Source organism: Polypterus senegalus, chromosome 4 (assembly GCF_016835505.1).
Source record: "Polypterus senegalus isolate Bchr_013 chromosome 4, ASM1683550v1, whole genome shotgun sequence".
Lineage (NCBI taxonomy): Eukaryota > Metazoa > Chordata > Cladistia > Polypteriformes > Polypteridae > Polypterus > Polypterus senegalus.
In genome coordinates, this window is record NC_053157.1 from 70,304,612 (window position 1) to 70,429,309 (window position 124,698).

The following is a 124,698-nucleotide window of genomic DNA, read 5'->3' on the forward strand; positions in this document are numbered from 1 at the left end:
AAGCTGTAATTCACTGCTCAGACCAAAGGAATGCAGGAAATATTATTTTATGATTGCAACAAAGCTCTCCTGACTAATGTGTCTTTGCACAAAGTTCTCATTGTCCATAAGCAAGAATATGTGGTTTTGTTGAATCACAAGTTTTTTAATAAAGGCTGGCCATCTCAGTTACCTCCAATTTAAGTCTTTATCATCTGCTTCACGGAGTGAATCCAAAAGAGTGTGTGATAGCTATTGAGTGTTGTCAGAAGTGTCACAATCGTGTATGGCTAAGTATTCACTGAACAATCCTAGTGAGCAAGTACACTGTTCCACTTTTGGGGATGCCAGAGACTAAAGACAAATTTTACTGACAGGTAAAACTAACATTAAGGAAAAAGGCAAACATTTCAAAAAAAGCAAAAACTCACAAGAGGCAAATTATACAAAATGGCAAACTAAAGTAACTGACAAATTACGCGATCAGTCAGGGGCCCGCAGTGCCCTTAAATACGATGTCAGGAGGTAGCCCCATTAGCTGCTCACCTTCTGGAGACTCTGCCATCTCCTGACCTGAACATGACAAGGGGAAAGCAAAAATTGACAACTAAAAACAATTACAAAAGCTATTCAAGAAAATCTAAAAATAGTTAACAGAATAAAGAAAACTTAAAGAAAATAATAAAATGCATACAAAATCTTACATTAACAAAAAACACATGACAGCTGTGGCTATCACAGAGCATCTTACAGCCCCAAACCTCAGCCACAACTGCACGGGACAATGCCTTGTGTTCAAAAGAGTATTTATTTTAAGTAAAATAGATCACACAGGCTTCCTTTTCCCAAAAATATCTTTCCATGGTATAGTTATTTTCTTTTATTTTTTCTTTTCGCCACTCTTCTCCAGGCATGCTTTGTCCTCCTCCTCCCTTCCTGAGTAAGGTGGAGCAGCCTTTCCTTTGCCACACACAGGAGTAGTTCTAGTCGAATAACCTTGCACCAAGGAAGTAGTTCCAGGCCAGGCAGAACCTCCCTATAGTAAGGGATCCTTCTTGCAGCCCCCCCGATTGGCTCTCAAAAAATCCTGGCAGGGCCACCCAAGAGAATTCCAACTCCTGTGCCACCCTGTGAGTGAGTATGTGGGAGATCCACCAGAAGAATACTAACATCCATTGTGTTGTGGGTGTATATGACCCCAGGAATCAGTTCTCTTCAATACATTCATAAAGACCTCTGGACTTGACAAGGAATTATCCATCCCAGGTGAGATGCCTGTCTGTCCAAAACAATGAGATAACCCCCCTCTCAGTGAGTTGCTTCCAGATATTTCAAAGATTGTTTGAAATCAGTTTGTAAATTAAATGCCCTGGCAAAAAATGGAACAGTTCAGCATCAATGCAGACTCTGCTGCCCTGTCTTGATGCACCTCTGGATTTGAAGGTATCCTCCAGATGTGCAGCAAAAAACTCACAAGTATACTTCCTTCTAATGGTGTGGCAGTTTAATCTCAATTGCCTACCCCTGATGACATAGTACTAGAACTTGAAGCACCGCCTGTTTGGGGTGATGCAATTGGCTCTGGAATGACTCCTGCTACCCAGGAATACCCCTGGTGGAACCTCAGGCAGCATGACAGGGTGGCCTTAGGCAGGAATTAAGGAAGATACTCAATAAAGACCATTCCTACAGCTACAGACAACTAGATTTACAAACAACTCTTTGGAAGTGAGAGCAGGTCTTCTAGAGCACTCTGTCAGGGGGGATTTGACTGTGAAACAAGGATCAAACAAAGAACTAAGAAATGTTCAACTCACCATTTGACTAGGATGGATAGGAACCTTTGGCTGCAGGACTGGAAGACATGCATAAAGACTGAAATGGCTTTAGTCACAGATACTGATAGCACAATTGATGTGTCTGGTGGGTAGTTCAGCCTGGGTGGCAGAGAAGACTAAGGCTGATGACTTGATTTGGACAGCAGTAGTGTAGTGTAGTGTAATACAGTGTTGGCTGCTCGATCTGGACAGAAATGTAGCTTGGAGATGATGGCTCAACATGAGCATCAGCAAAGACTGGGGAAACTTGGGAGAAGAGTTCTCAAATTTTCCCTTTTGTATGAAAATTTTGCAATGAGTTTAATATACTGTATACTGTAGTTAGATTCCAACACTTTATAAATGATTAAAAACATCATCCAAATCATCTTGATACCTCTGGCCAAAAATTCTTTGCAAAGACCCTGAAGCCAGCTTCAAATTGTTCTGAATTTCTAAGGCATTGAATAAGTAAACATACAATTCTGCTGCTGATAGTCCAGTTTTCATCTTTCTACATATGGCATCAACACCAGTGAAACTTTTAAACAAAATATGGTTTTACAGTTTAGCTTTTTATTTTTGAAAGCTGGGACATTCTCTAGTGATTTTAAGAAGAAGGAATGGGAAAGTGGATGCCCATAAAAACTGGTTTATACTTATTTGAAGCTTACGCAGAAAAAGACTTAATATAAAGTTCACAGTATACCAAACTTTATTTAAAAAGTCCCCAAATTAACTAAAGTCAAAAAAATGACTAAAGGCACATTTTACTGAAGGCAAAATACAAAGAAGGGCAAAATTAATAAAAATCAAAAAAGAAACTATAAAGCAAAGGTCTATGCAGCTTTTTTATTTTATTGTTAGGGCATATTTAATTTTTTGGCTCTACATGCTTTTCCTTTGGTTCATTTTCTCTCAGGTTGCCTATGTGGGATTGAATGCATTACATTTTTAATGTCACCACATACAAGTGCTGAATTGTATGTGTTTTGCCATTTGTCTTTCTGGCCAACTTGGGTGGTATCACACATGTGTGCATAGGGGACAGTTTACATTCTCAAATAGTACTATTTCTCAGTTGGACCGTGGTGGCACTGTCACCTGGTCCTTTCTTCTTTTGTCCCTCTGCAGATCAGCTGAAAAACCTGCTACCCAATGACAACACCACCAAACCAGCCTTTTTGACATCACTTCTGGAACTCTTTGATGTCATCATATCCATTACCCAGAACCACTCTTCCTACCACGTCAGTTCCTGTTTCTGCCTCCTTGAGTCCACCTCTTCCTCCATTCAGCCATATTTATAGAACAGCTTTTCAACCTGTCAGTCAGATCTGCTTTGGATTCCAGTCTATAAAGACGTCTTTATTTATCTGCCAGTTTTTCAAGTAACAGGGTGACCATACCCAAATCTTTTTGTGACTCAATTCATCCTTATTACAGTGAGCAAAAGGGAAAAAAAACTGACAAAGTCCTTTACTCAAGGAGATGCTTTCATTGACAACGATGGTCCTGTAAGGTTGGACTTCTGGTTTACTGCATGCTGTTTTCCTTAGTCTGAGACAAATTAGCATAAATAGCACTGTTTTCAAAATGGAAAAAAGGACAAGAGAAAAAAAAGATGAAACAATCATATCAGATCAGCAACTGTCATGGAAATAAAAGGAACTTGAGCATCACACAGACCATTTGTTGAGGAGAAGAACAGTTTCAACTTCAGAGGCAATGATCACCGGGTTAACAGTTCCAAGCTATGCAGATAATCGTCTAGTTAAACTTCATTGAACTCATCATGGTTTTATTTTTAAGGCACAGTGCTGACTATTAAAACATTTTGCATTTCATTTGATGGCCAGCTAAATAATATCTTTGTGTGGGACTGGGCTGTGTTTGCTATATATGTGATAATTTGCATTATGGCATTTTGTATTGAGGTTAAGTTGAGCTAAAAGTTATCTTTTTTTTTAAATTATGCAATGTGTTCCACCAAATTTGAGTTGAATTAAAGAGAATATACAATGATGTGAAATATGTTCTGTAAATTCATAACTTTAATTACTAGGAAGGTGAGAGTTAGCAATCAACCAGATTTCATTGTTAGGGTTTGGTTTCTAATAACATGCTTTCTGCTGCTAGAAAATTTATTTTCTTTTCTATGTTCCTTCAATTTGTGAGAACTTAAATGAAATGAATTTTATGTCAACCTCAAAAACAACTCAATGAAATGTACTCTCTCTGTCGGTTTGCTGATCTGTAATAATGTTAAGCCTTTTGACATTTTTTCTAGTTAGAGTGTTCTGTGTGCATACATTTGACCGTCTTAAATTGTTGAAAGAAAGTCTGAAGTTAAAATATTCTTTTGTTATGGTAAGATTCAAGGGCCAAAATATCTTCCTTTGAACATTTCCAATTTCTTGACTTTTCATTTAGTAAGGATGGCAGATTTCTACAAGTGACTTGGTGAGTGCTGCTTATTTTTTTCATTTCACACACAAAAGGGACTATTCACTTAGCCAGATTTAAGGAAGGGCCCTGATGCTTTAATGTTACATGACAAGACTGTCAAAGTGATAACGTAATACAGAAAATCGTAAAGTTAGAAAACAAAATCAAATTCTCATTATCCTGGAAGTTACTCTGATACTTCACCTCTATATGCATAACAAAAATCAGCAATAACTACAATTAAATTGTATGATGGCACTAAAATAAATGACATTGATGATCAATGCACAAAGTGGTTTCTGGCGCTAAACATCACAAAGAAAAATATAATCACTTGTATTCTTTATAAAATATAGTAAAAGCTAAACCTTTTTCAGCATGGAATGGACATCACAGGAATAGACATATTTAACTGTTTCACATTCATCAAATTACTGATATCTACTTTCCTGGCTAAGATGCGTGACACCACTTTCTGAGGTGCCTGAGGAAATGTGGGATAAGTAAGAAGATGTTATTGAATTTTATTATTGTGCTTAAGAAAGTGTCCTGACTGGTGAAGGTGAAATGACTAGGTATGGTAACATAGTCACATGGGACAGGAGGCCATCCAATTATTCTGCCATCTGCAAAAAATACCACTATACGCTGTATTGTGTTCTAAAACATTTTCTGTCATAATTGTAAAACTGTGCTTTGTGTAAAATTAATGGTACTGCCTTTTTGGATTATACATATACTTACTTTCTTACTGACTTACTTACTTTATTTATTTATTTGTGCCTCATCTGTTAAGGCAGATCTGAGGACATAGTACTAACATTACATTATATTTTCAAACTCCTTTATCAAGCTCATATTCACTGTGGATGACAGCTTATTCTCAAAACAGTGGGTGCAAGGCAGAGAGCAGCCCTGAACAGGGTGCAAGTCCATTACTGGGCCCACCAGCACCCACAACTCAACTGGGGCCAATTTAGCGTCACCAATTAGCCTTGCCTACATCTTTTTGAAGATATTGGAGGAAAACCCACAGACAACTTTCAGGCACAGGATTTTAACCCAAAACACTGAATCTGTGAAACTGTAGTGCTAATTAGTCTATCACCACACTACCGAGGATTTGGAATAACTAAATAAGTTTAAAAAATGTGTGACTGAATAAGTGAATATAGTGTGAATTGCTGTGAATATGAATTCTAGTTTCCTTGTAATAAATGATCCATCCATCCATCCATTTTCCAGCCCGTTGAATCCGAACACGGGGGTCTGCTGGAGCCTATCCCAGCCAACACAGGGAGCAGGCAGGGACCAATCCTGGGCAGGGCACCAACCCACTGCACAATGATCTATAAAATTTTAAAAGAAAGTTGTAAATTAAGGCTTATTTTATATAGTTTGAGGGAATTTCAAAAAGTTTCCACACTTTTTTTATCTCTATTTCAAAAACGAATTAGGAGCACTTTTCTACATATTCACCTCCCTTTGCAATGCTATTTTCCCGGCGTCATACCAACTTTTTAATGCCCAATTATTACTCCTCCCACCTTCAGCGTTTCCAACGAAAATATAAATGCAAGGAAACTTTTTGAACGTCCCTCGTACCTTTCTTTAATGTAGAAAGATATCTCCATAGCATAACTATTGCAATTATTATTATTATTATTATATTATTATTATTTACAGCTGGAGCAAAGGCAAGTTAAGTGACTTACTCTGTGAATCACTCAGAGGTGGGGATTTAAACTCCAAAAAATAAACCCTTAAACCACCCTGTTTGCCACTAATTGTTCCTCAACAGTTGTTCAATCAAATGCATTCTGTACATGTAAACAAACTTTATATTAAATTAACATAAATTATGATAAGAAAATATGTGTATGAACATATGAATTTTGTCTTGAAAGCAGAGTGTATCCTCTCAGACAAGACTCACCCACTCCATTCACAATTCCAGTTATTGCGATCAGGTCACAGGTTCAAGGTTCCAAAGATAAATAGCAACCTGCATCAATTATTCCTTCATCCCAGCTGCTAATCTTCTAAATAAGGTTAACTTTAATAAACGTCTGTAGACTTAAAGCATGAGAGAAACTGTTAACACTTTTATTTATTTGTATATGTACAAAGGTAATGTTTGATATTGTGTTCTTTGTTGATGTGCTTTTACTGATATGTTATGGCCTCTCTGTAAAATCTGCTGACAAACCAAATTTCCCTCTAGGGACAATAAAAATAAACAATCAATAAACAATCAATAAACAAACAATTCTGTTTTGCTACATTGCATCACTTCAAAAAACTATTAGAATGATTTACTGACCCGCAGTTTTATTCAGAATTACAGCAATAAATCATAGTTTTCATACTTTTTGAATGACAATCTACAGTATATTTAAGTTAAAGACCTGTTTCTGTGTTTAAGAGATCAAAAGACCTTTTAAATGGCCTTTAAATGGAAAATTAATATTTTTTAGTGTGTACCCTCTTTCTGCTCTTCTGTCATTCTCTTTCTTGGTTAAGTTTTCACATTTTTTTTTTTTTTACTCTGGTTAATATTTCTTTTCTGTCCAATGGATTCAATTAAAAGTTACCTGAAATACTGAACAATTTTAGTTTGGGTTATTTAAATAATCTTTTGTTATTGTTTTCTACTGATAAGTCCAAAAAGTTATATTAGAGGTACTGTTCAAGTCATATACACTTGGCCAGTAATTTTCTTTTAACTAACCAACAATGTAAACAAAAGTATTGCTTTATATCTCAGAATAATATTTAAGGACAGATACATTTTGAAATTAAGTGAAGCCAAATAAAAAAATAAACAAAATCTATTACACAGGATGTGGTTTTTTAATTTTAGTGAATGAATGAGTGTAACTGCAAAATGTAACTGAAAAAGCACTTACTCCTTCATGATTGGAAATGCAATTGCCAGTATTCAATAAAGGTTATATAGTTTTATAATCCTTTATCCTACTGGAATATAATACATTATACTTTTTATTTATATTTACTTTAAGGACCATGCAGAAGGTCCACAAACAATCTGAATTTAAAAATGGACATCAATATGACTGAATTCATACAGTAAATTGATTATAGTTTTGTTCCTTTACAGAATATCTTGAACATTATTGGACCTTAGAGTCTTATTGCATTATTGCTGTAGTTGTTTTTATTTACCCTTACCAGTTACTGAAGGCCATTACTTTAATTAGCTATCTATGATCATTTTAATGAGGCTATACGAGAGAAATAAATGATGCAATTAAAATTTTTAGAACATGTTTACAAAATCACCTTAACATCTAGAGTGTCTATATACATTGTATTACCTACCTCTTTATCTGCTTTCTTTGAAGCTTTAACTGCAGAAATTGGACTAGTGGTAATCCAAAGAAACCATGAGCATAATTTTCTAGCTTTAAACTCTTGCAAAACACATCTGTAAAAAAGAATGTACCATGTGTGTGTTTGCACTATGTACTATTTCTCATCTTTGACCTTACATACTGTAAACCAAACCCACCAAGTCATTCTGACAGTCTCAGGAGCTGCGTATCATCCTGGAAAATAGTTCATTAATTGTATTATTACAGCAATGTAACATAAACATGTTTGAAGCAACCTTTAATTTTAATGTGTAAGCTAAATATGGCTAGATAATTAAAACATAATGAAATTAGCTCTTTTTTGCATGGTAGCAAGTTTGCACGGATGATTTACTGCTCTAGGAACTATGATTCCAATTAGGAGAGACTGTATCATAGTATCTTTTGCCTATATAACTGAAGACAAACATGTTTTACTCATTTCTTCTGACTGTAACTGGTGCAGTAAAGTGGTATAATGGCTAATGCTACTGCATCAATGTCCCAAAGACCATTGTTTAATTCCCATCTGTACTCCTCTGTCTTCCAACATATCAAAGATGTGTTTGTTTCATTTACTGATGACTCTAGTTTGACCTGGACACATGTGTTCAGTCAGTGTGTTTTAAAGGGTTTTATGCCCAAATGTCTCTGTAAAAAAGTATTTAAAAATGCCTTTAAGGGATAGAAGGATATGTTTTACTAGATTAATTATAGGAGGAGCAGGTTAGGGAGCAGCTACATTTATGTGAGAAGAAATTGTATGGAAATGACTTCAGCAGTTTAAGTTCTACACATATATTTGAAACCTACATTAATATAAAAAATTACAGAGAATAATCCAGTTGCAAAAGAAATGCCTGGAAAGACCGGGAGAGGGATTATGCCTCCCCTGAGCCATGCCCTGGTGTGTATGGGGGCCACGGGAACTGAGCATGGAAGCTAAACCCTACAGGAGCCTGTGGCCACCACCAGGGGTTGCCCAGAGGATTGAGGAGCCCTGGATGTTAGCACTACTGCCACACCCGGAGGTGCCACAGGAGGATCGTCAGAGGGCACCTGGAGCACATCCAGGTGAATATAAAAGAGGCCGCCTTCCGCCAATTATTAGCCGGAGTCGGTGGCTCGGAGGAGAGGCGGTGTAAGAAGGACCAGAAAGCGGCCCGGACTTTGAAAGGGTGTTTAGTGCAGGGGCACTGTGTTGTGTGGGGGACTTTTATTTATTATTAAAAGTGTGTGTTCGGGACTTCCTGTGTCTGTCTGTGTTGGTTTCCACACTATCTATAATTCATTCTGTCAAGAAAATGTCAGGTGCAATATTTTGCTGCATATTTAAAAGCTAATGGTTTCTTTTTTAATGCTGATTCTGATTCAATAAAAGTTTCAGGGGCAAAATTAATATGCTATAACTAGCTATGAGTATCACATAATAAAAAATACATTTAGTTATGCTGATTTTCATCAAATTTTTCAGTAATGAGTTAACTCAGAATACTGCACAAGTTTTCAAAAAGCAGGAGATACTCATAAAAACAGGAATATATAAAGAGTGGTTTTAAAATAGGATATGTCAGACATTAGATGCCAAAAGCAATCCAGCATTATACAGTGTCATACACTTACAAATGGGAAGCAGCTAATGGGCTTGAAGGCAGGTAATTCCATGCCAGACCAGGGAGTGGTGAGGTGCGTTATTATTTTTTCTCTTTCAACTGCAGACCTGTTACAGGAAATTCTGTGTGGTCTCCATGATGTCCATTCTGGTCACAAGCCCAATTACGTCACCTCCCGTCCACACGATCCCACTTCCAGTCATGAGCCTGATGACTTCAAATCCAGTTCCGGTCATAATTACTTCACTTCCTCTGCCACACTTTAAAAACCCAGCATCTCACCCTCACCAGTCAATTCTATTTTGGACTTCAATCTGTACATACTCGTACACAAAAGCAATCATTTTGTAGCCAGGATCAATTATACGGGAGACTGTCCCAATCCTTTTAATGGCTCTCTTGTCTCATCTTTCGACAACAGTTAAAAACAATCCAGACTGAGACAATGATATTTAAAGAAAACCTTCTAGATGTAGATTCAGATCTTCAAAAATGCTTATTAAAACCTACACTTTGGATCCTTATGCTATGGTTTTGATAAGGATCATGGCTTGATATAGGAAGGAGTGCAGTTAATTGAAGGAAATTGTCATTCTAGAGGTATCTAATTTTGACACAAATCACAAAATGCTAAGAAAAATTTACACCTATGGTGTTGACCCTCCAAATCAGGTTAAGTTCAGGTCAAGTTGGGGAGCATGCACTGGTACAGTGTGTTGTTGCACTCTCCACACGAGAAAAATATCTCAGGATCCTGATTGCCAACCCCCAATGCAGATACATGGTCTAGTCCCACATTGGAAGTGACCATCTATCTGCTGCAGCAAGGTGTTATCTGGGCGTCTGCTTGGCCTGATCTAGCTGCTCGGGTCCTTAACAGTGTGGATCCTGACAGCTGGATCACCCTTGGGCTGTTTTATAGCAAATCTTGCACAACAATACTGTACTGTATATTGATGGAAATGTAGCATCCTGATGTGTCTCACATGATTTAGTTAAAAGTATGGAGTTGGAGACCAGCAATACAAATGTTTTGCATAAAGGGTAAATGTTTTAACTTTGCAGCTTTTAGAGGTAAACGATGGAGTAGTTTTTTGTCTAAGATTTTTGTGAATTCCTATGTTGTGAACCTGACAGAGTAGTTAATTATATGAAGGAGGCATTAGCAATTCATACAATAAAATATGGAGAAAATGATCCCAGTGTAAACCTTCTAATGCTCAACTTATTGTTGCTACTAAAGATGCCTTAAAATAGTTAAAGACTGTAGAGCTTAAAAGTTTAGGTAGTCTTCTCCCATGGGATGGGGTATGAATCGGGGGAATGCGCTCACTACCACTATAATGTTTGATCCACATTGATTAGCTAAAACCCTAGTTACCTTTAGTTTAAAGTTTTATTTTTTATTTCATTCTTCTTTTCCTTATTACTTACCTGTAATGTATTACTAGCATTCCATGAGTCAACTACAACATATCTCATAAAAACCCATTATGGACTGTTACTTTGGCAATAAAAAGTATTGCAATCTACAGAATAATATTTGAATTTTAGTATTTTTTGTTGTGACACTAGAAGCATTAGTGTTAGTATTATCATGTGGAAAGAGCAGAGTGAAATTCTTAAATGTGTGTCTGACTAACATGCATCACCACTCTACTGTGCTTTGATAACCCACACCTATGCAAATCCAATAGAATTTACTGCAACTATTCTAAGAAAATATTAATTCAGTTTATTTTACTGATATAATTAGCTTATGCCCATTTTAGAGCACATACACACACAAGTCTTCATCCCACCTTCACATTTTTAACTGAAGTGCCCATCTGTTTCAAAATAAGGTTTTGGTGGGAAATGACGTGAATGATTTTTGCCAGTGAGATATTATGAGAGCATCAAGTGGTATTGTTTGCAAAAGGATTCAATGAGTCGCTATGGGTTGGAAAACAGAAAATATCAGTGATATGACTTTGTTCAAAAGTCAGTATGCCAATTGCTCTGTGGACAAAACTGGGAGTGAATGAAAAAATAGTTGAAAAGTTTGAATAAATAATAAAAAGGTGAAGTAATTCTGCAAGAGATACGTAAAAAGAGGTGGAAAGTTCATTAAAAAGAAAAACAAATAAAGGAAGCACAATAGTAATACATTTATAAATCATGAATACACTAAAGCCTAAATAATATGACAAAACAGTTAATGAAAAGACAATATTAATGCAAATAGCATAAATATATCAAATCAAATTAAATTCCATAAAAATATACTTGAAAGGCAAACTATTATGTGATTCAAGACTCAAAAAGTCATGTTATTTTCTCACCCACTTAATCCAGATCAGGGTCACAGGAGCCAATCCCAGCTGGCACAGGGCACAAGGTAGGAACAAACACTGGACAGGGCACCAGTCTATCAAAGAGTAAACACACACACAGACACAACAAACACACAATAAGAACAATTTAGCATTGCCAATTCATCTAACCTGCATGTCATTGGGCAGTGAGAGGAAACCTGAGCATGTGGAAGAAATCCATGCAGCACTTAAGGAGGACCTGGGACACAAACTGTTGTCTCTATATTGTAAGGCAGCACTACCAGTGAGCCACAATGTTGCCAGCTCACAAAGCTGTAATGCAAAAACATAAGGCAAGTACTGAATACATTAATTTCAACAGACAAAATGCAATATAACACATCGGTTGTAGGTTAATATACTGTACATCCACTAAAGAATCATAAAATGCTGTCAGTATATAGAGCTGAGTTTCTCATTAAGCACTATGGAATCTTCTGCAAGCCAGGAAAGAGAAAATCCTCTTTTTATTGGATTACAGATTGAAAGTCTCCAGTCAGCCACTATGCTTCAATCATAGCTATTTTCAAGGTCTTGCTTTTATTATTATAGTGCTTTCTTTATTTAGTTTTTCCAACATTTGTAAAGTGAAAAACTGCCCAACTAATTATGAAACTATGTTGAGAGTAAATGCATCGGCCCTAGATATGAGGTAAAAAGCACTAGACATATGAGGAACAAAATTTCAATCCTGATTAAATAACAGATTGCCATTAAAGTCAATAAACTCATTTGTAAATGCTGGAAATCAATATTAAAATAGTCTTACAATTGTGTTATAAGAAAACAATTAAGTGTCAATGGAGGATGTAGAGCATGGTGACATTTATTCAGTTTGTACCAGAGGTTTGAGTAAGAGGATTCAATATTATGTGGTAAGGGGTTGGGGTTGGACTTGTTAAAATTGATATTGTGGAGTTGGGCGTTTAAATGAGGAACCAAAAAAGGAGCTTTCAGGTAGATCTGCTGGTGCAGATTCATACCGTTTAAATTATTCACTACTTTTTCTATTAGCATTTGGAAGGTAGTGAAAGAGCATGTTAAGGAAACAATACATGATCAACAGGCTCACACACTGAAGGAGATATTATTGCCACATGAAATGTAGATAAACAACATTGCTAATTTATTTATACTAGCCACCCCTCATGGTTTTGCCCGCGTATTAGTGAAACAGGACAGCGAGGAGGGCCCCGCCCTGACGTCACTCATCCCCCTCCCCTCGGCCCACAGCCTCTGTCTCAGATTAGTGCAAATATATCGCTGCTGCAAGTGAATTATGATTCTTAGCGCAATGAGAGAAGTCGCAAAATCAACTGGAATGTTCAAGCAAATAATAGAAAAAAAAAAATCTAAATCTCTTGTTCGCTAACTAAACGGAGTTAATGTTACGCCTAGAGGCAGACGCATGAGTGAGGAGGGCCCCGCAGCCCGATGAGTCTCTCTCAGATTCTCGCTAATAAATCGGTACCGCAAGCAAACTATGATACTTAGCGCGATGAGAAAGTCGCAAAATCAACAGAATGTTCAAGCAAATTATATATAAAAAAAAAAACAATCTAAATCCGTTAAGTAGTTCTCTCATGAAAGCAAACAAACATACAAATGGGTATAAAAAACTATAAGAAATTTCACGCTTGGACCATGAAATTTTTAAAACTGTTTATTAGCAAGTACCTATGAGTCAAGGGTAATCTACATTTCAAATTTGAAGTCCTAAATCCTCATGGTTCAGGAGATTTTGTGATGAGTGAGTCAGTGGTATTTGGCTTTTATATAAATAGATTAACATGAATAATCATATAGATAAACAGTAATTCAGATTACTTGTTATATTCATAAAACTCAGCACTAGGTAAATATCCAGTCTTGTAATTTTTGCTTTCTTCATTGTTTATTTATTCTTAATATGATGTCTAAAATCACTTATACTAAACCTTCCTGTGAGATGGTTAGATACCTATTGTCCCATTACTATAAGGACTGACCAGAACTTGTAATGCACATACTATTTTTGAGAAAATATGCCACACATAGACTAATTATTCCCATTTCTTTACATCCAATTTGTAAACCCATAATATGTGAAACGTAGAGATCCAAAGCCTAACCAAGCTCTGCTATAGCCGAAGGCTCTCCTGCAGACTTCCATCTAGCTTAGAATGTGGGTCACAAATGACACAGAAGGCCATTTCCCAAGGTCTTAAGTAGTGAAGGAAGAGGAAGGGGTCAGTTTTCAGTCAGGCAGTGAGGAAATGGCATCAACATTGTACATAATGACACACCCAAACCAGTGAAGCATACCCAAGATTGGCATGTGTGACAATGGATTCACTGATAGTGGACCAGAAGACAGACACAGCATATGTGTTCATATTCTAACATTGGGCCAATTGAGCTTCATTTACAGAATAATTAAAATTTACATAACATAAGCAACATAATCTGTATAGTTCTGGAAAAGTTCATTAATACGTAGATATGCATGTATAATAATGAACTTTTTTTCATAGTATAGATTTGCAAATATGAAGTTAATAAACTGACATATGCACTTTAACTAGGCTGTTTAGAATTTTTTTATATTTGTTAAATAATATGTGCTGAAACTGCTTTTCGTTCACATTTTATCTACAGTATCTATCTATCTATCTATGTCACTGTAATTTCTTTTATGCTTATAAATCTAAACTAACATTTTATGCTGCTTAACAGAGAACTTGTGCAATGACAAGTGGATTAATGTTCATTTTTTAAATGCATATGGACAAGTGTTTGATCAGTACAGCAGCCATTATATTTTTATAAATATCATCTTTACCACTTGCTGTCAATATGATCCACTGAAGTATATTTTGTCCAACAAACTTTTTGGCATTTTTCTTCTAGTTAATGTCAAACCATTTATTCGTCCTTTGTCCTTGTCAGAAGAGATGGCTTTACTATGGAAGAGAAAATAAAATGTGTGGCCATCACTGCAATTTTTTTTTCCAAAATACTGCCCACACACTATTTAAACAGTCTTATCAAAGTATTTCTTCATTTGTTTTTATGTTTTTCAGTTTATTTAACTGCATAAATATTTATCTTCATTATGTGCTGCGCAATTTGTTTAACTCCGTTTTTCTCTAATATGCCTGGTGACTGTGGATAGTATTGATTATACTGGTGCTTTTAATTTTATTCAAACTACAAAAAATATAAATAAATAAAATAACCCTAACCCTACCCCTGCCCCTGATATAAGCAATATTGCCAAGGGGCCTGCTTCATCTTGATAATGAGTTTATGGAAAAGACTAATCCGGCATAAATGGAATGTTTGTAAGACATGCAGTCTCTATAAGGTGCAGTTAATGGTGGTTGTAGTATAGTGAAATACTATCAAGAAATTTACTACTTACGTATTATATTCCATTTGGGCAGTATTTCTCAACTAGTGGGGCGCTTAGTGGCTCTGTCAAGGCGGGCGCGTTTGACCTCGGGGAACATGCTTTTTTATTTTTATTTTAAATTTTTTTTGAATTTAGAATGCACTTTAAATCTTTTCTGTTACATTTAATAAAGCTATTCTTTGTTGTAAATTGGTCGATATTTCTTTCTTTTTTTATTCTCTTATACATTAATAAGGATACAGTGTTATGCAGAGGTGTACTTATAACAATTTTATAGACAAATGATACTATTTATAGTCGCACAAGATGTTTTCTTCTTCCTAGGGGGGGCATGACAGAAAATAATTGAGAAGCACTGCATTAGGGAGACTTGTGAGATTATCCTGGATGTTAAAGTTTGGTACTGGAATTGTAAAATGTTCATTCTAAGAGAAGCAGGCATAAGATTGGTAGTGCAATGTGTGTGCTTTTCAACTTGGTTGGAAATACAGTTATTGTTTTCACATTTGCCTCAGTGTTATTATATGAATTAGCTGAAGATAATCCTGGTGTTCAGGATTAAATTGCTGGCAAAATAAAAGGAAGGACTGGGTCTGATTTCCACAGTTAATTTCACTTTACCACAGTGGTTTAAGTTGGTTTCTTTAATGTGTAATAATTGGATGATATCATTGGGCAAACGAAATCAACTTTCCTTGAGTAAGTAACTTGTTTTTGTTTCATTCTGTTTCACATAAACAAAAGCTGGATGCTTCATAATGTTTCTAACTAATGGTGAGATACTTCTAAATACAGTACTGTATATACTGAAAAGCATAGATAAATAATTAAATGGGTTTTCTTTACCATAACTGGTCCTGGATGATACAACAACTGAAGATCAGGAAATCAGGTTGTATAATGGATGTTTCTTGTGCAATAATTTTAACAACAGAATTCGTTCATTTACTCCTCCCAGACATATTTCTATTCTGCCTGTCACTTCACTAAAATTAAAATCCCAGAAATTACACCTTGGCCCAATAATTTCTATCTATTATAATTTACTAGCAAAATACCCGCGCTTCGCAGCGGAGAAGTAGTGTGTTAAAGAAGTAATGAAAAAGAAAAGAAAATATTTTGAAAATAACGTAACATGATTGTCAATGTAATTGTTTTGTCACTGTTGTGAGTGATGAGTGTTGCTGTCATATATATACAGTATATATATATATATATATATATACACACACACATATAAACATATATACTGTATACATATCCATACATATATACATATACACATATACATATATATATATATATACATATACATATATATATAAATATATATACATATATACACATACATTCACATATATATATATACTGTGAAGGATGGCCGGCCATTTATCCCAGGCCAATACCCCCAAGCCGCCAGGTGGAGCCCTCCTTGCAGCATGGAGGTCCCCAGAAGACCAGCAGGGCATCATGGGCAATGGAGTTTTTATGCAAAGCCCTGCTGGATGCCGTGGGGGCCACAGGAGAGAGCTGCAGGGAGGACCGAGGGCTTTTTCGTGCTCTGTGACCCGGAGGTTCGTCATAGGAAGAGCGATGGACTTCCGGGTTGAAGAAAAGAACTTTTACCTGACCCGGAAGTGATTGAAGATCACATGGACTGGGGGTTGAGAACACTTCCGGGTCAGGGATTATAAAAGGACTGTGGGAGCTCCCAGACGGCGAGCTGAGCTGGGTGGAAGGGTGGCAACGCATCTGGGAGTTGGAGGATTGTGTATTATTGATTTATGGTGATTTATATGAGTATTGTGGTGGAGAGTGTGCTTTGTGCACTGTGGCATAAAAATAAAGTCAACTTGAGGACTTTTACCTGGTGTCTGGAGTCGTGGACAGGGGTTCAAGGGAGCGAGAGTGCCCCCTATCGTTCACAATACATATCTACATATACTCACATACTATTACATACACACATACATACATACACACACATATATACACACAAATACATATATATATATATATATACATACACACACATATAAACATATATATACATATACATACATATATACATATACACACACACACGTGTGCAAGTCTGTGTGGATATTATGAACTGTCATATCTGTTCAAGTTCTATTTAAATGTTAAATAGTAGGAATTTTTATTTAGTCGACAGAAATATCTTTGGTGGGAATGTAAGGTAAATGTAGGCATCATTGCATAAATTTTTCTTCACCATACAAATGTAAAGAGTAAATTCGCCTTACATTCCAACCAAAGATATTTGTGTCAACTAAATAGAACTTGAAAAGATATATATTTTCGAATGTGATCACGCAATTCAGATCGAGTTGACACGCACCGACGCATCGAGCCCGCGTGCTATTGTGGTTTCGCCTGCGTGCCTCAATAAGTCACCCTCCCTTCGCTCTTACTTTTTTACTGTTCATCTAATGAATACACTGAGTATGGCTTTACTAAAACAATCATTGATGGCGAATAAAGTATCCATTATTCATAAAGCTTCAATTGGTGATCTGTCTTTCTGCGTTAACCGCATATTTTTTCATACGTCTCAAACCAACGGGATGCGAGGGTAAAATGAATCAGGAAGCGCACGTACATACTCAGTGCACCCCCTCTCGGGAATCGAACCTCGGCGCTAGAGGCAAAGCCTCTACCATTGCGCCACGGTGTGTGGTTTTTTTATTTGAGAGTATGTAGATCAGGGTATATATATACATATATATATATATATACACGCGCTTCGCAGCGGAGAAGTAGTGTGTTGAAGAAGTTAAGAAAAAGAAAAAGGAACATTTTAAAAATAACGTAACATGATTGTCAATATACAGTAATTGTTTTGTGAGTGTTATGAGTGTTGCTGTCATCAAGGATTTGATTATCATTACAGTAATCCCTCGCTATATCGCGCTTCGACTTTTGTGGCTTCACTCTATCTCGGATTTTATATGAAACCATAACTAAATATATAACGCAGATTTTTCACTGCTTCGCGGGTTCTGCGGACAATGTGTCTTTTTTACTTCCTGTACATGCTTCCTCAGTTGGTTTGCCCAGTTGATTTCATACAAGGGATGCTATTGGCGGATGACTGAGAAGCTAACCAATCAGAGCACGCAGTTAAGTTCCTGCCTGCTGAATGCAGTGTTAACCAGGAAGTCTCGTCTCGCTCATTCAGCATCAACGTGTTTCTCTGTGTAAAGAGTTGTGCTCTTTTGTGTTTATCTTTGTGCATAGTCAAGCCCTTCATTATGGCTCCAAAACGATCTGCTACTGCTTCAGGGCCGTGCCCAAGTGCAAACGGAAGATGTTAACGATTGCCGAAAAGGTAAACGTTTTGGATTTGTTGAAGGCTACGATTCTTTTATTTAAAAAGTAGGAAAGGAATATAAGATCTATGGCCGCAGTGTCCTTTTAACCAGGGTGCAAAACGAGTTGTAAGTGGATGTAATAAGGCAGTAGTCTGGATGGAATCTGTAGTCTCGAGGAGGGATTACTGTATTTCTTTCAATCAGGTTCGTATTTGTAGGATGTGTTGTGTTCAAGTTACATTCCGTGTTTGTCAATCGTTGTAAAGATAACAGGTTTCATTCATCGTTTCTTACTGCATCAATAAACAGCTCGACGTGACACACTGCATGCACGGGTTTTTTTTACACTGTCTTCCTTTAGCGGGACATTGACTTTTTCCACCGTGTGCTTTGTTTCCGCAGTAGCTGCACTTATGAATATGCTTGTATGTATCACACGCTTCATATTTTTTTGCTGCCTTCTCAATTGTGTAATTCGGTTTTTGTTCAGCACTCTTTGGAACTGTTGCTTTTTGTCTGTGCACTGCGTCATTTCACGTGAGCTGCTCGGTGTACATGTATCGAAGGTTCCCAGCTGTGCTGGTGCCATCTCGTGCGATATCCATGGCTATATTTAATGTTACCTTAGTCCTGGCACTTAAAAGTTTCTCTTGCAGTTTCGCCGAGTTTGTGCCAAACACAACCCTGACCATCTCATCTTCCTCTGCATAAGCACAGTCCTTCACCCGTGAATATTCAGCGGCAGTGTTTCTGTTGGATTGCCGCTGACGGACGCCCTTATATGGGCAGGCACTAAATAACGTGGGAGGCGTAACTCCGCCTCCCGCGGGCATCGAGCAGAAGTCTATTATAGTATATGGACGAAAAAATGGGTTCCAGTTATGACCATTACGCGTAGAATTTCGAAATGAAACCTGCCCAACTTTTGTAAGTAAACTGTAAGGAATGAGCCTGCCAAATTTCAGCCTTCTACCTACACGGGAAGTTGGAGAATTAGTGATGAGTCAGTGAGTCAGTCAGTGAGTGAGTGAGTCAGTGAGGGCTTTGCCTTTTATTAGTATAGATAAATCCTGGGATGAGACGAGACATTTTAGCCTGGGACAAGATGTGACTTTTTCAGAGAGATACTTTCACATCCCATGAGACGAGACTTTGTGCCAAGAGATTTAACCACACCAGAAATAAAAGACAAAAAGTAGACGATAAAGCAGAACGTCCTAAGGAATTTAAAAACGGTGGCGTGATACACATGCAGAGTAGGTTAGAGATAATGGAAAGTACTAAAATTAAAAAGTCTCAAAAAATTGATAGTAAAGATCGCTTTAATGCAAACAAACGGAAATTATTACTCGGTGAAATAACAGAACAGCAAAAAGAGATCAAATATATTGTTCAGATTTAAACTTTAAGTCGGAGACTTGTAGATCGTCTAATTCATGTTGCCATCAGGGGAAAGTAGTGTTTCTTCCCAATGAAGAGGAGTGTCCGTGAGAATTAAATGATTTGTTGTTTGGTGAAAGTGAAATCTACATACGCGAGCGGCAGAGACGCGAAGTGGCTGGTGCATAGCGCAGGCCAGCGGGGTTGGCGAGCAAAACGAGCAGGGGGCGAAGGAGGAATATTTGTGAATATCCTGCCATCTTCAAACTTCTATTTTTTTTAATCCAGCTCTATGTATTGTAGGTAACATAGTGTCCTTCCCACTGTGGTCCAAAGGAGACACCTCAACATTTTTGATGATTGTTCTTTGCACATTTCAGTCCTATGACATTTCTTCTCCTTTTTTCTTATTTCCAGGTTACATTGGTTGGTAAATTGTCTTTATCTGTTTCACACCACAACCCACCCCTTATTCAAATTATAAAACCTCACTATCTCAGTCTGCGAAACCAGTGTCAGTCCTATATACACGTTTACAAAATCCCTCACATCATGCTTTGCCTATTCAATCTATTTGGTAATCCATCCATAACCCCTCTCTCTAATGGTCTATTATTTTTAAAAACAATTAATATCTCTGCTAGAAACCATAACCTCTAAACTTTTCATTTAGGTTTGTACACAGATTATATTCTGCCCTGCATAAATGATTTATTAGGATCTTTACCGCAAACCTCCATGCCACGTGTGTCAAACTAAGGCAGTAGGCACTTTTCATCACATTTCGGAAATGTCTTATCATAGCTACTTTTTGGTCCAAAGTTGCCTCATTTTACCTTCCATTCTTGTTATTGATACTTCACTCTTGCCTCATCTTTTTCTTCTGCTTGATCTTTGATCTCTCTCATTGAATCTTCTCCAACAGAGGTTTTTCACTGTAGGCTCTTTGGTTGCAAAAACTATTATAATAACCTGTTTGAAATCCTTGTTTGAGAATTTAGATCTATTAGAGCAGCAACGACTAATGGAACATCCAGGGTTAACATTACCAAGTATCAGCATTGGATGAAAATATTCAGAACATGGTTTCAAACGGTCAACATGGCTGATCAGAGAAGCACCTCTAGGTATATGGGTACCAGTTGACTTAGCTGCCTCTCTTTCTTGCCACTTTGGACTTCTTTAGTTATATATAACAAACATATTAGTTTGAAGGGCTGGGTAAAAGGGGTTGGTCATGAAGTGAGGTTTGTTATTTCATTATATAACTTTTTTTCTGTAACACTGTTTATTTGCATTAGGTTGTTTCACTCAACTAATAAATAATTGATACCTTACCATTTTTTAAGCTCTCATAATCCTGAGGAAGATCACAGACGGCTGGAGCCTATCCCAGCAAGCATTAGGGCACATTGCAGAAACAATCCTCTGGATAGGGTGCCAGTTCATCATAGTAAATAATTAATCACAAAAAAAAGAGTGTGAGCTAAATCAAAGAAAAAAAAATTAGACAGAAGGTCAAGTAGTTGAGAACTAAAGTAAAGAACCAAGAATCAAAGCCCAAATTGCAAAACTACAGTAGAATTGCAATCACCGTTTAAAAAGTGTGTATTTATTTTTTACTTATTTGCATTTTGTTAGATTCAATAAAAAATCTGATCACATATAAAGAAAAAATAAAAACAAAACCACACTATTCAAACAAAAGCCCTGCATTTTAACTTAGGTATGTCTAGAAATGGACGTAAATAAATGCAGAATGGGAGAGAAGTGGTTTAGAGACATAAGCCCGGAAGAATTCTTGTTTAACCTGATTAGTCTAGCTAGGGTTAGTACCAAAAAAGTCTAAAAAAAAAACAAATATTGAAAGCCTAAAGAAATCAAAGCAAAGGTCTTAAACTAACTAAGTATTCTTTCCCTAACTATAATAGTAAATCACTCTGTCATAGAAAAGTGTTAAATTCCAAAGATTCTGAACAGAATTATTTGCTTTAACCATCACTATCAAAAAACAAGTGTAATATAACTGTTTAGAGTTAAAACTAGAATGAGGGGTCTAGTATGCTACCATAATGTATACTGTATGTATGGTGCCATGACATAACCATCAGATTCATGTGAATGCCAACAGTGCCCAAAAATCATAAACAAAAGTATGCACCAACAAAAACATATACATATACTGTATTCAACATGGTAAGGCATTGACATTACCAGCAAAAGTGATAAAAATATTGAAAAGCAAAAAAATGAAAAAGGCACCTATAAAAATATATGAATATGTTACAGAGATGCAATAACATGGAGTCATGACAGTGCAAAATGTCTGGGCTAAAACCTTTACAAGTAACTCAGTGCTTGAATGAACAAATTAAACGTTTAATGTTTAGAGTAAATGCAACCGTCTACTGTATATTAAACATGTCATCATATTCAGAATATTTGAATAAGGTGCATAAAAATGCAAAAGGGAAATGCCTGCGTCTAAATTAATTTGTATCATACAATAATTTATAACATTGCACAGTAAGAACTTTGTTTGTTGTGACCAAAACTAACTAAATATAAACATATTTTAATGTGGGAACTGTTGGTGAAGGGCTTGGCCCTCACAGTCCCCTGACATTTAATTTAAAGCCAAAAAAGAGTGATTACCAGTGCTTAAGTGAATTATCTACTTTAAAATCATAATTAGTTAATCATTTTGCCCCTTTTTCTCTGGTTTCTTCTTAAAGCACATCTAGACCCTCTGTTTGTATAAACAGCAACCACAGCCCCAGGCTTTCAATACAGAAAGCTCAATGATGAGAACAGAGTTTAGAGGTAGTTAGCTCTGAAAATGAAGGTCTGTGTGATTAGACAGGCAAATGAGGACACAAACAGTCAGCAAGAGGTAGGTGTAAAAGTGCTTAAATGCTTTATTCAAACAAAGTCAAATCCCCAAAGTGATAAAAAGAGCAGTGCAACAATCCTTAATAAGTAAATAATACACCATAAAGGCAAGGGAGCAGTGGAGGTTAAAACTCAGTAAGCAATAAATAATTCTTTAAAATCAGGTTAAAAGTCTCAAAAATGTGGATATCTTCTAGAAACAAATGAGCCACTGCAATTTCCTCTAAAAACTGTTTACTCTGAAAACACCATAAAGTTTACCTTAAATGCAAATGAGAAACAAAAAGACAAGAAATATGAAAAGAGTTAAGGAGCCACGTGACATTTGTATTTAACAACTATTGTTTACACTAGAACAGTGGTCTCAAACTCCGGTCTTGGATGGTCGCAGTGGCTGCAGGTTTTCATTTTAACCCGCTTCTTAACTAGTGACCTGTTGGGTTGGCACTCCAGCCACCATAAAAAAAACCTCACACTGTTCCACTCCATCTGAACTAGTGCATGGCTGCACTCGGGTCCTAATCTGGATCCTGAGTTGGTTTGTCGTGTGGTAGGTGCGGCAATGCACCATATCAGTGCGTGTTCCTAACCTCTCTCATGCTCCTTAAGCACAAGCTGACAGAGATGGTTAGTAGATTCCTGGTGGCATGGATCATGGACTGTCTTACAGACAGACCACAGTATGTGTGTCTCGGGAACTGGAGGTTTGATATTGTGGTCAGCAACACAGGAGTGCCGCAGGAGACTTTTCTTTCTCTGGTCATGTTCAGCCTATATACATCGGACTTTCAGTACAACTCAGAGTCCTGCCACGTGCAAAAGTTTGCTGACAACACTGCTATCGTGTGCTGCATCAGGAGTGGGCAGGAGGAGGAGTATAGGAACCTAATCAAGGACTTTGTTAAATGGTGCGACTCAAACCACCTACAACTGAACACCAGCAAAACCAAGGAGCTGGTGGTGGATTTTAGGAGGACCAGGCCCCTCATGGACCCTGTGATCATCAGAGGTGACTGTGTGCAGAGGGTGCAATGAGCACTGAGCAGGATCCTGTCAATCATGGTGAATTCACCCAGTCACCCCCACTCTGACGATTGTGCTCATTTCACCAAGGGTGATAGGGTGGGTTGCAAGGAAATCTAAATAAGAAAAAGTGGGTTACAACACCAGAAAGGTTGAGAAACACTGCAAATACCTTGAAAAAACAAAGGTTTAATGAGATACAGGGGTATTGCAAGGTTTCACAACTGGCAGCATTTTTACGACATGCTTTATTTATTTAATTTTTGTTATTCATTGAATGCTCCTGGTATGGGTGGTACTTGCCATAGCATCAATGTAATGGTTGATCATGCCTGATACAAGGCTTTTGTATGTGCCCTGTGTCTGTGTAGGTCCTGTATGCTTGTGCTTGCATGTTATATGGCAGAAACTGATTTTTTTTTATTTTTTTTTTATTTTTATTACACTCCATACAAAGCAATCATACAAAAAGAAAAACAGAGTTAAGAACAGATCGATCCCCACCCTTGAGAGAGAGAGCAAGCCAAACGGTAAAATTTAAGGCTTTAAACATACCTAAATTAATAAATTCTCTGTGCTTTATGAACTTATTTTAAAATATTACTGATTAGATCCTGCCATGTTTTGAAAAAGTCTGTACAGATCCTCTAACTGAGTATTTGATTTTTTCCAATTTCAAATAATATAACACATCAGTTTCCCACTGACTTAAAGAGGAGAGTTTGGATTCTTCCAGTTTATCAGAATAAGTCTGCGTGCCAACAGTGTAGTGAATGCAATCACAATTAGTTTGTCTTTCTCCACTTTAAGCCCCTCTGGAAGAACCCCAAACACAGCTGTTAATGGGTTAGGAGGGATTGTGAGTCCAAGGCTGTCTGAAGGTAATTAAAAATTTTTGTCCAGAATAATGTTAATTTGGTGCAGGCCCAGAACATGTGACCTAGTGAGGCTGGGACTTTTGCAGCGTTCACAGGTTGGATCATGCCCTGGAAACATTTTGAGAGTTTTAGTCGAGACAGATGTGCTCGATATATAATTTTGAGTTGTATAATTGTATGCTTTGCATATGGAGCTCGAGTGAATTCTCTGCATTGCTACTTTCCACTCCTTTCTGATATATTAATTGAGAGATCTTTTCCCAGTGTCCTCTTGGATCTTTGAAAGGAAGGGATTGTAAAATGATTTTATATATTGTAGAGATGGAGTCTAAGTCCTTGAGATTGAGCAATATTTTTCCAGCATGGATGAGGGTGCAAGATGAGGAAAATCTGGAAGGTTCTGTTTAACAAAGTTCCTGATTTGAAGATAGTAAAAGAAATGTGTAGCTGGAATGTTAAATTTGGAATGTAATTGTTCATAGGATGCAAAGACGTTGTCTATATAAAGATCTCTAAGCAAGTTAATTCCAAATTTTTCCAGATATTAAAACTGCATATGTTTGTGAAGGTTGAAAGAGGTGGTTCTCTTGCAGAGGTGCCACAGATAGAAGCTTCTCCGTCTTAAAATGCTTTCTACATTGGTTCCAGATTCTAAGTGAGTGGAGCACAATTGGGTTATTAGTGTATTGCCGATAGCGTGTGTTTATTGGAGCAGACAGCAAGGAATACAAAGAAGTACTGCAGGATTTTACTTCTATTGTGGTCCAAGCCTGTGTATGTTCTTCTATTTGTGTCCAGGTTCTTATCGCCTGTATATTTGCTGCCCAGTAATAAAACTGGAAGTTAGGTAGAGCCATGCCACCTTCTGCCTTTTGTCTTTGTAGGGTCGCTCTTTTGATGCGTGGATGTTTTGAATTCCAAATAAATGAGGTTATTGTTGAATCTAATTGCTTAAAGAATGATTTATTAATGTATATTGGATGTTTTGAAATAAAAAGGAGCTTAGGAAGAATATTCATCTTAACAGTGTTAATTCTTCCAGCTAGTGTGAGATGAAGGGTTGACCATCTATGCAAGTCTTGTTTAATTTTTTCCATGCAGACGCGAAATTTTGTTGATAAAGAGCTTTATGTTTACTTGTGATGTTTACCCGAGGTATTTAAACTGTTCTGCAATGATAAAAGGTAGGGTGTCTAATCTAATATTATATGCTTGAGAATTCACTGGAAAGAGTACACTTTTATTCAGATTAATTCTGAGACCAGAGATCTTTTGAAATTCTGTGAGTGCTGCTAAGACTGCAGGCACAGAATTTTCTGGGTCCGATATATACAGTACCATGTCATCTGCATATAATGAGATTTTCTGTTCCAGTCCTTCTCTGCTAATCCCCTTTATCTGATCAGTATTTCGACAATGTATTGCCAGTGGTTCAATGGCAATGCAAACAGCAGTGGTGACAAGGGCATCCTTGTCTAGTGCCACGCTCTAGTTTAAAGTAGTCTGAGCAAATGTTATTGATGCAAACTGAAGCTTCTGGGTTAGTATACAGTAATTTAATCCATGCACAAATGTTGGGCCAAACCCAAACTTCTCCAATGTAGTAAAAAGGTATTTCCATTCAATCATGTCGAATGCTTTTTCTGCATCCAATGATAATAATATTTCTGGGGTGTTTGATTTAGTTGGTGAGTATATTACATTAAACAGGCGTGAAGATTTGAAGATAAGTGTCGGCCCCTAATAAATCCAGTTTGGTCTTGTGATATTACGAGGGAGCACTTTCTCCATCCTTCTAGCTATGATTTTAGAGAGTATTTTAACGTCGTTATTCAGAAGTGAAATTGGTCTGTATGATGCACATTGTAATAAGTCCTTATTTTGTTTTGGAAAGACAGTGATTAGTGCTTGGCGAAAGGTTTGTGGAAGAGATTGGTTATCTCTGGCTTCTGTAAATGTTGCTAATAGGAGGGAGCTAGCTGAGCGGAGAATTTCTTGTAAAACTCTGCAGGGTAGCCATCAGGGCCTGCTGCTTTCCACCTTGGAGTGACTTTATAGCATCTAGTAATTCTGATAATTGCAGAGGTTTATCAAGTTCCTCCACACTAAAAGCGTCTATTTGTGGTATCTGTAATGTATCCAGAAATGCATTAGATTGTATATTGTCTTCTTTAAACTCAGTAGTATATAGGGATTTATAGTAGTCTCTGAAAGTGTGCATTATATTTATGTGTTCATGATTTTATCTCCGTTAGTGTTAGTGATTACCGAGATTGCTTGCACTTCTTGCTTGTGAATTTGTTGAGCTAAAAGCTTATTAGCTTCTCTCCATGTTCATAATAATGATGTCTGGATTTGTAAATTAGTTGTTCAGTTTCTTTAGTTGTCAAGAGGTTTAATTCTGAATGTAGAGCCTGCCTCCTCTATGTAGAGTCTCGCTTGGTAGTCTGGCATGTTCTTCATCTATTTTAGTAATTTCGCTTTTATCTCTGCTACTTTCTTGGCTTCGGATTTATTTCTGTGGGAAAGATATGAGATAATCTGTCCTCTTAAGAAGGCCTTAAGAGTTTCCCAGAGTATTCCTGCAGAGATCTCAGGGATGTATTTGTCTCTAGAAAGAATTTGATTTGTTTGGATATAAATTCAGTACAATTCTCGTCAGCTAATAGAAGCGGTTGAGGCCATCTGCGGGGTGAGTGTATGGGGCTTAGTAATTTCAGCTCCAAGATCATAGGTGCATGGTCCGAAATAACAATAGCATCGTATTTACAAGATTTAATCTTAGGCAAGAAGTTATTGTCTATAAAGAAGTAATCAATCCTTGAGTAGCAATGATGTACTGGTGAGTAGAAAGAATATGTTCTTGAATTTGGGTTTAAAAACCTCCAGGGATCTGATAAGTTGTGATCAGTTATAAACTTTGTAATTATCTTTGCGGTGTTAGATGCCGTTCCCCCTGTGGAGGAAGTCCTATCTAAAAGTGGATTTAGAACACAATTAAAGTCCCCAGCCATTATAACTTTATGAGTGTTCAGATTGGGAATGGATGCAAATAAATTTTGTATAAATTCCTTATCATCAACATTAGGTGCATAAACATTTATCAAAATCATTTTACAGTTAGATAAGTCTCCCATGACCATACATATCTCCCTTCAGGATCCAATACTACATCTGATGCTACAAATGGTACTGTTCTATGTATGAGAATTCCCACCCTCTAGTTTTCTTTGTAAAACTAGAATGGAACATTTGGCCAGTCCAGTCTTTTGCAGCCAGAACTGATCCTTGCTTAGTAAGTGGGTCTCCTGTAAAAATACTATTTTAGCATTTAGACCTGTTAGGTGAGAGTACTTTCTTTCTCTTTAATTCGTGATTCAGGCCTTTAACATTCCAGCTTACGAAGTTAACTGTCCCATCATGGAGACACTGATTCTGAGTTTTTGATGTCATTTTATAGTCTTAACTGGAAGTGAGATAGTTTAGGTCTTAATTTCCTATTTCCCCAGAGTTGTTGCCATGCAGCTTATTATTACGTTGATAGTTATAATTATAAAGATTGAGATGATAGATTAGGTATAGATCAAGCCTGCTCTCTTTCTCTCCCCCCTTAACCCCCACCCTCCCTTTTTGCCTCCCCAAGTGAGGCTAAAACCCACTTCACATAGTCCCAGTCCTCTGACATACCCAGAGCAGAGCAGAGAAACTGAATTTTAAACAGGACAGATCCACAGAATGTGAGACATTTTGCCTAATGTTTTATTGAAACTGTAAGATTACATCGTCATTACATTCTTTGCTGAGTATTCTGAACAGTTACCATCTTTTTATTTGTTCCTCCTCCTTGTCTTATCCTAAATTTTGTTTTGTTATTATTTTATTACTAATACTGACATCAACCAAGAAGTATATTCTGTGGTATTTTACAGAGTGGATAGTTCTAAAAAACACTGTGATAGACTATGCTCTGGCCATAGATGGTTCCAGCCTTTTGTCAAATTCTGCTAGTAGAGAATCCATTCCCAGACAGGTTTATCCATTCCCGGGAATTCGGGAATCCTGCATGTCATGGAATCCCGGGCTCCCGGGGATGACACAGTGCACGGGCATCTCACATGTGAACGGTTTTAGAATGACCAATACTTATTTTTAATAAAACTACTGCAATATGTTGACACCAATAAAAGACTAGCCTTATCTACAAGCAGTTCATGCTGTCATATAAGTACATGTATCTAGTTCAGGGCTGCCCACACTTATTCGGCTTGCGAGCTATATATATATATATATAATTTTTAATGTCTGTAAATCATTTTGGCCTGGTCATTTTAAAAGTAGCTCGCAAGCTGAATAAGTGTGAGCAGCCCTGAACTATATATATATTGCATAGTTTTACTATCAAATAATGTAAAGAGTATCGCTACGCAGCCAGCCCTAATTCTGGGCTCATCAGGCATACACACTCACTGCACCCCCACTCGTGGATAGAACCTAGGATGTCAGCGTTGAAGCCTCTTTATGCTGCGCCATGGCGTGTAGTTTATTTATTTGACAGCATGTAGATCGGGTTAATTACATTCATGGCGTTCGTAATCTGAATCACAATCTGATTGTATGGGTGCTTACCCACTAGGTAACGCTTGTGGTTGGTCTGCAAGTCGGCAAACATCTGTCACGGTGCTCTCTTCACTTGCGAGAAGCAGATCATAGAATGTTACATAGTTTTACTGTTAAATAATGCAAAGAGTACGCAACACGTGTTTTGCCCTAATTCTGGGCTCATCAGGCGTACACACTCCACTGCACCCCCTCTCGGGGATCAAACCTCTGACGTCAGCGTCTGAGGCGAAGCCATGGCATGTGGTTCTTTTACTTGAAAGCATGTAGATTGTAGATTGTACATTCATGGCATTCGTAGTCTGAATCACAATCTAAATGTATGGGTGCATGTGGGATGACCAGTGTGTCAGAAGAGAAGAGATCTCAGACTGGCCGCCCTGTATGTCAATCAAGTGGCAAATGCCATAGGGAGGATATATGATAGACTAACATTTAAAAAAAAATTTTTTTGAATGCAACGCGATCTACCGGCACTGCCTTTCTGATCTACCAGTTGATCGCAATCGACGTATTGGGCACCCCTGATCTAGTTAGTTGCGGTAATAAGAGCGTAGAAAGCACAACGTGTCCAGCATGCGGTCATCCAGCCAAGAGCGTACCTTCATGCAGAGTACGCCAGCCGCTGAGAAAGCATGCTCTGCCTTCACTGAACTAGGCGGCACAGTCATCAGATACTGATACACTTGTTCTAAACAGCAACTATGCTTGCCGTTGCTCTGAAACACCGCCCTTTCAGCTTTTACTGATGCATCTAGTTTCTTGTCATCATTCTGTTATGGCAAGTTTCTTGGCACAGATAATTGGGAAGCAACAGAGTGACACATTGCAATTTCAAGCTGCTATTCAAAGCTGTTGTCTGACAGACATCAATGAAGTCTGCCCTGTCCCAGCATTCGTGAGCTGCAGAGTGCAGACTCCTCCCAGTCCACTATTCTCAGTCTTAGTGGGAGCCGGGAGACTAACGACTGCTGCTGGTCTGTTGTTGACTGAATTAATCGGCAACACACTACATCATGGGCCAAAAAACCGTGCCATTTAATTATTTTCAACTATAACTCTTTTATTTCTTGATTGATTTTTATACTTTTACACGCTATACTGTAGATAGATAGATAGATAGATAGATAGATAGATAGATAGATAGATAGATAGATAGATAGATAGATAGATAGATAGATAGATAGATAGATAGATAGATACTTTATTAATCCCAAGGGGAAATTCACATACTCCAGCAGCAGTTATACTGATACAAAAACAATATTAAATTAAATAGTAATAAAAATGCATGTAAAAGCAGATACTAACTTTGAGTAATGTTAGCATTTACTCCCCCGGGTGGAATTGAAGAGTCGCATAGTGTGGGGGAGGAACAATCTCCTCAGTCTGTCAGTGGAGCAAGACAGTGACAAAAGTCTGTCACTGAAGCTACTCCTCTGCCTGGAAATGACACTATTCAGTGGATGCAGTGGATACTTCATGATTGATAGAAGTTTGCTTAATGTCCGTTGCTCTACCACAGATGTTAAATTAAATTAAATGTTAAATTAAATTAGATGTTAAACTGTCCAACTTTACTCCTACAGTAGAGCCTGCCTTCTTAACAAGTTTGTCCAGGCGTGAGGCGTCTTTCATCTTTATGCTGCTTCCCCAGCACACCACCGCGTAGAAGAGGGCACTCGCCACAACCGTCTGGTAGAACATCTGCAGCATCTTATTGCAGATGTTGAAGGACGGCAACCTTCTAAGAAAGTATAGTTGGCTCTGACCTTTCTTACACAGAGCATCAGTATTGGCAATCCAGTCCAATTTGTCATCTAGCTATATACAGTATATATATATATATATCTATACTAATAAAAGGCAAAGTCCTCACTCACTCACTCACTCACTGACTCATCACTAATTCTCCAACTTCCCGTGTAGGTAGAAGGCTGAAATTTGGCAGGCTCATTCCTTACAGCTTACTTACAAAAGTTGGGCAGGTTTCATTTCGAAATTCTATGCATAATGGTCATAACTAGAAGCTATTTTTCTCCATTTACTGTAATGGAGTTGGCCTGAGCCGTGGGGGAGTTTTGTGTGACATCATCACGCCTCCCACGTAATCACGCAGTACGTAGAAAACCAGGAAGAGCTCCAAAAACCGCTGAAGAAAACATACATTATATAATTAAGAAGGCAGCGAAACAGTTAGAAGCGAGCGAGTAACATATAAAACCATATTCAGCGGCTCACGTGAACTGACACAGTGCACAGACAAAAAGCAACTGTTCCAAAGAGTGCTGAACAAAAACCGAATTACACTGCTACGCTCAAATAGACAAACCACACGCCGTGGCGCAATAGAAGAGGCTTCGCCTCTAGCGCTGGCTTCCGAGGTTCGATTCCCAAGAGGGGATGCACTGAGTATGTACGCGCACTTCCCGATACATTTTAGCCTCGCATCCACTTGGTTTGAAACGTATGAAAAAATATGCGGTTAACGCAGAAAGACAGATCATCAATTGAAGCTTTATGAATAATGGATACTTTATTCGCGATCAATGATTGTTTTGGTAAAGCCATACTCAGTGTATTCATTAGATGAACGGTAAAAAAGTAAGAGCGAGGGAGGATGACTTATTGAGGCACGCAGGCAAAACCACAATAGCACGCGGGCTCGATGTACTGTAGTGTGCGTCAACTCGATCTGAATTGTGCAATCACATTCGAAAAAATATATCTTTTCAAGTTCTATTTAGTCCATATGTGTCAAACTCAAGGCCACATCCGGCCCGCGAGATCATTTTATACATTATTGTTATTAATGGCCGGGGATATGAAGCGCTGGTAATACAATAATATACAGATCCCATAATGCAGCGCTTCAACTGCCTTGCCGAACACTTACCGCATCAATCAAGTCTAGCTTATGATGCTGCAAGTTATTGCAAAGCTAGCCCACACAATGCCGAAGAGAAAAGGTGATTCTGAACATAGAGCCTTTAAAAACCGATGGGAGGCTGAGTATATGTTTACTGACATTGCTGGTAAACCCGTGTGTCTCATTTGTGGAGCTAATGTGGCTGTAATTACAGAATTTAATCTAAGACGGCACTATGAGACAAAACATCAAGATAACCTGAAAGACCTGAATGCAATGCACAAGATACAGAAAGCAGAAGAGTTAAAGAAGAATCTGACACTTCAGCAGACGTTTTTACCCGTGCAAAATCACAAAGTGATTTCAAGTGAAGCTACTTTTATGGGAGACACAAATGCACTAGTGCAACTTGCCCCATTTTCCCTGTTGCCAAGTAAAGTTGAACCAAGTCGGCACAACGGTGTTCCCAAATACGCACTTTGCTGATAAACTGAGCACACTGCGCACTGAGTTCGCACGGCGCTTTGGTGACTTTGAAGAACAAAAAAAGAATTTTGAGTTGTTTCGCAACCCATTTGCTGTCGATGTGGAAACTGCACCTGTGCAGATTCAGATGGAGGTGATTGAGCTGCAGTGTAATGGCACACTGAAGGCAAAGTACGACACTGCACGGCCCGCACAGTTTATTCACTCCATTCCCGCACAAATGCTCCAGCTCCGTCTACATGCGGCTCGAACCTTGTGCATGTTTGGTAGCACATATCTGTGTGAGAAGCTCTTCTCAGTCATGAAGACTAACAAAACAGCATACAGGAGTCGCCTCACTGATGAGCACCTGCAGTCCATCCTGACAATCTCCACAACACAGAACCTCACACCAAACATAAACGAACTTACTGCCAAAAAGATGCCAGGCTTCCAGCTCTGATAAAATGACATAAGAGCAAAGACAACTGAATGATTTGATTTGTTATTGCTGAAAAGAACAAATTTTATTTATATTTCCAGGTTTTATATTTGAATTTGTATAATTTTGACAGGATATATTTTTATGGAGTGCAAAATCTTTTGGGATATTTAAAATTTAAGTTTATTTTTTATATAAAATTACATAAGAGTAAAGAAATTTGAATGTTTGTTCTTTTAACGTTTACTTTATTTCTAACTTGTATAATTTAGACAGGATATATTTTTATGGAGCGCAAAATATTATAGTTATATAGTTATTTAAGGTTTGAGTTGATTTATTCGAATGATATTCTGTCAACTAAATAAAAATTCCTTCTATTTAAAATTTAAATAGAACTTGAACATATACGATAGTTGTGTGTGTGTGTGTGTGTATATGTATATATGTATGTATATATATGTTGATATATATGTGTGTGTATGTATATATATGTATTTGTGTGTATATATGTGTGTGTATGTATATGTATGTGTGTATATGTAGATATATATATATGTATATATATGTGGATGTTTGTGTATATATGTATGTATATATATATATATATATATATATGACAGCAACACTTACCACTCACAACAGTGACAAAACAATTACATTGACAATCATGTTACGTTATTTTCAAAATTTTTCCTTTTCTTTTCATTGCTTCTTTAACACACTACTTCTCTCGCCAAGCTAGGTATTTTACTATATATATATATATATATATATATATATATATATATATATATAACTGTGTATATATATGTGTATATATGTATATATATATATATGATGTGTATATATATATGTTTATATATGTGTGTGTCTGTGTGTATATATATATATATATATATATATATATATATATATGTATATATATATATATATATATGTGCCAGCAACACTGATGACAATGACAAAACAATTACATTGACAATCATGTTACGTTATTTTTTAAATTTTCCTTTTCTTTTTCATAACTTCTTTAACACACTACTTCTCCGCTGCGAAGCGCAGGTATTCTGCTAGTATATATATATATATATGCGCGCTTGGCCGTTCCAGATTTCCTGGAAATTACAGCAAATGTCCGGGAGACCGGGAATGGATTCCCTAACTGCTAGTATGTGTTATGTAATACAAAAAAGCAGGTTTAGAAAATAGTTGGGCGAATTCAGCATATACACTATGTACACAAACACACATAGCACAAATAGGCTAATGATTTACTTGACTAAGTTTTGGATATGCTTTAATAATATGTTTGGTGTTTCTGGCTACAATTTGTACAGCATCTGCCAGGTCATTGTGACAGAAATAAAGACACAAGAAAGGTTACTAGAATTTCTATATATGTGTGGGTGGTTACAGAAGATCCTCGGTTGTTTCTGGTCATATTGACCTAAGTTGTACCAGGTCATTACTCATAGTTGTATTTAGGTAGATAAAAGTGGATTGATAAAAAAAAAAAAGCCGTGTGTTATTATAGGTCAGGTACAGTACCAAATGTTTTTCCAAATACTAATGTAATTGCTGTTCCTTCTGTATTATCAATGAACAAAAATTCAGATAATCAGGTTTAGAGTTCAGATAGTTTGTGTGAGAGCCTGTTGTTGGAAGTAATTTTTAGAAAATAGTATTTGGATTGTGTTTCTGGCAAATAACATAAACCCTTTTCATCTTATGTTATAAGTAATGAATTTGATAATCCTTTTATCCAAGACACCAGACATGAATTTACTAGCATCACACAGAGGATGGTGCTGATATGACCAAAAGAATTAAATTGGAAGTACAAAGGGCAGAAATGAGGTTTTGTCAAAGGGTGGCTGGGCTGACACTCTGTGACAGAGTGAGAAACTAAGTAAATTGAGAGAGCCTCAGAGTGCAGTTGCTACTCCTCTGGATTGAGAGGAGTCAGTTGCTGTGGTTTCAGCATACCATAAGCATGTTTTTTGGCAGCTCCCCATAGACCTCCTCCATACATGTCCCACTGGGAAGAGAGCCTGTGGCAGACTCAGGGTACGCTGGAGGGTTTATATCTCTTGGCTGGCTTAGGAATGCCTAGGATTTTCCCCAGAAGTGCTGGAATCTGAAGCTGAGGACAAATATGTCTGGGCTGGCCTGCGTGGCCAGCAGTCACTGTGAGGATAGGAGTTGAGAAGATGAGTTGAGATGAATTTTCTTCCAACAGTCTTTGGAGTTTGCCCAGTTCACCTTTACTAAAGCACCTATGTTTGCACAACTCCTTTTAGCTCTCCAGCCATGTATTCAGAATTCAACTTATTCTTTTTAAGCGTCTGGATTCAGCTTCAAACATAATGCTTGATATTCTAGGCAAAATTCCCAATGATCTGAGATTGTGCTTAGTCTATGGACCTTACTTTCTGGAGTTTCTTTTCCACTTTGGCCATATAGTCTTTTGGAAGACAATCCTATGGGACAGCTCTGTTGAACATTTTCTAGAGATTAATGATGTGTCTGCATGCCTGCTGCCAGCTTTTTTGACAACTTTTCAGATAGGCATTAATCTTTCCACGAGGTATTCATTGCATTTTATTGTAAGAGACAATAGTCTTTTTTCTCTAAAAATCTAATAACATTCAAAAGATGAACAGAGGGATTTAAATATGGATGGCTAGTGAGCTTGATCTCAGTTAGTGGACCTGTGAATGAGGAACTCTAAGAAGGTACAGAAGTTATGAGAAGCTGTGCAGAGGGTATAAGCAGGTGTGTGTGTGTGTTTAAGTATAAGTGAATGAGAGAGAGAAAAGAAATCAAGAACTTAAAGAGAAGAACTTATGGGACATAATTTCTGCTTATATCCATTGGCCTTGGTAAGTGGCCACTGGTAATCTGGGAAGTATCCTTGTTTTGGTTGACTCAGGAAGTAAATGAATATGGTGTCAGTTTTAACCCCAAGTGATCAGTCAGAGCTGTGTGAGGTCGATTCAGTGGTATGGCTGTCCAGACAATGAACATGGCAGAGAAAATATCATTGAAACTACATGCAAGAAGTTGTGAAAGATTGAAGCATTATCAGTGGCACTAGAGACTAACCGAAGATGGACTCCATCTCCACTAAAACTAACCAGACAGAGTAAAGGAGAGATGCTTGTTTCACAGTACTATTATAAACACCAATGATGACGAATTGTCAGTCGAATAATACCATAGAAAACCCACACAAAATAAAGATCTATCAACACATTGTCAAACAGTTCAAGCAGAAACAGAATATTAGTATAGATATCTTATCATCAATATCAAATACTCACCACTGGAAGTAGAAACACAAAAGAGCTTTCATAAATATCTCATTTTTGCTCATTTGAAAAAGTGAAAAATGATATTGTACATAGGTAATCCACATGACTCAGGATAATGATAATTTAGGGAGTTCATAGGGGGTAAACAGGAACACTTGTCCCAGGCCCATAGGACTTCTGCAAGTATATGCTGAGACTGTTAGAAAGAATGAATAACAACTATATGTAATTATTTATGTTGCTGTGCTACAGTATGACCATTTTCTTAGAATGAGAGTGAGGTCAGAGAAGTAAGAGGACACACCCAGTCCAGGCAGGAAGGCACATTATCTTGCTGTCCCTTTACAACCTTTAAATGCAACAAAAAGATCACCAGGGACCAATGGAGGTAAGTCTAGCCTGTTTACTGGAGAAAAAGTAGGGTGCACTCACCCAGGAATAGGTAGTCATATTTGTTAGGGTGGCAAGTTGACAAACTTCCCTACCAAAAAACCAGGATGAACTTCAATTATACTAACTATATTATAAAAAATAACACAAATTGAATCCTAAAGTGGTTTAGGATCTCAATAGAAAAATCTCAATTATTGGAACTCCTGGGTGAAAAAGGTTGATGATGTATGAGTGAATTAGAAGACTAGCATGCCTATCTACCTTAGGAAGATTTACGTTATGTTGTGGATGTTCTTATATTAGCAGATAATGTAATAGGTGGGACCAGGTTGGGGCCATTGCTTTTCATTCAGGTTGACAGCCTCATGCATAACGACATGCGTAGAATTCACAATTAAAAAATGGCGTAAGGACAAAAGCAGAAATGTTCGTACGGACAAAAAACCCAGATGCATAAATCTGTGCGCTCGCCAACTTCCACATTCTTCCGTTCCATAAATCCCGGTCAGCGTGAAAAGTAACACACGTGCACACGCCTGCTGCCCCACCTCAATTCCTTCCAGAATTACACCCCTTTGCATATGCAAACCAATAAAAATAGCCCTTAAACTCAGTGTTCTGTGAAAAGGCAATGGCAAAAGCATTGGGGGGGAAATAGAAGAATTTCAGCGAATACCAAGTGGTGGCAAGGAAAAACGATTATTTGTTGGTTTAAACAACAAAAGGAAGTTGATCGAGTGACAAACTCGAAAGCTCAAGTTCACAAAGTCGCACAGCACCCGAAATAAAAAAGAACTTGTCAGATATCAAAGTCGCCGTGAAAAGGCGAGTTGTAGCCCACTGCCTGAGTGTCATATAAAAGCTTATTAGGATACAGAGAAAAAAAAATAGGCACACAGTGGGGGAAAAAGCACGAAATGTTAACTTTAATCTCAAAATTTCGACTTTAATCACATTGTTTATTTTGTCATTAACGTAGAACATCATAAACTTCATCTTAAAATCTTTTAATTTACTAGTTTCTCAAATCCCATCGTAACTAAAGTAGCACGTTAAATGCTTTGTTTTGTATTTGATCTTCTATGTTTTCTATGAGGGTGGCACAGTGGTAGTGCTGCTGCCTTGCAGTTAGGAGACCTGGGTTCACTTCCAGGTCCTCCCTGCGTGGAGTTTGCATGTTCTCCCCGTGTCTGCGTGGATTTCCTCCGGGCGCTCCGGTTTCCTCCCCCAGTCCAAAGACATGCCGGTTAGGTGGATTGGCAATTCTAAAAAGCCTGGGTGTGTTTGTGTCCTGTGGTGGGCTGGCGCCCTGCCCAGGATTGGTTCCTGCCTTGTGCCCTGTGTTGGCTGGGATTGGCTCCAGCAGACCCCCGTGACCCTGTGTTCGGATTCAGCGGCTTGGAAGATGGATGGATGGATGTATTCTATGAGTGTGAATCATTACATGCTTATTAAACGGGCATTCTCTTCCTCTGACAGGACACAGAATCCATTACATTCGTTATATGACAGTTCTCTGAATAATTAAAATAGTGAGATATATACTTGATAACATTTTCATGATATAGGAGTTAAAGCATGTTATTAAACATGGGAATATGGTGACGCAAATGCTTGCTGCGCCATGCACGAAATTCGATGAAATAATTTATTGCAGCAGTACTGTCTCTTTCAAACGTACTAACCCCCAATTCCTGTCCTTACTTTTCTTTCTCCAAATACCCAATCGCCACACAATCAGCTCTGTAATAGACGTTAAGCCATCTGTAAGCTTAGAATGCCGATTCTTCAAAACTTTTAAGGAACATCGAAATATCTTCGTAGTACATGTTTAATTATGAACATGTGATGAAACTGTTTCTGAACCGCGAGGTCCACACAGGAAAGGCTCTGAAGCGTTTTCCATGTAAGAGCAGTTCAAACAGACAGCATGGCTGAGGCAGCATGTACTTGATGCTGTATAACAACGACCATTATATTGTTACAGGTTAATTACAATCAAATGCATTAAACTAATACAGAATATGCGATTAATTTTAGTATATTTATATATATTTATCAGGGATCTAAAAAAGAAAGGGAAACCACACTGGAACAGTAGCACTGCTTTGACTCTGGGTGCCTCCAGTTTGCAAAACTGAGCGGAGAACTTGCGTACGCCAGGGTTTTAGCTAGCGTGAAAATGTACATGGCTTTATGGCAAGTTTAGGTTTTATACATCTCGATTTGAGCGTGGAAACGGGCTTACGCAACATTTTTGTGCATATGCACCATTTATACATGAGGTCCCTGGACTGTAGAAGTAACAAAGAGACAGATAAATCTGCTACATCCAACATGTTGCCCATATGCAGATAAACATAGGATGTCTGAAAATGTATTACCGTGACATGTTCTGTTGAAAAAAGAGTATCATAAGAGAGACATGAAAATAATGCAAATCCTTAGTTATTTCTGCAATGGATGGTTATACAGTAGGATGGGTGAAGTAACAGATACAATATAGCCTGACAAAAAATTGACCTAAATGCAGTCACACAATGAGCATGTAAGAACTCCCATTTCCTTCCAGCCTCTACAAAGCCAGTGGAAGTGTCTGTAAAACTAAATTGCTCCTAACGATTTCTAAATATAGCACATTCCTAAAAATACAGAATTCATTAGCAACCAATGAACTAACAGAGAGTAACAACATCAGACATGAAAGAAGAAACATGTTGCCACGAAAAAAGCAAAAAGCAGTCTAAAAGAGGCAAAGACTAAGAAAGCACTGTGAAAAAATATCATAAATTAGGGGGCTCTGCCTCCTGCTCATTTTGCTCGCCCACCCCTGGGTTTGGTTTACTGGATATACAATTTAAAGAGATTGTTATTTTCATGAGAATTGTTACATATGCATTATTTTCACTTTTACTTTCAAACTTTGGTAAAAACAATTCTTGTCCTTTATTTCTGGCCACGGGCATGGTTAATCTTTCTCTTAGGATGTATAACGCTGCTTGTGTTGCAAAGGGGGGCGGCTGAGCGCATGCTATGGACATGCCGTCGGATCATCTGCTGTCTTTCTGCTGCTGCTGCTGGCGAGCTGCGTGTTCTTTTTGTCGTGCTGTGTGTCGATCATTTAAAAGCCTGTACAACAGCTGTCCTTTTGCCGCTTTGTGTCTCTGCCGCTCACGTTGTGAAGGGGGGGCTGAACGCACGCTAAGCAGTTGCAGTCGGATCTTCTGCTGGCTTGTTGCTGCTTGTGAGCTGCGTTTTCTGCTTGTCCCGCTTTGTGTCAATCATTTCAAAGTCTGTACAGCAGCTTTCCTTTTGCCACTTCGCGTCCCTGCAGCTTGCATTGTGAAGGGTGTGAAGGGCTGAAGGCACACTAAGGAGAAGCGGTCGGATCATTTGCTGGCTTCCTGCTGCTGGCAAGCTGTGTGTTCTGCTTGTCGCTTGTCGTGTTTTAAGAGCAGGGAGAACATGATGTCTGTCTGCCAAAAGCATTCCAACAACTGCTTGGTTAGATGTCCATGAACTTGTTTTAAATGTTGTCTCACCGCCTGGGCCCGCGGGACATCAAATTGTCTTTGCGTGACTTTAAAGTGTCTCTCACAGGAAGTCAAATTGTCTTCCGAGAAGATCACGTTTCTTCTCCCTAGTCTCCCTCTCCAGATTTTTTTTTTATAATAGAGAAATATGACTTCTTCTTTTGTGATGTAACATTCTCATACCTTGAAACTAGAGATATTCTGGCAGTGCTGGGTGAAAGGCAAGGAAGAACATCTGGACTGGGTAGTAAGATGAAAAAAGTTGTCAGAATACGTAGAACCATCCTAAAATTATCCTGTTAAAATGTTTCTTAAAATATGCTGCAAACTCTCTTCTGGATGTAATAAGCTTTTATTGTTTTGTCAGAGTTCTGCAGCATCGTTGGTAGGGCTTAGATTCCTTTCTAAATCACTAAGTTCATTCTGAGTGAATGACTGTGGGTCACTGCATCATCACCTGAAGTCTCATGCTTTCTCTCTTTGAGTGAGTTTCTACAGAATGAAGACTATTTATGAAGTAGGGATTGGTGCATCAGGTCCATGAGGTTCAGATCTTATTGGTAATGGAAGGTTAGAGTAAAAATTTTTTTTCTGATTTTTTGTTATATCTTTGTATTGTGCAGCAATAAAAATAACAATCATCTATATAATCTTTGTGTTCTCACCATTTTATCGAAATACCTAAAGCAAGTGCCTTCTTCTTACCTTTTGTCCATTGTCTTAGTTTCTCAGCACAAATTAAGCAGGCACTGTGAAGGTTCACTGTTAGTCCGTTTCACCAGATCAGTGCCAGTGTTCAAACTTTTCACAAATGTAACAAAAAACGAACTCTTCACTGATCATTTTCAAGTGTACTAATTATACTGTACTGTTTACTACTCTCCAATGAAGTTTATCATTGTTGGGAATCCAGACATTTTATTTTTCTAATGGCTTCACATGCAGCTACTTGCTGCTATGACTCAACATGTTCAGTTCCAGTTATATTTGGACTTTGAAATCAAATGAAATTGCTGTTTTGCTTTATGCATAGATTTTAACATAAGAAAATGTTACATTCAAACAAATTATCATTAAAACAAAACATTAATATTTTATTCATTATAGTGCAAAGGCAATACAAAACTGTAATTGGCAGCTAAAATGTTTTTTTTTAAATGTTATATGATGGAGAAAAATGTTTTTCATTTTTTAATAATCACAATTTTTTTTATGTACACCTGTGTAATTGATCACAGAAGTACTAAGGAAGCACCAAAAAGTAAATGCAACCTACCCTTTAACACCAGTAACTGTGAGTTGATGAACGTAGGATGATACATTTCTTGTATCGTTCCACTAATTTCTTCTTTCATTGGAAGAAGAAGCTTTATGGCTTTTCCCAAATCTGAGTTTGCACTGCATAAGAGGTGAGCCTGCAACTATGTGATGGTCACAAGGTGTTAGAGCTGTAAGGGTAAGGGATGTTAAAGTCATTTTCACTTCGTACTGAGCCAACATCATTCATTGAATTTCAGCAGGTTTCATCCCTCTGCCCATAGAAATCTCACTACAATGTGTTGTTCAACAATGGAGCAATCCCACAGCAGAACAACCTTGGTTTTTACTAGACTAATTGCAAAGCACTGAGCTGTGCATGTTCTGACTACCCATACACCTTTTCAAACATATTGTATTGTGTCAGCCTCTATCCATTGTGGTTACCTCATAATTTTAATATGACACACCTAAATCATCACTAGTGCAGCCAATTAATTTTAGAAGTTATATGATTTATTACATTGAGGTCACCTGCCTGTAATCAACAGGTTTCAATGGATTGTAGTCTAAATGCACCTCATCTGGAACGACCAGCTTGTGGTGAGTCAGCATTGTGGCCTTACCTATAAAGACAGAAGGACACTCCAAACAACTCTGTGAAAAGGTGACTGATAAGCACAAATCAGAGGATGGAGACAAGAAAATATCCAAGTGCACCGAATATGCCTTGGAGTTCAGTTATGGTACATCTGAAAATCTGCTTAGAACAGGACATCCACAAAAACAGAGTGATCATGCAAGAAGATGACTAGTGTTACCAGGGTGCTTAACAATCACAACTTTATGGCAGAGTGGGCAAAGAGAAAGTTACTGTTAAAGAGAGTTACTGTTAAAAAACGCACACACACAACATCTTGGCAGAAGTTTGCTAGAAGGAGCATGGGAAACTCTGGAATCAACTGAAAGAAGGTTCTATGTTATGTTGACACCAAAATGGAGCTTCTTGGCCATTAGACTAAATGCCATGTGTGATGTAAGCTAAGCATGCAGATTATGATAAACACACCATACTTTACACCAGTGGACGAGAGGGTAGCCTCCCTCTTCCTTCGGGTGGGGGGACAGGTCTTAACTGTTGTTTGTACGTATGTGCCGAACAGAGTCTGGCGTACCCACCCTTTTTGGAGTCCCTGGAGGGTTTGCTAGAGGGCATACCTTCTGGGGACTCCCTCATATGCTGGGAGACTTCAATGCTCATGTGGGCAATAACAGTGAGACCTGGAAGGGCGTGATTGGGAGGAATGGCACCCCCGATCTGAACCTGAGTGGTGCTTTGTTATTGGACTTCTGTGCTCGTCACGGATTGCCCATAACGAACACCATGCTTAAGCATAGGGGTGTTCATATGTGTACTTGGCACCAGGACACCCTAGGCCTCAGTTCGATGATTGACTTTGTGGTCGTGCTGTCGGACTTGCGGCCACATGTCTTGGACACTCGGGTGAAGAGGGGGTGGAGCTGTCAATTGATCACCACCTGGTGGTGAGTTGGCTTTGATGGTGGGGGAGGATGCCAGTCAGACCTGGTAGGCCCAAATGTATTGTGAGAGTCTGCTGGGAACGTCAGGCAGAGTCCCCTGTCAGAAATAGCTTCAACTCCCACCTCCAGCAGAACTTCGACCACGTCCCGAGGGAGGTGGGAGACACTGAGTCCGAATGGGCCATGTTCTGTGCCTCTATTGTTGAGGCGGCTGACCGGAGTTGTGGTCGTAAGGTAGTCGGTGCCTGTCGTGGTGGCAATCCCCGAACCCATTGGTGGACACCAGCGGTGAGGGATGCTCATAAGCTGAAGAAGGAGTCCTACAGGACCCTTTTGTCCTGTGGGACTCTGGATGCAGCTAATAGGTACTGGCAGGCCAAGCGGAATGCAGTTTCGGTGGTTGCTGAGGCAAAAACTCGGGCGCGGGAGGAGTTGGGGGAGGCCATGGAGAACGACTTTCGGATGGCTTCGAGTAGATTCTGGTCCACCATTCGGCGTCTCAGGAGGGGGATACAGTGCAGTGTCAACATTGTATATGGTGGGGATGGTGCACTGCTGACTTCAACTCATTGAACATTGTGGGTCAGTGGGGGGAGTACTTCCAAGATCTCCTCAAACCCACTAACATGCCTTCCAATGAGGAAGCAGAGCCTGGGGACTTGGAGGTGGGCTCCCCCATCTCTGAGACTGAGGTCACCGAGGTGGTCAAAAAACTCCTTGGTGGCAGGGCCCTGGGGGTGGATGATATACACCTGGAGTTCCTCAAGGCTCTGGATGCTGTAGGACTGTCTTGGTTGACACGCCTCTGCAACATCGCATGGACATCGGGGAAAGTGCCTCTGGATTGGCAAACCGGGGTGATGGTCCCCCTCTTTAAGAAGGGGGACCGGAGGGTATGTTTCAACTACAGAGGGATCACACTCCTCAGCCTCTCTGGAAAAGTATTTTCGGGGGTCCTGGAGAGGAGGGTCCATCGGATAGTCGAACCTCGGATTCAGGAGGAACAGTGTGGTTTTCGTCCTGGTCGTGGAACAGTGGACCAGCTCTACACCTATAACAGGAACCTGAAGGGTACATGGGAGTTTGTCTAACCAGTCTATATGTGTTTTGTTGACTTGGAAAAGGTGTTTGACCGTGTCTGGGCATTTCTGCTCAAGCTGCTGCTCCCATGACCCAATCTCGGATAAGTGGAAGAGGATGGATGGATGGATGGATGGATGGACCATACTTATGGTGGCAGCATTGGACCAAGGGAATGCTTCTCTGCAGCTGGCCCTAGAAGACTTGTGAGGGTAGAGAATAAAATGAATGCAGTAAAATACAGTGAAATACAAGAGGAAAACCTGATGCAGTCTTCGAGAAACCAGAGCCATGGGAGATTTGCTTTCCAGTGAGAAAACAACCAAAACCATTAAGCCAAAGTTACACAGGAATGGCTTAAGAACAGCAATTTTAATGTTGCAGAATGGCCGAGTCGGAGTCCAGATCTCAATCCAATTGAGCATTTTTGGCTGGACTTGGAAATGGCTATTCATCTATGATTCCTATGCAGCTTTAAAGAAGAATGGGAAAAGTGTGCAGATGAGCAGAGACCTGTGCTCATTGACTCAAGGCTGGAATGGCTGTCAAAGATGCATCTACTAACTGCTGAGTTGAAGGGGGTGAATACTTATACAATCAGTTATTTTGGATTTTTTATTTGTGAGAAATTCCAAAGTGGTGAATACTTTTTATAGGCACTATATACACCAGTGTGGGAGTGCAGAAGTCTCTAGTAGGCAGTCTGTCCTGTATGCATCATGGATACATAAGAAAATTAATGTGTAAGTGCGTCAGGAGAGAGTTAATATTGTGCTCCAAAAGCTAAAACTGCCATTAGAGTATAGAAATGCATCACAGCTAGAAACAATTTGAGCTTAGGAATTGATTTTGAGCAAAGTCTACATTTAAAGGAAGACAAGTGGGCAAGGTTGTGATAGAGAGACACAATAGACAAGATGGGAATGGTATTTTGTGTGCTACTTTCAGGAACACAACAGGTAAACCTTGTCAGAAAGGGTGGCAAAACCTTTGTATACAGACCCACAATTTTTTCATTTCTCTTTTTCTTTATACATTTTTCCTATTTTGTATTCATCCTTTGTTGTTGTTTTGGGTTCATAACAGTGCCATTATTGCATTTTTTGGAAAGTGGATAGATGGATGTAGGAATGCATAATAAGAGCATATAGCATGGCAGGTTTCTGTTAAAGCAATACCAGCAGAAATGGCTGCTCGGGTGCCTGTCCATCACAAGTCTCGCTCACACACACAATTTAGAATTAACAATTAAATCTACAACACACATCTTTAAGGGCATGGGGGGAAAACCGAGGAAGGATAGGCAAATACCATACAAACAAAAATCGGGCTCAGGACTATAGGCCTATGAGGCAGCAGTACTAACCTCTTTATCAGCCATAATTGAATTCCTATTATAATTCAGGATTTCTGTAATTTGAGGTGTTATCTTTACACATTTCTGTTTTCTTCTTCCTCTCTCCTTTCTTCCCATTTCTATGCCTGATTAATCCTCTCCATACAGCTTGGTCCTGCATCTCCTCCCCAGCTTTTCTTTCAGATCTTCCTATTTTAAAATATATTTGTATACAGTAGCAAGCATCACATTGAAGGCACTAAGTAAATCATAAAAAGTCAATAATGTTAATATTTATTTTAAATTGACAGTAAATACTGTTAGTGTAGTTAGAGAAGCTGATATGTGAAAAAAATGTCACTAGTCCTCATAGGCTATATCTCCGGTGTTATGTCAGCATATCCATTTCTGGAGACAATGAGGATGTTTTTTAAAATCCAGATTTAGAGAAATCTAAGTAGTATCACAAAAAATGAGCATACAAAAAAAAACTCTATGTAGACCATTTCAGTTTTTATAATACTTCATAATACATAGCAAAATTATTTAGAACATAAACTACTGTATTTCACATAGCATAGAAAAATAACATCAATATGTTTAATCATTAATAAAGACCTATGAATGGCTTAAATAAACTAGATTACAATAAACTGCCTTTTAAAGCATAAGCATTGTTATATAAATGATTTTAAAATATTGTATTAAAAAAAGTACCCAGTAGTTCTTTGCACACTCTGTTGGCATTACATTGACAAGCACTTTGTGTACTAAAAATAGGGAAATTAAGCCAAATGTTGTTGAACATCACACAAGCAAATCTGGCAAAATAGATGAGAACAGCAAGAATTTAGATGGATCAAGGGTATCACTCAAAGACAAAGCAAACACATTTTTTAGACTTTGTTCATTCGGGTCAATATGAACCTTTACCTGTCTAAAATATTGCTAACAACAACCTTTGAGCTAAAATATCGTAGCAAATCAGCAAAAAATGATTCTCAATGGTAGTATTTTTGACAAAACCTGCAAAATATATATAACCTTTACTCATGTTATGTAAAGTATAAATATTAAAATTGAAAATAATAGCAGACCTATTCCTATAAATAATTTACTTATTCATTGGATGTAATAGTATAACCAATCAAATTTTATTTCAAGGCTTAGAAAAAAAATGTGTGATTTGTTACAGGGTAGGTAGCAAGGAAGTCAGTATTTGCAATCATATAAAAGTTACCCAGAATAAGAAAAAGAACAGATATGTGATTGAAAAAAAAGAGTACATTCAATGAAATAAGTTTCAAATAACCTCTCTAATTTGTGAATCAATGTATCTGAACATTTATGATGAAGGTTTCATTTGAAATGATCTAATGTTTTTGAACCAGGAATACATTTATAACATTTAAATACAGGCTCTTTGGTGCATCAAAAGTCAATTAACAGTTCCTTGGTTTTGGTGATGTTAAGTAACAAGAAACAAAGTTCTGCACCTGACTCCTATACTCAGTTTCATCTTCTTTATCAATACACCCCATAAGTGCGGATTCATCTGAGAATTTCTGCAAGTGACATGACCTTATATTATATTTGTAGTCTGAGGTGTACAGAGCAAAGAGAAACAGAGACTGGATTGTTCCTGGTGGTGCTCCAGTCATTGAGTCTCACAAACTGCAGTCTGCCTGACAGAGTTTATAAGCCCATCAGAAAATATGTATATTAGTATGCCAGATTTAGCACTGTTTTCTGCTTTTTGTCCAGTGTTGCAACATCTTCTGCAGACTCTAAACTGTATTAAATATTTTGATGAGGAATGGATTGATTTCTTATTCTTCCTCCAGTTCCTTACAACCCTGGAATAGAAAAAAAAAAAAACACCTTTACCAAATAGATCATTTTTTTTTTGTTTATAAGGTGAATCCCTTACTCACTGTCAAAATGAAATAGAACTTTCAAACAAGACATATCTCCTTCTAAGTTTCTGTATTTGGTTTACATAAAGGATGTGATATTAGTTTCAGTTGTGCAAAATAAGCATATAAAGTTAAGACGAAGAAGAAAAGTTAAGGTCCTGTTTGGTTAATGCCCCATTTATTGTTGAGATACCATTTGAGGTAAATAGTAAGGTGTATGAGGACACTGCTGGCATTATCTATTGCATAATAATATTACAATACAATGCAATTTATTTTTATATAGCCCAAAATCACACAAGAAGTGACAATGGGCTTTAACAGACCCTGCCTTTTGACAGCCCTCCATCCTTGACTCTCTAAGAAGATAAGGATAAAAAAAAAAAAAACAAACCCTTGTAGGGAAAAAAAATGGAAGAAACCTTGGGAGTCAAGGCAGTTCAAAGACAGACCCGTTTCTAGGCAGGTTGGGCATGCGGTTGGTGTCAAAAAAGTGGGTAAATACAATACAATACACAGAACAGAAAACAAGTAATCCTCAATACAATATAACAAAGCAATAGAAATATTGTGAGCACAGAGCAGAATAATGCTGACAGTAACCTTCCCTTTGTCGGTTATGAAACAACTCATGACTGATGAAATGAACCTTTTAAAGGGGTCCACACTTAGAAAAGGTAGTAGGTACAGATGTGGATAGTTCCATTTGGAGGTCATAGTTCATCTTCTAGTTCAGTGATTTTGCAGCTGTGTAGTAAGTGGTTATTGACCCATTTTAAAACTCTCTCCTGTGCCAAATTTGGTTTAATACCGTTCCTCCACAAACCTCTTCATGTCCTAGCTGAGCAATTCCAAAAAACCCTGTAAATGAAAAAATGGGTTAAGAAAATGAATGGATATATTGCATTAACAAATACAAATACAGCACTACATCTTTGAAGGTAACCTCTCTTTTGAGAAACAAGTTAATTCTGTAGTCAAGAGCTTTTTCCAGCTTCGTCTATTAGGTAAGATCAAGTCTTTTTTTTATCTTCTAGGAATCATGAGAAAGCTACTCATGCTTTTGTCTTTTCTTGCCTTGATTACTGCAACTCGCTGTATTCTGGGATTAGCAAATCCCTGATACGCAAGTTACAGTTGGTCCAGAATGCTGCCGCTCGTTTTCTGGTTTGGGCAAGAAAGTCTGATTCTGTTTCTCCTATTTTAGCTTCTTTACACTGGCCGCCTGTCAGTTTTCGAATTGATTTTAAAATCTTGTTGCTAGTTTTAAAATCTTTATATAAGCTTGCACCTGCCTATTTATCCGAATTGTGTGTTTACACCAGCCATCCAGAGTGCTTAGATCTTCTGGTCAGTTGTCTCTTGTTGTCCCACGTACCAAGTGTAAAATTAAGGGGGACAGAGCATTTGCAGCTGCTGCACCTCGCCTGTGAAACTCTTTACTTCACTACATAAAGGAGTGGTCCACAATTGAACTGTTCAAAACAAGATTAAAGACTCATTTCTATTCACTTGCATTCCGTGAACTTCAGTAATATTGATGGTTTCCTCATTGTGATTATGTAACATTACTTCTACTGTATTTATTATTTATTTTATTTATGCTCATTTATTTTATTTCTATTTATGTTTTTTATGTTAATTGTATGTTTTTCCTTCTTTTATTGTAAAGCACTTTGACCACAGCATTCCTATGTTGTTTTAAATGTGCTATATAAATAAAGTTGACATTGACACTATTGATATATTTTCGTGTAAACACCATTGTTTTTCTACAGTGATATTTTCCTTTCCTTTGTCACTGCAAATTTTCACACTGAATGTTTTCAGGCCTTTAACAAATTTGATAAAGGGCACCTGACTGAACAATTACCACATTTTTAAACTTTCTTCATTTATCTAATGAACACAGTTATCACACTTTAATAATAACTAATAGAAAACATCAAGAGGAACCACAGGTAAAAACTGATGGGCAAGATATTAAACAAGTAAATAAATAATTATATCTGGGAGGATTTGTAACTGAAGCTGGACAGGCAATAAGGGATATGATCTGCAGAATAGGTTTGGCTTTAGCTGCATTTGGGAAACTGAACAAAATTTGGAAAACAAAAAATATATCCAACAAACTAAACATTAAACTCAATGAAACACTTGAAATCTCATGTTACTATATGGATCAGAGTGCTGGTGTCATTAGAAGACAAGAAGAATATTGGGCAAATTAAGAAAGGGATAAAATACAAAATGAAGTAATCAGGCAAATGTTACAGCAGAAAAGAATATTAATCAATAAAATAATTGAAAGAAGACTAGTTTGGTCTGGGCATGTAACAAGAACAGAGGAGACACAACTACCATCTGCTTTTTACAGCTAGGAGGTAAGAGTAGAGAAATAGAGAGAAGGAAATACAAAGTAGATCAATAATGTAAAAGAAGACATGGAATATTACAGATTGGATTTGAGAATTGGTGTTGGTTGATAAGAAATTAAATACAATGAAGACATCTTGTTAAAACCTCACCAACCAATATTAGCTGATGAATGATTAAGAAGAGATAGAAGCCAATTAAAGGGTTAGAGATAGTGTCAGTTGATTGAGTGTACATTAATTACAATTAAACTTGCTCTCTATAATTCCCACTTATTTTGAGCCTAACCATCTTACTCAAGTCACCAGCAAAAGATGAAATAAGCACATAATGCCACAGTCAAAGCAAATTTTGGAATGCATAAAAAGGAAATTGTTGATTCAGTATCTGTCTGTCTTGAAACAGCTGCTTTGGATCTGGGACTCCTCTTAATAATAGTAAAAGTTATAATCACTCAAAAGAAAACATTTGGAACAGTTTGGAATCTTCTCAGGTATGGCTGGCCTGCCAAAATGTATCAAGGTGACAGCATAATCTCATTGAGAAAAATCACAAAAAAACATCAAAAAAACTTCAGGTTTGTCTTGCTTCAACAGAAGTCAATGTTCATGATTCCATAATCAGCAAGTCAATAACCACCTCTAATCAAAAGGAACAAAAATCAGCATTCCTCATTTTCAAGAAAGCATCCGGATGATCCTAAAACCTTTCACTTGGAAGTTGTAGTGGGAAGGTGTTGGGATTCTCTGCTGCTTAAAAAACTGAAGAGCTTTCAACTTTCCATAATTGAAGGAATCATGAATTCTTCTCTGTATCAGAAAATTCTTTAGAAGACTGTCCAGGCATGTGACCATGAGCTGAAATTTAACAATTATCCAAAACACAAATTCAAGATCACATCAGAAAGAATGCAAAGAAACAAAGTTGAGAATTAGGATTGACGTAGCTAAAGTCCAGACATAAACCCAATACTGATGCTGTAACAGGAATGGAAATGAGCAAAAATTGCTATTGTTTCTGAATAAAGGAATTCTGTAAGAAACAGCAAGAATAAAATCCCACCTTAGAGACGTGAAAAACTGATATTAACATTATAGAAAGTGTCTGTTTGCAGTCAGTGTAGGTAACAGTGACCCAACCTGTTATTAACTGTGGGGTGGTGGCAATTACTTTTTCACACAGTATCAGTTTGTGTTGAATAACTTATATCTTGCCTGAATAAGCAGCCTGAGTTGCCTCAAGAGCTTGCATATTGCAATCTTTTTAGTAAGCCAATAAAAGGTGTCATTTTGCTTGACTTCTCACTTCATCCATAATGGCTAACATGGTATAACACCCTGCTACTACTTTGTTAATTCAATAAATGACATAATGAAAATATTTGTTTATTCAGGCATCCTTTACCTTATATTAAATAGTTGCTGATGACTTGAAAGTATTCAATGTCATCATTTTCAATAACAGTGGAAATCAGAAAGAAAACTCTACCAAATGGACTTAACCACTTGAAGCTGGGGGATTCAACATTTTTATCAACAATGACATCAGTAAAAGAAGTGGTTCGTATAATAATTTATTTATTTTGAAATAGTAAATCAAATATTATCATTATAATTATTCAGTCTGAAATCCTCTGAGTTTATTAGAATATTTACAGAGCTGATACCTCTAAATTGTATTTCTCCCCAGGATAGAATAAATTTTAGTGTCTTCTGACTGTTCAAAATACTCAGGCAGGCATTTTATATGTCCCAGTCTATAGTAACTTGAGAAAGGTTAGTTGTGTTTCTTTTCCTCAATTCTTGATTATCTGTTGGTATTCTCTAACTTTTGGTAATGGTTTACTTAAAACATATTAACAGTTTAAGATATGTATAGTTTTATTACATCACATGATTGAAAAAAGAGCACAACCATGCTAATAACAGTATATATTCTGCAGAACAGTGTAGCATCAATCACCAAGTATACATTTTGTATTGCAATAAGGGTTTGTTTTCATTAGGGAAACTGAAATTGCTAGAATAACACTAATTGAAAGCATATCGAGAAGTGCATTCTGGACAACTATGCATACTCAAATGTAAATAAATATACTCTTAATTGCTTGTGTTGATATGAGATAAAACTTTTAGTAAGTTCATCAATTGATTTCCTAACCTGCTTATCCAATTCCAGGTATTAAACCTAAAAACATGCTCTTAAATGACTACTCCATAAATGAATGTTGGCACAATGTCACAGAGTGAACTGGTGATGGGTTATGTTTTACAGTTTTGCTTTAGTCAACATTCGTGGTGAGTTAAAACAGAAAAGTTTCAAGTTGCATGCAGTTGCATAAAACTGACACTAAAATTAATTTTGCAGACAATTTAGCATTTGAACTCACAAATGAGAGTTGTTTGCAAATCTGAAAGGCTTTCATAGGAGGAAAACAGGGAATATTGTTTTCAAAGCCTTGTTCACACCTGCATTGTGTTCTTTTCTGTAGTGGCATAATGCAGGTCATCTGTCACATGCTTGTTCAAATCGATTAAAATAAAATTATCTTTTAAAAATGTGATTTGCTGCATATTTTTCACACTTTTAAATCTGTTGTCTTCTGAACATTTTGACGCTTACATTTTCTTTTAGCTGACAGCAACGTTCAAAAACTGCATGTATTTTTTATTTCACCTTTATTTCATTAATTCCAAAGAATATTATTTTGTATTCAATGTAAACTTCCAAAGAACATGACTGAAATAAATACCTATTAAGGTATTTTATCTTAAAAGCTTCTCTGTCTACAGCTAGTTAAGCCAGAAACAATGACAGTTCATAAGCTCTGTTGTTTCCACTGAAACATTTTCAGAAAATGTATTTCTGGAGGGTTTCCTTCCGGGTCAAAGTTGTTGTCTTTTATTTTCTACCACTCTATTGGAATAGAGGGAATTACTTGTTGTTCTCAATGTGGATTTTTTTTCCTGGCACAGGTATTCATATTTATGAGAAATTAATATTTTTGGCTTATTTTGGGTGGAAAAGCTCACTGAATTTCCATTTTTGCTCATTGCTCATGAGAAAATATATCTTTTAGTTGGTAGCTGTTCCTGACATTTGTGAAGTTTCTAAAGATGTCTTTATTTATGTACTTTTCCTAAATATCAATGTCCTACTTTACTGTGTTCCAAATAAGGATTTTTGGGTCTGAGAGGTATACCCTTAAGGGGAGAACAATGTTATATCTAACCACCTATTATATTTCCCTGTACATCCATCATCCACCTCAGCCATCAAGTTCATGTAGTGCCTACTCAGGATTCAGGCGGGTCACCTTGGATTTATCTGGGCAGTGGACTGTGAGTGGGGCTGAATGAAGGGCTGGGCTTGGGGCCTACAAGGGCAACCCAGGTGGGTATTACTTGGGCTAGCACATGGGTTGTTAAATAGGTTATCATTTTATAAATGATTTTGTGTATATATATGAATAGCATCTATTTATGTTACATACACACACACACATATATGTATATATTAAATTTACAAGGTATATATATAAAAGATTCACATTTTATACACTGTTCTGGTACTCTTTCCTCATAACATTTGTGTGTGTGTCAGTTAATTAGGTATTTTTTTTGAGAAAAACATGAACGAATCAAATGATTTCTGATGGGTCACATGAGCACCGGGCCGACCTCCATGGAAAAAAAATAATTTTCCTACCGGCAGTCAGACATTCTTGAGGCACACAGTTTGAGTTCCATGATTACTCATTGTGGACAAAACGGAAGAAAATTTGTGATATTTATTATTATTCAAAGATTTCATTAATACATACATTATGTAAATAATATTTAAGTGCATAGATTACTGTAACTGTCAATATAATTTATTTTGCATTCTTCAAAATTTATGTTGCATATGTTGCATTATTGAGCAATATTAAATTACAGAAATAAAAACATTCATATTGTTATTTCATTTTGTTATTAGTTTATATAATAAACAATATTAACTGCATTCTTTGATTGGGCTCTTTATTCTTTTTTTTGGCTGGGGGAGGATTAGTTGTGTAAAATAAGGTAGCCCATGCAGCCCACAAGACACCCTTGAAATGTTCACTTACAACCCATGCAGGAACCTATATGTACCCAATACTGAAGTTGCACTATACACATACATAAAACCCATGTGGGGCAACTTGTGTTTACCCAAAAGGTTCCCTCTTGTGACCCATCTGGTATCCATCATTATCCCATATGGGCATCCACATGTGGGGCGCATCTGGAACCCGTAGACAAAAGTTGATGAGACCCAGTTTGGCTGCCCAGAATGATACCACTTTCAAGCCCATATGGGACCAATGTAGGCCCAATGTGAGCATGCTGGCTCGGAGCATATTCCTTTTTTTTTTGTTTTTGCCTTTTCCATTTCTTGAGTGCACTTCATTTATGACAGTGGACTAAAAATGTATTGACATCTTAAAAAATATATTAGTGTTAAAAATGCTATATTTGTATTTCTTATGATTCTCTTTCATCCAGGATTTTTTTTTTGTGCTTTGGTTATTTGTGTTGCATTCTAGCTAGTAATTAAGATATTGCAGGTGGAAATGACCTTCAGTTAAACTAAAAAAGTGTCTTAGATTTTAGGATACATCACTGAAGCAATGCTTCTATCCTTTCATTCATATTTGTAGGAAAATGTTTTTGGTGTTTAGCCTTCCAGAATATAGTTCTAATAACTTACCTTAGTGCTTTCCAATTCTAAGATGTTCTTAGTGCTACCGATTATTTGCATCTTTCTTGGTTACTTTGAGCAGTTGTTCAAAGCTGATCCTCCAGCTAGGACATTGGATATCCCTGGGTCCACGGTTCTTGTGGCTGATCCTCCAATTAGCTGTGAACCACCCAATCTCACTGAAATTGCACACGTGGTGAACCAGCTGAGCGGGGGAAAGGCTGCAGGGATCTGCGGTATCCGGGGTGAAATTCTCCAGGCTGGTGGTAAGGCTGTCCCTGGCATTGCAAGCAATCTTTTCTTCCATTTGGTAGACTGGCATCATCCCAACTGACTGGAAAACGGAACTTGTCATCCCTATTTGGAAAGGGAAGGGTGATCGCCTGGATTGCAGCAACTACAGGAGGATAATACTGCTCTCAATGCCATGTAAGGCCCTTGCTAGGGTCATCCTCACTAGGATCCGTGATCACTTGCTCATCTACCAGCAACTGGAACAGTCTGGTTTTATGCCTAAGAAGTCTACTATCGACTGCATCCTGGCACTGAGGGTTCTCATAGAGCGCAAACACGAATATCGTCAGAGTTTCTTTGCAGCCTTTGTCGATTTTCGCAAAGCGTTCAACTCAGTTGATCATGCTGCCCAGTGGGACATCCTGAGGGTTCATGGTTGCTGGATATCATGGCCGACCTGTACACTGGTACTGTGAGTGCTGTTCAGAGTGGAGGCAGGATCTCTGCATTTTTCCCAGTTGATTCTGGGGTTCATAAGGGGTTTGTTCTTGTCTCCTACTCCGTTCAATGCTTGTATGGATTGGGTGTAGGGCAAGGACTGGGGTCCAGCGGCTGTAGGGCATCTGTTGGTGAAGAAAGATTCACAGATCTTGACTTTACCTTCCTATGAAGTCAGTAGACGGATTGGGAGAGCATGGGGAGTCATGAGGTCGCTGGAAAGGGGTGGGTGGTGCTCCTGATATCTGTGCAAAAGGATGAAGGTCCAAGTCTTTAGAGTCCTGGTGCTTCCTGTCTTGCTATATGGTTGCGAGACATGGACACTATCCAATGACCTGAGACGAAGACTGGACTCCTTTGGTGCTGTATCTCTCCGGAAAATCCTTGGGTACCATTGGTTTGACTTTGTGTTGAATGAGCGGTTGCTTATGGAGTCCAGAATGAGGCACATTACCTGCATTGTGAGGGAACGTCAGTTACGGCACTACAGCCACGTGGTACATTTCTGCAAGGGTGATCCAGCTTGTAAGATCCTCATTTTTGGGGACCAGGCCAAGGGGTCGCCCACGTAACACCTGGCTGCAGCAGATAGAGGGTCATTTTCAGAGGGTGGGACTGGACCGTATGTCTGCCTGGGGGGGTTGCAAACCGAGATCCCGAGTTGTTTCATCATATAGTGGGTGGGCAATGCACTGTACCAGTGCATGCTCCCCAACTTGACTTGACTTGATATTAAACAAGCATTGGCGGGGTCTGCTTAGTTCAGTTGTATCCATGTCTCCTTGTTGTGTTTCATATTCTCAGAAGCAGTTGCAATTTATGATGTCGATATCCAGTGTTGTCATTTGATGCTTTCTGTGGTTAAAAAGCGTTACATTTTTCAAAACATTATTTGGTGCTGGCCCTCTGGTAATTTAAATTGAAATTCTAATTGTTGAGATGTGGACCATGAACATCTTCCTTTAAACCCATGACTCTTAGTTCCCTGAAAAGATTTTTTTGGAAAATCAGAATACAGTAATCCCTCCTCGATCGCGGCGGTTGCGTTCCAGACCCCCCCGCGATAGGTGAAAATCCGCGAAGTAGAAACCATATGTTTGTATGATTATTTTTATATATTTTAAGCCCTTAGAAACTCTCCCACACTGTTTATAAATATTCTCCGCACAGTTATACAGTAAACCCTTGTTTATCGCGGTTAATCCGCTCCCGACAGATAAATGAATTTCCACGAAGTAGGATTCTTTATTTATAAATCTAATATTTTCGCAGTTAGAGCATAGAAAACCTGTTTACGACCTTCTAAATACGTTTTTAAACATTATCAGAGCCCTCTAGACATGAAATAACACCCTTTAGTCAAAAGTTTAAACTGTGCTCCATGACAAGACAGAGATGACAGTTCTTTCTCACAATTAAAAGAATGCAAACATATCTTCCTCTTCAAAGTGCGCGTAAGGAGCGGAGAATGTCAGAGAGAGAGTAAAGTAAACAATGAAAAATCAATAGGGCTGTTGCTTTTAAGTATGCAAGCACCGCGATAAAGCAGCGGCAATGAAGGGATCAATGCGAAGGTAGCCTTTCAGCATTTTTTACAGGAGCGTCCCTATCTTCTAAGCAAACAGCCTCTGTGCAAAAAGCCCCTCTGCTCACATCTCCTCCGTCAAGCGCAGAGAACGTCAGAGAGAGAGAGCGGAGATTAAAGCAAACAATCAAAAAATCAATAAGTGTGCTTTTGGACGCACCTCGATAAAGCGGCATTTCTTAGAGGAGCGTCTGTATCCACTAGACAAACAGCTTCTGTGCAAACAGCACCTCTGCTTACACCCCCTCCGTCAGGCGCAGAGAATGTCAGAGAGGGTGAGATAGAGGCAGAGACAAGCAAACAATCGAGCACCGCGCAGGAGGCATATCTTATAGCATTGAGGAGTTTTAGTTAATATGTAATACGTGCTCTGATTGGGTAGCTTTTAAGCCATCCGCCAATAGCGTCCCTTGTATGAAATCAACTGGGCAAACAAACTGAGGAAGCATGTACCATAAATTAAAAGACCCATTGTCCGTAGAAATCCGCGAATCAGCGAAAAATCCGCAATATACATTTACATATGCTTACATATAAAATCCGCGATAGAGCAAAACCGCGAAAGTCAAAGCGCGATACAGCAAGGGATCACTGTATTAATTTATTGATCAGATATTTAATTTGTGCTCACATTTAAACTTCAGTTTAAAATACACTTCATGGCTAACACTTATTACAACAAGCTAAATGCAGATGAAATGTGTTGATGCTGCCAGCCCAGCACTGGAAGAGATTACTTTACTATCAGTGCTTGTCTTTGTCGTTGCTTCATTGAGCTACAAACCCACTGCCTTTTTACAGATCCAGAGTGTTCACAGCCAGTATTTGAATCAGGAGTATATGATATTTTCTTCATGTATACTAGTTTTTGTCCCACATCCTAAGGATACAAGTATCACATTAACTGGATGTCCTAAATTGGCTCAATATAAACTGGGAATGGGTGTGCCCAGAAATAGACTGATCCCCTGCCCAACTTGCTTCCTGCCTCGTATCCAGCATTACCAGGAAAGTTTTCAGACTTTAGATAAATACTGTAGGAAAGGATGGAACTTAGAAAAGAGGAGAGCACACAAGATAAATTCACTTTGCTTGAAACGAAGTAAGACAACCAAAAAGGTCTCCAGTGTAAAGAATGTATCTGAACAAGGGACTTTTTTTTTTTTTTTTTTAAAGATTTCAATTTAAAAATAACATTTCCTGTAGATAATCCTTTTACATTAAAATCTTTGACAATAAAATTAACATAGGTCTATAATACAAAACAGTTATTTGTAATCTACTTTGCCATTTTCTTTATGCAAGAAGATTTCAGGGTGTTTACAATATGTTTTACTTTGGTTCACAGTAAAATATAATCTCACCTAAATACAATTAATGGCATTGTAGAAGGGTGGCACGGTGGTGCAGTGGGTAGCGCTGCTGCCTCGCAGTTAGGAGACCCAGGTTCGCTTCCCGGGTACTCCCTGTGTGGAGTTTGTATGTTCTCCCCGTTTCTGCATGGGTATATTCCAGGTACTCCAGTTTCCTCTCACAGTCCAAAGACATGCAGGTTAGGTGGATTAGCGGTTCTAAATTGTTGTGTGTGCCCTGCGCTGGACTGGCACCCTGTCTTGGGTTTGTTTCCTGCTTTACACCCTGTGTTGGCTGGGACTGGCTCCCGTGACCCTGTGTTAGGATATAGTGGGTTGGACAATGGATGGCATTGTTCAAGCAATAAGAAGGGTTTTTTGGTCTATTGATTTACTAATGGGAAGCAATTGTGTCACTGATAACCTTTTGTTTTGTTCTTTGGTTATTTTTCATTAGTGTTTTCAAATTTTTTTGCTTTCATTTCTGAGACAATGACAATTTATGTTTAGCAGATTTTTTTTCTCTTTTTTTTCTGTTTTTGGATCCCTTTCAATATAATGGTCCCAAAGCATGGCAGACACTTTACAGGGCACAGTCTCATAACTACTCAGTGGAAAGTTGTCAGTTTGTTTAAAATGCAAGCCTTTTGGAGGAAGAAAGTAGCCAGAGAAAAACCCACATGCCCATCGGGAGAATATACAGACTTCACACAGACATTTGCCTATTCATGATCTTAACCTGCTTTTTCTGGAACTTTAAGGCTGCAGACTAGAAACATTATAACAACATGCCCTCCATCTTTGCACAGTTCTGCATGCCCCCCATCATTGAACAGATCTGATAAGTGATTAATTTCTTTTGAAATACAGTAGACCTTTTCTTTTGGTTTGGTGTTTCTTAGACATTAGGCTGGGGTGGACATTTTATCCCATTAGAAAATTACAGGGTCAAGAACCAACTTAGAAAGTGAGCTACATATACCTACATATCGCCTGGTGTCTTAGAAGATGATGCTAATATTTTACTCTGTTTTCTTCCCCAGTGATAAAACACTTTACCACCAGGCCATTTAGCTATGGAAAATGTTGATTACAATTGTAAAAACAAAGTCAATTTCATTTGTAAAGCTTCTAAAACTTGTGCAAAGACCATGTTACATTGTATGACTTTTCCAGTGATATTTAGTTACGGGCGTTTATTTTCATAATCTTATTGAGTTGCGGATAGACATGGTTCACTACCGTGACCACAGTCACATAATGTGACATACCCAGCAATTCAGTCCAAAGGGTTCACAATTCACCAAGAGGTATGACTTTGATTTAAATCATACGGATAAAGTCTTTGTGCATATGAGCAAAACAAAAAAATAATACCCACCCAGAAATACCATACATATAGTGCATAACAAGAAATAAGGAATGTCTTTGTTCTGGACAATTGCAAGCAGATGAGAAGCTCATGTGTCTGATGTCTCATGTTTACATACCACAACAGAATGGTAAGAATTAAAAAAGGTAGAGGCTGTGGCTGCACTTGTAGTACAGTGGAACCTCAAGATACGAGTTTAATTTGTTCCAGCACTGAGCTCGTATATTGAATTTCTCGTATCTAGAACAAACTTCCCCATTGAAAATAATGGAAATTCAGTTAATCTGTTCCGCACCCCCAAAAATGTCAACATAAAAATCAATTTTCCTAACAAATAACACTGATAAATAATATATACTTTAGTTTACCTTTAATAAATAACACTGGTGAATAATATAACTGTAGTTTACCTTTATGAAGAGTCCTGGCTGGCTTGAAGGAGACGATAGGGAGGTGGGGAGGAGGAAACGGGTTACTGTGGGGAAGGAGAGACCCCCTCTGCTTCAGGAAGGCTCTCTCTTCTTTATTTTCGTGAAGATATTTCTTCACTGAGGGGCCAAAAACTTCATTGACCCGCTTGATGAAAAACTGCCGTGTTACCCAGGCTTTGCTGTTGGCCTACCACATCACATTCAGTTGTTTTTTCTGCACCTTCCCCCTCTTGAAAACTTGTGGATTTTCTGAGTGGTAGACGAGCAAAGATTTCTCCTCTTGCGTGATGTAGGTCCTCTTAGGCATTTTCTTCCAAAAAAGATCTGTTTCATCACAATTAAACATTTGCTGGGGAATAAACCCCTCACTAGTAAATACATTGTGGGAACTCTGGCCCAAATTTATCAGCAGCAGCTGTATCAGAGCTGGCAGCCTCTCCATGTCGCACAACATCGTGAACACCGGTTCTCTTTTTAAATTTTTCAAACCATCCATGGCTTGCCATAAGTGCCTCCTCATCTTCAGCCGACGTACCTGGTGTTTTTCGGAGAAGGTCCAAGTACAGCTTCTTAGCCTTAGTGCAATTGACAGCTTCCGACACCGAATCGCCATTTAGCTGCTTTTCGTTAATCCACACCAACAACAGCTTCTCAACATCTTCTAGGAGTTTTGGACAACAACAACAACATTTATTTATATAGCACATTTTCATACAAACAGTAGCTCAAAGTGCTTTACATAATAAAAAATAGAAAAATAAAAGACACAATAAGAAAACAAAATAAATCAACATTAATTAAAATCGAATAAGAGTAAGGTCCAATGGCCAGGGGACACAGAAAAAACAAAAAAAAACTCCAGACGGCTGGAGAAAAAAATAAAATCTGTAGGGATTCCAGACCATGAGATTCTACCTAACATAAATGAAACAGTCCTGTTTGGATTTAGGGTTCTCACGGAAGGGCTTGATGATGATGGTCATGTAGACTTCTGCCTTTTAATCCATCCATCATTGTTGGGGCATCATGATGCTTTGAGTAGGTGGAGGTGGCGCAGGCTACCACCACAAAGAAACTGGAAAAAGAAACAGAAAAAGAGAGTAGGGGTCAGTATGGATTTTAGAGCCACCATGAATAGTTATTATGAGGAAACTGAACATACAGAGTATCAGGATTAAGGCCGCCTCACCACTTCTTTTAAGTTTTGTTCTTGGAATTCTAAGGAGACACTCATTTGAGGATCTGAGGTTACGATTTGGAATATAAGGTGTCAGACATTCCGATATATAAGATGGGGCGAGATTATTTAAGGCTTTATAAACCATAAGCAGAATTTTAAAGTCAATCCTGAATGACACAGGTAACCAGTGTAGTGACATCAAAACTGGAGAGATGTGCTCGGATTTTCTTTTCCTAGTTAGGATTCTAGCAGCTGCATTCTGCACTCGTTGCAAATGATTTATGTCTTTTTTGGGTAGTCCTGAGAGGAGTGCATTACAGTAATCTAGTCGACTGAAAACAATTGCGTGAACTAATTTCTCAGCATCTTTCAGTGATATAAGAGGTCTAACTTTAGCTATGTTTCTTAAGTGAAAAAATACTGTCCTAGTGATCTGATTAATATGTGATTTAAAATTCAGATTACAGTCAACAATTACCCCTAAACTTTTTACCTCCGTCTTGATTTTTAATCCTAATGTATCCAGTTTATTTCTAATAGCCTCATTGTATCCATTATTGCTAATCACTAAGATTTCAGTTTTCTCTTTATTTAACTTGAGAAAGTTACTATTCATCCATTCTGAGATACAAGTCAGACATTGTGTTAGTGAATCAAGAGAATCGGGGTCATCAGGTGCTATTGATAAGTACAGCTGTGTGTCATCAGCATAGCTGTGGTAGCTCACGTTGTGCCCTGAGATAATCTGACCTAACGGAAGCATGTAGATTGAGATGAGCAGCAGATCCAGGATAGAGCCTTATGGAACACCATATCAGATATCATGTGTTTTCGAGTTGTAATTACCACAACTAACAAAATATTTTCTCCCTGTCAGGTAGGATTCAAACCTACCTGGACAGTGCTTGGAAGTCACGGTAACTCCTTTGTCCACATCAAGTTTCTTAATTTTTTCCTTCTTCTTCAGAATAGTGCAGATCATTGATGTTGAACGGCCGTAAGTCTTCACCAGTTCCGTCATTCTTACACCACGCTCATGTTTATCTATGATTTCTTTCTTAAATTCAACGGCCATGGTTTCCTTTTTTTTCTTTGCAGCACTATCTGAGGCAACAATCTTCTTGAGAGGCATCGTGGAATAATTATTTTCACGTTAAATGCAAAAAAAACAATGAAATCACAAGTGCACAAACACGTAGATCCTCACGCTACGGAAGAGCAAGGAACACTGAGTGAGCTGACGGGCGGGCAGCGTCAGCTTGGGTGAATCCCCGAGTCGAGGCGGATCGGGAAACGTGTCACGCATATCCACAGCCTGGCTCGTGGCTCGTTACGCGAATTTTTCGCTCATACTTTCCTCATATCTTGAATTTCTCATATACAAAGCTGTTCTCATCTCGAGCTTCCGCTGTATCTGTAAATTATTTGTACAGCTGCAGCATTATTAGCTGTCAGAAAAATAAGCAAGCTTGCAAACTTTTGGAAGTGTGAAACTATGCTGGAAAGTTGTCATGTGGTTGGGTAATTTCACCAGCCAAGCAATTTCCAGTCTTATGATTTGACATACTTGGGGAACAAGATTAGAAACTGCAGTTGTCTAGTTTGACATACCCTACAACCAAAAGTCATGTAATGTTACAAGTGGTATTAGTAGACTAAATATTTTTGAAAATGCCCACTGGTAAGTCATATCTAAAAAAGCGGAATTTCATTCACATCGTAACATTTATTTAAGTGTTTCAACTTAGCCCGTACATTTTGATTATGGGGTAGTAAGTGGCTACAATAAATTAAATAAGATTGCAGGTAAAAAAGTAATTTAAGAGACTGTGTTTCTTACTAATGCTTATTAATTTGTGATGTCTTGGAAATTTCCCATTATCTTAAATAAAATGCCTTCTTTGAAAATAAATCTGTAACAAGGCTATCTTAAATGACTGTCTTTCCAGTGAAAATACTGTAGATTATGTATTCCTTCTGTAAAAAACTTTTAATTGTCTTTTTTTTTCTTTTTTCTTAGTTTGTTTGTTTTTAAGTTTAGACTCCCTTGGATCTTACCCAAAATATCATAGTCAAGTGGATTTTCTTCTTGCTTCACACCTACTTAATATAAAGGAAACCAAAATACTGACTAGGTTGTATACATCTGACTGAGACACTGACAACGTATTTTTTGCAATCTGTTGATCCTTTCCAGTAACAAAAGCCTCTTTATCATGGTTTTCCAGTTATCCTCTCCCACTACCTCAAGAAACTTATGCTCAGCTAAACTAAACAGATCACCATGTCTTCAAAGAAATTCTCGTCACACACTTCTGCTAAACTTGAACTCTCAGACCTTGAAGAATCCAAGAATATTAAGGTGGGGAGGTGGAAAAATGAAAGGATTCCAGGCCCTTCTCAACAACTAAACCCATGTCACTCTTCATATTCTGTTCAATATCAGCGTTATGGTGGTAACACTGAAAGAAAGGGGATAAGTTACTGCTCTCCTATTCTAACAGCACGTCAGCATGTGTTTGATTATTCTTGTACTCAGGAGATGCCACTACTGCACCTTCATTCTCCTCAACATTTTCCTTCAAGTTGTTCTGTGTTTCCAGTGCCACAAACAGCTTCTCAGACTATATGGACAAGATCTCTCCCTCCAAGGTTACTCTCAAGCATGTATTTTCCTAACACGCGTCATACCAGCTTTCCAATTATCAGACAGGTATTTGTTTTAAATTAAATGTATGTAATATTTTCTACAGACAGCTTAATATTGTACCAAGTTTATTTTTGTTTCTTCAACTCATTTTGATCTACTTGAAAAAGTAAGCATGTATGTAAATATTGTCATCATTAGTTTGTTGTATTTTTAGCTTTCATAAACTAAACTTGCAGCAAACATTTAAAAATTATTTATATGTTACTTCAGTGCTTTATTTGTTGAAATACTATGGGGCTCTGCCCCCTGCACGCTTCCCTTGCCAGTCCCCAGGCAGGGACACTACACTAGGCACTTCGTGGCTTTGCCGCTCATGTATGGGGAAGTGGTTGTGCAATTTAAACAGACTGTTATTTTCATGGGAATTGTTACATATGCATCATAGACCTAATTATTTTACATTACAGGGAGTAAACCATAGTAACCATAGTAAAAAATAGTAAAATGTAACAATTTCAAAGAAAATTATGTTTCATGTTGCGTTAGAGGTATTCATTGTATTACACATTTTCGTTCTGTTTGGCTTTGAAATTAACACACAAATACTTTTTAAACAAACACTTTTGCTGTAAAACCAAAGTAAAAACAATATTTGGAATTAAATTTTCGTCAGTATTGCTTTGAATTTTGATTCCGTGTTTTGAGTTACATTGTGATAACTCAATGTATAACTGCCCGTGAGTGTATATCTTTTCTTTCTCTCTAATAAATAAACCGACTTTTTCGAATGTTTGTCCCTGTGATTTGTTAATTATCATAGCAAAAGCTATTCTAACTGGAAACTTTAAACGTTTTAATACGAATGGCATATCAATGTCTCTTTTGGTGTCTAATATTTTCCGTGAAAGATGTACTACATTACCTCTCTTGTTGCGTTAAAATTTTACATGTCAGAATTGTTCGACCAATTTTGAATACAACTAATCTTGTCCTATTGCATAGCCCATCACTCAAACATAAATTACATAATAACATTATGATCCTTCTTTCAACAGTAATTCAGCCGGTTGAATACCAGACGGTGTTAACGGTTGTAGATATTCTACAGGATATTGTAAGTTGATGCTTTGATCTTCTGCACAGTCACCACCAACTGTTTCAGCATAGTCTATTGATACGCATTGAATCAATCTGCCGTGTAACCGATCGTCAATTTTTGTGTTAATTCACTTGACTTCATCGTTTCTTGGTACTAGGATTGCCTGTGTACTCATTTCTTCTGTTGATAACCCTTCGGGATGAAATTCTTCATTAAAATTTGGACATAATAAGTCTTTTATTGGGAACGTAAAGTGAGGAAAATATTTATGAGCTGAGAGCGCAGGAACTGTGTCTGACAAAAGCATTCACATGAATGAGCGGTGAGAGGACCATGGGCGTGATCCGTTAACCATAAATGGTCGAGAAGAGGCAGGACTTGAAAAAATCTCTTGGAAATAGTCTTGTCTCATCTCAAGATTTTCTTTTATGATAGAGAGATAATATTTTATGTTAGCCAAAACAATCACTGCATATTTTCAGGTTATTAATATATGTGTCAGCAAAAGTTTAATATACATGTTTCCTTAAAGATATAAGACTGTTTAAGTTATCTTCTATATAGACTGGTTCCATTGCATAATTTAATATAAATCATATACCAAATAGAACGTGTTTGGTTATTCTTCTGAAATGAAATACCTGTATTATATATATATATATATATATGGGTGGTCCAGATCTAATTACGCAACTCTTAATGCAATGCAGGAAAACAATACAATTTCGGTTGATTGGCGCTACCAGTCCGGTCAAACATTTCGTTGATTTGGGAGATCGTGTTCCTATGCACTGCAGGCGGTCCAAATTCCTCCAACATCCTGCATTGCATGTTGTTATAATGCAATGAAAATTGCATAATTAGATCTGGACCACCCTATATAGTGTGTATATACCCCCTAAACTGTATATATAGATAGGGGAAACCCCTCCTCAATGTTTCTGCGACTTCCAATATATGTAAGAAGCCCACATTTCCTATGCTCATCATTTACACTGTACTTTCAAAATTTTATGTCTTCCTTTTGGCGGGTCTCACCATTATGCTGTAAGGAAATTTTGAAACTGACCTCTCCTTTTGGTGGTTTCATTCCTTATTTCCGTTAACAGAGGATATATTTCATAGCAGAAATGCACAAGGGTGGCCCCAGGTCCCCTTTCCTGTTTCTGCACGGCCGCTGTCCACGCACCTTCCATGTGGACTCCCTGCCTATATACATTAACAACATCCCGCGCTCATGTGCCTCCCCACTCACTTCCTTACTTTCCTCAGCTGTTTGTCGTGCTCACTGCTCCCTTCTTCTTTACTCCAACTCTTCAAGGGTGGAAGGACTGCTCATTCTTCTTTCAGGCTACCTCTAAACCTCACCCATACTGATTCCAATTCAAACGCCTCCAATTTCCAGTAACGGTCTGCTTTGCTATGACAATAAATAAGTCACGGGCCAGACTCTAAAAAAGGTCGCTATTGACTTGACACAAGAGTGCTTCTTACATGACCAAATGTACGTTGCATGCTCAAGAGTAAGCTCAGAGACAGCTTGGTCATTTTACAGCCCAAGGTCAGAACTGCAAAAGTCATTTACAAAGAGATCCTTACATTCTAATAATGTGTATTTCTCATACACAACATTTACAATAATAAATTAAACTCCTTACAATCATCAAATTCGACAATCATGTTACATTATTTTTAAAATGTTTCCTTTTCTTTTTTGTAACTTCTTTAACACACTACTTCTCTGCTGTGGAGTGCAGGTATTTTGCTAGTATATATATATATATATATATATATATATATACTAGCAAAATACCCGCGCTTCGCAGCGGAGAAGTAGTGTGTTAAAGAAGTTATGAAAATGAAAAGCAAACATTTTAAAAATAACGTAAGATGATTGTTAATGTAATTGTTTTGTCATTGATATTGAGTGTTGTTGTCATATCTATCTATTTATATATATATATATATATATTTATATATATCTGTATATATATATTTATATATATCTGTATATATATATTTATATATATCTGTATATATATATATATAGCAAAATATCTGCATTGGCAGCGAGAAGTAAAAGAAAAGGAAACATTTTAATAATAACGTAACATGATTGACAATGTAATTGTTTTGTCATTGTCATGAGTGTTGCTGGCATATATATATAAATATATATATATATATATACATCTATACACATATATATACACAGTTATATATATATACATATACACACATACATATATATACATACTGTATATATACATACTGTATATACACATATACATATCTACATATATACTGTATATACACATTTATATATACAAATCTACATATATATCCACATATATATATATATATTAGGGGTGGGACTCGATTAAAAAAATTAATCCAATTAATTAGAGGCTGTGTAAGAATTAATCTTGATTAATCGTATGTAATCGCACACGTAAATTTGCCCCAAATCGCAAATGTTTTTTTTAATTTAAAAGTGTTTTAGTGGGCGACAGAATCAAATAATAGACATGTACATGAATATTGTAAACTGAAGCTGTTTTAATTTCTGAAAAAAAGCCTTTAAACTGCATTTGAATTCAAAACAGAAACAAAAATATCATCCCTGGTTAAAATTGGGCAGACTTAAAAATAAAGTGGTAGTTTAAGTACTTTAAGTAGATTTTCAGAATAGTATTGTCTTTAAATAATAATAACCAAAATTTCAACATAAAGTGCAGTTTTTCTTCTTAAAAAAATAAGTCAGAAACATAAAAGGTAATTTGACCAACTTAATCTTTAAACTCTGAGTAACCTTAGCCAAAATTATTTTGTACATTAGGCTAAAACAGTGTGATCATTGAACATTTTGTAATTAGATGTAATTAGAATTACTAACGGTCACGGAAGTCCAATGATCCCCAGTAAGAGCCACAAAGTCTGCTTTCTGTAATGCATCTAATTTTGCTTGCTTTTCATTGTGCACAAAACCATGCTTTTATCAAGGCTTCGCCGAAGTCGAAATGATCAGTCGTAGGAACGCGCTTTATTCCGACTCTAACATTTTTGTAGCTGTGATGTGTGCATCAGTGTAATGGATGTACCAGGAAATGATGCATTGACAAAAGTTCCGTTTGCTTGGAATTGAAAGTGTGATTAAATGCGTTATTTTTAACGCGTTATGGAGTACATGCATCGAAGCTTCTCAGCTGTGCTTGTGCTAATAAAGGGAAACATTTTAAAAATAACGTAACATGATTCTGCGTTAACCTAATATTTTTCATACGTCCCAAACCAAGGAGATGCAAGGTAAAATGAATCAGTAGCGCGTACATACTCAGTGCATCCCTCTCGAATCGAACCTCGAATGTCGGCATTAGAGGCGAAGACTCTACAATTGAGCCACAGCATGTGGCTTGTCTATGAGAGGGGATGTACTGTAGATAGGGGGATATATATACATTTAAATATATACCAGCGTAGTGGAGAAGTAGAAGTTATGAAAAGAAAAGGGAACATTTTAAAAATAACGTAACATGATTGTCAATATACAGTAATTGTTTTGTGAGTGTTATTGAATGTTGCTGTCATCAAGGATTTGATTATCATTATTTCTTTCAATCAGGTCGTATTTGCGATGTGTTGTGTTCAAGTTACATTCCGTGTTTGTCAATCGTTGTAAAGATGACAGGTTTCATTCATCGATTGTTTCTTACTGCATCAATAAACAGCTCGTCTTCTTCTTTATCTGAGACCTGACACACTGCATGCACGGGTTTTTTACACTGTCTTCCTTTAGCGGGACATTGACTTTTTCCACCGTGTGCTTTGTTTCCACAGTAGCTGCATTTATGAATATGCTTATCAGACGCTTCATATTTTTGCTGCCTTTTCAATTGTGTAATTCGGTTTTGTTCAGCTCTTTGGAACTGTTGCTTTTATCTGTGCACTGCGCCAGTTCACGTGAGCCACTCGGTGTACTTGCATCGAAGGTTCCCAGCTGTGCTGGTGCCATCTCGTGCTATGTCCATAGCTTTATTTAATGTTACCTTAGTCCTGGCACTTAAAACTTTCTCTCGCAGTTTCGCTGAGTTTGTGTCAAACACCACCCTGACCATCTCATCTTCCTCTCCATAAGCACAGTCCTTCACCCGTGAATATTTACCCGTGGCAGTTTGCTATTGGATTGCGCTGACGGACGGCCTTCTATGGGCAGGCACTAAATTACAAACGCCAGCGCAGCCTGTCTATGAACTTAATTTAAAGTGTAGGTTTACATCGTGCTTTGTTTCCGAAGTAGCAGAACTCGCTTCTTATTGTTTCGCTGCCTTCTCAATTATATAATGCATGTTTTCTTGAGCGCTTTTTTGAGGTCTTCCTGGTTTTCTATGTACTGCGTGATTACGTGGGAGGCGTGATGATGTCACACGAAACTCCGCCCCACGGCGTTGAAGCTCATCTCCATTACAGTAAATGGAGAAAACTGCTTCCAGTTATGACCATTACGCGTAGAATTTCGATATAAAACCTGCCCAACTTTTGTAAGGAAGCTGTAAGGAATCAACCTGCCAAATTTCAGCCTTCCACCCACACGGGAAGTTGGAGAATTAGTGATGAGTCAGTGAGTGAGTGAGTGAGTGAGTGAGTGAGTGAGTGAGTGAGTGAGTGAGGGCTTTGCCTTTTATTAGTATAGATATATATATATATATATATATATATATATATATATATATATATATATATATATATATAAATAAACTGCTCAAAAAAATTAAAGGAACACTTTGAAAACATATCAGATCTCAATGGGAAAAAGAAATCCTCCTGGATATCTATACTGATATAGACTGGGTAATGTGTTAGGAACGAAAGGATGCCACATCGTTTGATGAAAATGAAAATGATCAACCTACAGAGCCCTGAATTCAAAGACGCCCCAAAAATCAGAGTGAAAAAATTATGTGGCAGGTTAGTCCATTTTGCCAAAATTTAATTGCAGCAACTCAAAATTGTATGCAGCACTTTGTATGGCCCCTGTGTTCTTGTATACATGCCTGACAACATCGGTGCATGCTTCTAATGAGATGACAGATGGTGTTGTGGGGGATCTCCTCCCAGATCTCGACCAGGGCATCACTGAGCTCCTGGACAGTCTGAGGTGCATTGGATGGACCAAAACATAATGTCCCAGAGGTGTTCTATTGGATTTAGGTCAGGAAAGTGTGGTGGCCAGTCAATGGTATCAATTCCTTCATCCTCCAGGAACTGCCTGCATACTCTCACCACATGAGGCCAGGAATTGTCGTGCACCAGGAGCCACTGTACCAGCATAGGGTCTGACAATGGGTCCAAGGATTTCATCCTGATACCTAATGGCAGCCAAGGTGCCTTTGTCAAGCCTGTAGCGGTCTGTGTGACCCTCCATGGATATGCCTCCCCAGACAATCATTAACCCACCACCAAACTGCTCATGCTGAATGATGTTACAGGCAGCATAATGTTCTCCATGGCTTCTCCAGACCCTTTCACTTCTGTCACGTGCTCAGGGTGAACCTGCTGTCATCTGTAAAAAGCACAGGGCACCAGTGGTGCATCTGCCAATTCTGGTATTCTATGGCGAATGCCAATCGAGCTGCATGCTTGCTGGGCAGTGAGCTCAGGGCCCATTAGAGGACATGGGGCCCTTGGGTCACCCTCATGAAGTCTTTCTGGTTGTTTGGTCAGAGACATTCACACTAGTGGCCTGCTGGAGGTCATTTTGTAGGGCTCTGGCAGTGCTCATCCTGTTCCTCCTTGCCCAAAGGAGCAGATACTGGTCCTGCTGATGGGTTATGGACCTTCTATGGCCCTCTCCAGCTCTCCTAGAGTAACTGTTTGTCTCCTAGAATCTCCTCCATGCCCTTGAGACTGTGCAGGGAGACACAGCAAACCTTCTGGCAATGTCATGTATTGATGTGCCATCCTGGAGAAGTTGGACTACCTGTGCAACCTCTGTAGGGTCCAGGTATCGCCTCATGCTACCAGTAGTGACACTGACTGTAGCCAAATGCAAAACTAGTGAAGAAACAGTCAGAAAAGATGAGGAGGGAAAAATGTCAGTGGCCTCCACCTGTTAAACCATTCCTGTTTTGGGGGTCATCTCATTGTTGCCCCTCTAGTGCATCTGTTGTTAATTTCATTAACACCACAGCAGCTGAAACTGATTAACAACCCCTCTGCTACTTAACTGACCAGATTAATATCCCATAAGTTTCATTGACTTTATGCTATACTCTGATTAAAAAGTGTTCCTTTAATTCTTTTGAGCAGTATATATAGCATTATATATATATATATATATAGCATTATATATATATATACATATACATATATATATATATATATATATATATATATATATATATATATATATATACATAAAATGAAATAAATAAAACATATATATATATTTGAGTTTAGAAGACTGAGCAAGTTCTATTACTGTGGTTTAAATTAGTATGCTTTATGTTCACTACAATTGCCCCATTTAAGACAGTAATTTAAATGATATCCTTTAAAAATTTAATTATTTATCATATATAATATCAGACATGATTTTAATTTATTTTAAGTACTTCTGGTAATAAATATTTAGAAAAATTTCTAGTTTTATTTAAGGAAAAAAACTGTTGCTTCTTATCAATCTGATTAGGTTTACAAAGAAATACGTGAACATTATTAACTCTGCAATGACATTTTCCTTTAAATTTTTACTTATATGAGGTATGATCAAAACATTTTAATCCTGCACCTGAAAAGGATATTTAAGGGAAGATGGTCTTATCTGTACTAACATGTGTGAATTACAATTTTCTAGCATTTGTGGCTTACAGAGTATATTTCTTGTTTCAGAACCCAGTCCTCTTGGATTTCAAAAATCACAAAATCCATTATCATTCTATCATTGAATTTCTAAATTTGGGAACAATATCCCTTCAGAGATTTATTCTGACCTTGTCAGCATGTGTCAAGAAAAGTCCCTTTCATACTGTATGCTACTCTGAAGAAATGGGCTGCAGAACTCTGTCATATAATGATATCTGTTGCAGTTGACCAAGGGTTTGCCTGGCCTTTTAAATCGACAACAGAAGAAAATGTTGCTGCTGTGGAGTGAATGTTAATGGGGAATTAAAGAGTGGCAGTATGTAAAATACAATACACTATGGGTATTAGTTATGAAATATTTAAATGTACTGTATTCTTCATGGCCAATTAAAATTGAACAAGGATTGTAAACATTGTTGATTCCTGAAATAAAGTATAACTGCATCCAAAGTTATAGGAAGAATTTATAGTTAATGAGTTAATGAAAGTGTTTTATAACAGAAGATGAAACTTGTATATATCACTATGTAGCTAGTACTGTTTTACCTTCCACAAGCTGTTTATTACTAATATTTCTCTTCTTTAGCTAAGTCAGCTTTGTCTCCAGTCTGCTCCCACATTTATAACCCCCTGGGAGATACTAAAGTGGTTGCTAATTCCAGGATTGTACCCACACCTTCAAGAAACACTTTAAACAAGCATGTCAAAAGACCCTAAAAATAATCTGCAGGATAATTAGGGGAAAATATAATGGTTTCAAGAGGAAAAATAATGGATTATTAATAAAGAAAAAAGTGTCAGATAGCTTTGGGGACTCAATTCTGTGCTATCAGATATCATACCAGGAACATTAGAATGTAGTTTTAAAGAATTAGAAAATATCTTAAATAATTAAAAAATAAAATGAAATTACAGCACTGTTGCTGCTGAAGCAATCTTGAGTGTTTTTCCAGCAATGAAAAAAAAAATACAGAGATACATTTAATGAGTTGTATTAAATTTATCCCCAAATAAAAACTGAGATTTTAATTGAAACCAATTAATTTCTGAGGACTACTGGGAAAACAGTTAAAGCCAATCTGAGGGGATCAAATATTACCCCTTCAGGATAATTAACTGCAAATTAAAAACATAACGGAATTAATCAGTAATAAAAACTATGGTGAAAATGCAATAACAACCAAAATACTTTTCTTCCATTAGCAACAGCAGCTAGTTGGTAATTGATAAAAGTGACCGAAACACAAACTCTGCAGCCCCTGTGACCCTCCAGATCTGAATTTCAGACCCAGGGGTTAGGGTAATGTTAATTAGAACATTACTGCTAAATTAAGAATCTATTGTATTACCTTTCATCACACTGCTGCCAATCATTGATTAATGGTGAATTTGCTTTTTACTCTAAAATAATTTTCTAAAGTATTATATTTAAACAACATTTTCAGGAACAAATTGTAAATATATTTCAAGGCCTGAGGTTGAAATCTTAGCAGTGTCAGTAAATTATTCAATTATTGTCAGAATTTGAATGCCAGGTTATTCTAGTTTTAACCTGTAATTTTTTTGTCAAGAGGCAGAGCAGATCAAAAGTAAATCTTGGTCTAAAATACTATAATTTATGGAAGAGATAATTATTTATTGAAAATCAACACCTCAAGTAATACATTAATCTAACAAGTCAGTCTAACATGTGCAAGTACCATAGAGGACAGACAGGCATCCTGACCAGCATGAAAACTAAGTTCTTGTCCAGTCAGGATGCCATAATGGAAGGAGCACAGAACTGGAGACACAATCTGGCCAGAAGGCCCTATAGCACTGTCGAGTCACATGAAAACCAGCATTGTTCTCTCTCAGCAGTGCCCTCTGGTGGTACCTAAGGACCCTGACAGGGCTGTACTTCCACAATCTGTGTTATAGCAGGTCCAGGCCTCAACAATAGATGGACAATTTTAAATAAATAATCACACTGCAAGAAGCTGAAGGCACCAATTGGGTGCGGGGGTGTGAGAGTGTGTGAGTCTGCAGTTAATTGGGGAGCTGGCTGGCCACACCACATCACTGCCTCAATGATGCCGCAGAGGGAATGGCTCCTTGCACCTACACCCAATTAAACAGGCAGTAAAAAAGAAAGGAAATGGAAGGAGACAGAGGTTAACAGATGTGAGAAAAGGCAGAAACACAGGAGAGCTGGTGTGCAAGTGAGCAAGTGAAGAAAAGCAGCTGGGAGGTCAGCCCATTGGGAGGAGTGTACTCCAGGCATCATGGAGATGGAGTAACCACTGCATGCCACTTCTGCATATGTCCGGGAAGGTAGTGGGAGTTGGGGAAGCTTGGATGGGGAGCCCTGCCATGACTACGGATGGCCACTGGGACCTAAGCCTTGGATTGAGGTCTGGATTGGGAGCCCTGCTGGGTGCCATGGGAATGTAGGGAACCGGACCTGAGGAAAAAAGATGGCTGTGCATCTCCTCTACTGCTAAATCCCATTTGGGGTTAGCAGAGGAGATATCAATTTTAAAAGATTGCACCGAGGGACTGATTTTTTAAAGAAGTTTCCTTCCTGGGAGTTTTAACCTTGGTTTTTAACCCTTAAACTGCCACATACTTGGGGGTTAATGCACCCCTGGACTCCAAATACTTTTTTGCTGCACTTTTTAAGTAAATGTCACAATTCACAAAGAAAATGTGAAATTTTAATGGAACGCTTATTTTTTCATGCAAAGAGCATCACAATTACTGCAACACACTGCAAATGAACTGTAAAAACTATATAAAAAACTACTGCAACAATCAATTATTATATGTACAAGGTGCAACTGACGCCATTGATGAAATTCAGTAAATCACTGAGCCAACTGTGCTTGAACTGGCTGCATGCAAGCACACAGAGGTAAACGCTGATGCTGGCAGGCTAGTCTAGTGCAGCGATTCAATTCCAGAGACAGTGAAGCTGCAGTTCTGCCGGGACCGGCAGTGGTCGTGAGTTGGTTGCTCAACGAATATATGGCACTGACTGATCAGCTCTGGTGTGCTGGCAAATTGCTCTGTGAAGCAACTATAGCCAGTTGCGGGGTTCAATGAATATACATTGCCAAATATGTTCGCCCCCTGTGTGCTGGGAAATTGCACTGAGACACGACTATAGGCGGTTGCAGCATTCAATGAATATACATCGCCGAATATACTATACTATGAGAAACAACTTTAGCCGGTTGCGGAGTTCAATGAATGTATGTCGCCAAATGTATGTTGCCGCATATACTCGGCTTCAACGTGCTTTCGAATTGCACTGGAAAACAACTCTAGCTGGTTGCCACGTTCAACGAAAGCACTTTTTCGAATATACTCGGCTCCGGTGTGCTGACAAATTGTATTGGGAACCAACTATAGCCAGTTCTGGCGGTTTAAGGGTTAAGGATTTATTTATTCTGAATTTTTAACCTTCACTTGCACAAGGATGATTTTATGGATTTTTTATTTGGACGATTTGGTTTTGACTTTGTTTTTAATAAAAACACTTAATCACTTTCTGCACCTACTCCCTGCTATGTGTATGTGGCCTCATTCGCCCAGCTCATTTCAGTGACGTTATCAATGATAGTGCATTCAAGAGGCTCCTGAATGGAGCTAAGCCGCACCGTCATACACTTCAATTCCCATGTAACCACGTGGGTGATCTGGTTGGGATCAGCCTCGAGGAACGTTCACGCAGTCCATTCATTATAGTTCGATCCCATCCGGGGCGAAGCTTATAGGGCAGTTCTAGCTGAGTGTCTCCAGTCCTGTGGTCCTTCCATTATGGCATTCTGGCCAGTAAAGAACTCAGTCTCCATCCCAACTGAGATGCCCATTTGTCCTCCATGGTACTTACAAATGTAATATTAGCACCTCAAAGGCTATGAAATTATTTTGATTTTTGAAATGATTTGGAGTTTATCTATATTTATATAAATAAATAACTCCAAGGTAAATTACTGAATTGATATTTGATTTATTTTTTCATATACTTTATTAATACCTGAGAGGAAATTGTCTTTTCACATGACATTTGGGAGACAGAGCACAGGGTCAGCTATTGAAACAATTGTCATTAGTGGAAGAACTAAAAAGATATTGGTGTGGCCTTGACTCAAGGGATGGTGTCTGTATTACTGGGCCTGTCACAGGTTGAGGGTCCAGCCTCAGCTAAAAAGTCTATGCCCTGTCTTTTGCCATATTACTTTACCAAAGTCTGCACTTAGGTCAGAAAAACTTTAAATAAATAAGCCAAAATAAAAGGTCCAGCTAAAAACATTTCATTTCTATTAATTTAATAAAAAAGAACAACTGAAAAGATAATTTTCTAAAAATATAATTAAATGTATGGCTTATAGGAACCAACATAATTTTATTATATAAGATTCCATTACACATTAACTAATTACTACACATTAGACTTCAAACTGAAATCATGAAGAAGAATTATCCCAGTAATAATCAACAAGCTTTAACAAAAACAGTATGAGTTCTGAAACAAAACAAACCCAGAAACAATGGTTTTGGCTACCTAAAAAAAGTAAGACCCAGTGAATAAAAGATTTAATACATAAGCCCCACCAGATGGCATTGCTTTCCTTTTTGCCACATGGGCCTCTTCAGTGCATGCAGAATTATTAGTACAGGTTGAAATACAATTTGGAAGGAGTGAGATTAGACAGGAGATACTTGAAAGGAGCAACCATGAGCAGGGCCAAAAATAAAAATATAAACAAAGGAATTCTGATCGTCATCTTGATTGATTCAATTTAGGCCAAGCTTCAACCACACTAAAAAGGAACACCTATTAAAATGTACAGACCAAAAATCCAACAATTATTAAAATAAAAGGTATGTCATTTGATTTAATAAACAAGACACTCAATATTTTCTTACAATTTTAGTTAGGTCTTGATTTGCACAGTAAAAACATTTTATATTAAAGTATTAAAGAAGATTTAACAAACTTGAAGAATAGAATACCTTTTTTAATCTTATGTAATCTAATAAAAAGGCAGACAATGCAAATGAAATCAAATTAAAGTATTGAATAAAAATATGCATACATTGAAACCATTACCATACAGTTTTGTGAAAAGTGTGCAGCCTTTTCAACACTGTAACTCTTGTCTTTTCTTATAGACTGTAATTGTATATGTTTAAACTATTTTTTTGACCGTTGACAGTTTCTCTTTAAATTTAAGGTGAGTGCGTCAAGACACCCTTCGTTTGCTCACAACCTCATCCCTCTACAGAAGGTGATTGCCTTTCAGCAGAGAAGACTACTTCACAGTGTTAGACAAACCCACTTTGGACAATGGCAACTTCTAACAACAGGACTATCTTCTTGTGTGAAAGGAATCAGGGACTGCACATCAAAAAGGTAACTACAAATAGAGTAAGTAGAATAGCCATTTACTAAAAGTGGAACACTTAGGGACGATTTATACTTCACGCACTGAACACGTACGCGCCCGCATCATGGCTACCACGCATTCCCAGCGTTCATTTCACGCATCCTCTGAGCAGGTCCTCAGAAAATAACGCGATGTGTGCAGGAGTTGCAGTACCAGCAAAAAGTCGGGGGGCGCAGTGTGCTAAAAGTTTGAACGTGACGTCAGAGTCTCTGTTTACTATCTACATGTGACAGCAAGTTTCTATGGAGATCCTTCAGGGATCAATGTGTGCGCTTTGCTGTTTGATGAATGGTTCAAAGTGGTGAAGCAAAATGCCGGCATACAGATGCATTCGTGGTGCTTTTATATTCAAGCGTCGCATATTCCCGATCGTAATGACACGATACATTTTAAAAGTCTCACATACCATCTTTTGTGCCGTCTATTTTTTAATTTTTTTACTTTACGTGTATTTTGTGATTAAAATGGAAATTTCGGCTTAATCTCGAAATGTCCACTTTAACCTCGTAGTTTACTTTATCATTAAATAAGACCTTCGTAAATGTCATCCCAGTTTTTAATCGCTACGAGCTTCTTGGACCTGACAGCAGCGGAAAGCAGCAATAGATCGCCACACAGAACAAATTAAATGTATGATATTCCAACTCTCTGCACATTTAGAATCTTTAGATTTATACTTGATATCACTTTCATGATGAAATGCATTAAAGTGTGAATGTTACATTTTACATATAATTTCATTTATATAATGAATACTGTTAATTACACACATAGGGGAATAATTACACACATGGGGGTGTTACGGTGGTGGAGCGATAGCACTGCTGTCTTGCAGGGAGTTATGTTGCTGGTATTTCCTGCTTGTATTCCACACTGTGCTCCGGTTTCCTTCCAAAGATATGCAGATTTGGGGATTTGGTGCCGCTAAAATGACGCTAGTGTATGTGTGTGCTTGTATTCACCTCGCGATGAGCTGAGGCCTCGTCAAGGGACTATTTCTCACTCGTGCCCAATCCTTGCTGGAATGAACACATCCCTGGATTGATGGATTTAATCAATAAACATCCTTTTCAGAGATATTGCGGTAAGGTGTCATCAGAATTTAATGAGTGTTCTAGGCAATTCACAACACAGAGAACACGAACATGATCTCACCGTGATAATATCTCGCACTGCCACCTGGTAAATTCCTCCAGATTTACGTAAAGTACGCCGCAAGTATGAACACTACAACGCTTGCGTAGCAGGAGCGTCCGCTGCAGCATGCGTCGCGTTGCGTGAAGTATAACTCCAGCCTTATTCAAATTTCTTCTATCTGCCATTTTCAAAGTTTTTTCATATCATATGAAAAAAGTAAAATTTAAGTTTTTTGCCAGTTAGGGGGAAATATATATATACACAGTATATATATATATATATACATACTGTATATATATATATATATATATATGTATATATATATATATATATATATATATACTGTATATGTTCTTTGTGTTGTAGAACACTCATGATACAAACTCCCATCTGTAAAACATTGAGTAGCATTCTCAGCTCAGTAATATTCTGTTGGAACTTTTTATTTTTTTCTGTAACCCAAATATGATACCTACTGTCATGATATCTTCCAGCTTCAAACAGCTTATTCCTGCCTACTGAATTTTATATAATCAAAGTTATTTGCTTAATTAACTTCTAAATATCACAAACATTTACTTATTTAGCATTTATTTTTTACAAAAAGGGAAAAGAGGAAAAAAAAGCTTGAAAGTGCATATAGGCAAGTAGAAGAACGACTTCACATTCCACTCCAAACAGATGACTCGCCTGTTTTCTTTAAAAAGGTAAATATTTCTGGATGTTTGTAAGTCTCATGTAAAAGTGACAGCTATATCATGATCTTTGTAATAGCACCAATCTGTATGAACTGAGCTTCAAAAATTTCCTGTGTCTTTGAAAATGTCTCTAGAAATGCCTTGTACCAAATTCAATCCATCTATGGTCCCTCACTCTATATACTGATAATACAACTACTGTATACAGATGAGTCTGTAGCAGCTTTATTTTATCATTATGCTAATTTGATTTAACTTGAAATTGGTTATTAACATTCACTACATTATTGCACTAAACATCCTATGACTTTAAAACTGAACAGAATATTATGACACATATGATACAAATCAATATTTTAATGTAACCCACCTAATGATTTGCTCTAGGAAGATATTTATCCTCATGTGCCAAGGACTACGGAGTAATCTGCCAAACGTTCAGGTTTTTCCAAAGGCAGAAAATGAGCATGCTTAGTGATGATGGTAGAAATGCATCTTCAAAGCATATCATATATGAAATACCTGTCTGTTTTAAGCATAATTCAGCCTAAACACTGATGCAAATATCACACATGGATGAATAACATTCCCAATTTTCAATCAACCCAATTTCTACTGATTCTTGGTATCCATTTGCCTTCATTTCATAATCTTTTTGCTTCTCACCTCCTTATCAATCACCCTGTGACTACTGCCTCCTTGAACTACTGATTCACACCTCTTTTCATAAAACTGATGCCCTACTTGCTCAAGCTCCACAATTGGTGTATATGTAAACACTGCCTTTAGTTAATTTGTTTTAATCCCATTTCAAATTGTAGAATGGTTTATGTGTCTTGACCCTTTAAATGAGAATATTCAGTTTAAGCAAATGTATACTTACAATCATTTTATCTTACAAAATGCAGCCTGAAAATGAAGTCTGATGATATTGGAATCATTAAGAACTAAAATGAATTGCAATTTATTGGTCTGTGAAGAAAAAAAAAAATCTGTTATTCTGTTATATGTAATGCAATATTGTGGTCTTTCAGAACATTCAGTGTGATCAGCCTGTCTGTGGACTGGAAGACATACTTAGCAATTCAGCAGGTGAGGTTTACTACTAGGAACATATACAGTAGACAACATTTTGTACTGGGTTTTCTTGGCATTTCTTTTAACAGTATTGCAAATTTAACGTCTTAACGTTTTATTTTTGTTTTAGAAAACTTTGATTCTGTACTGATAGATCAAAGTATCAGCTCATTATCATCCACTGCTGATTTTCATTACTATGCTTCCACCCATAAATGGCCAGCAAACACAAGAGAAACTGGAACTAACACTGGTAATATCTGAATGACATTTACTTTAAGACTACATGTAAAAATATTTAAAAGTCATTTTGAAATGCAATTTTATTAAAAAGAATAAAAGAGACGAATCATAAGGCTTACATACTGCTTTCTTTAGCTGCTTAAAACTGAGGTTACAGCTAAATATATAGAAGATTTTTTCCTTTAATGGATATATATGAACAGTTGCTTGACCAACTGAAGGCTGCAAGAAAAGAAATATAAGTTGTTTTTTGTTTGTTTGTTTTTAATCATGATTGATATACAGTATATCCTCATAGTATTTAATGTTGAGATTAAAGAGGATCATAAGACCAGTATATCCTGTTTAGAATCTTGAAAATTACAGCATTTCATTAATTTCTGTAGTAACCCTCAAATATCTTTGTCTTATGAGTACTGCTGGTATATTGAGTTAATGAGCATTGCTTTTGGTTTTGTAAATAATATTTGGTGTAGCTGGCAGTACATGATGCCTCTTATTTTGCAATTGGCTTGTAAGATCTAGCCTTTTGATAGTGGAGTTTTACCTGAATTATTATGCTCTCTCTCTCTCATATATATATATATATATATATATATATATATATATATATATATATATATATATATATATATATATATATATATATATATATATATATTTGTTCTATTTTTATTTATTTTGATTTTCTAGTTGACCTAGCAGTTTTGCAGCCCAAATCTACTACTGTGTTAAGCGGAGATGATGTAGAACACAGGCTATTGTTTAATGCTGACGACTCTGCAAGATGTTTGCAATCACCTTTAACTGTCCCTGTAGCACAAAAATACTTTGCGTCTAAACTCGCAGAGATGGATGCTCAACTGACTACTTTACAGAATATTTCTGAAAACATGGAACTTGAATTTTACAACACCAGATTGGTAGGTATGATTTATAGGCACTTGAAACTTTACCGTTCTTAGCATAATTCTTTTTTTTGTAAAAACTTGATTGCTATGTATTGATTGTAATAAAATTAATAAATAAATAAATAAATAAAAAAAAAAAAGAAACTTTACCAACATAAGCATTTATGGAAATTAAAAATAAATGAACACAAGTTCAGGTTTAAATGGGTACAATTCATCACCATGTTATCAGCTAAAATTTGGAATTATTAGCTCAGTTCTATTAAAGTTGCAACTCTAAAGTAGAGTTTACTTTCTTTATTCTAAGACCCCAAATCACACCCCCCACCCCACCAACCAACAAACACCATCATCACCATCAGGCTTCAACAGTAATTTGCACTCTTCCCTCCTTTCACCTAATTGACAATCGATTAATAGAACTAGATATTATATTACTCAGTTTTATTGATATACAAAATTTGCCGGAATTACTATTATTTTAGAAATTAAACTAATCTGAACACAGAATTTTGAGGTTCATATTATCTAAATACAAAGGGAGAATGACGATGTACTCCCATCAAGCTCTGCAGACAATTTGACAAGTGTAAAGTAAAACACCTAAACAAACTACCTAGTACTGAAACTAAACCTTGAAATTTGTCTAATAAAATGTTGTGATTAAATTATGTCAGAAACTCTACTTACTTTTAAAGATGCAATTAGAGTACTCCCTGCTCTACAGAATATTAGGATTAGTCAACCAGTCTTTTGTTTTACACACAGAGCCAGTGGCAGTATTTCAATAACATAATATGACATCTGATTATTTTGAGTGTGTGCAAGAAGAAAAGGGAATGACCATGAAATGAAACGTAGTTAAAAATAAAGCACCCATCAAAATAAAAATATTCAAGCCTATCTTTTGTCATGCCAAAAAATGTATGAAAAATCAAAGTCAAGGTATAGAATGTAAAGTTGTAAACCAACAAAATAAGTAGTTCAAGCACAAAGAGAGGTTACTATATCCACAATCTTGGACAAACCAGGGTGTCTAAAGATGATCTATATATCTACAACTTCGTGATGTTACACATCATACAATTCAGGTTGACGTTACTTAGCACTTGCATGGTCACAAAGACAAAGAAGAGTACAAAATGGTGGCAACCATAACAAAAACAAAAAGTTCTGAGGGAAAAGTACTTTGTTTCTAACAGTGAAAAACACTTCAAATGCAAAAATAAATAACAAATACATACATTCCTTAACCTCTAAAACATAAGTTTAAACTTAAAACACCATACAACCAAATGTATAAAGCAAAGAAAACATCACAAATCATAATGAAATCATAACAAAACCCTCCTCCCAAGTGGGTGCTCTGATCAAAGATCAAAACAACTTGATGGTACGAAGATCCCAAAAGGTACCCAACATTATTCTTCAAGCCCATACTCTCTCTAGTGAACAAGATAATCAACTCTGGAATCCCTCTGGTGAGAGTTCTGGTATAAATGGATTACAAATGAGAAACGGACTACAAGGGCAAACTTATAAGCCACAGATTCAATATGCTTAATATAGTAATGAATAGGCCAGTAGTCAATGCTTTAAACTCCTGTATATTGATTTGTTCATAAATACACTATTTTATTTATTGGAACTTTAAAGTTCAAGTGTTTTCTTAAATTTATCTATACTAATAAAAGGCAAAGCCCTCACTCACTCACTCACTCACTCACTCACTGACTCATCACTAATTCTCCAACTTCCCGTGTGGGTGGAAGGCTGAAATTTGACAGGTTCATTCCTTACAGCTTCCTTACAAAAGTTGGGCAGGTTTTATATCGAAATTCTACGCGTAATGGTCATAACTGGAAGCAGTTTTTCTCCATTTACTGTAATGGAGATGAGCTTCAACGCCGTGGGGGCGGAGTTTCGTGTGACATCATCACGCCTCTCACGTAATCACGCAGTACATAGAAAACCAGGAAGACCTCAAAAACATGCATTATATAATTGAGAAGGCAGCGAAACAATAAGAAGCGAGCGAGTGACATATACAACCATATTTATGAGTTCTGCTACTTCGGAAACAAAGCACGATGTAAACCTACACTTTAAATTAAGTTCATAGACAGGCTGCCGCTGGCGTTTGTAATTTAGTGCCTGCCCATATAAGGCCGTCCGTCAGGTCTCAGATAAAGAAGAAGACGAGCTGTTTATTGATGCAGTAAGAAACAAATCGATGAATGAAACCTGTCATCTTTACAACGATTGACAAACACGGAATGTAACTTGAACACAACACATCCTACAAATACGAACCTGATTGAAAGAAATAATGATAATCAAATCCTTGATGACAGCAACACTCAGTAACACTTACAAAACAAATACTGTATATTGACAGTCATGTTACGTTATTTTTAAAATGTTCCCTTTTCTTTTCTAGCTTTTTAACACACTACTTCTCCTGCGATACGGGTATATATATATGTATATATATATATATATATATATATATATATATATATATATATATATATATATCCCGATCTACATACTCGAATAATGGATACTTTATTCGCCATCAATGATTGTTTTGGTAAAGCCATACTCAGTGTATTCATTAGATGAATGGTAAAAAAGTAAGAGCGAGAGGAGGATGCAGGCTGTAGATCACATTTGAAAAAATATATCTTTTCAAGTTCTATTTAGTCCATATGTGTCAAACTCAAGGGCCGCGGGCCACATCCGGCCCGGCGTGTAATTATATCCGGCCCGCAAGATCATTTTATATACTGTATTATTGTTATTAAAGCCTGGGTATATGAAGCGCTGGTAACACAATAAACTACAGATCCCATAATGCAGCGCTTCAGCTGCCTTGCCGAACACTTACCGCGTTAATCAAGTCTACCTTATGATGCTGCAAGTTATTGCGAAGCTAGCTCACACGATGCTGAAGAGAAAAGTTGATTCTGAAAATAGAGCCTTTAAAAACCGATGGGAGGCTGAGTATATGTTTACTGAACCCGTGTGTCTCATTTGTGGAGCTAATGTGGCTGTAATTACAGAATTTAATCTAAGACGGCACTATGAGACATAACATCAGGGTAACCTGAATGCAATGCAGAAGATACAGAAATCAGCATAATTAAATAAGAATCTGACACTTCAGCGGACGTTTTTACCCGTGCACAATCACAAAGTGATTTCAAGTGAAGCTGCTTTTATGGGAGACACAAATGCACAAGTGCACCTTGCCCCACTTTCCCTGTTGCCAAGTAATGTTAAACCAAGTCGTCACTACGGTGTTCCCAAATACGCACTTTGCTGATAAACTGAGCGCACTGCGCACTGAGTTTGCACGGCGCTTTGGTGACTTTGAAGAACAAAAAGTCCGTCTACATGCGGCTCGAACCTTGTGCATGTTTGGTAGCACATATCTGTGTGAGAAGCTCTTCTCAGTGATAAAGACTAACAAAACAGCACACAGGAGTCGCCTCACTGATGAGCACCTGCAGTCCATCCTGAGAATCTCAGAACAGAAACGAACTTGTTGCCAAAAAAGATGCCAGGCGTCCAGCTCTAAAATGACATATGAGCACAGACAACTGAATGATTTGATTTGTTATTGCTGAAAGGAACACATTTTATTTATATTTCCAGGTTTTGTTATGCAGCATGTTCATATTTGAATTTGTATAATTTTGACAGGATATATTTTTATGGAGAGCAAAATCTTTTGGGATATTTAAAATCTAAGTTTATTTTTTATATAAAATTACATAAGAGTAAAGAAATTTGAATGTTTGTTCTTTTAACTTTTACTTTATTTCTAACTTGTATAATTTGGACAGGATATATTTTTATGGAGAGCAAAATATTATAAGTTGTTTAAGGTTTGAGTTGATTTATTCACGAATAATATTCCTGTCTGTTTTTACCATTCCTACCAAAGATATTTCTGTCGACTAAATAAAAATTCCTTCTATTTAAAATTTAAATAGAACTTGAACAAATACGATAGTTCATAATATCCACGCAGACTTGCACGTAAGAGCGGGAGTCATCCGTTTTAACAAGCAGCGTATTGCACTGATACGAAATAGCTGTGTGTGTATATATGTAGATATGTATGTATATGTATATATATGTTTATATATGTGTGTGTGTATGTATATATATATATGTATTTGTGTGTATATATGTGTGTGTATGTATTTATGTGTGTATGCATATGTATGTGTATATATGTAGATATATATATATGTATGTATATATGTGTATATGTATAGATATGTATATATATATGTTTATGTGTGTGTGTGTAAATATATATATATATATATATATATGACAACAACACTCATCACTCACAACAGTGACAAAACAATTACATTGACAATCATGTTACATTATTTTCAAAATGTTTCTTTTTCTTTTTCATTGCTTCTTTAACACACTACTTCTCCGCTGCGAAGCGCGGTTATTTTGCTAGTTATAATTTATTCCATTTTGTGTGCATTAGATGTTTGTATACTCACTATTTGTAACAAGTGTCTGCATTTTTTTTCTAGTTTGTGGATACAGCTGAAAAGCTAAATAAGCAGCAACATTATGTGAATCAAAAATATCTAGGAACAGGAATTTTAGCGAAGAAAAAAGGTTGGTTGCAATGCTCATTATCAAACTGAGGTCATTTGATTACATTTCACTATGTGTGGCAACTAGGCATAAAAAAATAAAGTGATGAAAGTTTTAAAATAATCACACTGTATATATTTAAGGATTATAAACTATATACCATGGGTGGCCAATTCTGACGCTGGAGAGCCACAGTGGCTTCAGGTTTTTGTTCAAATCCAATTGCTTCACGAGAAATCATTCATTGCTGATGAAGCACTTACTACTCAACTGACATTTTTGTGGTTCTTTTTAGTTGTCTCACTTGTTAAGATTTTGAACCCTGAATTGCTAATTTTAGACTTAAATGACTGTATCAATTATTTTAACTACTCCTTATTAGCAATAAGATGCAAATGACAAAGGAACCAGCAGTTCTACATCCAGCTTATCTCCATTTCCACCCGTGTGTATTCATCATTCACTATTTGAACTGACAATTACTCATTTGTTTTATGCTTCAAATCACTGGAATGATACAGGTATCATTAGAAAAGAAAATTAAATCTGTGAATTAAGAATGAACTAACATGGTAGTGTTAAAGCACTAACAAGCCATGAAAAATAAAATCTGTTATTGGGGAGGTTGGGCGTCTAATTAAGCAACTGGGTTGAAACAAAAATCTGCAACCATTGTGGCTCTCCAGAAGTTGGACACCCATGCTATATACCACTAAACTATTTCCTTCTCTCACAGTTGGTGATTGTGCAGCATGGTAGTGCAGTGGTTAGCACTGCTTCATATAAGATGCAGGGTCTTAGGTTTAAATCCAATAAACAGTCATTGTCTGCATGGAGACTGCAGAGGGCTGGCACTAGTTGTAAATGGTGCCATGACACCCACGGCCAATTATATGACACTTCCGATGACAGAAAAGTTTGTAATCTGGTAGTTCAAATGAATGCAGAACTAATTTAGACAGACAGACAGACAGACAGACAGATAGATAGATAGATAGATAGATAGATAGATAGATAGATAGATAGATAGATAGATAGATAGATGGATACTTTATTTGTCCACAAGGGGAATTGAATTTTAAAAGAGGCTGAAGAAAAATATAAATATTAAAACTAACTACAATCCCCAAATACACACATAAACTTCTATCTTGAATAAAAAGAGAGCCACTGCTATCTGATAAACAGGCTTGCATTTAGAAGTCATATACAGTATTTACTGTACATACAGTATATATTGTACATAAGTCAATGAAATCCTGCAGTCTTTTAATGAAGTAATGGTTACTAACTTTATGTTAACTCGTAGACTAAACAAACTTTGAAACTGATCTTCTGTTAACAATCTCCACCATAAAAAATGAGCAAGCAGAAAGAGTGAACCTAGATTTGAATCTTAATTCATACTTTCATAGAAGTGCTTTTTAAGGATAATTTACATATTTTTCACATTTATTAAATGGTTGGTTATTTACAATATCACGTTATTTTATTTACATTTTGCAGATTTTAAAATAAGGTCAAAACCACAAATGTAAGTAATTGTTTTATTTTGTAGATCCTTATACAATATGTTTTACTTTTGTTATACTTCTGCCTGTATTTAACTGAATGCAATTACTATTAGCTTAGGAATTCTAAATATTAATGCTATTTCATCAAACCTCTTTCACTGGTTTCAGCAGCATAAATTTGCAAACATATTGTCATTTGCTATACAAATGGTGAGCAGCCATTAAAAACTAGTTAACAGGAAAAACAGGTTATACAACTGGACTTATGACAATTGGGAATAACTGTTTTTAACTCTGACATTTAAAGATACTTTTAAAATGTTTCTAAAAAAAAAAGTGTTGGATCCCCAGAAGAGAAATGAGTACTGTAAGAAACATTGAATTGTTGCATTTAATCATTTATGTCAATTAATAGGTCATATATCAGGGCTAAAAGAAATAAAATAAAGCTGAATACACAGTATTTTTTGAAGATCTTCTTTAAAGCAAAAGATCCTTGATGGTGCACATATTTAGACTGTAGTAAGGAAATAATTAAAGTATATATCCAAGAAAAAGCAGAAAAAAGTAGGCAAATGTCTTTGTGCCAACTTCCTGAAACACAACATTAATTTCTTCTGAAAGATTTGACAAATGACACTGACAAATGCTTTTACCACAAGATAGTTTGAAGGAATATTACATAATTTCTAATAAACATAGTAAGAAATTTCCAGCCGTAGTTGCTTCCAGTTGTGCTTCAATAATGTGTTTCTTTGGGAGAAATAAAATAACAACGATGTGCATTCAGGCCCTCAAACTCCTATACCTTGTAAATTAATACAAGCCAAAGGAGAGGTTCTTCTACATTTTCATCTTGTATGCATGTCCTCATAGATTCCATCGATGTCTTTCTTCTCTAAATTCACTATTTAAATGAAATAATTTAAATAGATCTGGATTAAATCCCCACTTTGTATCCCTGTTTCAGGACTAATGAGGTTCAATTGCCTTATCCTCTCAGAGAACCACATTCCCATCAGATTAAAAATGCACTTCGGTGCTCTTTGCAGCATAGCTTCTTACTGGGTTGACGTTGGTTTGTTGCATTAGTGTAGACAAATAGGTTATTCCACTTAAACATATTAGATTATATGAATGTCAGAGATCAAGTACAAATTTGCTTTTGGGATAGACAGAAGAATTGTCCAGATCATATCTAAAATCAATACAGAAGAAGTTATACTGTTCCTCAAAGTGCTGTGGCAAAACTAATCTCATAGTCTAAAACAAAGCTCAATTGTAACCAAAAGTCTTATTCCTAAAATAATCATTCGTCTGAGATGTCTTCTTTCACAGTGTTTCCTTTAAAATAATAATTTTAGACCATTTTTAATCTCATATCATGGAATCTTTGTATGTGTGTCATATACATATCAGCTACACTGCATTATATTGATTAGACATACAAAATGATGATGCATATGACAACAAATACTCAGAAAATAGCAATTCTATAGACCTTACTGAAATAACACACAAATACTACACAATAAATGTTTTGTTTTTAAAATACCAAATCAAAATATATAGTGGGGGCTATTTCTGGACATAGGCAGTCTATTTGAGCACTTTGGGCACCCTCTAGTGATCATAGTGCATTAATGCAGCCCCTTGTTGAGATTCCAAAGAAATGTTTATGCTGTATGCATCAGCAGCAACTGCAATGTCTGTACTATGCACAGCACAATCTGTTGCCCAGAAATGTTCAGGGGTTGACACAACATTTTTTTAAACAATAAAGACTTAAAACTCAAAAGGAATGTACAATTTTATATTATTATCAGATACTAGCGATGTTCAGTTTTAACGTCCGATGGCCTACATAGTCTTACAGTAACACGAATAACAACAACAATGATGATGATGCCAATTATTATAATCCTCAAACTGTAGCATATAAGAGACAGACATGGCAAAATAAAATTAAATGATCAAAACGGCAACAGGACTGTAGCTCTTGAGTGAATTGCTAAAAGCTGATTTAATCCAAACTATGATCATCTCTCAAATGGACATCCATTAAACTTGCGTTAAAACGTAGTAAATATTGGCCTCTGTTGCTCACCACCATTAGTGAGATTCATTCTGGGAATGCTAATGCAGTTGTGTGTTTTCTGGATAGGTTGGTTGTATTATTTGCATACACAAGCATACGGTAAATAGGAATTATGGGTAAAGATTCCTATTTAAAGATAATCATATTCTACATTTCATAGAATGTTATCATTATGCCAAGTTGTTAATTTATTTTATTAATTTAAACGACATGTAAATGTTACATCAATGTCTCAGTTTTCTAAAAAAAAATTATACGTAGAATGTCACCATCATCAAAAATCACACACTTGGCTGGTAGTTTTAATCGATAAAATAGCTTTAGAAACAACAAGTGTTTCTTTCTTAATTTACTTTAGAGAAATGTAAAAATTAAAAGACTACTAATAAAACCCAATGCCTTATTAGTTTTCGGAAATGACACCTCTCAAGAGTGCATTTTTCTTAGACAGCCTTTTAAACAGACATTGCTATAACTCGACATTCTCAAATTGTGAATTCGAAGTCCTAAATACTTCACTGTCCCCAGTCTTGTCTCCAGGTTTCAATATACAGGTCTGGCAGTAATTATTTCTCTCAAAGACTGTCCAGATTTTCCAGTAATTTTTTCACCCTCTTTTGAATCTATAGCTTTATTACAAAAACAGTGTAATACTTTTAGCACTAATAATGACCCCTACTACATGAGCTATTTGGATTCTACTACTTCTTATATGTGGATTCTTTGTCTCATGGCCATAAACCGAGACAAAAGTAGGTGTGCACCAGGATCTTTTTAATTCCTTTCCTTTTTGATCTGGATAAGCATGTTTTGAGTCATGGGATAAAAGATCAGTCTCACCAGAGCATGTTTTTTGCTGATTCATTGTGTTGTGCAACACCAGAAAAGATAAAGAGGAAGTTGTAATACCGTTGAAGGGCTTTGGAAGATAAAGGGTTGGATAAATAGGAAGAAGACAGAATATATGAGGTTTATTGATGTTCAGGTTTCAGAAGTTAGCCTGCAGGGAGAGCTATTGTAAAGAGTGGATACATTTGAATATCTAGAATCGGTGGTAGCCCAAAATGGAAAACAAGATGCAGAGATATCCCATAAATGTAGATGTAAACAATTGGAAGAACGTATCAGGAGTATTGTGTGACAGAATTAAAGTGAAGGTTACAGGTGAGGTTTTTAAGATAGTGGTAAGACCAGCTATAATGCATGGAACTGAGACATGGACAGTAAAGGGAGCACAGGAGAAAAAGTTAGATGTGGCAGAAATGAGAAAGTTGAGATGGATGTGTGGAGTCGCCAAAAAGGACAGAATAAGAAATGAGACAATCAGAAGAAAGGACAGAATAAGAAATGAGATAATCAGAAGTGCAATAAAAGTCAGAGAGACATCTAAGAAAGTGCAGGAAAGTAGGTTGAAGCAGTATTGACATGTGATCAGGAGAGATGTTGAATTTATGGGCAACAGAATGATGTGAATGGAAGTACATGAGAAGAGAAATCGGAGATGAATGTTTAAAGTGAAAGAAGATCTGAAGGAAAAGGGACTTGACTGGCAAGTAGGTGCAGGACTGAGATGTTTGGAGAAGGTTGATCAAGCACATAAACCCCACATAGAAGTGGAAAAACTTGAAGAGGAAGAAGAAGATAGAGAAGTAGTCAAGTAGTCCCACGTCAAATAACCAGCTCAGTATCTATTGTCTCATCCATCGATACATTTTCTATCACCCTTATCAAGTCCATGGTCAATTTGATTTACAGTACCACAAAAGCCAATAGCTTCTAACTTAAAATTAATGTTTGGTATCAACTGTACCAAAGGTGTTATCATAATCTAAATAAATTTGGCCATAGGATTTGCACAGTCTTATGCTAAAATTGCTTTTTCTAAAAGGCAGGTTTTGTAAGTTGCTTGGTCACCTCATAAACACAGACTACCTATCATTTAGAATAATTAATTAATATAGTTTTAATATTAGTAGTCTTCTAGTATATTTCTGTCTTAAGTTTGAAATGACTTTACAGTTGAGGAGACAGGATAATAATAGGTAAATATTCATTGGAATGCTTTTATACTTTCTTGTGGACTGGAGTAATATCTGCAAAATTCCTGACATGAAGTAATCCTTTACCCTGACAATTTATAAACTCACTGCAGTCATAATTATTAATGGATTATTAAAAAAAATCAACTTTACTGGTTAAGTTCCACCATGTATTTATTTCACTTCCAATGATTTTCAGACTTACAGTGTATCCATTGACCATTTATTTCATATACTTTTTATTGCAATCATTTTTTAATTTCCAGTTTCTACAGCTGTTTACCAAAATCTGTAGCCCTGTTTGTTTTATGCCTGTTCATTTTATCCATTTAGGTTAACAAAGAATTCTTTGCAACCTCAAAAGTTAAGAAATATTTACAATATTCTTAATGACCTTGAAACAGAAAGCACATTTCCAGCATCAGAACTGGACCTACCTCAAAAACAAACAAGACAAGTGAAGCGGTATGTAATATGCAATTGAAAATGTTATCTATGCAAATACAATATACTGTATTTGAACTTGGTTTAGAGTAGATTATGATGAATAATAGCTGTAAAATGTATTTGTATATCTAAATACTATAGATATATAATTTCTCATGTCATAAACTTATAGTAATGCATTATTATACAATCAGAACTAATCATAGGGCCAACTAGTTTATATTACTCACTCTGAATAATGCACATTTAATGCTGCTAATTGAAGAAAATGCTGTCTTTCTCTAAACACTGGATCTTGCGCTTTATACCACCTACAAGATAGTGTCAGTTGAGCTTCTGGTACATAGTGGTAATTAAAACTTAACTTGAACATGATATGAAAGTTCATTTGTTTAATATGGCTAAGGAAGACAAACATCTAGTAAGACAAGCAAGGAAATGTATTTTAGACACATCAAAAAGTTTGTCATTTACACTATGTCTTCTTACACATTGTAAAGCAATATACAGGCGTTGCTTTGTGAAACCAATCTCTTCCTGAAGATCCCTTCATAAAGTGAGGTTTTGTGATGTAAACACATAATTACCATTATTTTCAATGGAAATAACTCTTCAGCAAAATAATACCAAAATGCTTAACAGAATTCATTTAATTATTCTTTTTTTAAATTAAAAATATTTAAGGCTGTATGCCCGTGGTTTATTAGTTCAAGTTTCACATTCAAAGGAATGGCATTTCAATTTTTATTTGGCTTTTGCATCGCTTTTATGATCTTTTTTGAAACTGTGATGCTTCAGATAATTCAAGTAGACATGTGAGTGAAACATGATTGTGCATCACCAACATCAAGCCTTTCCCTAAACATCCAGTTTATTTCTGTTTAGGTTACAACAAGTTGTACTTGAAATGCATGCAAACCTGATTGGGTGCTGCACTAGTGGTGTACATCTGAAGATTATTTTAGACTCTGTTTTGGTAAATGTGAAAATCCACAAAAGTAAAAAATAGTGTTAAAATATTTTCTTTTTTCATAGAGTGGTTGGTCATTATGTTGGCAAGCATGTAATGTGGAAGAATGACACCACACTTCTTACCTAAAATCGTCTTCTTAAAGCCTAACATTCTATTCTCTGAAAAGCTTTGTAAAGAATGATTCATAATATAATAAAGTAATAATATGCTCAACTGTAAATAAAATTGTTTTAGCTTGGGTGAATCCTGGTTCACATTCTTATTCACTTACTTTGTATATACTGCAGAACTTGAAGGAAGAACAATATATAATTGATATAATAGGACAGATCATGTAATGGAAAGTGCAGAACAAACTATGCATTCAAGAAGAGTGAATGCACAAGCTCTTGTTTTATTTCTTTTGCTAAAAGATTTATTTGATATTATTCATTTTTTAAAGACAGTACTATTTCTTTGGGTTTTCTTAAGCAAGTTATTATATAAGGCCAATTAGACAAAGGTAGAGATGTGCTTTATATCAAAACATCCTGCAGTTTTGGTCTTTTATTTCTTGATATTAAAACCATGAAAGTCTTTTTTTAAAACTTCTGTTGGAAATCCCTGTGTTTTGTGCCTTTTCAGAATTTCTCAGTGTCTCTTGTAACTGGTATTCATCACACCAGTGGGCTCAGGTTAGCCACCTGCACTCCAAATCTTGTTCCTCCTCAATTTCTGGGTTCTTGGGCTGCCTCCCATCAAATTAGACCCCTTACAACTCAAACTATCAGCCACAACCACTTACCAAATGTTCCACAGCCTGCCTCTTGACTTTATTCCATCCACCTTAATCAATGTACAGCAATTCACCCAATCATCTGTTGAGTTTCACTCTATATGGCTCAACCACCTTAGTCTTTTTGTCTTCATTTCAGTATTGTCTTCTTCTGTTCCACTTTTTTTGCTCTCAATATGAGATGAGTAGCAAACAAGAGCTGCCATTTAATCTTTTCTGATCTTCATCTCCATCACAATCAATCTCAACAGACTCATAACGAATGCTTGGTGCGATTCCACTTTATCCACAGAACTTTCACTCTCCTCATCTGTTGTTCTGAACACTGTTCATACTTCCTTATCCCTCAATAGCACTGCAGCTGCTAACCATTGTTTACACTGTACTTTCTCAATGCCTTTTTTATTAGTCTTGCAGTATCCTATCATCACTTATAGGATAGACGAAAAAAAGTGGGAGACATATGATTCTAGTGGTATAAGGAACACTATTGAGTATTTGTTGGTGTGAAGGGGTGATTAAGGCGTGCTGAAAAATGCGATATTGATCCCCAGGGACAGATGTACTGTATATTACATCATTGATTGATTGTATGAGATCTTTCAATCAAAACCACAAGGAAAAGTAAGGGGGCATATGTACTGAGGCAAAAGGTCTGACAGTTAAAGAAAGTGAGTGTGAGAAGTAAATTTGTTGAGATGTTGGCAGTAAGAGCGACTGAGGTTTCATAAGGTGTTAATGGTGAAAGTGGAACAAAGAAAAAATTATGTTTTAAAACAAAGGAAGAATATGGTTGGACAAAGGAGGCATCTAGACAGAAGGAGACATGATGGTGAGATACAGGTATAGATAAAGCAGTTTTGGAGAAGATGAGATGTTATAAAATGTGTCAGAAAGCAAAAACACAAGATGGCAAGCCAGTCAATAAGATGGCAAATGATATACACTTGGGTAAGGACAAGAAGCCAAGAGGCTAACTTTGCAAGTGAATTGCAAAATAAGGTCATTATATGGTCATTACTAACACATGTTCAAAATACAATCAAAAAGCAAGAGAAATGTGATCAGGATCTTGAAGCAGATGGCAAGAGGAACACAGGATTTAATGGGTGTGATTTGCTTGAAAGATGCCGAAGGAAACAAAGTAGTAGTAAAATTAAGGCTATCTGGGAGATGTACTCTTGTAACTATTAGTTAAATGAATATGTTGCAATTTATCCATATTACAACATGAAAAAGTAATTTGGTGGTGTAAACAGCACATCTGAGATGACAGAAGTCCCCATGTTAATCTGATTATCATGTAAACAATGTATAATAAGATTCTTATTTTGTATCTACCACCTACTACTATAATGAGAAGTAATCTAAACAACATGCAAATAACACATCATATGTTAAATACAGAAAGATATTTATATATAAAGTAAAAATACATCAGTTATACTCATATAGTTGCTAGTATAAGTCGCTGCTTAGAAGCCTTCTGACCTGACAATAAAAACTATCCCCGACTCTAGTGATGTGAGTACTAAATGTCATGTACCATTTTTCCAGAACAGACGAGAGGGGAAAAAAACTCTACAGGATTGTCCTCGAAAGTCTGAAAAATGTATATCCTGAATAGAAGGACTCCTGTGATATTAGTGAAATGCATAAAATAAAATAAAATAAAAAATGCAATAAATAAAAAATAAAATGCATAAAATCTAGGTTACTATGTAGGTACTACTGTTATTGCAGTTTTCTGCTTGTAGATTCACTTTTTTGCATGATTTAAAAAAAGTGTGGGATTTCAAGTTGTGTTTTGGCAAAGAAAAAGCATGTATATTATGTAGCATATCTGGTTTATAAAGCAATAAATTGTGGTGCATTTTGTTACTCTAAATTTTGCCTGCAAAGATGTTAATTGTTCAGAGCAATTGTCTTTAAGTAGCATGCAAACACTACACCTGAAATATTTATCCTGCTGATAACTGCCATATAATACTGTCTGAGCAGCTGGAATCAAAAATCGCTGATGTCCAGAAATCCCCATCAAACTTGAAGGAGATGTAATAAACTTTGACTTGGAAGAGTGTGCAAAAATTGTACCATTCAGATGTGCCGTACAAACATTGTAGAATCTTATTACAGAAGACTCAGTCTATACTGTCAAAGGTCTTTGTAATAATACTTATTCACAACGGCAAATCCATATGAACGTCTTGGGTTTCTGTGTTGCTGAATCAACCTTGTTGACATTTGAGGTGAGGCATTGAATCAGTTGGCTTTAAAGTCAGCTTCTGATGTCATTATGCAAGGACTGAATAACAGGATAGAAAACAATTTTACACTCTTTAATAAAAGTTGAACATTTTTCTTACATTAATGTCAGATTTATTTACTTTAAGCTTCATGGATTAAGCATGTGTTTTTAATTATGAGAAAGGAAAAGTGATTTTTTTTCTGCTTCAAATGCTGATTTTTGCATATCTTTTTATGCATTTCCTTCTTTACTATATCATTGACTAATTTTAAAGCTGATTGCTTGAAAGTTATTGACTGATCTGATACAATAGCCATGATGTTATTCTACAAACAACAGAAATCCTAGGGTGTCACATCAATATGGGTATGTCAGTGGTTAATGTTACTGCTTCCTTATTTCATAATCTAGAGTTCAAGGGCTCCAATTCTGCCCTAAATATTGTCTGTGTGTAATTTGTACATTTCCCTACTGCACACATACATTTTTCTGTACTGTAAAATAAGAAAATGATAGGTCAGAAGAAACAGTGTTTTTATGTTCCAGGGTAGAACCTGTTTATTGTTTTGTAGTTGTGCAAATGGTGGTGTGTAAACTCACTGTCAACAGTGACTATAGCACTGGAGGGTTTCAGAGTTCCAGAAGGTTTTTGCAATCTTGTTGATGTGAAGTGGTAGGTTTTTAAAGGCTGGAAAAGTAAACGAAGAGTTTGAAAACAGATAGACAGACATATCCAGAGACACTTCATACTTCCTAAGCTCAACCCTTTTCTGTATTAACTATGATTTAGTATTCCGTGAGGGCAATGGAATCAGTACATTTTTTGACATTTTGCTTCTATTTATTTCCACATCTCAAAGACGTCCAGCTTATGTTGAGTTGGTATGTTCTGAAAGAAAGGGAGTTTCTGAGTGTACCCAGCAATTGTCAAATGTTTTTCCCAGAAACAATAGTGACTAGGCCATTACACAGCACACTTAAGGACTAATACCCATCCATAATCAAAAAGTTTTAAGTGACCAAATAACCTAGGTAGCACAGGCAATGACCAGACTGGGAATCAAACAGGGTCATGGAAGATGCTGGTGCCTATACCAGCTATCATAGGGCAGGAACAAACCATGGACAGGAAGGAAATCAGAGCACCCGTGCAGACACAGGGAGAACATTCAAACTCAGTCACAAACCCAGTTCTCCTTACTGAGAGGCAGCACCACTACCACTGCATCACCATCATAGTCATGTTCCTGGTGCAATTAAGCTAATCGGGGCTAACCATTGGAGCACAGTCTCTGTTGTCAGTGCATATTAAACATAATAAATAACAGTACTGATTTTATTATTTCATTTACATTATTGTGTGTTTGTTAAAACTTAGTGTTTCACTTAGCAGAACTGGCAATAATGACTTAATGTTTCAAAACCTTCAATTGATGGTTTAATAGTATTGTATTCATGTATTATATTTCACATTGCAGAGTACACTTACATATACTCCCACATTTACACAAATTGGGCCAAATTTGATTTGCTTTGAAACTCTTGTTTTTCAAGAAAATATTTTTCTGAGAAAATACTCTGTGACAAATTATAATGGACATTATTTTATTTTAATGTATATTGTTTAGAATAAGAAAGGCAATGAGTAGAAGCATTAAAGCAGTAATTTCTGTAATCTTTTGACATTTATATATGCACTTTAGAAGATCTTTTAAACTTTAGCTAATTTTTTCTTGTTAATGGAATCTTTTACCAACAGAATTTGTCACCTATACCAAGGGGTTAGCAAATCTAGGCACCAGAGAGAAGAAATCAGAGAATGGATGAAAAGGAAATATAAACAAAGGCAAGCAGAATATCGCAGACAACTTGATGAGAAAAGGAAGAATGAACACCATCCATTCACCCCTACTGTAAGCATGATGCTAAGTCCAATAGATTTCTATCATCATTTTGAGTGTGAAGATTTTTTTTCTTTAAATTTCTATATTTAAAAAATAATTTTTAAAAAATCTTCTACTTTAATTTTGGAAACAGTATAGTGCAATCTAATACATTAAAAGTATAATACACTTATGTCTTTAATAATAAGCTTGTTTTCTTGTAGATAACAATTCAAAAGAAAGAAATTACTCTCTTCTCCTCCTCTATATTAATTACATTTGTTTACTTAAATATTTCGATTTAACAATCCATGTCCACTCTTATGTCACTGTAATTAAAATAGCCTGTTACGAAATACTTCTCAATAATCCTTTAATATTTTCCTTGTAGGCAAATGTCAGCACTGAAGATATCAAAATTAACAACATCATTAAAGGCGTGAAAGATAAGTGTGTAATTTGAAAAATAACAATGAATATATATTGTTTATGCATATATATGTCATAGACATACTACTCTACCTGCAAGTATTTAGATGTGTACATTATGTATGTTGCCAATTACAGCAAATAAGGGATATCCTATATGTATAGCATGTAAACATTTTTTTCTTTTGTGTACCTTTTCTCAGAATAGTTTCTGCAGAACATCATAGTCATCGAAAAATGGAAGCAGTTAAACTAATGAAGGAAATTGTGTCTGATGCGATGCAACTTACGACATACACACAGAATTCAGTGACATCCAAATCTAGGAGGTTTGTCCAGAGTCCAAAAAGAAGGGCAGCAAGAAGGTAAAACTATTAATACTTCACAACAATGTTATTTAATGCTTAATGTAATGTTTCCCTAAAGATATCAATAATAGAAAATCTATAAATAAGTATGTTGAAAAAGAAACAAAAAGGTAACTATATATATATATACACTAGCAGAATACCCGTGCTTCGCAGTGGAGAAGTAGTGTGTTAAAGAAGTTATGAAAAAGAAAAGGAAAAATTTAAAAAATAACGTAACATGATTGTTAATGTAATTGTTTTGTCATTGATATGAGTGTTGTTGTCATATCTATATATATATATATATATAGCAAAATACCCTCGCTTGGCAGCGGAGAAGTAAAAAGAAAAGGAAACATTTTAATAATAATGTAACATGATTGACAATGTAATTGTTTTATCATTGTCATGAGTGTTGCTGGCATATATATATATATATATATATATATTTATATATACATGCATGTGTACATATATACACACACATATATACTATGGGGTGTCAAACAGGCAAATACATTGATTTTGTGAATATATAAAGTCGGCGTCAGAATATATAAAGTCAAAACTTGAATATATAAAGTCATTCCCGAATATATAAAGTCAAAACTTGAATATATATTGACTTTATATATTCAGAAACAAGTTTTGACTTTATATATACCGACGCTGACTTTATATATTCGAATTTTGACTTTACTGTATTTATTCCGACAGTGACTTTATATAATCAAGTTTTGACTTTATATATTCGGGAATGACTTTATATATATAAGTTTTGACTTTATATAGTTAAATTTAGTCATCATTGCATAACTTTTTCTTTACCATAGAAATTTAAAGACTAAATTCAACTTCCATTCCTAACAAAGATATTTCTGGCGACTAAATAGAACCTACTTATATCCAAATTCAAGCTATTGAGCTTCGCTCTTACTTTTTTACCGTTCATTTAATCATGGCTAGTGACGGAAAAATTATAAAATGGAAGAAGGATGGCTTTACCAAAACAATTATTGATGACGAATCGATTATTCATAAAGCTTCAATTGGTGATCTGTTTTTCTGTGTTAACCTCATATTTTTTCATACTTCTTCTCAAACCAAAGGGGTACGAGGGTAAAATGAATCGGGAAGCGCTGATCAATGTAATCGGTGTACCAGGAAATTATGCATTGACAGAAGTTCCCCTTTGCTTGTAATGCAAAGTGTGATTAAATGCGTGATTTTTTTAACACGTTATGGAGCACATGCATCAAAGCTTCTCAGCTGTGCTTGTGCTAAGAAAAGGAAACATTTTAACGTAACACGATTGTCAATGTAACCTTTTGTAAGTAGTGCCTGGAGGATTCAGTGTGGAGAAACTCTAGAGACAGCGTGTGTATTAACTTGTGGATTTTTCTGTGAGTATTTGGTGGCAGCGTCACAAAGTCGCTTCCGTAACATTGCGTTAGCTGCGGAGCTCAGCTCAGAGCGAAATGAGGTGAATGGGAGGGAGATGATGACGTGACTCCCCCACCCTTAACTGTCAATCCCCCACAAACACAGTCTCTCGGAATTTGCATAAGCACAGCCCTTCACCTGCAATTTTAACTTAGTTACAAAATGATCAAAACTCTCATTTATATCCTGCGTCCTCTCATTAAACTTGTATCCCGCATTACCCGTGGGCATGACAAACGCCAGCAGCAGCCTGTCTATGAACTTAATTTAAACTTTAGGTTTACACCGTGCTTTGTTTCCGAAGTAGCAGCACTCATTAATATGGTTGTATATGTCACTCGCTCGCTTCTTATTGTTTCAATGCCTTCTCAATTATATAATGTATGTTTTCTTCAGCGCTTTTTGGAGCTCTTCCTGGTTTTCTACGTACTGCATTGACAGTCAGTTCACGTGATTATGTGGGAGGCATGATGATGTCACACGAAACTCCGCCCCCATGACTTTCGAGCTCAACTCCATTACAGTATATAGAGACAAAAAGCTTCCAGTTATGACCATTATGCGTAGAATTTCGAAATGAAACCTGCCCAACTTTTGTAAGGAAGCTGTAAGGAATGAGCCTGCCAAATTTCAGCCTTCTACCTATACGGGAAGTTGGAGAATTAGTGATGAGTCAGTGAGTCAGTCAGTGAGTGAGTGAGTCAGTGAGGGCTTTGGTTTTATTAGTATAGATATATATACAAATATATACATATATATATACTATATATATATATATATATATATACTATATATATATATATATATATATATACTCAGCAAAAAAAGAAACGTCCTCTGACTTTTAACTGTTTTTACTTTCAGTAAACTTAATGTGTAAATATTTGTATGAACACTAAAAGAGTCAACACCATAAGACATAAACTAAAAATGTTTCACAATGTGTCCCTGAATGAAGGGAGGCTCAAAATCTAAAGTACCAGTTAGTATCTGGTGTGGCCACCAGCTGCTTGAAGTACTGCAGTGCATCTCCTCCTCATGGACTGGACCAGATTTGTCAGTTCTTGCTGTGAGATGTTACCCCACTCTTCCACCAAGGCACCTGCAAGTTCCTGGACATTTCTGTGGGGAATGGCCTAGCCCTCACCCTGCGATCCAACAGGTCCCAGGCGTGCTCAATTCCTTCGACGATAAACACGAATCCGTCCATCACCCCTGGTGAGACAAAACCGTGACTCATCAGTGAAGAGCACTTTTTGCCACTCCTGTCTGGTCCAGCGAAGGTGGGTTTGTGCCCATAGGCGGCGTTGTTGCTGGTAATGTCTGGTAAGGACCTGCCTTACAACAGGCCTACAAGCCCTCAGTCCAGCCTCTCTCAGCCTATTGTGGACAGTCTGAGCACTGATGGAGGGATTGTGTGTTCCTGGTGTGACTCGGGCAGTTGTTGTGGCCATCCTGTACCTGTCACGCAGGTGTGATATTCGGATGTACCGATCCTGTGCAGGTGTTGTTACACGTGGTCTTCCACGGCGAGGATGATCAGCTGTCCTTCCTGTCTCCCTGTAGCGCTGTCTTAGGCATCTCACAGTGCGGACATGGCAATTTATTGCCCTAGCCACATCAGCAGTCCTCATGCCTCCCTGCAGCATGCCTAATGCACGTTCACGCAGATGAGCAGGGACCCTGGGCATCTTTCTTTGGGTGTTTTTCACAGTCGGTAGACAAGTCTCTTTAGTGTCCTGCGTTTTTAGAACTGTTACCTTAAATGCCTACTTTCTGTAAGCTGTTAAGGTCTTAACGACCATTCCACAGGTGCATGTTAATTAATTGATTATGGTTAATTGAACATGCATGGAAAACATTGTTTAAACCCTTTACAATGAAGATCTGTAAAGTTATTTGGATTTTTAAAACATTATTGTTGAAATACACAGTCCTGAAAAAGGGACGTTTCTTTTTTTGCTGAGTATATATATATATATATATAATTAAAGCAACTACCATGGAGCCAGAGAGTGGTGATCGTCAGACATACAAGTTATAGGTTCACTACACCCTGTATATGTAACAATGCACTACTACTACTACATAGTAAATCACAAAATAAATATTTAAAGTTATGGTGGGTGGTCACGGCTATTACCTGGCCATGAAGGCCAGCCGGATGGAATGGGAAGAGAACCTCAATGGGGCACTACCTTACCCAGGACACTAGAGGGCACCACCAGATTCCTGCAGGGCATGCCGGAAGCCACAGTTAGGAGGAGGAAGATGAAGCTTGCAAGAGAGGTAGTGGAGGAAGAAGGACTGAGAGTGACCCAAGGGAAAAGGAAGTGACTGTGTCTTGTATACTTTAGTGCTGTACTGTGCTGTGCTCTGTGGAGTGAGCAAAAATAGCTTTCCTAGCTCTGAATAAAAGGGTGTTGTCTGCTGCACTTGTGTCTCTTCCTGTCTGTGTTGGGGTTGGCCATAAGAATATTTTTTAAAATGGGTCTCTTGTCTGCAGACGGCCATGAGGTCCCATCTGGGATGCCACTTGTGATAGCCCAGGACGCATACAGCCAGCCTAACCCTCTCTGGAGAAGTCTTCCTCCTCCCTTTCATAGCGGTTAGTGCTGCTGCCTCATATATCCATTATTATATATCCATCATAATTCATTGTCTGACTGACGTTATTACATTTCCCCCAGTTTTCCCAGTTTGTCTCCCACATCTCCAAAGATGTGCATATTAGGTTGATTGATAACTCTAAAGTGGCCCCACTTGGGTATGTGAGTGACTGAGGCATATGATGGATTGATTCAATGTCCCAGGATGCTTTCTGCCTTAACACCCATTGCTGTTGGGTTAGGCAGAGCCCCTGAAACCCTAAATTGGAGTAAGTGATATGGGAATTGTAGTCTGTCATCTCATCTAGGAAATATTGACTGCTTGGGCCAGAGGTCTTCTTTTCTATGAAGAATCAAGCCAATATTAAGTGAGAATGATCTCATGGATTGGATTTCCTCTGTATTACTGAAACCTGGTTGTCTCCCGGTGAGTTCAGCGCCTTCTCTGAATTGTTGCCGTGTGGCTGCTCGTATTTTAATTCCCCGGGGCTCTCAGGTTGTGGTGGAGGTTTAGCAATTGTCTTCAAATCCAATTTTGATTGTAAACAGCGGTTTCTAGCTGTTTCTTTCTCCAGCTTTGAACAGAGTCTTTTTTAGTTGGGTCGTTCTCTCTGCTTTGTGCGGTGGTTTATCATCCACCAAAGTATAATAAGGATTTTATAAGTGGCTTTTCTGACTTCTTGTCAGAATTTATGCCAAAATATGACCAAGTTTTAATTGTTGGGGATTTTAATATTCATGTTTGTTGTACTGAGAAGCATTTGGTGAAGGACTTTTTAGATTTAATGGATTCTTTTAGTCTAATTCAGTCTGTAACTTGTCCCACTCAGGAATGTGGGCATACGTTGGATCTTGTCTGTTCTCGCGGTGTATCTGTTCTTAATCTGGAAATTGGTGATGCAGTATTTTCAGACCATATGCCCATTTTATTTGATTTTGTTCCTCTCTGTCAATTTGCTAAACCGTATGCACCTGTTCGGCACTGCCATACTCTTAAATCTTCCACTGCTGCTCAGTTTTCTGCTGTTTTTAATTATGAGGAGCTAACACTTCAATTTAATTCTGCTTGCCAAACTGCTCTGGACTCTGTGGCACCATTAAAAAACAGGCAACTAAAGCCCTGCTCCGAGCTGTGGTTAAATGCTAATACCTGTGCATATAGATGGGAGTGCAGGAGAGCTGAGCGGAGGTGGAAAAAGGACAGGTTGCAGGTTTCTTTTGAAATATTGAGAGAAAGTTGGTTGTGTTATCAGATCAAAATTTTTTTCTGAAGTTATTGGCTCTAACTCTAACAAACCCCATGTACTTTTTAACACATTGAGTTCTGTACGTAATGTTCATGAACCTATCTTTCTGGAAGCCTCTAGGGAAACTTGCGATAAATTTCTTTACTTTTTTTTGGAGAAGGTTGTAAGCACTAGGGCCCTCATTTCACCACGTTCTCATGATCCATCCATTTTAATACCCTGTTTGGCTGTGTTTGATCACTTCAAGCCTGTCACTCTCTCCTTTGTATAGCAGCTGGTTTTCAGTATGAAGCCGTCTGGCACCCCCGTTGATGTTGTCCCTCCTCGACTTCTTAAGGAGGTCTTTTCTACCTTGGGTCCTTCTATTCTTACAATTATTAATAGTAGTATAACCTCTAGTGTGGTGCCTAAAAATTTTAAACATGCTGTTGTGCAACCACTGCTGAAAAAAACAGGTCTGAACCACTCTGTTATGTCTAACTTTAGGCCTATTTCCAAACTACCTTTTTTGTCGAAACTCTTGGAAAAAGTCATCTATACCCAACAGAAGTCCTTTCTGGATGAACATGCAATTCTGGAAGTGTTCTAGTCTGGGTTTAAAACTCACCACAGCACTCACCACAGTCCTCTCTGTTAAAGGGTTTTTAATGATATTCTTTTAACAGTGGACTCTGGTGACTGTGTACTACTTATGATTTTGAATTTAACAGCTGCCTTTGACACGATAGACCATTAGATCCTCATCTCCAGGCTGGGCATCAGAGATTTAGCTCTCCAATAGTTTAGGTCCTATCTCTCAGATAGAAGTTTTTGTGTCAGTATTGATGATTTTACTTCCACCTCCCCTGGGAGGTACCATAGGGTTCCATCCTGGGACCTCTTCTGTTCTCCTTATACCTGCTGCCACTCGGCGCTATTTTTCGGAAACACTATATTTCCTTTCATCTTTAAGCAGAAGATTGTCAGGTTTATTTCCCTCTGAAGTGCCAAGGTCTATGTTCTGTCCAGCCCCTACTTGATTGCTTTATTGACATAAGGAGTTGGATGGCATTAAATTTTCTAAATTTTAATGAGAACAAAACAGAAGTCATGGCTATTTAGACCCAATAGCAGCAGCAGAACCCCCTGCATCAACCTTTCCACCGTGGCTCAATTTGAGAAATCCATGATCACAATTTTAGGTGTGAAAATGGATCCCACTTTAAAACTTGATAGCCATGTGAATGCAGCGGTAAAATCTTGCTTTTTTCAGTTGAGGCGGAGGTCAAAAATCAAGCCTGTCTTGTCTAAGTGCAATCTTGAAACAGTGATACATGTTTTTATAACATCTCGTCTAGATTACTGCAATGCGCTTCTTTTTGGAATTAGCCAGGCCTCAATTGCTCTCCTACAGCTAATGCAAAATGCTGCTGCTCGATTTTTAACTGGCACTAGAAAGCATGAGCTTGTTACTTCGATTTTGGCTTCCCTTCATTGGCTTCCAATTCGTTTTCGAATTCATTTTAAAATCCTTGTATTTCTTTTTAAATCCTGTAATGGTTGTGCCCCTCTTTATTTGTCGGAACTGCTGCATTCTTATGTACCGTCTCGCTCTCTCAGGTCAGCAGACCAGATGCTTTTATGTGTTCCCAAGACACAATGCAAACTCCGAGGTATTCAAGCTTTTTCAGTTGCAGCCCCAAAACTCTGGAACGATTTGCCGTTGCATGTTAGGCAGGCTCCTTCACTAGCTGCCTTTAAATCCTATTTAAAAACACATTTTTACTCTCTGGCTTTTAACCCAGTATGATATGTTGGCTAACTGTATACTTTTTATTAAGAATCTCTTCAGTTCTTATGAATTTATGTGTTTCTGTTTCATTTACCCTTTGGTTTTGTGTGTCTGATATGTTGGGCTTTTATTGTACAGCACTTTGGTCAGCCTTGATGTTGTTTTTAAAGTGCTTTATAAATAAATAAATAAATATTATGAGAATATTATGTTGTCTGGCAAATGAATTTTCCAGTGTGACTACAAGACTTAATACAGAGGAAATGTAACAGAACTAAATTTTAAATAATATTTAACATTGAAAAATTTTCTCCTGAGAATTTTTATGTTTTACTTGTGAGCACATATATGAATCAAATTAGTTCTAGACACAGATCTGTTAATTATAGTCTGTCAACTCATCTAGGAGACATTGACTGCTTGGGCCAGAGGTCTTCTTTTCTATGAAGAATCAAGCCAATATTAGGTGAGAATGATCATTAAAAATCATTTTTAAAAGCTCAAGTATAACAGTGTATCATATCTGTTTACTGTAATAGTACACAGTGCAAAATTATTTAACTCTTTTTACAAGGCAACAACAATCAAAAATATATACTGTAATTATTTTTTTGTGGATCATCTGAGCTATTGAATAAAACATTAAATGTGTCAATTGTTAATATTATTGACAGTCAAAAGACCAATTAATAAAATGATTTAAAGAACAAAAAAATTAAATTCATATTAAATGGAAGAATTTTTTTATAATTTAAATTAATAAACATTCCAAAATAATCAAAAGCAAAGTAAAATGAAAAAAAAAACAACTAAACAAACAATACCATTTACCTTTAACCTTTTCTTTAATCAACCATTTCAGTAGCTTTTCAGCAATTAAAACCATTAGAGATCGTATTGTCTCTGATTTATTGTAGAGAAAGGCCAAGCAAAATGACACCTTTTATTGGCCAACTAAAAAGATTACAATATGCAAGCTTTCAAGGCAACTCAGGCCCCTTCACATCTTGCCTAAAGAAGGGGCCTGAGTTACCTTGAAAGCTTGCATATTGTAATCTTTTTAGTTAGCCAATAAAAGGTGTCATTTTGCTTGGCTTTTCTCTACATTTATAATGGCTAACACGGTACAACACCCTAGTACTCTCTGATTTATTAAAATTTAGAGTTCCTTGCACGAGAATGAAAAAACAAGAATTTCTTAAACAAAAAAAATTTCCAATACTGTCAACAATTGTGCACTTGATTAAATAAGTTCAATGGTAATTTGGTTTGTCAATAAAATAGTTTTTTGTAAATTACTTTTTACCTTTTCTCCTATTCACTTTCTCAGCTGTGCAACTCTGAGGAACTTGGCAGGTGAAGAGTAATGCTAAATGATACAAAGTTAAGTCAAAATAAAGCATTTATTATAAATATATATAGGGGAAGGTTAGCTGCAAAGTAGTAAGAAATGACAAAAACAGAAATCTTCTTGAAACGTACTAATATTCTCTTCATCTTTAAACTGTTTGACTGTTATCTAGCAACACAACAGCTTTTGCTTAGGGAATTGATGTAGTACCACCCATATCATTTTCCTAAACTTTTTTTGTAATTTTCATTCTCCATATTCAGTCAATGCCACTGCTTTAGCAAATATTCAAAACATATACAATAATCAACTGTAAGTGAGCAAAAACATTGTTTTTTTTAGTTAATTCAAATAATTGGATTAATGGAGTGAAACTAGATGGCACTTCCAGACATTTACTTTAGTGGTACTAGGGGGCTTTGCACCCTGCTCACTTTGCTCGCCAACCCCTGTGCTTGTTGTACGCGCTAGCCTCTTTGTGATTCTGCCACTCACGTATGGGGATATGGATGTACAATTTACTAACTATTTACATTACAGCGAGTAATTAACCATATTAAAAAATATTAAATTGTAATAATTTGAATGTAAATTATATTTCATGTTCCATTAGAGTTATTCATTGCGTAATACAATTTTGTTCTGTTTGGTTTTGAAATTATCATGCAAAAAGTTTTTAAAATTACACTTTTACTGTAAAACTTAAGTAAAAACAATTTTTTTAATTAAATTTTAAGCAATATCACATAGAATTGTGATTCTGTGTTTGGACTTTCATTGTGACAATGCCACATATAACTGAACGTGATGGAATTTAATTTCTCTCCCTCTATTTAATAAAATGACTTTTTCAAATGTTTGGCTCTGAAATTTGTAAATTGTCTTTGCAAAAGCTATTCTAACGGGAAACTGTTAATGTTTTAATACAAATGCCATATCAAGATCTCCTTTGTTGTCTAATGTTATCCCCTGAAGATGTACTACATTACCTTTCTTGGATACAACCTTCTTTCAACGGTAATTCTTGCGGAGGAAGACCGGCTGGTGTAGATATTTTTCAGAATATTGTAAGTTGATGTTTTCATCTTCTGCATGATCACCACCAACTGTTTCAGCATAGTCTATTGATATGCATTTAACCAATTTGCAGTGTAACTGTTCGTCATTTTTGGCGTTAATTCATCTGACTTCATCATTTCTCAGTGCTAGGATTGCCCATGTACTCATTTTTACTGTTGATAACCCTTTGAAATGTCTCATCTTGTCGGAGCAAGAACTGTGTCTGTCAAAAGCATTCACACGATTGAGAGGTGAGAGTACTGTGTGTGTGGTTTTCTATGGTTGAGAGGAGGGTGTGACTTGAAAACATCTCATGGCCAAAGTCTTGACTCCCGGGACTTGAAAAAATCTTCCAAAAAGTCTCGTCTCTGAGACATTTTAAGGGATGTTTCACTGAAGCTGCCAGCTTATTTTTGAAAAATGAAAAATTGCTTTATTAGACAGACCCAATCACACCCATCCTCATACCCCAAAAATACAAATACCAATACTCATGCATGTATATTTTTGGAATCAGCATCACCTTTAGATCTGGCATTGCCTTAGAGCTTTCAAATAAAGATATCAAAATAGATTATACTTATTTTTTCCCTGTATTGTATGAGGTATTTCTTATTTGTTCTGGTTCCAAAAGTTTCATTATGACCAACAATAATCCTTATTGTTGGCTCATTTTAACCAGGATAACCTCAAGTTCTGTGGGTACCATTACAGTGAGGGAAAGAATTCACTGCATACTGAACTAAAATCAGGCCAAATGGAATTGAAAAATATGAGGCATTTAATATAGAACAGGGCTGGGCAAATTCGGTCCTGGAAGGCCATAGCAGCTGCAGGATTTTTACTTCATTTTAGTTGTACTGCTTGTTAAGATTTCCCCATCTCCTTGAGGATTTATTTCAGTCTTAAACATATGCACTCACTGTTTTAATGGCTCCTTTTAAGCACTGCATTGTAAATGAAAAGGAACTAGCAGTTCTTTATCTACCTTGTTTCCATTTACTCCTGTATATATTCATCATGAACTATCTAGTTTAACAAAACATTTGAAAGGAAACTGAAGCAAAAAGTTTAGGTCTGAGAATTATTAATCTGCTTCAGGCCACAAATCATTTAGATGATATCCATGTAAAGGAAAAATACACAATATAAAATTGGTCTGACATGGCAATATGAACATATTATCAAACAATGAAATTAAATAAGATCTGTTATTACAAAAGATTGATGTTTAAGCAATTGGGTTTGAACAAAAGTCTGCTCCACTACGCCCCTCATGAATCGACATTGTCTACACCCGCTCTAGAAAAAAGTTAAACCATTTGTATTTCAAAATTTAAAAATCCTTATAACAATGAAAAAACAAAATGAGAACATCACAATCAAGTGTATTTTTGGAGCGAATTTGTTTTTGCAGGAAAAGAAGTAAAGGAGAAATGTGACTTTCAGCAGAAGTAGTATTTGATGCAGCAACATCATAACTGATCCCCATTCAAAACAGAACCAGCAATATTCTATTCTGTCACTGATATCTCCATTTAAATGTAATCTTACATTTAATTTTTTTTCTGTTTTATTAAGTACCTTTGCCAAATTAATTTGATAGTAATAGTATTCTTAACCCTAAAGAATGAGGTCTGTGTTGTGATTCCATAATATATACTTAATATATAGATCAAGGAATGTTCTGCCATTTTGACAGCACAATTTACAATTTAATAATATCACATAACATTTTCTAGCCCTTTAATTTACCTCAAGCATAATAAAATATTTCTGTTTTTTTTCCTCTAAGGTAAACTTTACACATGTACAATATATGATACATAATATGCAATACAATATTGCAAAATACAATATCAATATGGGCCAAAAAAGTATGACATATAATGAAACAGAAAATGTTTCACTAATTTACTTTAATATAACTTTTTAACCAATATTTCAAAGGTAATGCAGTACATGGCACTGATAAACTAACAGATTTAAAAATAAATAATGGCAATTAATTAATGACAGTTAATGATGCAATTTTTCATAACATGAGATGGCAAACTCTTGTTTGTTATGGGAGGGTGATTTGAGGTTATTTTTATTTTAATTAAAAGAGTAGTGTTGAGCAGTGTCTCTATTATCTCCTCTTGAAAATCTTAAAACATTTCTTTTAGAACTTCATCAAAAGCTAAATAATCCAGATCAGGATGAACCAGCATGGGAAATTGTATTTAAAGCCTCAAACATACACAACATCAAATGTGTTCTGTTCAATTTGTCTGTCTTTGTGAACTTTGTTATCTTACAGCACTCTGAATCAATATTCACATCTTTCCTTTTTGAACATTAACATTTCATCCTCAAATGCAGATATTTCTACTTAACATATGTACTGTAAATGCCTTACAGTACTGCATTGTTGCTGTTCTTCCTTTAGTACTAATCAATGGAAAAACAACATTTCTGGTAAGTAGCTAAGAAAGGTAAAAGGTGTTATTAAATCTATTTTATGCCAGATGCAGTATTTCTGTCATTATCAAGTCAGCAACATATCTCTTGGGGAAAAAAGTGTTATGAAATACTATCGGAATTATCAGTGCTGTACATGTATAGTGTTGTTTTTTATGGTGATGAACCATTGCACTAAACAAGTAACCAACTTATAAAAGCTTCTAAAAGTCCTCCTTCTGCTATGAGTAGTAATTGTTGTGTTTTATACAGTGAACATTTCAGTTTGTGCATATAACACTATATTTTATTTCTTAACCTTGCAATATTGCTCTTCCATTAACCCCTGACACAAAAAAGGAATCATAATCAGAAAGAGGCTTGCAGCCTAGTTTGAACTGCTTTACAAACAAGAGCTCTAAATAACAGGTTTCCAATACACATTATATGAAATACATGTGACCATTGCCCTTAAACAGGACTGGCACTAGAGGGTTGCTGGTGTGAGTTGTGCTCCCCCCAGATTTTTGCTCTGTACCCAAATAGCAAGCAAGCAATTTGCATTAATGATATACAGTAATATACAGGTGTCATTTTAAGATTCTGGAAAATCTGCAACTTTTCCCTGACTCTTACATCTATAATCTCCATTTAAATGACCCCTTTTCAGAAAATCATCAGCAAGTTATTTAATTCCTGTCTGAAATTTTCAAAGTTGGGATGTCTCAATACATGTCCCAGTTTTCACTGGTTCATACGTTGCAATTGTGTTTATTCACTGGTTATTTATAAATATATACAATTTAAAAAGAATTCATTGTTCTTTCCATATCATTCCATCTGTTTTAAAAATAGTGCCAGCATTTCACCCTGGCTGCTTTCAAATTAATTAATTTAAGGGTTTACTGCAAAGGTAATCTTCCTTGTGCTAGTTTCTGGTCTATTATTTTAGATTTTGTTTGTCAGCACTGTACCATATTTGATAGAATATTCCTGTTCCTTCTAGCTCCTTTCACATTTTCTTAATGTCATGCTTCATATTAGGTCTATGAAACATTGGACACTGTCATAAATTCAAACTGAAATACTGTAACTTCTATTAAAGGATTATGGAGTAGTTCACAGTTTCTGACACTGTTATTTCCTACGCTTTACCAAAAGTGATATTCTATTAGGATTACTTTTAATTCATATATTAGATAAAGTTAGTTACATTTTCAAAATCTTATTTTTCATACCAACCTACCAGTCAGTTGCTGTGTCTCTGTCATTCCAATAGATGGTGCATCACAAACATTAACACTTTTTTTATGAATCCCATACCAAATGGCATATAACAGAGAGAGACATAGAGACATATGTATTGCATGGTGTCTTACAAATGTTAACGCTGAGGTCTGTGTTGATTACTTAGATTTCAGCCCTCCTTAAATGGGTAGCAAACCTAGTGTATATATTTGGTTAATATATTCCATATAGTCTGTTTTTGTTTCTGCCAATGCAAAATGATGTTTACTCTTTGTTTTTCTCATTGTTTGGTCTGAACTATGTAGCAGAAAGTCTACTAGCCATTTGGCAATGAAATATTTTTGAACTGATGTGGTTCAAAGTCCTTGGGTCTCTTGTTATGGTTGAAGCTTATACCACCTACACAGGGCCTTTTTAACGTATGGGCACAATGGGCACTGACCGGGGGCTACAGGAGTATAGGGGCTAACGTTGCCTCTGATGCCTATATATGTTTCTGTTTTGTTTATAATGGGAGAAAAGCTACTCAGGGGACTAATTTAAATTTTAAAAAAACTTTTAATGAGATTCCTTTTATAAGCTGTCTTTAATAATATTTTGACAAAATCTGTGTAAGTAACAAAATGCTGTTTAGCAAAAAGAGGGATCTTTGAGTTGATATTTTAGGTAAATAAGAGTCTGATGTGTCATATCTGCCTTGTATAGCCTTATGAATGGTGATATATTTTTTAGATGTGACTGTGAATAGTATTAATTCACAGTAGTAATTTAGTTATAAGGGATACTGTTACTCTGCATAAATAATAACTGTGTTGTTTCTTTTGTTGCGGGTAAGGTTGACACACAAAGGAGCCTCCCATAACACACTTTAAATACATTTTATTTTCGTGGGAAAGGCTCTATATAAATTAAACATTATTGTTATTATTATTATTATTGACTGTAAAGTGTTACATTTTGATTATTTAACTATTAATTTCTGAATAATACATGTTTTGTTTAAGTCTGTGAAGCAAACCTATATGAAATATCATTAGGGAAAATGAATAAGGCACAGGATGTAAAAATATTGCGAATGAATAAAATGTGCTTAAATGAAAATCCTGTGATTCTATAATGATGTTCCAATTCATGTATGCTTTTTGCTAGAATTTTTTTTTAATGCCTTTTTCTGTGTGTATTCCATTGGAAGATGCAGAAGTAACAAGTCAGGATTAGATTAGATTAGATTAGATTAGATTAGATTAGATTATGGGTGGCACGGTGGTTCAGTAGTAGCGCTGCTGCCTCACAGTAAGGAGACCTGGGTTCACTTCCCGGGTCCTCTCTGTGTGGAGTTTGCATGTTCTCCCCGTGTCTATGTGGGTTTCCTTTGGGCGCTTCGGTTTCCTCCCACAGTCCAAAGACATGCTGGTTAGGTGGGTTGGTGATTCTAAATTGGCCCGTTTGTGTGTGTCCTGCAGTGGGTTGGCACCCTGCCCAGGATTGGTTCAAGCCCTATGTTGGCTGGGATTGGCTCCAGCAGACCCCTATGTTCGGATTCAGCGGGTTGGAAAATGGATAGATATATTATATTGTATCAGGTAATAAAATAATAAATAAACAAGTATATTTCTAGTTTTAAAAGCATCACAGGCATACAGTACTTTATGTTATATTTATCCTAATTTTACATATGCCTGCATAAGACAGTATTTTTGCTTGCACTGGGAAAGACATTTTCTGGGGGCCAGACACCACATCAGGGTCATTTTTAGCACCCAGAGATAGACTCTACAGAAGTAAGAAAATCTTGCTTTTAAAGTGCGAACATCTAAACAAAGAAAGAGCCAAAGGTAAAGTACAAGAATCTTTTATTTAACATTTGTTTTGGCAAGAATGTTGTAGAATGCTTCAGTTAGGAAACATTTTGAGACTTAATATTTTATTTTAATTATATTATAAAATGTAACTTTGACTATATTTTAGTACACATGTTTTAACTGTATTGTTCATTGGATGAATTTATGGCAGTAACCTCAATATTTTTCTTATAAAAATGTAGCTATAATGTGAAGCTGTTTTTCACAATGGTATAACTTCAAAACTGCCATCATGTTGAAATCAGCACTGCCATTTCAGCTTTAAATATTTTCTTTTGAACCAAGCTGTTTGGAGCAAGCTGGGAAAATGCAAGTGTGCCCTGGGTCTGGAAACTCTTGTTCTGATGTTACTGTTGATGATGATGCAATTTTTGCATATGCACCTACTTGTTTCAGAAAGTTTATTCAGCATTAGATGTGAAACATTGGTGCTATTAATTTTCAGGTTATATATACTGAAACAGTCTGGGTAGTAATCACCCTCTGCAGGTTCCTACTGTAAGTTTCCCCTTTCTGTTTAATTTTGGCTGGGGTTCTTTGTCTCCAGCTCCTCCTTTATGTTTTAATTTGGGTTGGGCTCTACACTATCCTAACTTTACTTACTGTCTGTTGCTATACAACCCCTATTACCTGTATGTGACAGTCACATAATGAGATGGTAGGGTAATTAAAGAGGGGGAATGCAGATTGTGGCATCACTCAAGCAATGCATTACTTTACCAGTGTGACAGCCTAAATCATTGTGGTGACAGTTACCATTTTCAGCTTTTTAACTATTTGTCATGGTTATATTCAGATAACAATGTCACAATAATGCACACTGTAGTGCAATATACTATGTTGCAGTATGATAATGTGATTCTCCTGCACATGCATTTATCTTGGTGATCACATCTGGTCCACCTGACAACCTAAATGTATTAGCTTTATACTGTAATCAAAGATTGTGTATTAAAGAGTGCCTACTGATATTAATGTTAAAGAAACACATTAACTGATGATTTTAAGTTGATCTTCAGGACAGCATGCAATTATTTTATAACTCGTGTGCCTGAGAAGCAAGCTATATAAAGCACACATATTGTATACTGTATATCAGCCATTAACGTGTTTTACCTGTTCCTGTCTGTATGCGTTACTTTTTCATAAAAAGAAATAAATAGGCTTTGTAAATGGTCAAGGAAGAAATGCAGCTTAACAAATATCTTAGCCTATTAACCTTGTCTTAAATGCATACAGATATAGGCTGCATGGCTCTCAGGCTACACAATAGAGTCACTATTCCTTTGGTTTCAGCCAGTTTCCCACCACTGTGAGTATCTTCTTGTGTACAGGACCTGGATTAGGTAGGTAAGCAACCCTTAATTCTGTGGAGGTTGCTAAGGTCAGTAAATACAATGTTGTTTCAGTGAGACAATAATAATATTTATTTAACCTTAACCTATATATTAATTTCTTTTTTTCCTTAAAACACACTGTATGGATAGTGCATTTAATGTTCAAAATAGGAAGTGTTTTCGAATTATCAACTAACATCAAAGCAGTTATTTTAAGAAAATTGATGGTCAATTTAGAAAATAAATATTAATCACAGAGTGACATATTATTTCTTTATGTACTAAAATACAGCTTCTAGCTGTGTTCTTCCTAGATATGTGCAGCATATGTTGCATTATTACTGTATGCGTTTCTTACAGTAGCTAGGGCTGCCAACAGGCACCCCTCGGATTGGAAATACAATTGCTGCATTATCTCTTACTTACAGTGTGGTGGATGAGGCCTATTTTACTCTTTGATACAAGCTAGCAACAAATTTGTTTGCACGGCTTATATAGATTGATTTTTCAGAAATCGAAATAGCTGACCAAACAGTTTTTTTTTTAAATCTCCTGTAGGATGGAAAGATCATTATCATTTTTTGTGATCAAGTTTTTATTGCAATTTAACAATTTGACAGGAATGTAAGTAAAACTCTATGCTGTATGCTCACCCTCCTACACCAACACCCCATCACCTTATAACACAAACACTCCCAACCTTTCCTCATTCAGATTAAACAAAAACATCAAATCAAGCAAAGGAGCCCATGCAGACAAGCAAGCGAGGAAAAAGCTCAGCACCGACCCCTTTAAGAAGAAAATTAAAGATTGGCATTTTTGCCAGGACCTAGAAACAGAAGTACAAAGATTTGGGGAAGCACGTGGTTGTTAATAGAGAGAATGAAAGTAAGAAAATTAGGTATATCATATCAAAAACTGAGCATATATATATATAAATGTACCTGCAGTGTTTAGGGAGCAGAAGTGACAATTAGGGTCAAAGGACAATCCCTAGACATATTGTTTCCAGGGAATGGCATATAATTGGTGAACACATTTTTATTTTGTTGATAATGAGGAATCCTTGAAGCCCGTGAAACATTTTTAAAAAAAAGTAAATTTCATGAAATAGAAGGAGTGAAGGAAAAATCTCAGAACCACACCGATTTAGTTGACAAAAAGACAGTACAGTAGAGGTACAAATCACACTCAGACTGGAGACCTACTATTCTCCCATCCTGTCACTTATTATTATGCATAAGGCAATGTGTTGAGCCCCCTCCTCTATGCCTTCTACACCCATGACTGCATTCCAGTCTACAACACAAACACCTTTATCCAGTTTGTGAATGCCACCATGGTGGTGAGGATTATCAAAAATGGTGATGAGTCTACCTACAGAGAGAATATTTGCATCAGAATGGTGTTCCAACAACAACCTAACACTCAACCCCTCAAAAACCAAAGAACTAATCATGAACTTCAGAAGGCAGGGTGATGACCTTGCCCCATCATACATCAATGGAGGCAGAGAGGAGCGAGTGCCCACATTTCGGAAGACCTCACATGGACAATTAACACCTTCCTGGTGAAGAAGTCACAGAAGTGGCTCTGCTTCATAAAGATAGACCATCTTGATGGAGCAGCTTCTTTAGTCTTTCTGCGTTTTTTTGAAAACAGATTTATTTATTGCATCACGTGTGATATGCTAATTGTTTTGAGGCTGATATTAAGACTCTTCAGAAAGTCTCAGATTGACCCAGAAAATGATCAATATACACCTGCCTACATTAGAGGACATTTTTAGTAGCCAATGTCTCTGCCAGGCCACAAATATTGCTAATGGCCTTCTCACCCTTGTCATGATTTTTTTTATTTTTACCCTGCTCCCTTCCAGAAGGTGCTATCCATAAAGTCCGTTAAAGACCCACATATTTGGGGAAAAGGATTATCTACCCCCTTTTCTACTCTTAAAGTTTTAATCTGGCTGTTGGTCTTCCTCTGTTTCTCTTGGATGAGTACTGAATTGAATTTTGTTTTGTTAAGTCTGACTTGTTTGCATTGAATTTTTCTTGCTTTTAATAAATTAAGTAAAGTATTTTAAAAAAAGACCCACATACAGTATCTCAGAACAGTTTTTACCCAGATGCCATCAGATAAATTAACTCTGCTCTCTGAGAACCTGATGATGTGAATTCCGGCAATGTTCAATTAAGAGCAGTGTTACTCAATTGTGTAAATTGAAAGGTTCTGTTTGTGTATACAATATATAAACATATAGTATATTACATATATATTGTATATGTGAGAAAGTATGTGTATATAAAATGCTATATTTCCTGTTATTTTTACACTGTTAATGTTTTATGTTTTTCTTCCATTTTTAGCCGCTGTTTTATTTCTTAGCACCATTGGAGAACTTCACCTACAATTGGCCCCTGAAACAACAGATGTTTGTCATGGGTGCAATGGATCTTAAACTTTGCTCTTTGCAGTTTATTTTTGGATGTTGTAGTGGAAATCAAGGATTCATTGTCAGGATCTATAACACAGAGGTGGTCTTCCTCAAGTAGATACCTGTGCTTCTAAATTAAGAATCCTTTGGCAATGTGCCACTGCTAAGTCAACAGAGTAACTTATGGTATAACCCTTGGTAGCATCTTTAATGGCCAATCAAGATATAAGTGGAGTCACTGACAGTTAGAATTAATGGTTAAAAAGTTGTCCAACACAGAGGACAGCTTTTCACAAATATCAGTACTCTTGAGCAGAGCTAAATTAAAGCACCATCTTGTGGCATGCTTAGGGAGTAAAGGCAGGTGCATGCCAGAGATAGCACATGGATGGTCTGACATTGGTCTGAGGCCACGTCCAAGCTTGAGTCAGTGATAAAAGGTGCCAGAGAGAGAAGAATAATTCAGACTAGACAGAGTGTGAAAATACACTGAGAAATAAGAGAACACCTTAAAGGAATGATTAAGAAAACAAAATGACTCAGTCGGCTTCAAATTAGAAGTAAGCCTGCAAAGGGAACGGGTAGAGTGGGGAACATGCTAATGAAGAGTTAATTGAGATTCTTCAAGAAAGAAATTATGTATATGTTTGGTCCATAAATAAAACAATTTCAAAATCCTTAAACTGTAGGACTTGATTTGTTATACATGGAAAGAAGTTATGGAGCAGAACCATAAAGTGAGCAAAATGCAATTTCTTTCCCTAAATCTACAGAAGTCATCAGAACCTAAGGCCAATATTTTAACCTGTAGAGTGTATCACACCAGAATGTCCATACCATGTTTCCTAGGGGCAACAGTGCAGGGCTACCACTTTGAAATACCTATTACACATCTTGAGCAAATCATACCCCATCAGCTTGGTCTCCTATTAGAGAGCAATTTCTGGCTTTCTACACTCAAGAAAATACAAATGACAGGTCTTTTCACTTTGAATATAGACCCCAACATTTAAATCGGCCATTATATAGGATAGGGTGTAGAAGAGGATTGCATAAAGTACAGTAAAGGAAAAATGAGGGAAAGCAGGGTGATGATGAGTTAGGTGTTCCATCTCACCAGACACCCAGGGCTTATGCATCACACCCCCGAACAATACAAAACATCCTAAGAGTTAGAAGCCCTGGTTGGGAGTCGCATTACCAAACCATTACAGCAGAAATTGTCAAAGCTTCCATAGCATATCACCGTAGCAAATGTAGCCAATCGCGAAGGTGGATGCAACAAGAAAGGATTAAGCCCAGCTTCTGATTCTTTTTTCAGGACCCAAGACAACACCTTACACACTTATACAATTAGGATAATGAAGTTGATGAGGAATAAAATATGGTGGCCATTGTAAGACAAATTAGGGTTTCTTCTGCCTTCCTTCAAAACAGTTTGTTGACATAATTCAAGAAATTTAGATTAAGTGTCCTCAGAATGGAAGAGCTGTGGTTCAAAATGTAGATGTAATAATATCTTTCTGAGGAGTAGTAAATTTGGTGAGATATGGAAGAGAACAGGCCATATTCTTTTAAAAACTGAATGGCATTAGAACTCTGTCCATCTCAGATATGTCCAATATTTTAAAATTATTTTGCCATTATCTGTCTTTGAGATCTGTCAGATTTTTGTTTTAGAGGGTTACCTTGCATTACAACATTTTAATCTGTTTTTTGTGCTGGCCTGTACTTTTGGACAGTTTCTGTAACCCCACAGAGATCATCTTTTGCTCATCTTTAAGGTTCTTTAAGCCAAGTTAAATAAAGCTTTGTTAAAGGGTTGTACAGGATATGTACGAGGGAAGTGTGACAGTGGTGAGGACTGCGATAGGAGTGACGGATGCATTCAACATGGAGGTGGGATTACATCAGGGATTGCCTCTGAGCCCTTTCTTATTTGCAATGATGATGGACAGGTTGACAGGCGAGATTAGACAGAAATCCATGTGGACTATGATGTTTGCGGATGATATTGTGATCTGTAGCGAGAGTAGAGAGCAGGTTGAGGAGACCCTGGAGAGGTGGAGATATGCTCTAGAGAGGAAAGGAGTGAAGGTCAGAAGGAACAAGACAGAATACCTGTGTGTAAATGAGAGGGGGTTCAGTGGAATGGTAAAGATGCAAGGAGTAGAGTTGGTGAAGGTGGATGAGTTTAAATACTTGGGAGCAAAAGTGGAGACTAATGGGGCTTGTGGAAGAGAGGTGAAAAAGAGAGTGTAGGCAGGGTGGAATGGGTGGAGAATAGTGTCAGGAGTAATTTGTGACAGACAGATATCAGCAAGAGTGAAAAGGAAAGTCTACAGGATGGTAATGAGACCAGCTATGTTATATGGATTGGAGATGGTGGCACTGACCAGAAAGCAGGAGACAGAGCTGGAGGTGGCAGAGTTAAAGTTACTAAGATTTGCATTGGGTGTAACAAGGAAGAACAGGATTAGAGACAAGCATATTAGAGGGCCGGCTCAGGTTGGACAGTTGGGAGACAAGGTCAAAGAAGTGAGATTGCATTGGTTTGGACATGTGCAGAGGAGGGATGCTGGGTATATTGGGAAAGGATGCTAAGGATAGAGCTGCCAGGCAAGAGGAAGACGAGGGCCTAAGAGAAGGTTTATGGATATAGTGAAGAGGACATGCAGGTGATGGGTGTAACAGAGCAAGATGCAGAAGACAGGAAGATATGGATAAAGATGATCCACTGTGGCAACCCTTAACGGGAGCAACCGAAAGAAGAAGAAGAAGAAGCTTACAATATTTTTGAAAAAGTCTAATTATGGTAGTTTCTCTGAACACAAAACTGGAACAAAAGGCTGCTGAACTGAACAACCACACAGTTCATTCATTTTCTGTAATACAATACATTATCAGTATCAATGTGTACACAAACAACATTGTATATTGTTTGATTAAAACAATTATAACATTTTTTGTCAAATTAGCTTCTTTTAGAGAACACTGGAAGGGCTAGGCACTGTGCACTGGCAGAGCCAGTTAATCTGCCCCTGATATAAATGTAGTTCTTGTTAAAGAATAATCCAATTGGACCTTTGTGGTGTAATGCTCAGCAACCTAGCTCAAATATCTTTTAGTTTTTATTTTTCTTTTTTAAAAACTTTACAGCAGCATTACAATTTTTATTTTTTGAACTAATATAGTACACAGCACCTCAATTTGTTTTATTTTTTATTTTTAGGTATGGGATTAGGGAACAGCATAGATATGGGAAAAACTGTATTTTTTGTCCATTGCTTTGTTCTTTGCACATAGATCATTTAAATCATTCTACACTGAAAGTTATTTTTTTTTATTACCATATTTATTATTAACTTTGTTTAAGAAAATGCATCATATCCATTGTTTCTAAAATCACAATTAGAATGTGGTCCCTTTGCTCCATGTTGCCACGTGTTTTTATGTAAGTGTAGAGATAATGAAATCACATACTATATTACTTATGAAAGACTTACATTAATTTTCAAAGTACTGAATACTTTGTGATTATGTACTGCTTAGCACTTTTTTTCTTTTAGCTAGAAGTCAGATCTGGATTTATTTCCCTGGCCTCATGTATAATTTTTATGTTCTTGCACATGTGGTTTTCTTCTCACATCACAAAGATTTGTATATTAGACTAACTTCCATCTCTAAAATGGCCTGGTATGAATGTAGATGTGTCCCTTGGTGGGTCCTGTGATAAGATGAATCCTACTCTGCACTCAGTGCTATCCAGATAGGTACTGTAATGAAGAATACAAGTTCAGAATATGAACGAAAGAATAATTTATGATGAGGCTTTGTGGCGTGTTTAAGTGCACAGACTGCTCCTATCTCACTGCCATTTTAAGATTATTTTGGCATTTTCCAAATAAAGTGAATACTATTATGAAGGCTTACAAGGTGTCTGGTACTGTGTTTCTTTTTTTGTGTTTCTTGCATATGGAATGAAATTGGGGAGGGGGGTAATGCACTAATGCTGAAAACAATGTCTTTTTTTCTACACCTGAATAAGTACAATTCGGTTTAATTTGCTATTTCCATATCATTACATTTTTATATCAAATTAGTAAAAGCAAGTAACACTTGAATGAACATTTGAGCCTACATTCTTAGCTAAAGTATTCTTCCTTCCTCTTCTGACAGACACATTTTTCCACTTATCCTAGTATTACATGAAAGTCTGCTACCGAGCTTTCAGAAGTGGGTGCATTAAAGGAAACAGCTCAGCTCTGGTCAGTAGACCAGTCTATTGCAGATAACACCCTCACATACCTGTACAGTACATTAAATGGAGCACAATAAATAGATAGATAGATAGATAGATAGATAGATAGATAGATAGATAGATAGATAGATAGATAGATAGATAGATAGATAGATAGATAGATAGATAGATAGATAGATACTTAAATATACTAGTATAGTGGAAATTACAGTAGAGGACTCCAATACAAAGACAAATTGGGAGACAAGCATCATTTCTGGGAAAAAAAAAGATTCACTGTACAGTCTTGTTACCATAGATATGGCTTCAGAAAAGACATCGTCAACTGAAGAATTTTATTTATTATGAGTGAGAGTGCTGGTAAAACCACCAGAAAGCACTCTGCTCTTGACAGTGATAAAATAATTTATCCAGAGCTTACCAGTTGTTTTAAATATTTTTGAAAAGGTTTATTTTGGGTTGTATTGTGACAGAAAGCTGTAAACTTGTTATTTGTTCATTGTTAACCTTAGGCATGAGTGACTGTGAACTGGAAGGTTCAAGGATGAATTTGCAGCAGGGTCAGGGTTGCCTGCTGTGTGGTTTTAACACCAAACTGGACTATTTTAGAAAGTGTTGTGCGTTGAAAAATTTTGATTTAGCAGTGTGCGGAATTTTGTTCTATTTCTAAAAGTTGATACTACTACAACTACAAGGGGGAACCCCCAACATTAAAAGCTGGAAAAACTTCAAGGGGGGAAAAATGTGGCAAAACATAAGTGGAACCAATCCCAGAAATCTACAAACCCAAAACTCCTCCCGGACATCCACAGTGTCATTCATTTGGCTGGTCCAGAGCATCATTAGGCAGATTTTCAGCTGTCGTTGAGCTGTAAATATTTCCAGGACCTGGCAAGTAATGTCATTGTATTTACCTCCTGAGAGGAAAGAGAATGTTGCCTGCAATTCCAGTTGATATCAGTAGATGGAGATATAACAATGTGCAAGGCACTGTGATTCAGATGCTAACAACCTAATCCTGAAATGACAGGTTATGTTTAAGCAAGAAAAGACTTTGATCTTTGTTATATTTGTTTTAACACAATTTACTTGTATGTTTTCTTTTCACCAATTACATTGCATGCAGCAGACTTCCAATAATAAGCCCAGCGTACTACATAATTACATTGCATGCAGCAGACTTCCAATAATAAGCCCAGCGTACTACATAATGAACACTGTTTTGCAAAGCACAAATACACAATGAGTAACCTGCTCATTGGTGCCAAGACAGGCTTTGGCTTTCCATAGACTTGAATAATAAAATCTTGTTCAGAAAACGTTAAGGCTTTTCCTTCAACACGTGTGCTAAATGGTTTGATATTTTTCTGTGGGTGCAAATACAATTATCAAAAGAAACAAACAAAAAAAAAATCCAATGCACAGGGTTCATAATGTTTTCCTTTTCCTTTCATTCTCTTTATGCCAAATTTCTTCTATGACTGTATTATTATGGAAAACACATGCCTGTCTCTGCAGTGTCAACCTTGACTGTATTTAGTTTACACATTTTGTTTTTTGGCTTAAAATATGTAGCTCTGATAAATATATTTAGCATATTAGAGCCTTCAGATTATGCAATGAGACACATTTTAAAGTTAAAACCTTACATCAAATTGTGACTTAGGTGAAAATGTAATCAGATCAGGTAAAGCATATTCTGAATCTGAATTCTCTTAGTAACATCTCATTATCCTTTTCATTTCAAACATCACCAGGTTCCTATTAGCATTAGCATCTATTAATAAGGTGCAGAGCAGGAGTTTTAGGGGTGACAGGTGTCAGCTTGTTCTTTTGCCCTTTCTCCCTTGACTACCTTTATGTGACATGCTCGAGGGGGAGTAAGAACAGTGCACTACATGTTTCTGCCTTTAACATAAATGAAATGAACACCATCAAAGAGCACTGTAGTAATATACTTTACAAAATACACTACAAACTAGTCTTCACAAATTAACTGTTTCAGTTGGTTTTAATATTTTAAACTTAATATTTGTACCACAAGATTATTCAGACTTGTGTACACTTCAATAATTTATAGACTATTTTTCCTAAGTCTATTGCCAACATGTAAAAATCAGCTGGTGCAATAATATTTAATTAAGATAATTTTTAAAAACCTGTCAGTTGTTTAAAGTATGGGTACCTCAACTGTTAAAACAATTATTGACACACAAATAGAGAAATACATTGGGATAAAATGAATTAAGATTTATGTGGCCAATGAACCATACATTCAGCCAAGATTATTTGCATTAATTACACCTTTTATTGTTTTACAACCTTTTTTCTCTAAACATCATAGGATAGGCACTACTTATCATACAGCACTTCTTGAAAAAGGCTATGAAAAACTACATCATGAATGATACATTTTGCACCTAGGGCTAAAATTTTCCCCAAAATTTAAAGCAAGGGGCCCAAACCAACCCAGGATTGTCTGCCAGTTCATCACAGGCCAAGCAGTTGCATACACAAACTTCCATTCTCACTCAGTCAGTTAAGAAACATATCTCTGGGCTACAAGAGTAAACAGGTGACCATTACGTTATTGATGGAGAAGACTAAGGTTATATGGTTATGTGTAACCCTGGATATTTGCTGCCAGTCCCTATTGCAAAATCTGTTTGTGTATAAAGAAACTGTATTACTTGTCATTGTCTAATCAGCACAATCCAGACCAGAGTCAAGGTGGTCGCTGGAGCCTATCCTAGCCAGCATCAGGTGAAAGGTGGGAATAAGGTGCCAGTTCATCTTTGATTATTCCCAAAGAATATACTGTACTGTTCATGAAATACTGCTCTCACTTTTTGGAAAGTGATTTTTAGAAAAGAAAGTCCAGAAGAACAGCACTTGTACTTAAATAATCTCATCATGCCCATATACATTTCTCCAGAATTCTTATTTCTATCCTATTCACATCCCAGCAGCAGTCACCAAGTGCAGGTGAGTGAGCAAAGACAACGCTGTGCCCAATGCAGCTGAGACGGACTCTGTGTCACAACTGAATACTGGAAAAATACATTAAGAAGAAAAAAAACTTTGAATAGTACTGTATAAGGTTCTGAATGCTTTTT

The 124,698-nt window shown here is 36.7% G+C and overlaps 1 protein-coding gene across 2 annotated transcripts; it reads left to right on the top strand.

Moving 5' to 3' along the window:
- The first annotated feature begins 51,392 nt into the window (after positions 1-51,392).
- On the top strand, positions 51,393-107,989 carry LOC120527430. 2 transcript variants are annotated; one of them, XM_039750838.1, is made up of 15 exons: positions 51,393-51,408; positions 63,031-63,723; positions 76,843-77,021; positions 78,800-78,899; positions 79,925-79,982; positions 80,098-80,220; positions 80,904-81,133; positions 85,693-85,780; positions 87,266-87,293; positions 91,744-91,875; positions 97,613-97,766; positions 98,128-98,186; positions 98,369-98,530; positions 105,992-106,051; positions 107,912-107,989. In XM_039750838.1, exons 2-14 carry the CDS (start codon positions 63,295-63,297, stop codon positions 105,999-106,001), a joined length of 1,752 nt encoding a protein of 583 aa, XP_039606772.1. In that variant the 5' UTR covers positions 51,393-51,408; positions 63,031-63,294; the 3' UTR covers positions 106,002-106,051; positions 107,912-107,989. The 2 variants fall into 2 exon arrangements, with proteins under 2 accessions (XP_039606772.1, XP_039606771.1); XM_039750837.1 differs by lacking the exon at positions 107,912-107,989 and adding an exon at positions 106,916-107,397.
- The last annotated feature ends 16,709 nt before the right edge of the window (positions 107,990-124,698 follow it).

Excerpts from the sequence above, each read along its gene's own strand:
- LOC120527430 (XM_039750838.1), top strand. The coding sequence starts at position 63,295 with ATGTCTTCAAAGAAATTCTCGTCACACACTTCTGCTAAACTTGAACTC. Across the intron at positions 87,294-91,743 it reads ATAAGGTCAAAACCACAAAT|GTTAACAAAGAATTCTTTGC; the intron begins GTAAGTAATTGT and ends TTATCCATTTAG. Across the intron at positions 91,876-97,612 it reads CAAACAAGACAAGTGAAGCG|AATTTGTCACCTATACCAAG; the intron begins GTATGTAATATG and ends TTTTACCAACAG.